This window comes from Apodemus sylvaticus, chromosome 6 (genome assembly GCF_947179515.1).
Source record: "Apodemus sylvaticus chromosome 6, mApoSyl1.1, whole genome shotgun sequence".
NCBI lineage: Eukaryota > Metazoa > Chordata > Mammalia > Rodentia > Muridae > Apodemus > Apodemus sylvaticus.
Window position 1 is genome coordinate 17,513,090 of NC_067477.1, and position 144,179 is coordinate 17,657,268.

Genomic DNA, 144,179 nt, shown 5'->3' on the forward strand with positions numbered 1-144,179 from the left:
TGGCTGAGCAGAGGACTCAGGGAGGGAAGCTCCGCCTCTTACACTATCTCTATGGGGAACTGTTCCTGCTTAAGCAAACTCGCTGCTCCTGGGGCGGGTTTCCAGGCCCAATGAGTTTCACCACCACAGCATGTCCTTGCTTGGCTCCTCGGGTTAATCCTGGCCACAGCGGCCATCGAGGGCGGGGCTCGGTTTGCAGACAGTGATACAGAACCACGTAGGTGAGCACCTGTATTCAAAGCTGCACTGTGACAGCTAGGATGGACCACTCCAGGGCCTGGGCACGAAACCCGCTGCCAGATAGCCAAGGGGAGGGTCACTTGGATAGGAGGGAAGCCCCTAGACCTGTGCCACGAGAGCTTGGTGACTTCCTGGGCTGCAGCATGTGCAGTGTCCTCACCTTCAGAGCTCACTGCGTTCTCTGTGGTGGGTGGAGATGGTGCCGCATGGAAAGTTCAGTGAGCAGGGTCTGTTCCTGTGTAGCGGCTGCGTACCCTGGGTCTGTGCCCCTGGAAATGGTGATGACTGGGAGGCCTTTTTGCTAGGCTGGAGCAACAACCAGACAGGCTATTGTAGCATCGGCCCGTGAGGCTGATCCCCAAAGCATGCACACCAAACATTGGTCTGTTGTGGGGAGAAAGGAAGGCGGAGAGGAAAGAGGGGCCCAGGGCTTTGGGCTCCAGGTCTCAGGATGAATAGGGCACACACTGTACAGAGGGGCTGGTGGGCTCCACTCCAAATCCCTCACCCGCCGTGAGTGAGCTCAGCTCCGGAGTACAGGCTCACCAAGGGCTCAGAGAGCGTGGTGAACTTTTCACCAGCTCTGGGAATGTCTAGTCATGGTGCGTGCTTGTGTATGCATGTATATATTTGTATATGTGAACAAGTGCACATTTTTGTGTTTGTGTCAACATGTGTGTATATGTGTGTTCATGTGTATGTGTTTGCTTATCTGTGTATGTGTGTATATGTGCATGTGCTGGTGTGTATGATTAATGGGCATCAAAGACCCTGTAAATACCTTTGGTGGGGACCCAGATCCCCATTTCCCTTGAGCTAAGATTTTATCACTAAAACTTAGCATGATTTGTTATGGACATAATCCATTCTGCTTAAATCAGCCACTGACTGGCTTGAGTGCTTAGCTCATTTAAATGGGCTGTCGCTGTGATCATAGATAGGCAGAGACTCTCTGTGAGGGTAGTCTAGAGGGAAACTGGAGGACTCTAGGAAACGGTTCTGAAGAGAGGGCCACCCATGAAGGGTGCCATCCAGAAACAGAGGGTGCCCAGGTAATAAGGTGGAGCTGGATCAGTAACATTTACAGACCTACAGACCCCAGCACCTGCCCAAGGTGTCAGAATGCTCTTACCAGTTCTCTGCAATTGGTATTTTAATCTCCAGGTTGTAGGAAGGGGAAACTGAGCCATAGAAAAGGAGACTGGCCTGTGGCCAATCAGGTCACTTGATAGATGTGATAGGATCTTGGCAGCCTGATCACAGGAGTTAGCCTTTGGGACAAGCTCCTGCAGGGCAGGGGTTGGAATTTCCCAAGCCACAGGTTGGCAAGTTTATGGGGAAGCATTTCCCAGGTAAGCGGACCCGAGGAAGCCCCTTGCCTCCTAGGAGCCAGGGTGGAGGACACCCAATCTGTGGGAGGTGAGGGAGCTAGGTGTGACTCCTCCAGGCTGCATTGTCCTCTTCTGAGGGTGCATGAATCAGCGGACAGCTAGCTGCCACAGGTTGGCAGCAGGTCTTTGGGGAGAGATGGTATTATTAGAAGGTGTTGGCGTGGTGCTGTGCTTGCAAAATCCTCCCCAGTAGCTGTTAAGTTGGGAAACATCAGGTGCACATTTACTGAAGCTGGACCATCCGATTTCTTGGGGAAGCTACTTCTTTTCTTGGTGACTCCTGCAGAAGGGACTAAGAGCCAAGAGGGAAAATGGCTCTAGAAACCAGATGCACTGTGAGCTGTCAGATGGGGCAGTGCCGTTCTGAGGATGAAACGGAATGATGCTTAGACGCCATCTGGTCCAAGCTACCACGTAAAACGTCTGGAGACTTAGTCCCAAGGCACTTCCATCACACACTGAAGGTCATTAGACCAGTTGGTGGGCAGAAAAGAATGGTGCTCAGCTTCCCTGCCTCTGAACCCAGGCCTGCCAGGCTGCCACTCCAGATGACCAAGGCTGGCTCAAGGACACCCACAGTCATACACCATAGCTAAGAAGTACCAGGACCCAGCGGGTAAGAAGTGCATTCAGGTGAATCTGGGGGAGTGGGGAGGTGGGGAAAGGAACTGGGAGTGGAGGTAGGGAAACTGAGGGGAGAGGCATAATATATGAAAAAACATCCTCCTCCCCCTCCTCCTCCTCCTCCTCCTCATCATCATCATCATCAACAACAACATCAACAACAATTAAGTGGAGTCAGAATTGGACCTTTGTCTTCAGTGGTCTCAACTGACCAAATCACTTACTATCTTAATGTTGGCTTACAAGCCCCCTGCCCAAAACGTCGCCTTTGCAAAAGGACTTCCCAGCTAAATAAAGCTGAGTGCTTGACAACATAGGGTCATGTCACATCACTTAACACTTCTGGCCCCTTTTCTTTATTTAAGAGCAAATCCCCAAGATCTCAGAAGTCAATTCCCAGCTTCTCTTGAAACTAAATATATGGTTTAGACTTGGTCATCAAAGGTACCCTCATAAATGCTGGGTACAGTAGCTCATGCTTGCAACCCCAGTACTTGGGAGGCTGAGACATAAAGAGCAAAGAATTCAAGGCCTAGTCTGGCCTATCTCACAACAGAAAAACAACAAAAAAGAAAGGAAAAAAAAGGAAGGAATGAAGGAAGGAAGAAGGAAAAAGAGAAAAGAGAGAGAGAGAGAGAGAGAGAATTCCCACATAAGGGTTGGTTTGAAAGAAACACAAAGAATGAGCTCAGCAGAGAACGCATTTCCAAGAGGGAAGCCACATCTGGACGAGAAAGCAGTGTCTAGACCTCAAAACCCAAGGATGTATGAGCTGTGTCCTGGGCTCAGCATCTGCAGGGCCTGTGCCCCAAGGCCAGGGGACCCAAGAGGGCTTCGAGGAGGGCTGGGGGATGGGCTGACTACCTTTCCTGAGCATCCGCCTCCAGCCACAGTCCACTGGCCCCGAGGGAGATTCCTGAGGCTCCAGATAATCTAACACTCTGCCCTCTCCATTAAGGTGGAAGGCCCAGCCTTTCCGGCTCTCTGGTTGTCAAGCCGGCTGTCTGGCTGTCACTAGGAGGCACTGGCCTGCCGACTCTGGGCATTGATAACAGATCATCATGCTGTCATTGTTATCATCACGGCCATGCCATACACCTTGGATTTCAAATTTCATTTATTCTTTAAGACACTGCATATCCTCCAGACCTTGAGCTGTGCATGCTTCAGAGGGTATTCACTGAAAATTTACTGATTTCTACCTAGCTGATTAGAGGGACAGATGAAATCCCCATGTTTAAACACATTGATAGGTGGGTGATCTAAGTCACTATCAGATGCATGTAACACATCACTCCACTGTAAATGTCTCAAATGCAGACAAACATTAATAATTTTCCTTGTCAGAAATTCCAGTGGATCAAGAACCATGGTGGTTAAGGGAAAGGCTTGTCTGTCACATCAGAACCATGGTGGTTAAGGGAAAGGCTTGTCTGCCACATCAGAACCATGGTGGTTAAGGGAAAGGCTTGTCTGTCACATCAGGCTCCCAGGTTCTTTCCATCTCGTTGCCCATTAAAACATCGTGAGATAAAACAAAAGTTCTTAGGGTCCATCTCTTCCTGGTGACAAAGTAACTGCAACACAGAGAGATGCTGCCTTAGGCTTGTTTCCTGTTGCTATGGAAGCACCCTGACAAAAGCATCGGGGAGAAAGGATTTGTTTTGGCTCATAGTCCAAGGGTGCAGTCCATCAAGGCAGGAAGGAAGGAAGCAGGGGTGTGAAGCCAGACACATCACACCCACAGTCAGGGGAAGGAAGGAAGCAGGGGTGTGAAGCCAGACACATCACACCCACAGTCAGGGGAAGGAAGGAGGCAGGGGTGTGAAGCCAGACACATCACACCCACAGTCAGGAGAAGGAAGGAGGCAGGAGTGTGAAGCAGGTCACATCACACCCACAGTCAGGGGAAGGAAGGAGACCGGAGTGTGAAGCAGGTCACATCACACCCACAGTCAGGGGAAGGAAGGAGGCAGGAGTGTGAAGCAGGTCACATCACACCCACAGTCAGGGACAGAGAGGGCTGACTGTATAACTTCTAGCTTGGCTTCTTTTTCGCATTTCATATACTCCAGGATCACCATATACACCAGGGAGCAGTCCCAGGCACCAATAAGGCTGAATAGTCTCACAATTTAGTGCATGAAAATACTCCCTCACAGGCATGCTCAGAGACCCAATTCACCTAGATCCCATCCAGGTGACAGTTATCATAGACTCATGCAGATATTCAAGACTATAAAATATCTACTGAATTCTCAAGGTATCCCTTGGAAATGACAAGCCACCTCCCAGAAGCTCCCCGGAGATGTGTTCACCGTGAGTATGCAGTTGTACAGAACATCCTTTCTTAACTCCGCCATGGATGGGGACTAGTTTTACCATGGTGACATCTAGCAATAAGAATCCAAGTTCCAAGACTTTTAACATGAAAGGATGCTGAATTTTGTCAAATGCTTTTTCAGCATCTAATAAAATGACTATGTGGTTTTTTTTCCTTTGAGTTTGTTTATGTAGTGGATTACATTGATGGATTTTCACATATTGAACCATCCCTGCATCCCTGGGATGAAGCATACTTGATCATGCTGAATGATCATTCTTGGATTCAGTTGGCAAGAATTTTATTGAGTATTTTTGCATTGATATTCATAAGGGAAATTGGTCTGAAGTTCTCTTTCTTTGTTGGATCTTTGTGTGGTTTTGGTATTAGCATAATTGTGGCTTCATAGAACAAGCTTGGTAGTGTTTCTTCTGTTTCTATTTTGTGGAATAGTTTGAAGAGTATTGGTGTTAGGTCTTCTTTGAAGATCTGATAGAATTTGCATTAAAACCATCTGGTCCTGTGCTTTTTTTGGTTGGGAGACTTTCAATGACCGCTTCAATTTCTTTAGGGGTTTTGGGACTGTTTAGATGGTCTATTTGATCCTGATTTAACTTTGGTATTTGGTATTTGTCTAGGAAATCCAATTCATTCAGATTTTCCAGTTGAGTATAGGTTTTTGTAGTTGGAATACCCAAGACACATTTCACATATCAAATGATGCCCAAGAAGAAGGAAGAACAAAGTATGGATATTCTGGTCCTTCATAGAAGGGGGAACAAAATACCCACAGAAGAAGATACAGAGACAAAGTGTGAAGCAGAAACTGAGGGAAAGACCATCCAGACACTGCCCCACCTAGGGATCCATCCCATATACAGTTACAAAATCCAGACACTATTATCAATGCCCACAAGTGCTTGCTGACCAAAGTTGGATATAGCTGTCACCTGGGAGGCTCTGCTAGTGCATGAGAAATACAGAGGGGGACACCCTCAGCCAGTCATTGAACTGAGCACAGGGTCCCCCATGGAGGAGCTAGAGAAAGGACCCAAGGAGCTGAAGGGGTTTGCAGCCCCATAGGAGGAACAACAATATGAGTCACCCAGTACTCCCAGAGCTCCCAAGGACAAAACCATGAACCAAAGAGTACACATGGTGTTACCCATGGCTCCAGATGCATAGGCAGCAGAGGATGGCCTTGTTAGACACTAAAGGAAGGAGAGGCCCTTGGTCTTGGAAAGTCTCTATGGCACAGTGTAGAAGAATACTAGGACAGGGAAGCAGGGGAGGGTTGATTGGGGAACAGGGGGAGAGGAGATGGCTTATGGGATTTTCGGGGGAGTGACCAGAAAAGGGGACAACATTTGAAATGTAAATAAAGAATATATCTAAAATGAATGAATGAATGAATCAATCAATCAATCAATCAAAGTTCCGTCACTGGGCAGGCTCTACATCCTGCATCCAGAAACACACGGGCTGGTGTGGAGAGTGGAAGAGAGAAGCCTTTGGTCGCAGCAGCTGTCTGGGGTTGCCCTTGTTTCTCACATAAGCATTCCTGTGCTTGACCAGAAGGTGCTGCTATGCCAGTCCATTGAAGTTCAGAGAGCAGAGACTGTCTCGCCAACAGTCTACTGGCTAGTTCCTGAGGAGACTCGGATCAGAATCCAATTGATTTCATGTTGGGAACTCTCAGGGTTCCTCCAATTTTTTTTTTTTTTTTTGCCTAACAGTGTGCACAGAAACTTTGGTATTGCAGTAGCTGGTTAATTGCAGGCAGAGGTATGAAATGTATTCCCTCGCCAGGTTTAACTCTGTATTTTAATAAACAGTTTAGAAGGAAGAAAAATGGCTTCCTGTTGGCTGTTGGGAAGCCCCTCTGGGCTGCTGAAATATTTAGCCTTCTGTAATTGCTGCCCATCCCTCAGGCTCAGACAAACTGCTGTGTGGGGAGGAGATCTGAGCAGTGAGTCAACCCAGCCTTTGCAGGGAGAGCCTTCTGCCTGGGGGTAACCACAGTTGCTAATGCTCTCCTAGGCCAGTGCATTGGGGATTTATTTCTGGGCAGAATTAATTTCTTTATAGAGTGAGCAGTCTCAGCTGCCTCTTCTGAGGAAGAGGTGTGTGTGTGTGTGTGTGTGTGTGTGTGTGTCCTCATTTCTTTCTGTGCAGCTGCTTCGGTAAGTGTCTTTAGGCAGGAAAGCAGTTTTGTTTCTAATTCAGAAACATAAGCAGTTGTGCTTGTCTCTGTGCAGGATCTGGGGACATCAGAGGCCTGGGAGGTCCTGCCATGGTGTTCCGTCAGGAAAGAGAGGGGCAAGTCTGGATATAGAGCACATGATATGTGCACATTATTCCTAACTTTAAAATTCTCAACAGGCTGACATGAACATCCAACTCTTGGAGACCACACCCTTCAGATAGTAGTTTCTCTGGAAGGAAACAGCTCACAGGAGGGTTGTTTGGAGAAAGCCAACTGAGGGGAGGGGAGTGCAAGTTTTGTAGCAGGGTATCTGAGGAGGGTGGGGGTTGGAGAAGTCTTAACTCTCTTTACTAGCGGATGGATCTCAGTAGACTCTGAAATGGACCTTCTGATGGTGACTTGTTCCTCTAGGCTGTGAGAGAAATATGTTAACTACAGGAGAACTTTACAGTTTATTGATGGCTCCTTGGTCTCTCAGTACCCTGTGCAGAGGCTGTAAGGACCAAACTCATAGTCACCAAGGAAATGAAGAGGAAGCGAGGCTCAGAGATGGTGAGATCGTCTAACTTAATGGGTCTCAGCATCACCGTGGAAACAAGCCTCTGAGCATGTGTTTGAGGGATTTTCTAGATGAGGTTAATTAAAGTGGAAGACTTTCCCTAGAAGTAGGGAGAACTGTGCCATGGGGTGCAGTTCTGGGCTGAACAGAGAAGAGAAAGCAAGCTGAGCACCAGAGGTCATCACTCTCTGCTTCCTGCCTGTGACACTGCCGTTCCTGCTGTGCCTCAGGTTCCTGCCACCGTGAGTTCACAGCCATGATGGACCATACCACTGAATGGTGAACATCTAAACTCTCCTTCCTTCAATGACATTTGTTTATTTTTAATCTATGTGTATGAGCGTGTGCATGTGGTATATGTATACATGATGTATGCGAACATATATGTATGTGTACATGTATGTGAACATATGTGTATTGTACATGTGTGAACATGTATGTATGTATGTGTACATGTGTGTGTTTGCATGTGTACATGTATGTGGTCCATGTATGAAGGTCAGATGAAAATGTCAGGTGTTCTTTCTACATGTCATGTCACATACATGCCAAGTATTACCCCCTACTTTATTCACTTGAGAAATGGCCTCTCACTAAATGTGGGGTGTGGGGGTAGGCTGGTGCCCAGCAAGGCCCAGACATCCTGTTTCAAGTCCTCCCAACAATTCTGGGCTTACAGGTGTGTGACTACAGCTGGCTTTTTGATGTGGCTTATAGGGGTTTAAATTCTGGTCCCCATTCTATACAGCAGACATGCCTACCCACAAAGCCAGCCATTTCAACCCTCCTAAGGCTGTGACCCTTTAATACAGTTCCTCATGTTGTGGTGACCCCCAACCATAAAATTATTTTGTTGCTACTTCATAACTGTAATTTTGCTACTGTTATGAATCATAATGTAAATATCTGATGTGCAGAAGATCTGATATTCAACCCCTGTGAAAAGGTCGCTGGACCCCTCCCACAAGCTGAGAACCACACCACTAAGCCATCTGCCCAGATCTTGCTTTAGCCCCAGATTTTATAGCACCATGACAAGTGCCTGATAGAGTTGGGGATTAACACACTGTGTCTTACCAGAAACTAGAAGACTCACCCCAATAAGCAGGAATGCAAAGGATGCTCTGGGTGTGTTAGGGACCAGCGGAGGCTGGCGATTCCAGATCAGGGGTATACAGTGGAGGATGCAGTCTCTGCAGGTCCTTGCTGGGTGCCCAGCAGTTTGTAACTAGAACCATTCTGTGTGCTTGTCTGTTTCCCGTGGGGAAGGCGGCACTTTCTGTCAGCAGGCCACTAGAGCTAAATGGAACCTGGATTAGAAAGAGAGGAAGGCAAACTTTTGTTCTCTGGAAATGGTGACAGCCTCCATCCAAATCATTCAAGTAGCAGCACCCAGGGTCCAGGCAGGTTTAAGTGAACGTCAGGGGTGTGCTCCATCTGTGCCTGGCTGCCAAGTGAAGTCAAACAGGGAGCCACTCTGTAATGTAACCTGTCACGATGGAGTAGATGCTGACCGGTGAGAGGGCCTTGCTTCAGTCACTAGCTGCTACCCGCCTTTGGCTATTTACCAGTAGTGGATACGGAATGCCCAACTGTGTGTTTCCTAACAGTACTGCAGGAAGGTCCACACTACTGAGCTAAGAGCGGACATTTAGCAGATACTCCTGGGCCTCTCTTGCTGTTGAGTATTTACCATTAAGTCAGTGACAGCTGATCTTATAATCCCAACACTATGAGGCAGGCAAATCGCTCCTCTGTTTAAGACGGAAGAAGCCTGTAGAATTTGAGTCCCTCACCCAAGGTCTATACAGTGGGGGTTGACGGCAAACATGCTGCAGCCCCTGGAAAGTTTACTGTGCACCGCAGTCGCACTGCAGTCGCACCGAGCCCCTGATGGTTTAATACCACCCTGCCGCTGGGTCGCTGCTGCTCTGTCTTTTTATTATTAGTTTCACTGTGAGGCTTCCCATTACAGTAATGGGCTTTCCATGGTCTGCTTAGAACTGAGGTTTCCCATGGTTCCCTTCTTGGTATATTTCTGCCATGCAAGACACCGGGGTGGGTAACTTGATGGTAGAGACTCTTACCGGAAGCTCCCCTCAGTCTCTGTTAACAGACATCATATTAAAATGCCGATCCTCCAAGAGTGAGATTTAAACCTATAGAGGAGCTTATTACTTACTATATGTGACACTCCCTTTAGTCAACAGACTTTTAATAAGTAAAACCAAATTTTAGTTTAGCAAATAAGTTAATAAATAGAATAAATGACAGCGGGTGTGACTGTCCCCACTTTGTTCACATCGAGACTGGATTTCAGGGGTGAACAAATCTGGGTTGTTTTTTTTTTTTTTTGCCACACAGTAGGCAGTCAAGACCAAGCACAGTCTTTCAACCACAAGTTCAAGTTGCCCTGGGAAGATAACTGTAGTGTTTGCCCACGGCCGCCCCTAGTTGAACATTCCTTTATCTTAGTTGGAACCAAAGAGATTCCAGAGCCCAGACCTGGCCACCAGGGCTACTCCTCTGGACTTGTCTTCACAGACCTGGCCTTCCATGAGAATGGACCATTCATTTATTCTGTTCTCTGGTGTAGCCCTGGCCAGGTGCCAGCATACATTAGACACTCGGCTATGTGTTGATCGAATAAATTAATAAATGGATAAACAAATGAATTGTTGTCATTGGCTCTTCCTCAGAGCCTTGGCTCTCAGTCTCTTTTCATTGTCTTGCTGAACACAAGAAATCTTGCCTCTGTGGCCTATATTCTGACATAGACAAGGTGCCCAGACAGGAAAAGATCACCCAGGGACGCGTGGCTCTGTCTTTCCTTGCGGTACCAAGTCTGTGGGGAAGGTTGAAGAACAGTTTACTCTTTGAATAGTGTTTTGTGTTTGCCCTTGGGCAACTTGTGGAGCATTTTTTTTGATTGATGATTGATGTGGGAGGGTCTAGCCCACTGTGGGCGGTGCCATCCCCTAGGAAGGCGGTCCTGGATGGTATAAGAAAGCAGGTTGAGGAAGTGTTGAGGAGCAAACCAACAGGCAGCCTTCTTCTGTGCCCTCATCTTCCTGCCTCAAGTTTCCTGCCCTGACTCCCCTCAGTGCTGGAGTGTGAGCTATCAGATGAATCAAACTCTTTCCTCCTCAAGTTGCTTTTGGGTGGTGTTTGTTGTTGTTGTTGTTGTTGCTGTTGCTGTTGTTGTTGTTTTTTTATCACACCTGTAGAGTGAGCACAAGTGAGAGAAATGGGCTTTCCACTAATGGAAGCTAGAGGTGCCGGTGCCTGTCACTGCAAACCGCGTGATCCAGCCTGTCAGAGCAGGAGCAGAGGGGGCAGCATGGAGAGTGGGCCCAAGAGGCAAGCGGAAGACACAGGCCCAGTGAGGAGTGAGATTGGCTTCAGAGCCCATCCTGCAACCAGGACCTCCCCTTTTCACTTGGTACAAAGATCTGTGCTTGTAGAGTACCCGGTGCACCAAAATATCCCTGGGGACTTCCTCTGCGCTCCTCAGGCACACACAGTGAATTATTCACCCTCTCCATTAATATTTGATTCCTAACAAAAGGGTAGATTTTAAGAGGATCTCAACAGAGGAGGGAGCCAGGGTGAGCCCAACCTGCAGCCTCTTGCTCAGCCTGGTTTATCTTTGACAGTTAAACATTTTAGGGAGTCGACAATGGCCCGTGCCGTTTTTCATAAGCAAGTAGTTCAGAAGTTGAGGCTGGATAGCAAGATTAAGGAGCATTGATAAACACGCAACCAAAAGTCAACCTGTTCCTCCTTGAGCTGGGAAGACTCAGGTGAGCCTGGGGTCTAAATGCCCATACCATGAGAAAACTGTGAAGTTAAAATTCTGAAGACACACAGCCATTTCCCAAGAGGCTCTCCCAGCCCCTGACCAATACAGATATGGATACTCACAGCCAAGCATCGGACTGAGCCTGGGACCCCAGTGGAAAAGCTAGGGGACTGGAAGGACTGAAGATGCTGAAGGGGATTACAACCCCATAAGAAGAACAATATCAATCAGCTAACTGGACCACCCAGAGCTCCCACGGACCAAAGAGTACACATGGAGGGAGCCAGGGCTCCAGATACATATGTGGCAGAGGATAGCCTGATCTGACATCAATGGGAGGAGAGGGAGGTTTGATGCCCCAGATAGGGGGATGCTAGAGGGGAGAGGTGGGAGTGGGTGAGTGGGTGGAGGAGCACCCTCATAGAGGTGATGGGGAGGGGGAGAGGTGGGGATGGAATGGAAGTTGGTGGAGGGGTAACTGGGAAGGGGGATATCATTTGAAATATAAATGAATGAAATGATTAATAAAAAATATCTGAAGGCATTGGGTTTGGAGACAACTTAGTGTCACCAGACAGCAGAAAGTTGTGAGAGCTTGTGTCTGGGCATGTCATCTGTTCACTCTTCTCTCCCAGGCTCTGCCTCTGCCACCCAACTACACCTTGAGTCCCATGACCAAAGTCTACACATCCTTCGAGAAGAGCCTCTAGAATTCTAAGAAGGTTTTCATTATTTTCTACCATATTCTAGATAGAGTGGGGCATCATGGGTAACAGGATACTTCCATCTTCCCAGCTACACACTAGCTTCTCGTGGCGAGCCGGCGTGTCTCAGAGCCGGAGCTCTGAGGTCTCCAGCTGTACGTGGTGCCTGGGACAGAGTAACTGCTTCACATGTGGTCCGTCGGTGGATGACAAAATGAGTCAGTGAGTCCCGTGGTCTCAGAGGAGGGCTCGTGGTGGGGAAAGTCTGTGGAAATTTGATGAAGACTGCTAGGTGCATCTGGGGGTGCAACAGGGGGCACCAACAAGAATTTTGAGCATCTTTGAGACAGCAAAGGTTGACACACGAGGCATGATCACGTACACTCCGCTCAGGCTCCAAAGACAAACAATCTGGAGGGCCGGAGGCCAGGATGTAGCCACTGGCTAATTAAGTGTCTGGTGAAGCCCTGTTCTGCTGAGATGGTGACTTCCCCAAATGTTGTCACATAGCAGAAGGGGCAGTTCTGTTTTTCGCAAGGAAACTGGTCCCCTTCCCTGACTGTTTTACCTGAACCATGGCCCTCAGACTCAAAGGTCTCCATGCTGCTGTTGCTTAGGTAACGAGCAGAGGGCTCTCAAGTAGACTGCAGAGTGTTACCTTCACGTTTCCTACAAGACTTTCCAGTCTTGTGAGTCTAGCTCCAGGGAACCTCATCTCTTCCTGAGCCCTGAATGAGCCTGCTTCCACCGGCCTGGCTTCGACTATTTCTGCATGTCTTGCACACTTCAGAGGGCAATGTGTTCTAAGACCAAAGATCAGATCACAGTCGTGATCCGGCATTCGCTCTGCACCCCCTTCCAGCTGAGCAGAGCAGGTGTACCACGGTGCCTGGTGATCGTCTCCCATGCCCCCTGCTCTCTTCACCCTTCAGATGGTCACTTGGTGGGTTTCTCTGTTCTCTCTGTCATTATGCACACCACCACCCCCCTTTGGAGTCAGGGGAGGCTGCGTTTCATGTCATCGTCACACAGTGTCGTGAATCAGCTCCAGAGGTAATCTTCCTCTCTCAGAGTCTCAGAAGAGGTCCTACGGCATTGATGTACACACTGGAGCGATTTATACCAAGGGAATTGGAAAGTGCCGTAGAGTCCGTTTCAGGCCTTAAAAATAGGTCATAGGTTACTCTCTCTGAACATCAGCATGAGCATCACCGCCATCCCCATCATCCCCATCACTATCATCCCCATCCCCATCCCCATCCCCATCATTCCCACCGTCACTGTAACCCCAGAGCCTGCTCTCTGCTTTCCCTGGAAGAGCAGAGAAGTACTACGGAGATGCAGTATCATCTTCCTGCCCAAGCATTTCAGGTGGTGAGATGAATACACGGCACATCTGACTATGATCTCACATGTTTTGAGCATGACCTTTACTAAATGAAGTGAGGTTCCACTGGGAAGGAAACCACGCTGAGCCTCTGCGTGGATCCTGCGTGGACCCTTAGTGATGGACTCTACGTGGCTGTGCGTCTGTGCAGCTGGGTTCTTGCCTCTTCTTCCTCCGAAGTGATTTATGTTTGGTGGCCGCAGCTCTCTGGGGAGCACAGTTCAAGATCAATCCAACGCAGTGAGTACTTACTGTGCACCTACTATGTGTCACACCTACTGTGGACAGCTCCGGTCTGAGCAATGGGAACATCGGAGTGGGGTTGGGTGGATGTGTCCAGACAGGCAGAGTAACTGGTGAAGGATCTCTGGCTCATAAATAGTGTGATGGTTTGTATATGTTCATCCCAGGAGTGGCACTATTAGAAGGTGTGGTCTTCTTGGAGGAAGTGTGTCACTGTGGGGACAGGCTTGGAGATCTTCCTCCTAGATGTCTGAGCATGCCCAGTCTGTTCCTGGCTTCCTTTGGATAAAGATGTAGAACCCTCAGCTTCTCCTGTACCATGCCTGCCTGGATGCTGCCATGCTTCTGCCTCGATGGCAATGGACTGAACCTCTGAACCTGTAAGCCAGTCCCCAATTAAATGTCTTTTATAAAACTTGTATTGGTCACGGTGTCTGTTCACAGCAGTAAAACACTGACTAAGACAAGTAGGAAACATACTATTTGAACGTAGAGAGCTGAACTCGTGGTCCTTATTCAGAATCTTGCAATCTCTTGTAAGTTATGGCCCCTTCCTTCTACCCTGGCTCCCCGCCCCCCCCCCCACACACCCAGATTCACACACTCCCCCAGCTCCCTCCTTACCGTATCTAGCAGGTTACACAGCCCCATGGGGCAGGCAGTGCTCCATTTGGACTCACAGCTCATGGGTGATTCTACAAATCTGGATTTGGGAACAGAAATGCTTATTTATAACCTGACAGCCTTGCAAAGCCAAGAAAAACTCTCCATTTGGACAAGGTTCCCAGAGCAGAAAATCCAGTGGCCAGCTGTTGACAAGATCAACAGTCTGCTCCCCATCAGGCGAGGGTGTCACACTCCCAAGTGAGGTCAGGAGAACCAGTCAGGTCTTCTTCCAATTAACAGGCAGCTGTGTCCTCTGCAGACTTGACTGTACCCGAGACAGCACTAGGAGCAGAGGCATTAGTGGTCCTCATGGGGATGGACCTCTGGGCTCACGACTTCCTGGATGTGAAATGCCAGGGATGGGCTGGGGGCTGCTGAAGAGATCTCCACGGTAACAGCCTGTTAACATCTGCAGTTTCAGGCATTTGATGTGAGCGGTAAGGATGCTGATGCTAAATCCTTTGTGTCAGGTGATGCTGCCATATCTGCGATCCTTTTCTGCGGTTTCTGCCTAAAGGGATATTGAGTTAGGAACATATTCATTTACCTTGAGGTTTGTGAAGCACATTTATGTCATTCGCAGTTACTTTCATATATAGTTTAGCTGTTTCCAGCAGGAAAAGCTAGCAGGAATATTGAGTCTCACTTAACTCAGTGAACCACATGACGGACCAAAAGCTCAAAGACAGGGATGGAAGGGATGGATTCTCTCTCTCTCTCTCTCTCTCTCTCTCTCTCTGTGTGTGTGTGTGTGTGTGTGTGTGTGTGTTTGCGTTTGTGCGTGTGCGTGTGCGTGTGATTGTGGGACATATGCACATGTGTATGTGGAGGTCACCAGTTGACAATCCAGTGTATTTCTCAATGGCTTTCCAACTTGTCTTTTTGAGGCAGGGTCTCTTCCTGAACTTGGAACTCACTGATTCCGCTACATCAGCTGGCCAGCGAGCCCCAGGGGTCTTCCTGTCTCTGTATTTACTGGAAATGGGATTACATATGTGTTGTCTTGCATGGCTTTTGCGTGGGATCTGGGAATCCAAATTCAGGCCTTCATAGTTGTATAGCAAGCATTTTCCCCAGCAACTGAGCAGTGCTCTCAACCACTGCAGACGTGTTCTTAGTAGGAGCTATGTCTGTGTCAGCCAGCCACCACAGAACAAGTTTGAGATGTGGAAGAAAGAACTTGGTCTGGAAAGCGCCTGGTCTTTCAGGCATCCAGAGTTTCACTGCTGGGCGATTTTAAACCCACACGAGACTCTGGGTTTTTCTTATCAGTTACAAGGTGCACAGAAAAGATATGCATGATGCACTATGAAATTGTTAAGCCTGCTCTCTAGGTGATGTAGCAAAGACTCTGAACGGCTTTGGAAGTCACAGCAAGATCTTTATCTTTATCCAGGACACGGTGTGCAGATGATATTTCCCTGACCATGAGAGTTGCCTACATCTGATTGTTTGTCATTCGTGTGTCTCCCTTTGTTTATATCCCTATGGTCATGTCTTTTGCTTATGAAAAATAAAGGACCAGGATGTTTATATTACCAAGTTGTAATAATTCTTATATATTCTGATTAGAGGTCCTTCATTAGATTAACGCATTGCAATTTTTTTTTTAGTTTATGACTTAAATTTTCAATTTTTTAATGGTGGTTTTGATAAGTACAAGAATTATTTCTTCTCTCCCTTTCTTTCCCGCTCATCCCTTCTCTTCCTCCTCCTCCCTTGCTCCTCCTTTCTTCTCAACTTCCTCCTCCTCTCCTTCCCTTCCTCACCTCCCTCTTTTCCTCCTCCTCCTTAGCTCCAAGAGTCACATCCAGGCCCTCCAGTGTGCCAGGCAACCACACTACCTCAAAGCTATGTCTCCAGCCTTAGTGAACAGAGTTTCTGAGCTTAATGACATCTGGACTATCAATTGATGGTTTACGGCGAGTGTTTCTGTGTCTTATGTAGGAATTCTTTTCCTACCTCCAGGTTGGGTGGATGGTTCCTTGTGTTTTCTTATAGATGTACCTATGACGTGGTCTTTGTATCAATGTCCTGCCCAGTGTGAGGAAGGGGGCCAGGTTCACACACACTCACCCACACACACACTCAGCCACTTCCACTTTGTTGAAAAAGTTCTCATTTCTCCATCACAGTGCACTAGTACCTTCGTGAAGATCAATTGTTCTGTTAGATATGAGTCTATTTTTAGATGTTCCTATTCTATTTCATTGATATCTCTCTCTCTCCACCAAGCCCCAAACACGTTGTTTGTTTTATCATGAATCGTGAAATTAAATGGCGGAAATCCCCGCGCTTGTTTTTCTTCCAGAACATCTCCTAGCTGGGATAGAATTCCCACATACATTTCAGAGTCATCTTGTCAGTTTCAACCCAGAAAGGCATCTGAGATTTGAAGGGGATTTTGCTGAATACATAATTCAAATGTAGAGAAAATGAATGCTAACGGTGGCGAGACATTTCCCCTGCAGATCCAAAAGCCACTCCTTGCCTGGCTCTTTCAGAATTTTAGCTAAGGTCCCTCATTTTTATGCACAGGACTTATCTATATTTTAAAAATTTATTCTTAGCCAATTCATAATTTTATATTGGCATTCTGCTTCCAGCTTTAGGAGGGAAAAGATTTAAATTTTTATAATTATGAAAATGTTGAAATATACTTTCTGCTTGTAGATATGACTTGGGGTATCTAAATTGTCCTATTCTGAGGAAGTTTGACGTGATTTCTTAGAGACGGAGAGTGAATACCAGATGCTGACAACCGCTTCTCTGCACCTCTTGTGTGGCCTCTGTGTTCTTTTCCATTCTGTGAATGTGGTAGGCTACAGCGACCTTTCTTCAGTTGTTAAATCAACTTTGCATTTGTGAGAGGGACCTCATTTTGTCAAAATATATTACATTGTAAATCATGACTTGCTAATTTTAAAATGACTTTTGTATCTATGCCCAGGTTAGCCATTGGTACAGTTGGGGGAAAATCTTTATTTGTTTTTTGTTTCGGGGTAATATTGTCCTTGTGTAATGAGTTGATAATTGCTCCCAATTACTTCACTATCTGGGAGCCTTGATGCCCTGTTGAAGTTATTTGTGCTGCAACCGGAGACACAGTGTGCTGTGAGTTCTTCTGGTGGCTGTTACCCCACCTCTGTCTCTTCCTACAAAAGCGTCTAGTTTATCCCAGCTGGTGGCAATGCTCCCACACCTGATGGCCTGAGGTGGACCCCAGAAACCACCAGGTGGAAGGAGACGACAGATACCCACAAATTAGCTTCTTACAAGGGCCACATGCAAGTGTATGTGTGTGTGTGTGTGTGTGCACATAGATAAACAAACAAATAAATAAATGTTATAATTTCTAAAGGTATCTGAACCCTGCCACGGAGCATTTTCTCCATCCACCTCACTAAGTTGCTTCTGACATTCACCTGGAACGAGAGGGGAGCCACACTCCAGAGCCCATCTCTATAGAGGATTTCCAGCACCTCCCCCCTGCCGTGTGACTCAGGATACCCACAGCTCTGCCATCCCCACAGCTGCTCTTTCTACTTGTTTCCTTTGTGAGTAGAAGAGTGGGCACAACCCCACGCATCTGCTGGAGAGCTCGCCTCACCCATGTTCCAGCATGACGTTGTTACCTCCACTTTCTTCAGAATAGATGTCTCTGCGGCTGACTGGGGCCCCATCCCAGGTACAGTTCCCCTCGGCTTTTGTGGGAAAAAGATTTTAACATTACGGACTCTGAATCGTGTATCGTGCCTCACTGTGAATGAAGCCTGTACGTCTCACATTATCAGCCTTTGCTTGGTTAGGCTAGTTAAAGCATCCACTCCAAATCATTTTATACTGAGATGTAATTCACCAGACACTGAGGAAGGGAATATTCAGAAACATTGAGGATTTGGTTAAAGGTCAGTAGCCAATAAATGTGATAGTCCAAACTTGAATTTAGATTTTTCTTTCCATATTTTATAGCTATTTCTTGTTTTAAAAAAAATATGTTCAGGGAAAAAAAGTGTATGTCCTAGGTAAGGAGAGCTAGATGGACTATGGATTTACTGCTCAGCCACCCCCAGGACCTACAATTATCCACCAACTTTTTCTGTTGACAGAGATGACAGGTGAGAGCGTGGGCGTCCGTGCCACCCTCTCGGTGCCATCACAACTGGCCCCTAAGCTTCACTCACAGGACTCTCCATTACCAAGACAATCTCAGGACCTCAGAGCTCAAAGTCCTACAGTGGAGTCTTTAGAACTAGGAACATGGAAGCGAACTCTTCAGAACCAGAAACAAAACAAGAATGAACCCAGTGTGGTCCTGCGATGACCTCAGTGACTGGGATAACGAGTCTCTGAGGATGACAAGGGGAGTGGGTGGTATCTCCCCGGAGAAGGATGGCGGTGTAGTGATTGGCAGCTGAGGACGGGAGTGTATCTCTTAGGAGAACGCCTGTGGAGTTAGGCAGGGTGACCTTCTGTGGACTCCAGAAGTCAGCACACCCACGATAGCCTACTCTTGAATACACAGCCATAGGTGGGCACCTGCTGTCACCTCCCGAATGGAAGTCACAGGGACTAAGTGACTTCATTCATGATTAGTCCGCAGGGACAGTCCATCTGGACCGCCCTTGGCTTTTTGAGAGGCGGCAATCCCATGAACCATTCTCACTGAGGGAGATGAGAAGCAAATGGTGAACTTTCTCATCTTGTCCGAGGTAGGCCCGATGCCACGCTGTGCCTGTCCAAGTTTGATTCCTTTACTCCCAAGCAGATGAATGCTGCCCAACCCCACTGAGAGTCGCTATCATTGCTCGTATTGATCTATGATGTTGAAGGCTGTTGGCCCTCTGTTTCCTGAACCGGCCTAGGCAGGACATAGAGGAGTGCTGGCCACCGGGGGACCAGGACCAGTGACAAGCTGACTGCTCAGGTGAGGCCAACCCTCAGCATACCTGGAAGAGAGGCTGCTCACTGAAACACCCCTTCCTGACTCTTCCATTCTCTCAGGGATGTAGAGGAAAGAAGTGAGCCTTTCAACAGTCTTGAGAGAATTTACAGAGGCTGCATGATTCTATTTCTTAGGGCAGAACAGCCATCTTCTGGGAAAGCATGTGTCGATTTGTGTCAAATGTTTATGATCATAAAGTATGAGCAATCTGTTCCCTCCATCTGCTCTCCACGAGAGGCAAGGTTCCTTATACATTAGTGGGAGCGTCATCCTGATCACACAGGGCTCTTCACGAAGGAACACCATGGCAGAGGCCTCATATCTAGCGAGGCAGGGGCCCAGGGTATGCAAGGGGGGGATTTTAGAACAGCGGCCAGGGTCTTGGTTCCTCAGTTTTTCTTTTCTTAGGATGTGGTAGGATTATTACCAGCCTGGGTTTCTGATGTGGTTTTGGGGGAAGCACTTGGATGGGTTGTTTCCACAGAGAACAATCAAGGAGGGAGGTGGGTGGGCTTTCCCCTACTTGAAGGCTGAAGATAAAAGGTGCCCTAAGCCAGGCCTAGGTGTTGGTTTTATCTAACCTCTAGCCTGGGTATTAGAGGCAAGGCAGATGGGAGGGGTATGTTAGATATGCTGGAGAGAGAGCAAGGAGAATGCAGAGCCACATGCATGCACTCACATTTGCATGCACTCACACACATGCACTCACACACACATGCATTCACATACATGCACTCACACACACATGCACTCACGTGCATGCACTCGCACACATACATCAACACACATGTACTCATATTTGCATGCACTCACACATATGCACGCACACATGAATGTACTCACACACACATGCACTCATGTGCATACACTCATGTGCTTGCACTCACACAATACATTCACCCACATGCACTCACACATGAATGCACTCACACACATGCACTCACATGTGAATGTACTCACACACATGCACTCACACACACATGTACTCACACATACATGCATTCACACATTCACACACGTGCACTCACATTTGCATGCACTCACACATGCACTCACATTCACTCACACATGCGCTTACACACATGTACTCATACATGCACTCACACACATGCACTCACATTTGCATGCACTCACACAATGCACTCACACATGAATGCACTCACACACATGTACTCACACACATGTACTCATGTGCATGCACTCACATACACATACACTCATGCACACATATGCATGTACTCATACACTGACACACATACACATGCACTCACATGCACATGCACTGCTTTTGAGATTGTCTATGCTCCACAGCAGGTAGAAGGTGCTGGAGTCAGAGGGTGGGTGTTGACTGAGGCTGGGCTAGGTTGACCTAACCAATGGGAAGAGAAGGCCGTGCAGCTCCTCCGGGTCTAATAATCTCCCCCACCCGCCCTGCAAGTCCAGTGATGGCTATGAGCCTGCCCAGGGTGTTTTTAATTTCTACTAAACAGCCAGAGTAGGCACAGGGACTGAGCTATGAAAAGAAAGATCCCCACAGGTGCCAGCCACACAGAGGGCAGTTTCATTTCCAGGTGGTAGAATAGAGCCAGGTAGAAGAACGGCCAAGAAATTGTGCAGAGGACCTCAAAAGCCACTGGAGCTTGTCCAGTCCGAACCAGACAGAATTCTGTTTAACAGAGTGGCATTCTGTCAGGCTGTGGTGGCCCATACCTCTGACCCCAGAACTTGGGAGGTGGAGGCACAAAGATCACAAATTTAAGGTCATTCTCGGCTACCTAACAAGTTCAGGACCAGCCTGTGCTACATGAGACTCTGTCACAAAATAAATAAATTAGATAAAATGCATACAGCCACGGTCAAGTTTTATTAAATCGAACAATTACACACGGGCTCACAAGGAAGTTGACGACACCGACAGTTTCCCCCACGGCACCTTTATTGTTTGTTTGGTCCACTGCCCAGAATTACAGTTCTTCTAGAATCACACAGCCTGGTAGATAGCCCTAGCCTGCGATGCCTCCCACGTTCCTAACCAGCCTCTCTCCTGTCTTTATTTGTGTCAAATTCTGCCAGTGCCAGGGAGTTCTAAAGTTGTTCCCTGGTGTGTGTGTGTGTGTGTGTGTGTGTGTGTGTGTGTGTGTGTGTGGTGTGTGTGTGTGTGTGTGTGTGTGTGTGTGTGTGCGCGTGCAGGGTTGACCCTCGGCAAAGCGACAGTCTTTCCAGCCATCGTCACCTTCTTTCCTCCCACAACAGCATCCGGCTTCTCTCAAGGAAAAGGAACTGGGCCGACTGAGGCTAAAATCTGACTCCACGGGATGCCAGGCACAGTGAGAGGCTTTCCTTCTCACCGGCTACTAAGAGAGCCTGGTGACTTGTATACAAAGTATCCATCCTTCTGGTGAGGAAGAGGAGACCTCTCTGGGCAGATCCAGGTGCTCATGGGTAATTGATTTATAAAAAGAGACTGGTCCCTTAGTGGAGCCCAAGAAATGACTCCTTCATGGTACCATTTAAGGAGGGGCGCAAGCGGAGACACGCCCCCCTTATGTCATCTGAATCCAAAGGGGACGGCTGCTGCCATGTCTGCCCTTGGCGGAATGAACACTGACCCTCTCCTTAAGGCTGGACACTGCAGCCACGTTGGGGATATGTTAGGGAGCCAGGGAGCAGGACACATTTTTATTCAACCATCCCCATCAGAGAAGAAAGCTTTGTGTGGGTGGAAAACAGCTTTAAAATGTGCAGGGTTCCTTAACAGAGATCATTCAATCCCCTCCCAATGCCCTTGAAGGGTCACTTGTCCCAGCGGTGTTTTTACAGCAGGAACTGTGTGTGCACTCTCACTGTGGGGAGGTCGCCCTTCCCTCACATCCCACTGACTTCTGAAGAGACAACCGCCCCCCCCCCCAGGCGTCTGTCTCACCAAGGAAAGGATGGCTGGCGCTCTGAACATCGCCCCATTCCCATCTCTCACTATCACAAAAAAAAAAAAAAAATCAAAATCAAAATCTGATAATCGAATGGTGGTTACAAGAGCAAATGAATCCTACTGCACTTGAGCTGGTGACTGCTCCGTCCGTCCCAAGGGTGACCTGCAGTCAGGGCTGCTCGGCTTCCTCCATGGTAGTCCTTTGAAACCTCGGGAAGCTGATCTGACACTCGGCCCTTGTTCATGCATGATTCTCAGGAAAGACAGGGTGAGTCTAAGGTCTGCATGCCCACAATCGTTTCATATCTCTGACAGGACAACGAAAAGCCGCTCAACAATCTTGAAGCACACACCAGCCAAGACCCTGGTTGGTGCTATGGGAAAATGTCCTCCAGATAAGACATGAGGAGAGGAGAGAGTAGATGGGGTGGGGGCAGGGGGAGGGAAGGATAGGAGAATTAGAGATGGAGGAGAGAACAGAGGGACAGGGATGGGGAGGAGGAAGCGCCCGAGAGCAAGTCTTGAGACGAGCTGAGACAACCCGATGACTACGATAAAGATGCCTCGCAGCTGATGGAACAAAAGCGATTAAAACCAAAAAGAGCTATGGATCCAGAAGCGCCTCTCCAAATATTTGGTTCATGCTAAAAAATAGAGCACATTTATTAAAAATATAGATTTATAAACCTCGATATGAACAGATACACACATCAAGCCAATGAAAAAGGAAAAAAATAAGTTATCTCCCATATCAAACAGCTGGAAACATCTGACGAATGGAATGCCTGTCAGCGGACCGCACCTAGCGCTCGTCCTGCCGGTCGAGCTGCCAGGGAGGAGGGCAGCCAGGCTGCGTCCACCCCACGCATCCTCTTTCCAGTGTGGGATGTGGTCAGCACTCCAGGGCAAAACATCTCCTCGCCCGCGTGCTCACCGCTGGTGCAGAAGACTGGCCTTTCCGGCATCCTGCCTGGTCCCCTGCTGGAGACGCTGAGTTCCCAGCGGCCTGAATGAGTTCCACTGGATTCATTGTGCTTCACTGAGTGTCTGCTCCTCACGGCAGGACGGGTCCATCTGGTGACCCGCTAGAAAGTTCGAAGGTACATGAATGGAGCAGTGTGTGATCTTCGAGCCTGCCGGCTCCCTGCAGCATGTGGTCACCGAAATATGGACACACAGGACCCTTGTCTCGTGGCCATCCCGAGGCCACTGAGGCTGCTCGGGGCCTTTCACAGAGTGGTATATATATATACAAAGATGATGACGATCAGGTTCAGGATGGTTCCGATGATGCCCAGCATGGCGAGCACACTCTCCTCTTTGCTCTCTTTCTCTTGGCCTCCCCGGTCTTCATCATTACCATTCGTGATTACCATCTTGGTTGCAAATGTCTTTATCTTCCTCACCAGGCTAACCTGTAGCGAAGAGAGACAGAGCGAAAGATGATCATTTCCCAGCATCCTCATTGAGGCCAGGCGGGAGGGTGGGGTGACTACAGACTTCAGGATTAGATCGTGGCTGGGGATGACATCTATAGCTTCTAACACAGTTGTGGGAGACATCCCTCTTGGTCACTGGGAGATGGCAGAACATGGGGACCAGGGAGATTGCTCAGCCAGCCAAGGCCCTGGCTTGTAAGCTCAAGGACCTGGGGTAGAGCCCCAGCACCCACGAAGCATGCACACATGGTGGAACCCCAGTGTTGCGGAGTGCTCCGGCTGGTTTTGTGTGTCAACATGACACAAGCTGGAGTTGTCACAGAGAAAGGAGCCTCCCTGGAGGAAATGCCTCCATGAGATCCAGCTGAAAGGCATTTTCTTAATTAGTGATCAAGGATGGAAGGCCCATCTCATTGAGGGTGGTGCCATCCTTGGGCTGGTGCTCATGGGGTTCTGTAAGAAAGCAAGCTGAGCAAGCCAGGGGAAGCAATCCAGAAAGCAGCACCCCCACATGGCCTCTACATCAACTCCTGCCTCCAGGTTCTTATCCTGTGCAAGTTCCAGTCCTGACTTCCTTTGGTGATGAACAGCAATGTGGAAGTGTAAGCCGAATAAACCCTTTCCTCCCCAAATTGCTTCTGTATCATGATGTTTTGTGCAGGAATAGAAACCCTGACTAAGACACAGGAGAATCCCCAGAGCTCCCTGGCTAGTCAGTCTAGTCTAATTGGTTAGCTTCCAGAAAATAAGAGATTCAGTCTCAAAGGAGGTAGAAAACCTTCCTAAGGATGACAGCCTGAGGTTGATTGACCTTTGGCCTTAACATATGTGCACACATATGAATGTGCACACATGCATACACAAATAGACACACACAGAGATATAAGAACACAAGGATTTCAGGGGTGTTGTGGATGGGCCTGGTGCTGTTCTTGTAAACCAATCCCCTAATGAATAAAGAAGTCAATCACTGGGCAAATAGGCGGGACTTCCTGTTAGAAGAATACAGGAAGCAGAAGAGAGTTCTCTTTGGAACAGGGACAGCAAAGGGGTAAGATGTAGCTGCTCGAGTTTCCTAGTATGGTAGATCTGCAAAGATCTACCACCAGAGGGATCAGATTTTTAATAAGGCTTACAAGATTAGGTTTTAGTTGTTGTGCTCAAAGATTGAGTTACCATTGTTTCTGAACTAAGTTTGTGTTGAGTTTTCCTTCCAAGGTGGCTCATCTGGGTTCAAGAGAGAAAGGCATGGCGGCCAAGCATGGGTTTGCCTGAGATGCTCCACAAGGGTCGTGGGGGATTTGAAGCATAGGGTTGGTGTGGTAGCGACTCACCAGGGGGAACCTAACAAGCTGAGTGAAGGGACTGTGGAGTTCAGAGTCAGAATCTCCACGAGATAAAAACAGGTCACCATTTCCCACCAGTGCATGGCCATCCAGGCCACTGGAGCAGAGGCACGAGAGCAGGAACGTGGCAGTTCTACTTTTTAATATTTCACTCAATGCAGGGTAAGATATTAATAACATAAAGATGTGCACCCTGATGTCAGCCCTTGGGCCGCCCACTCAGTGTAGCTTGCTCTGTCCTTCCCCAGGAAGCAGGAACAGGTGGCTATTGTAGTCACACTAGAACTAGTATGTCACACCCAGCAGATGAGCCCTCCTCTGTGTTCAGGAAGGCACAGGGGGTATCCCAGTTACATGTGCTTGAAGGTAGGGACAGGAATAGGCAGGTCTGAGGGAAGGTGATTCTGTGCCCAGAGAGGCTGTAATTACGCAAGCCCTGTGAGATGTGAAGGAGGTGGCCCCACAAGAGACTCTGGCAGGAATACGTGTTGACACAATTGCTCTGGGACACCATGTGGCACTAGTTAGGAAAGCCAAGAGAGTGTACAGCTGGGCACCTGCTCTCCCAGCTGTGCACCTGGGGGTGGGGTGGTGGAGCCTGTGCACCTGGAGACTGAGGCCTCTTCACTTCTCCAGCTGCAGAAGCAGCTGTCCCAGCAAAGGGCCAGAGGCTGCCCAGGTGTGCGTCAGTGCCCGCATGGTAACAGAGTCACACGACTAGAATATTCCATGACAGCGAGGTGGCAGGGCTGCAGCAGCTGTCCCTTACAGCATGGAGCAAGCCCAGACACTGGAGGGAGAAAGCACCTCATAGTAGCCTGTGCTTACCCTGCCTCTATCTGGGAAGGCTCCGAACAGCACTGTTGGGTGATGTGTGTTTTGAGTTCTGTTACAAGCAAGGAGAGATGGTCATGAATTTCAGGAGCCTGCCTTCCTCAAGCCATGGCAGTAAGGAATAATAGCCTGGGGATACAGCAGCCGCCGGAGATGCTGGTCACTTTCTGCAAGGGCTGGGTCGTGGACACTGGGGGTTTGCTATATTATCAACTGTGAATGAAAGGTGTATGTTTCTGCCATTCTTGTGTATGCCTTGTGTATTTTTAACAGGCAAGACTAATGTTCATACACTAAGCTAGTTAGTTCAGTCACCCAGAGGTAGGGTGAGAGATTGAAGCCTCTACCCCAATTATACTTAAAACATGGCGACCCATGGGAACTTAATGGGATGACATCTGGGAACAGACCAGACTGTTCAGCAAAAGGTTTCTGATACTTAGGGATGGCATGTGTAATAATATGTGTGCTGGTTGGTTTTATCAACTTGACCCAAACATACACATATCTTGGAAGAGAAACCTTGACTGAGAAAATGCTCCCCCCTCCAATGATCTGTAGGCAAATCTAAAAATCATTTTCCTGATTAATGACTGATGTGGGAGGGGTGGTGCTACCCCAGGCAGTTGACTCTGAGCTGTAGAAGGAAACCATGGAGAACAAGCCAGTGAGCAGTATTCTCCCAGGCCTCTGCTTCAGTTCATCTCCAGGTTCCTGCCCCGCCTTTCCACAAGGGCAGACCATCCGCTGAAAGAGGAAACAGGCCCTTGACTCCCCAAATTGCTTTTGGTATTGTATTATATTTCCACAGCAATGGAAATATAACTAGGACAATATGTGTAGATAGGCACATGGGTGTTGCTATGTTTATAGAAGTGCACACACCACACACACACACACACACACACAACTTAAACATGGTTCCTCATACATCATTGGTTGTTTCTATGGAGATGCCTGACTAAGGTCAAATGATGTCCCAGGAAGTACATCCCAGGAGGATCACCACTGGAAATCCAGATGTTAGGAGTGAGGATCAACCACTAATGTCTTTTCACCTCTTTTGTTGTGCATGTGATCCCCTGAATAGCCTGGGCCACACCTCACAGAGCAGTCCGCTCTACTGAATATGGTATACTGCCTTAGTGAAGGACAGAGTCCATCAGTGAGGCCTGCAGAGACAGACAGACACTGCGTGGGTGTGCAGAAGTGAATAAATGACGTATTCCAAAGGAATGCATTCTATTTTCTTAACAACTGTGCCTTGCTAGACTGGCTTTGAGTGGCCTCTGACCTCCAGAGCGGTCATGGAACGTTTCTGTTTGGGCTTTCTTTTCTGTCTTCTTTCTGTTTTCGATGCTGTATAAAGAGAAACATTGTGTGTCTGGTGTGTGTGTGTGTGTGTGTGTGTGTGTGTAACTTGATATACTCTTTAGCACTAAGATTTTTTAAAAAAAAAAAAGTCTTTTGCACCCCTAGGGGCCTTCCTTGGTGACCCATTAAGTCACTGTCCCTTACTCCCTCCTCTTGACAACTCTCAAGCAACTCCTAACACTATTGGCAGCTTTGCCCAGTTTGGGATTTTTTATTTTTTTACAAATGGAATCCCACAGAATTCTCCCTTAGGAGTTTGGCTTCTTCCCCTCGATGTTCTTTGTAGACTCACCCATGTGGCTGGATGTAGCCCCAGCTCATCCAGTCCCACTTAGGGACAGAGGTCTCTTGGATCACACCGGTGATGGGTGGCTCTCTTCTACTGTTGACAGGGATCTGAGGTTTGGGACCATTGTGAACAGCACTGCTGTGTGGCCATCCTTACTGTCCTTGTCTCCTGTGTCCTGCGGCACATTTCATAGGCGAGCGATCTACGTTTAGCAAAGCTGAAGGGCTCTTACCGTGAGCAGCCACACCCACCTGCCCCACCATCCCTGTGCCCTGGGATGCGTCTGCTTCAACACCATCTACCCGCTCTCTGTTTCCGAACACTTCAAAGCAGACCGCAGATCTGGAGACTCTCCTGTTGAATGCTGCTGCACGCACGTTTTAATTAGAGTCTCATATCCACTTATGTTTTGTTCTGATGTAAAATGTACGTGTGTGTAGTTTCTGTGTAGCTACATATATTTGGCAGAGGAAAACATGCATGGGGTATGTGTGTGTGTGGGGGGGGGCTCTGGTAGTATTGTTACACAGATTTTCAATGCAGTGATGTGTATTTGCTCACTGGCAAGTGAGGGTGGACTCCCTTGCCCTTGATTTTGGTCACTCTGTGGACCAGCCATTACATAAAACCTTAAGAAAGTTACTCAGAAGCCACTCCTCATTCTGCTCTGGGTGGAGGGGTCTCCAAACACCAGTGCCATCTTTACCGGGGTCTCCTTTCTTGTCTGTTTTCTTCTACAGACTGAGAGTCTGGGGACAGGAGCATTTGACCTGCTACTTTACAGCATAGTGCCCAGCCACGCTGAGCGACCCAGCTGGTCCTGTGAGGGACCTGGCATCTCCCCGGCTCTGCAGGGTGTGAGCTGAAGAGCCAGGCTGCTCTCAAGAAATGTGATTAGTGCTACCATCATAACCAGAGTCCCCTCATCCCGGTCACTCAAGCACAACAGAGTGCCTGTCACGGAGGGTGCTTCATTTCAAGGCTTAATTTAGCTCCTTCCCTGAGTTAACCCAAAATGGTTCTGACTCAGGAGGAATTGGAGGGCATAATCAGGCCGCCCGTGTTTACATTCCAAGGACTCTGCAGCCAACCAGAAAGGCCTCTCTGACCTACAGGAGAGCTGCAGCCTAGAAATCCCCAGTTGCTGCTAGGATGTCAGACCATCCTTCCCCATAGAAACCACCTCGGGAGTGTAGCTGGACTTCCGGGAGTGTAGTCGAGGGCCTTACTGGAGGGAAATATGGAGGGCGTTGTTTCCTTAGGTAATAACTGGGAACAGGGTAGGGGGTGGACACTGTGGACTGGAGGGCACGAGGGGCTGGGAGCCCAGCCTGGAAACAGGGGCAGCGACAGAAATGGAGTCAAGATAAACGCTCCTGCCTCAGATTGCTTCTCCTGGTCACCACGAAGAGGAAGGTAATACACCATATCAAGAATATATGAAATCAGACCAGTAGCTGATTAATCTCAGATGACAGTCAGGTGAGGGGATAGCATGAAAACGGTGATCTTTAAGAGTGCAGAGAAAGGAGTATGTTTGCAGCTACGGGGTAGACAGAAAAGCTCAAACAATGAGGATGATGGTTAATTAAACCCGAGGGGTTATGCCTGAGACCCTTGACTACCAGACACTACCATAACAATGAACAGTGGAGGCGGCAACCTAGGATACACAGATGCAGTCAGTGAATGATATATAGTGGTCTATGATATATAATATCCTACATATTTAACACATATTGCATATTAGTATCAGACCAGCAAGATAGTGATAGACACACAATAGAAAAGTGAATAAACTCCTATCCAGGGATTTCTCAAAAGAGTAGCCATGGTGGAACTGAACAGTCATTAGAGAAATTAAAACAGCTACCATTCAAGAAGCACCAGTCTGGCCAGAAAGAAAACTCCAGCCAAAGCATCAAACCCAGGGCGCCAGGAGCACCAGATACTGGCTCCAGGGCCTGTCAGGCTGTCACCTTGGAAACCTGTATGGCACCCGGTAATACTGGGCATACACGGTCCTGATGAGCAGCCATCCACTTCTTGGGACAAACCCTGAATACACCTGCGTATGCGCACATCAGGGCGCATGGGCAAGATCTTAGGTTTGTAGGCAGTAGACGTCCTCTTAGTGGAACGTTGGACACTGCAGATGACCACAGAGCTTCGAGATCCCTTACAGTGTGCATAGAGAGAAGACACACCATGTTGGACCACCACAGGCACAATGTTGAGGGTCAGAGCAGTCTACAGATAGAAGGTCACCGTTTCTATGGGAAACCCAACGCCACACTTTTTGGAAGTATAAAGCCCATGAATCTGCAAAAGAAAGCAATAGCACGAACTTGCCAAAGCCCGGGCAATGGTTCCCGCCAAGGGGAGGGGGTGGGTCGATGGCGGTGGATGCTCCCAGGCTCTGGTGCTGTTTCTTAAGCCGCTTGCCTGTCACACAGCACTTGTGTGTTGTAATGTTCCTTTTACCTCTCCGTTAACTAATAAATCAATTACTGATGTTCATAAGTGAATAGGTCAGTTAATAAACAACACCAAAGAGAGAAATAAGAAATTAGTAGAAACAACTCTGTGGGTGTATTTGCAAATGGATGTCCATGAATGGACAGGTGTAGGCATGGGGGTGTGTACATGTGTGCACATGGATGTGGGGGGGCAAAGGTCAATCTCAGGTGTCAATCTTCAGGAGTCATCCACCTCGTTTCTGGAGGTATTTAGACCCAGTGCTTGCCCACTAGGCTAGGCTGCTCCAGGGATCCCTTACCGCTATCTCCCCCACCCCCACTGAGATAATGCACACACTACCGTGCTTTACTAGGGACCTAGTCTGGCTCCTCATGGCTGCACGGCAAGAGCTTTGCCAACTGAGTCAGCTCCCCAGGCTCCCAAGAGAAACAACTTTTAAAACAACAATAAGATTTTAAGGCCTGGCCATACCTAGGGTCACGTTAGTTGTCAAAGAAACCCTTCCTTGCCACCAGAAAGAAGGTCATGATTCTGCAAAGACAGAATACTGTTCACGGCCTAGCATCCCTAAGGTGCAAAATTGATGGGCCCCTCACTTTGAGCAGACTCAGCAGGCTGGTCCTCTGCTGGGCTGCTCCTGCTAAACACACCGGAGAGTTTTAATCGCTTGCCTAACTGGGATGCCCGTCTTGGGAAATAAGCCACGAGTACACAGTGATACAGTGTTGCAGGGATCTGCGAGTGGACACAGCAGGAGAGCAGGGGAGTGGAGAAGGGAGGGAGGGCTCTGTGCTTGCTGGAGTCAGAGCCGGGCAGAGGCAACAAGGATGTTCAGGGTAGCTCACAGCACTGTCCAGCACCCATGCATCCCTCTACCTCAGCATCTCAGGACCCCCCCCCCCGAAAATTACCCTCCATCGTGGGTGCTGTCAGTCAAGGTGCTGAAGGGATGCCCTGCATCGGGATAAGCTTACCAAACAGATGGCTCTCTGTCTGCACTGGGCCTTATGAAAAGATACAAGGCGGAGCCACCTCAAACTCTCATTCATCCACACTGGTAGCCAATGGAGATGTGTCCCAGCCACAGTGCCCAGAAAAGAGCCCACGACCGCTGTCTCTCGGACTCAGCCCTCTGCAGAACTTGGCTTATCATCTCCTTGTCCCCCAAACCTCAAAAAGCAACCCCCACATTCTTGCCATGAAGATTCTGTTTTTGCCTAAGCCAGTTGGAACCTGTTGTGATTGATAACTATCCCAGATAACCAGAGAACATTTCCCCTTCCAGAATGGATAGTCAAAGTTATTCTGTTTTGAATTCCCCATTTGATACCTAATATCTCCTAAGAGGTCAGCCCAACCTTTTAACATTACAAACCAGCATTTTCACATACAGAGTTCATCTTCATGAACTGCGCAATGGAGTTACTTTTTAAAATGTGCACAAATCTGTTTTTAAGTAAGTTTTCAGCTTTGTGTTGGATTGTCTTCAGCCGTATGCACGGCTACACAGCCCCACGAACAGTAGGCTGAGCATGCCTGCTAGAAATCTACAGAGTGGTAAGAGGATCCTCCTCATCATTCTGGAATTTACCACCTCCCAAACACAGCTGATTCCACCCCGACAGCTTATTCAGAAACATTCTTATTTGTCTTAAAATAAAAACTCTTCACTACATCTTGCCCCCCCCACCCCCCGCCAACTGGGGCCATTTCAAAAACTTGCTGCTAAGACAAGGTGAGTCCTCATCATTCTCAGTGACATTTCTATTTTTGGAAAATTAACATCACTAGTCCTGGTTTTGGGTTTGGCAGGGATCCTGGCTTGTCTCCGTGGCTGAGCGTGCATCTGTGTGATCTGATGAGGAGGCTGGCTCCCTCTGAACCTCAGATTCCTCGTCTTTAACATGGTGGAGGGTTAGCACGTAGAATGAAAGATGAAAGATGCACCTGCCCAGCTGACTGAGTGACAGCTGCCGTGATCAAGGGTCACATTGACGGAGGCTCCTCATGGCCCCACGGGACAGACACCCTTTCCCCACTGAGCACCTTCCTGCTCCTTACTCATCCAGAGAGCCCGCCTCACAGCCCTTCTCTTGGGAAAGCTCTAAAGCATGACATTACACTAGGGTAGGGTTCCCAGTCTGCATACTTTCTCTTCTGTCTTTCGGAACGTTCTGACATGGCTAACCACCTCCCCCTGCAGGAGCTGCCCCTCACTCTGCTAGGGATTCCTCAGGAGAGGCATGGGGAGGGGGGAGCAACCAGTTTCAGTCGTCTATTGTTATTTGTTAGAGATACTTTCTGTTGCTGTGAGAAAACTCTCTAACCAAAAGCAACCCAGGGAAGAAAGGGTCTGTTTCATTTCCAGGTCTCATCACTGAGAGAAATCAAGGCAGGACCTCAGGTGGGAACTGAAGCAGAAACCACGGAAGATCTTTGACGCTTGCTTTCCTATAAAGCCCTGACCTACCTACGCAGGGCGCCACCCACAGTGGACTGTACCCTCCCATACCATCTTCACGCAAGGCAGTCTCCCCTGGATCACAGGCCAATCTGATCAGGACAAGGAGTTAACTGAGGGTTAACTCCTCAGTTAACTCCTAGTCCCCTTCCCAAAGGACTCTAGGTTTTGCCAAGCGGACAATGAACGTACCAGGACAGAGTTGAGTATAAAATATTCCCCACTCAGGCACCGGTGTGTGGTTTGGAAAGGTTATGGAGTCTTTAGGAAGTTGAACCTTCCTGGAGGGAGTGGATCAAAGTGGACTAGCCTGGGGAGTTTATAGCTTCGCTTCACTTCTGTTTACTTCCTGCTTCCTTACAGCCGATACAGTGTAACCAACCAGTCTTCTGTTCTCACTCCCACTGAGATGGACCCTACAGCCTGGAACTGGAAGGCAAAGTAACCCCCCTTCTTTAAGTTGTTTTTGTTGGGCATTTTATCACAGCCCCAAGAAATATAGTTAATACAGCTCTTACACAGCTCCTGGCATGCTCTGACCCTATGCAAGGATGGAGTTCTTTCTTTATGAGTTCTCTGCATTCATTTCTCAGAGAAGCTTACTAGGAATTGGAGATCAACCCTGGCAGAGTCAGTCATCCATCGGTCGGCAGCAAACTGGGGCCCCAGAGAACGCTGGTGTGGTTGTTAAAAGCAACGGTGGCAAAGACTGTGTGGCAATAAGAACGTCATGCACAGGAAGGGAAGACAAAGGGTATTAAAATTCAGGTCCCCTTTACAAATAATAACTTTAATAAGCCTTACTTGCATAGGAAAAAATGCCCAAGGGAAAATTCAGAAATTTTTCTGCAGCACAGTTGGTTGTTATTTTGTTTGCGTCCCATTCTAAGCAATCGATACTAAGTAGCTAAAACAATGAAGACCCTGCGTGCTTCTGTTTTATCTCAATCTTAGAAGAACAACAGCTCCCAAGTGCCAAGAGGAAGGCACTCATTGCCGGTGTGTGAGGAGAGACTTTCATGTCTGTCTGTTTCTGCTGGAGAGGCAAGGGAGGGTCAGAGACGGGTTGGAGCTGGGTGTGAAAACCATAAAAGATGAAGGTTCTAGGGCCAGGGAGAGAGCTTGGCTGGTAAAGCCTTTGTCTCGCAAGAGTGAGGACCAGGGAAGTCTACCCAGAATCCACATTTTAAAAAAGAGTTCAGAGGCTGAGGAGATGGCTTCGTGGGTAAGAGGGCTTGCTGCAGAAGCATGCAGACTGGGGTTCAGGTCCCCAGCTCTGTGCACCTGGAACATGGAAGGGAGGGGACACAGGGTCAGGTGGGGATGACAGGCTGTGAGTCTAGAAGGAAATAATGATCTCATGTCCAGCAAGAGGCCCTGTCCCAAAGGATCAAAGGAACAGGCAGAAAGCCCCGAAGGACCCCTGGCATCCTCCTCCAGCCTCTGCATGCACACATGGGTGTGGCCCCTGAACACGAACATGCACACACATACACACACATTCACATGCATGCCAAGCATGGTGGTATAGAGTTATAATCCCAGCACTGGGACATGGAGACAGATAGATCTCTGTGTCTCACTGGCTAGCCAGAAGGTTCCAGGCCAAAAGGAGATGCTATACCAAAAAACAAAGTATATGGCTTCTGAGATGTAGCCATTAAGTTAGTACACACACACACACACACACACACGTACACACACATGCATACACACATTGATGAATGTCTCAACACTCTCTGGACAAGCAGAGCTAGTACCTGGAGTGGGAGTCTGCATCAATGTCTTTCACCCTAGCTTCTTTTCAAAGCAATGCCTATCTCAGAATTCCATCTCTGTTCCTTGTGTGAAAGGCACCACATGTTCCAGAAGGGAGGTGAGAAAGCCTTGTGTCCGTCCACACTCTTTCCTCCCTGCATCCCCCTCTGCAGCCGGCTCAATTGTCACTGCAAGCACTTCCTTCTCTAGAACACTTTCATACGTTGAGACGAGGAAGGTTCATCCCGGCTCTGTTTACAAGGATGTGCTGCTGTCTTTATATTCAGACTATCTGGTTGCCAAGTCCAGTGGATGGGGCTGGAGTGCTGGGGCAGCATCAACTTTTCCCTCAAGAGAAGAGCCCGGTGGTCTCCAGAATCATTCCTCGAACATCCTCTGAGCACAGTGAGTGGTGGGGTTACATGTCAGCCTAGGCCTACATTTTTAGGTCTAGATGCAAGCAGACCAAGGAGGCCATGTGACTCCATGGCTCCGGGGAACCCCAGAATGGGGGCGGGGTCTAACTGCCTGGGGTGGCAGGCCAGGAGTCACTCCTGGAAGATGGTCGGTCTAGCTGAAGTGGAAAAATAGAAGAAAAACAGCGGGAGAGAGCACGCGGATGGGACGCCAACAGACACAGAGAAGAGGAGTATGGATACACATGGGGGTATTGCAAGGCTAGGCCACGAAGATCAAAGTGAGGTAGGAGGGGCTGGGCTGGAAGGAGCAGGGATCACAGCTGGAGCCCGGTAAGCTTCAGAAAGCCATTTTGGAATTTATTCAGCAGATACAATGGGGACACGGATGTTCATTTCATATTTATTTTCTCAGCCACACACACACACTCGCTATTTACACTCCCCTGTATGCACGAGGATATTTCATAATAAATTTTTAAAGCTCAATTAGTTCCTCAAATCAAACCACAGTAAGAAACACCACTGGCCTGCTCGCTCGCTGGCTAAAACATCGCACCTTGCCTCCAGTTCAGCCGATGCTGCACACACAGATCATTCTTCCTTCCTGCTTTTCTAGCTCTCAGGACTGGAGCTGAGAGCTCTGTGCAAGTGGCCAACTTCCTGTCTTCACGCAAAGTCCTCAGAAGGGGTGGCGCAAGAGTTTCTCCAGGGGACAGAGTCCTTGACCTGACTCTGTGCATAGCTCAGGTGGTCACAGAATGGCCTGGTGTTGTAACACCTGAAGAAGGGTGGAAGTCGGTCATTCTGCAATTACAATCCCACCCTGTCCAGGGCCTCCTGAGAGCCCCTGAAGACAGCAAGATTTGTAAGACATTTAACCTGCTCAACAGAGCGTCACAGTTATGACTATTAATTAGAGTTCTGCCTTGCTAATTGCTTACAAAGCATCTGGATCTAGCCTGTGCTTGGTACTTCCCATGTGGTATCCAGTTACTGCTTTCCAGTTACATAAGATGACAACAGTCAAGGCTACTTAGTAAGCAAGGGTGAGGATCGGGCTCTGTATGGTCTCCTCCTTCTACCTATCAAGGAAAGGACTTCAGAATTAAAAACCAAAACGAGGGACAAGCTACAGACACAGTGAGAATTTTTAAATTTTAATAACAGTAGCATATATAACTGTGCCAAGAATCTTTAAACATTTATTTAGCATCTATTATATGCCAGGACCTGTTCTAGTATGTTAGGATGCACCAGGAGAAGCAGACAAATACTATTCTTATTTTAGAAACAAGGTCTTTGGTCAAAAATTATTTTTTGTGAACACCTACACTATGCTTACAGGCACTGTCTGTAAGCACCAGAAAGATCGATGTGGCTAAAGCAAAGATCTCAGCAGAAACTGAGGCAGGAGCTGCACGGATACCTCAGATGCCACACTCTCACCCCAGTGGTCTGCTCGTACACACCTCTTGACTTATATAACCGCTGGTCACCCTCAGAGGCACAGGCTCAGCAGCGCTTCCGGGACCCTTTATTCTGGGCGCATGTGAGCATCTTTCATCCTGGCCTGTGCTCGTCCTTTTGCCCAGTCCTTCTGTACTAACCCATGAGTTTGTCTGGGATGGATGATCCATCTCCACAACCTCCAACCCTAGGTCTGCTATGAAGACACCATGGCACTCCAAGAATAAACAAGGTAATGCATGGATGATGGATAGACTCTGGTGGTGGGTGGATGAATGATGGAAGACTGAGTGATGGATGGGTAACTATGTAGACAAATGATGAGTGAGTTTATGAATGGATGATGGATAGGTGCATGGATGGATGGATGGATATATGCATGGATGATAGATGAATGGGTAGATGGGTGGGTGGGTGCATGGATGGATGGGTGGGTGGATGATGGATGGATAGATGGATGGAAAGAACTAACAAGAGCCTGGAGAGGTCAGTCTAGGTTATAGAAAAAGCATAGGAACCAGAAGAGCTAGGTGGTAAGAATCATTCAGACTCCCAATAGACTCCATTATGTATGGATACCCACTGAAGAAAATCTGTGTCTAAATAGCTTGTCCTAAGTATGTCCTATTCCCTGGATCAACAAGCAGGGTCAGCCAGGTAGTGTGCATGTACCAGAATGTATGTGTGGTAGGAGAAGACATAGGGGAGACAATGGAGTCCTTTGCCTCGAGGTGAGGAGTGTCCCTTCTGGCTCAGCAACTTCTTGTGTCTCTCTGTTGTCACCATCTAAAAATGTGACACCTGTGCCAAACTCACAGCATGATCCTGGGAGTTCATAGACAAGACTCAATTCCCAGCCTTGCCTGCTCTCGGGAGAGCAGTCCTCCCTGATGAGTCTGTCCTTCTGCACAAGGAGGACAGGGGGCTGAGAATGGTCAAGAGCCCTTGGTGGTCTGGCTTAGCCTCTTTCTCACCTTGAAGTCTGATGTCAAGAAAGGTCATCCTACTGTGCAGTGTGTTAAAAGAAAAACAACAAACCAAAATCCTTGGACAGCAGTATACGGAGAAAAGTGATCTCCCCATACTCACACTTATGAATAAATTAATCAGCATTTCCCTTATTCAGTGAAAGAACATATTTTTGGTGTGGAAAATTAATTATATCAAACTAAACTTCCCCGAGGAGTCCAAGCCACCACGTAGTCCTGAGCCAAGGGCACGGAAGCTAAGCAGGGGACACGAGTCCCAGGCTTGAGGGACTATTGTCCATGAGCAACGCTACCCTTCATGCCTGCACCCCCTCTGCGCTACAGACCCCTGAGAAGTCAACAGATTCCACCCCACCAGAGGACAAGCAAGACTCACAGTCAAGGGTGGGGAATTGCACTCATGTGTGGCTCCAAGGAGCTGGGCTACAGAAACTCACACAAGCCAAGGTGGTGATGGCATTGTTGGGTGACAGGATCCCATGTGGTCACTTTCGTTTTCACACCCATCTCATTGATGGTTAAGATACTAAGACCCTTCTGGGCAAAACTAAGTTTCATCTCTGACCAGAGATGCCCAAGAGGATCGAGAACAGCCCCACAGCAGCGAGCGTGCCTGGGACCCAGCTCTTGGTCAGGGCAGGCCATTCTCCAACAGAAGGAACCAGTGCTCCTCCGAGAAAAACCCGGACACCCTGTAGTGCCGCAAGGTAACAAAGTGCTCATGAAAAGATGGGTGGTGAGGGCTGGCAGGGGATGCCAGCACAAACCTGAACAGCCCTCAGTGCCCAGAGCTGGGACAGTGTGAACAAGGGGAAAGGCTCAGCATCCGATGGGCGCTCATAAAATGAAATCCACACCTGCGAGTCTTTATTGATCACGTAAAGGAATAAACGTGTGGGTGGGTCAGTGTTTCTCCCAGTAGAGCCCCAGGTGATGCTCGTAGAAGAAAATAGAGATAAATGATTGCCACTGGCAACAGCACTATGCGGTAACCTTGGACCAGAACCGCTGAGGGAGGCTCAAACCAGTGAGGAATGTTTGACACAAAGATTCACACGGATTCACATGCTCTTAAGTTTCTCTTCCAGGTCAGCAATAAAGAAAGGAAAGATGGCTGCTCTGCCAGTCTGGTGGGAGGACCTTAACCAAGCCATCAAGGTCAGCATCGCCATGGAGATCTTGACATCTCATACCCTGCTATGAGGGACCAAGAAGCATACAGCATAGCTCCAGGGGAATCTATCCTAAAAAGTTCAGCCTCATCAGGCTAAGCTGAGAGACAGATGCTAGAGATTGCTAAGTGCTCTTCTGCAATGCCAAGGTTGTCGAAGATGAGCACCAGTCACAGGTTGGAGGATACTGAACAACGGTGTTTGCCACCTGCACATACGTCATCTGAGCGTGAGCTTGGTAAAAAATGGCTGAAAGTTTTCTCTAAGTCTAAAGCCCTCCTCCCAAAAGAAGGAGTTCAAGAGATGACGAGATAACAATGTCAACTTCCTGTGCAGTCTGTCCAGCCCAGACAGACACTAGACAGGAGCCTTCATTGTTCCAGCTTCAGGACCAACTGACTCCAGAACATGGGAGACTCATGGGAAATGACCACTGGGTCCGGTCAACAAAAGCCACGGAGCCAAGAAAGCTAGTGATAGTATTTGTTTCCCTGCCTTCCACTTTAAGGTGATGGGCTGGTTACTTAGTGGTGGACACTGGAAGGCAGGCTTGGGGAGCTATCTATGTTCACCATCCTAAGGGAAAAGGTGTTTTCTTCAGGCAGGAGTAAGAGATTCTGATGACATCTGAAAAACAGGCAGTGTGGAGCCTTCTGGAAAGACTCAAAGAATACAAACCTCAGTTTTCTCATCTGCAAAGTGGGGAGACTAATTCTCTGGGCAGTCCAGCAAGAACTGTGAGCCAGACAAGCTTGCTGGATTTGTATCTGTATCCTAAGTCTCTTACTGTGCATATAGGGGAGCTGGGGAAGGGGCTTATTCTAGAATCCTTGTGACTTTATATCTGCTGATGCAAGCGGGAGATGCACGCGTGTGCATGTGTGTGGCCAGAGGTCAACCTCAGAAGTCATTCCCCAGGAGCCATCTATCTGCCTTGTTTTTGAGACAGGGTCTCTCCTTCCAGAGCTCAGCAATCATGTGATGCTGGCTGGCCCGTGAGTCTTGAGCCATTTGTCCGTTCCCACCCTTCCTAATGCTGGGACTAGAAGTGTTCACCACCAAGTCCAGATGTCTTCACACCGCTCCTGGGGCTCCAACTCGGGTCCTAGTAAGCACCTTCTCAACTAAGCTATCTCCCCAGCCTTCTGAGTGTTCACACTTCCAACTGGGGGGTGGGGGAGGGGGAAACGCGGCCATCCTAGTTCATAGATTGAAGGACGTCAGCTGTGTAGGAGGAAGATGGAGGGAGATTGCTCCCAGCAGGTCTCACAGATGGACCCACAGCTGGCAGGGCACAAAGCAAGACAGATCCAGACCCACACAGTCTGGACAAGCCCACGGTCTAAGCATGTCACTAAAGAGCATCCGTGCCCTAGTCTCTCGGCCACAAAATGAGATCATACCCCTCAGCTAACTGCTGCCCACACTAAATGAGGAACATTCCAGAAGCGGTTACAGCTTTCTTCCTCTCTTCTCTGTCATGCTTTATGGCTCAAAGTTACAAATAAATGCTGGCCGCTATGAAATGCTATCTATTTTGTTACACTGTAACACCTTAAATCCCCCCAAGGAAAAGGTAAAGCTTTTAAGGAAAATTTACTTGGGGACCCTGTTCAGATCACAAATCAAAGGCGCTGGAGGGTGTGCAGGGATGTGAAGACCTCAACTCTTGGCAAAGTGGACAGCCACTGTCTAGACTCTTTTTGCCCTTAGGTTCAAGCTGAGAGAAGCCAACAGGAGATTGGCAGGGATGTGGCCAGTCAGTGCACTTAGGAAATGGGCTTCCCACACTACCTCACTTAACTAGCACTTGAGGGTCCCTGTTTCCAAACACCCTGGAGAGATCTGGGGTCTGCGCAGAAGAGCTTTATAATTGAGATTTCCCAGTACACAGCTCTTGATGGGCAAATGTCTGGGCTGGGCTAGCTTTGGGTAAACAGCCTGCACTTTGTGAATCTCCTCTAGCAGGCTGCTACATTTTAATGTGATTTTTCCCCCCTGACAGGACCAGACAGCTGGGTGGGTTTTACCAGCTCCTGAGATGAAAAAAAAATACTCATCTCTGCATATAAATCCTTGCAATCATTTTCGTGTGTGTGTGTGTGTGTGTGTGTGTGTGTGTGTGTGTGTGTGTGTGTCCAGGCTGGAAATGGCACCTTCTGAACTTCCTGGATGATAACTTCCTGAAGAAACAGCTGTTGACAGGCAGAGAAAAGTCAGTATGACAGTCCTGACCCAACGCTTGTCCAGAACTAAAAGGGAGAAAAAGGATTTTTCCCAAGTGCCCCCATCACTAAAAAAATGCACACCATGCATCCCTGCCTACCCACCTCAGTTCCTCCCACGCCCTCGCTCAGTTAATGGTACTGGCGTCCTTGGTCTTTTGTGACTGTACCATCTCAGGCCCCTGCACTCTCTGGTTCCTCCACTGGCACGCTTTGTTTAGACTTTAAACTGGCGTTTTTTTCCCTAACATAGAGGTCACCTTCTGAGCACAGGTCCCCCCACTTCTCACATCCCCCATCAGAGGTGTTAATGGTCAGTTGTGTGCCTGTCCTCACCACCCCAGCCCTGGGACTCCAAGCACATACACCACCATGCCCAACATGTTTTGATCATGCCTTCTGGGGGATACTTTCAGGCCCTCGTGCTTGCCAGGGAAGCACTTTATCCACTGACAGGAGATCTTTATCACCTGGCATCTGTCTGAAGCCTGGTACCCAGGCAACCTCATGGAATTCCTGCCTACCGAAGGCATGAGTACCGGCTTAGAATACGCTAGTCCCCCCAATGACAGGAAAGGAACAGATATTAAAGCCTCGTGATCTAATCCCTACGGAACCCTCCCTCTTCTCTATGAATGTCACCAGTGGCCACCCAGCATTCTCTTGGACCATTGTAGAGCATGTGGTTGCATGAGTGCAGACTTCTCAAAGCAGCACACAAGCCACTGCTTCTGACAGCTCTAGTGGGCAGAGATATCACAGGGAGCCACAGTTGTTTCTGTCTCTTTACAGCCCTCCCTCCACCCAGCCCCGGCCCTGCCCCTCCAAGGCTTATTTCTTACCCATCACAAGCATGAAGTTTGAAAAGGGAATCAATAAATAATTATAGGAAATAAAAATTGGAGAAAGCACACTTTCATAATATGAGAGAGAGAGAAAGAGAGAGGGAGAGAGAGAGAGGAGGAAGAGGAGCAGCAGCCCTCCTCAGCTATAACTTGCTACATCAATTAGCCACACTCTCCTTACTCTGTTGTCCTGACCAGTGATGAGGGCTCAGCTTGGGTGGTCTTAGCCTATTTAGTTGTGAACTGTTTGTTAAGGTTGTTAGTGCCACAAAACTCAGCATAACTCACCCTCCCAAGTCCTTCTCTGGCTACCTCCCTTCTGGTCAGGGCTAGGAGCTGCCCTGGATTATGGCTTGCCTGCCCCCAGCAGGCAGCTGAGCACCTGTCAGGCAGGGCCGACACAATCTGGCACAGCCCTGTGCCTGAGGTGGACGGAAACCGTGTCCTCAGCTGCCAAGAGACCTACATATCCAGCCCCAGTGGTCTCCGCTCACTGTGCCTCAATTCTCTGAAGCCATTTTGTTCCCTTCAGCCAGCCCACTGCCTTCTGGGAGCACACCCTGCTGCGCAGACATCAAGCTTCTTGTATTGCGAGAGCAGCTTTGTGCTTAGAGAGAGATTCCACATAGAGCCGTGGAATGCACGGGAACGTAAAGAAATAAATAAAATGTCCCAGGAAGTGGCTCCTTCAGAGGCACTTACCCAAACTGGAAGGCTCTGAAGAGCTTCTTTAAAAAAAAAATGCTTACTGTTTCCTCTCTTCCTGTCAGAAGATTCTACAGGGAAAAAAAAGTTCTTCGTAGCAGCAGACAGTGAAGGTAACATGAGTTGAAGTGACTGCTTAATGTTTATGTATAACACTCTCCTAATTCTGTGCTGTGTGGTCCAGATTCTGTGTTCTCGCCAAATCTGCATGTTGGAATTTTAACTGCCAAGATGATGGTATTAGAAATAAAGTTCTTTGAAGGAGGTGATGGGGTCAGGAAGATGAGGCTCTCAGGGATAGGCTAGTGCCCTGATAGAAAGCACTCCAGAGATAGCCCTCCCTGCTTCTATACTCCAGGAATACAGAAAAGCCAAGACAAACAAAAAACCAGGTTAAATTAAAATCCCCCTCTGAGAATCTAACCCTGACTACTTGGAATCTGCCTCCCAGTGACTTATGATGTCTTGCACAGACATCTGGAGCCCAATGCTTAGCAATGCCCAACCCAAATGGCCAGTCTCAAGAAAAAGCAATCTGTGCTGTAAAATTTACTACTTAACGAGGTGGCAGAGATGTCTGCTCACTGATCTGGATATAGATTCCCCACAAATGATCCACAGGATAAGGCCAGGGGACTTGTCCTTAACTGTTGTAAGAAGACTCCCACTCCTTCCCAGGGGTGAGGTCCCTTCTCAGGGGTGTGGTGCCTTCTGTGGGAGCTCACATGCTCCTGCCGTCACACAGTGAATTTCAATAAGCTTTCTGTCTGCAACTGGGTAGTGGTAGTGCACGCAGAGGTGGGTGGATTTCTGAGTTCGAGGCCAGCCTGGTCTACAGAGTGAGTTCCAGGACCACCAGGGCTATACAGAGAAAACACTGTCTCAAAAAAACAAAAAGAAGCTCTCTGTCTGCTCATATCTTGGGAAATCCCTTTACTGCCCACATCATGTCATTTGTGAACTGGGAAGTGGTTCTTCATCAGACCCTGAAGCTGGACCTAAGACTTCCGGTACCCATGAGGACTAAGACATCGATCTGTCTGGAGCCAGAGCCTTCGTTGAATACGTCTCACTGTGGTGGAGATGTCTGTCTAAGGGATCCCTGGGTTCCAGGAGTCTCTTCAGTGAGTGTTACCCCACAGCAGCCAGGAGGCACGCTGGGCTCCCTATGTGGTACCCATGGCAGTGTCTTCTGACCGGAAAGGGAGAAGCTCGAGCTTTAGTGGTGCCTGTTAAACACCTGGTATGAAATGGAAGGCCCAGCCTTTGGCCAAAGATGCTGGCTCAGCGCAAAGTAACTAACCATTCAGCTCCTGAGGGCTGGGAACATCTTAGAACTTGGGACAAGGGGGATGCAAATGCCACACTTTCCCAGAAGCCAATTAGCAGGAAGGAACAGCCCTCACAGTCAGTGAAGATGAAAGCCCCTTGACCCTAAAATCTACTTGAAATCTACCAACTGCTTTGGAAGACAAGCAGAGTAGAAATTGGAAAGTCTATCAGCAGACGCTCATGTCTTCCTCTGTGACTCTGGCTCTCCCCAAGCTTGCAGTCAGTCATCCTTGGTAGATACAGGCAGATGGTTCCAGGATTCTCATAGATATAAAAATCCATGAGTGTACAAGTCTCACACACAAATGCACAGTCTTTTCTTACAACCCACAATCCTGTCTTCAAATGTCTCTAAATTACTTATAGTCCTTAATATGGTGTGAAGGTTCTGTGAGTCACTGTTATTCTATGGTGGTCAGCAAATGATGCTTTGAAAAAAACTTAGCACACGTTTGGTGTAGGTGTAGGCTGAATCACTGCAGGCCCGCCTAACCACAAGTACCCAGTCTGCAGCATGGACTCCATAGATACAGAGACGGACCCTAACCAATTAGACTGCTCTCAACCCTGGATGAGCAGGTATGTAAGGAACCAGAAGAGTATGTAGAGAAAGATGGAAACAAACACAGAAACTTGACCTCTGAGGAGAGAAAAATAATTCCCAGCCTTCCACAAAGGCACAGGCATTCCAGTACCTTACGCACCTGCAAGCACCATCCAACAAGAGTCCTTTCCAGGAAAAGGGGTGATCAGAGCCAGATAAAGCTCACAGGAAAAAAATCAGCGATGATGATGATGGTGTTGTTGTTGTTGTTATGTGTGTGTGTATGTGTGTGTGTTTGTGTTTTAAAGTAGACTAGAAAACGAAGCCAATAAAATGTACAAAAAAAAATAAAATAAAGAATGAGAAAAACATAGAAAAGGGCACATAGAGAAATAAAGACGCACTCTGTAAGTTCTTAGAGATGGCAAGTGCATTCAGAAATGAGAAATAAAAACCAGGATTGTTTTAGTTTTAAACCATATGCACTAGAATCCTTAAAGCAAAGGGGACTTCAGTGTGTCCAAAACAATGTACTAATCTCAAGTAACGTATGCATACTAGCGATAAAGAAGACTTCTTTAACCCTTCTAAGAAAAGAACACAGAGAGCAGGTTTTCAACTGCTATGAAGTTTTCAAAACTTTGGAGGAAATCATTGTGGACCTGGAAATCCACCTTCGGTGTGAGTGTTAAATATAAGTATGTTCAGGTAGCTCGTGGTCCAAAGACAGAGCAGTAAAAGCTCTCATGGGGAACAAGGAGAGAGAACACAGGCTGACCTGTGGGAGGTGCCCAAGAACACTTTGGGAGGGGGAACAGAAAACATCCCAGGAAGGAAGGAATTCTCTAGGATGCAAAGGTAAGACTTGGCAGAATAGGTAGAGGGTCCTGGGGCAGAGTGTTTGCCCAGCATGTACAGAGCCCTGGGTCCTGTCCCCAGCATCGCATAAACAAAGTGTGCTGGTAACCTGCCAGTAATCACAGCACCAGGAGATGGAGGCAAGGGGACCAGAGGTCGAAGAGGTCATCTGTGACTATGGTGAGTTTGAGGCCAGTCTAGGGTAAGTGCAAACCCGACTGAAGGAAAGAAAAATAAATATACAAAAGACACTAGAACTCCCTAGGAGACAACAATCCTGGCCAATCAAGTCACAGTCTACACTTGTTACTTTGTATTGCTGTGATCATGACCATGTGTTGCAACATCATGACCAAAAGTGACTCATAGAAGAAAGAGTGTTTCTGCTCACAGTTCCCTGGGGGAGAGTCCAAGATGGGGGAGGGGGAGATGTGGCAACAGGAGACTGAAGCAGGAAGTCACATTTCAACCACATTCAGAAATGTTGGGGGGAGCGGGAGGGAGAAAAGGAGAGGGAGAGCGAGAGATCTAGATGTGGGTGATGCTATAACCCCCCCAAAGCCTTGCCTCAGTGATGTATTTCCTCCAGCTAGGCTCCACCTCCTAAAGGTTCCATGACCTTCCCAAACAGTACCACCAACAGAGACCAAGTGTTCAAACACGGAGGCCTGTGGGGACACTGTCTGGCACCGGATGATCCAAGTACACTATGTCAGGATGCTAAGACACTGAAGGAGGGAGCAGAAGCAAAGAGAACATGTCAGGCCTTTCTGTTTCACCTGGACCAAGGCTTCAGGTGTGGCAGCACACAGCTGACCCCAGCAGTTGTCACTTCCATTGCAGGGCAAGCAATGCCAGTGGCACCCTCTACTTCCAAGTCTTTTGCCAAGCTATGGGCAACAGCTATGGAGAACTTGGAACAAGACGCATATGTGAAGCACTCTGCTGACAGTGGTGACACAGGCGGAGAAAGGGAGTCAGGAGAAAGAGAAGGACGCCAACGCCCTTGTCTTATAAAACAAGAAGACATAGGCACCACAGAGGGACAGTGGCAGATTTACAGATTAAAAAGCAACCCATGGAAGGGCATGGGAGGTGGCTCAGTGGTTAAGAGCACTCACTGCTCCTACAGAGGACTCAGGTTCAGTTCCCAGCATCCACACGGCAGCTCACAATCATCTGTAACTCCCAGAGGCTCTGATGTTCTTTCTTGACCTTTAGATGTACCGGGTATGAATGTGATACACAGACTTGCATACAGGCAAACATACACATAAAATAATAAAATTAATTAAACTTAAAAAATAATATTAACTTTCCACGGAAAAAGTAACTAGACGTGCCTGAGAAAAGACAGATGAGTCTGGACAGCTAGAACGGGGTCAAGTCTTCCTTTTTCCCACTAGGATGCCTGTGAAGGGGACACGAGAGCTCCCTCCATCATGTGGCCAAGACTCTTGGTGTCTGCAGAAGGTGGCTGGATTGCAGAGAGGAGTAAAATGATTTTATCTGGGAAATGTCTCAGGACAGCGTAAGCATTCAATATGTAACAGGAGTTCACTGTATGCCTGTCTGCACAATTTTATTTATCATGTGAATGTGTTAATTAAAAAGTAATTTTAATACAAAATATGCCAGGCAGAGCTATCAGAAGGAACAAATGGAGCAGAGTGTGTGACTGAAGTCCCAGTGACCCAGGAAACTGAGAGAGGGGATTTCTTGAGCCCAGGGGTTCAAGACTCAGCCAGGCAACATAGTGAGGCTTGCCGTAACCTGATGGCCCAAGTTCAATCCCCAGGTCCCACAGATGGAAGGAGGGAATTGACTCCTACCTCTTATACAATGACCACTAAACCCTCCTCCACCCAGTAAATATGGACAATCTAATTAAAAAACAACAGTGAGCTTGTATTGAGTCGCGAAGTGCATGTTACTGTTTTAGAAGCAGCTAAAGAGAATGAGGTTGTACTGGGGTGGGGGTGGGGCAGATGGATAGCAAAGCAAAGAAAGACAGGAGAAGGGCTGAGGAGAGGCTTCTCAGGGATGCCTGGGAGAGATGTTGCCTCTTGTAATCTAGAGAGCAAACTGTGGAGTGCTCTGCACAGTGTATCCGTGGAGCAAAGTGATTTTGGCTGTTTTGCAAACAGGAAATAAGAGAAATCACCTTCGGGGAAGCCCTGTGCACTTCTGCAAACAGCACCAAAGGGGATCCATACTTCTACCGAACTGCTGGAGGGCAAGCACAGCAGGCCCTTCCACCTGCAGCTGCTGGAGCCAGGCTGTGGAGGCATAAGGTGAGAGCCTGCTCCAGCTCCCGGCCTGTGCCCAAGACCATCCACGGAAGCCCCATTAGGACAGGAGTTGTCATGTCCTGTCCCCAGAGGGCGGCTGTGCAAACTGTAACTGCCATAGATGAGGTCTCCTGTGGCACAGGATAACCACCGACCACTCACTTTACTTAGCTGCTTCCGGTCAGTCTCTGTTTCTGGACTTTTGTCTCAGTTTCCCCAGAGAGCCTGACCAACAAGGCCCTGCCTGATGTGATGCCTGGTTTAATCCAGCACTCTCTTGCTAGTAAGCAGTTTCTAGAATGTTTTTCTTGTTGCCAGCTACAGAGTTCTCACAGTTCGAGAAGAAAGGCTGGGGTTGTGTGGAGAGTCACAACTGTTGAGTCTGCCACTCGCTCAAAGTATGATCCTCAAGCGCCAACCCGGGGCCAGGTACCATGGTCAAGGCTGGGGAGTCAGAGCAGGCACTGCGGTTTCGCACAGCCCGGAGAAGTGGCCTGTGGGTGAGTGTCACGGGCTGGAGAGAAGGTGACAAGTGAGCTGGGAGCGATGCTGTGACTCCGGGGAAGGAAGCACCCAAGCCAAGAGAAACTGAGATCCAGGACGCTAAGAGCTGAGCAACTTTCCAGAAAGACAAACGGAGTAGGCCAGGGGCGCAAAAGGCTCCTGGCAGCACTAGGAAGAGCCCGAGACACGGGGAAAATCCCAACTCTACAGGGAAGTTTAGGAGTCCATGATGGTAGAGGGGCCACCCCAGGTGACCTCGTAGCGTCATGGGTCGGGAACCATCTTGTAAGGCACAGGTTGGTTTGTCTGTCCTAGTGCCTGTATTTTGGCTAGCTCTACTCAACAACTCTTCATATTCTCTACCTTCTGCTCATACATACCATATATGTAAAGTATGTGTGTGCAGCCCCCAACAACCCCTGACACATAGAAACACAACACATAGCCACACACATACAGACACATACAGAAACACATAGGTACACATAGAGACAGACAAATACTTAGACAGACACACTGACACACAGACACACACACAGACTTTGCTAGCCCAAGCTCTTTGGATGTTGGAACGAGGTGCTAGAATGTCCACTACTAAACCCATTCTGTATACAAGTCTGTGTGTCTACCCGCAGTCCTGGGCTCCAGCCCTCCCTACCAGCCTGTGCCAAGCCTAAGCAGGCCTGGCCAAGCACTGTCCTCCCAGGTCTGGCCACAGGCCTGTTCTCGAAGCAGAGATCACCCTCGATCAAGGCAGCTCCCCTCTTCAGGAGCAGCTGAGAATCACCTGCTCGGGATGCAGACAGTTCATATGTGACTCGAGGTTTCTCTATGTTATAGCAGCGTTCCTATTCCCCCAGTGCTAGCTGTCTAGTCTGACTTTGTCTGAACCTTCTCTGTGCCCTGGGCTACAACCCAGTGCCAGCAGAGACACACTTAGCAGATACAGATACAGGCAGCTGTCCTAACACGCATTAAGTTGTCAAACAGCAAGCAAAGGTCTGCTGGGGTGGAGTTCCCCCCGACCGCAGTCTCTGTTGCTCTGCTCTGTGACCACACTACTCTACCCAATGCCTCCACTACCATCTAGGTTACTGCGAGGCTGGCAGATTCACGATCCAAGAATCCTCAGCGTGCTCAGAGAAGCAGGTCAACCCATGGGGCAGGTCGGCCCTGGGGACTTTCTGTTTTATGTAAAATCCTAACAATCTATCGACCCACCCACTAGGTACCCGCAGAAGGTCGTGACCCTGGTTCCAAATCTTTCTCTGCTGACTGTGAGTGGTTTATACCAAAAGAAGAAAAAAAAATACTTTGATGAGTGTGAAGGCTGCCCAGGGCCCTGGGCACCCCAAGTTCTAGAGTGGGGGGGGGGCCCTGAGGGGTGAATCCCACCCTTTCCTGCCCCTCTCCCTACAAACCTGTTCCTGGGGGTTAAACAAAGGGGGAACCGCAAACGTGCTGGGCTCTAATGGGGCATGGCTCTGTCTAATTTGTTGAATCCATTTAGGGTCCCCGAGCTGCAGCTCATAACACGTGTTCAATTCAAACTGGTTACCAACAGAACTGTCTCCTTCCCAAGGGGAGAAATTTCCTGCCCCCCCCCCAAAAGGACATTTTATTTTATTTTTTACCAGTTTGGCCTCTCCGGCTCAGCCCCCTCAAGCAGGGCTGCATCAGCAAGAAGCCAGTACTTATTGTAGGGACACAGTACTTAAAAGCAACTGGAGAAAAGAGGCATTTATTTGGGGTCACACACGGTCATGGTGGGGAAGAGCGGTAGCATTGTATCCATCTTCAGGAAGCAGAAAGACATGGATACTGGATGCTGGTCCTCAGTTGCCTTTCTCCTTTCTCTTCAGTCTGGGGATGGTGGTGCCACCCACATTCAGAATGAGCTACAATCAACTCAGCCTAAAACTTCCCTGGAAGCCATGCCCGGAGGCTTGTTTCCAGGGTTGACTGTAAATCCCATCAAAGACTGAACCACACCCAGTGACAGCACCTACCCAGTTGGGACAGCGGCCTGCATGCACTGTGGCCTTGGCTCCACCTTAGCCAAGGATTTCTGTGTGCCTGGACTCACTAGACTTCCCATAGTCCTCTCTGCTAGCTGGGCCTCAGTGCATTTGCCAATGAAGAAACAGGCCCCTAGAGACAGAGCTAGGACCCACACAGTGAGCTCATGTCCTAGACCTGCTGATGACATTTAATTTTAGATGTAGAACCCATGGGAACTTTGAGAATAACTGGTCCCTGGACCCTACCTCAGACCCACTAGGCCTTCTTCAGGGAAATGTGAGAGCCTCTTCAATGATACCAGCACTTCTCAATGGCCGCCTATTAGAATGTTCTGGAATGCCTATGAATGGAGACGTGCAGTGCCTGTGCAGGATGCCTCCAGTGCTGGGGACTCTTTCCTTCTTCAGAACCAGCCACTGCCCTCAGCAGGCACATAGGCAAAGCAAGAGGGAGCCACATGCCCAGTACGTGAGACTCTGCCAAGGGCAGCCACCTTTCCAGTGAGCACAGGGCCACCACGGAGTCCGCTGTGCAGCAATACTTCTCTGAAAGAACCCAGGCCATCTGTGGTTTTAGCGAGAATGTCCCAGGCTCCTGTCTCCTAAAGCCCTGATTGCCATGCCACCTCTAGCTGTCCCAGGCAGCTAGCTTCCTGTCTTCCCAGGTTCCTTTGCTTCCCCCACTCCTTCCTTCATCTCATCGAGACTCCAGTCATTGAGTCTCCTGAAGTCCCTGGAAGAAAAGGCCTTAAAAATCTATGGAGGATCCCTGTTCCCTCCCTCTGCTGCCTTCAAGTGAGAAAACCTCCTTACAGGAAGGGCCCATCTCTGCAGGCTGACTGGCGGGAGAACACAGCGTTCCCTCAGGCATTCGCCTGCAACGGTGACAAGCTTTTTCATAGGGCTACCTCGTCCAGACTCAAGCCAGGAGTGGTTAGAACAGGGCCACATTCCCACCCAGGGGACATCACCTTGCAGGGTTCCTCAGCCAGGCATATCCCAGGCTCTAAGGCGAGTGGCTGCATACTCAAGGATGATATTTTAATACAAATCCTTTCAGGCTGTAACAATTGCCACAGAGTGAGGAAATCTGCCCCAGGGAGTCCCCCATGGCCCCCAGGATACAAGAGAAGCTGACGACACACAGCAGTCCCCACACACGTCAAACTAAGGAGAGGAAACAGACCCTCCTGTCACTTGGTGAAGGGAACTAGATCAATTGACAGTTTAAGCTCCCAGCCTCATCCCCAAGCACAGTTGCCCCTCGGCCACACTGGGGTCGATGACACCCTGGCCAGTCAGGGGCTGCTAAAAGCCCCGAGGAAACTGACACACACGCACAGCTGGGGGTGGGGGGGTGAACCTTGCAGACACACACTGTGCCCAAGCTGCCACCCACTCACTGTGCCAGGAGTTGGCAGTAGCCCCAAACAGATGCCAAAGCAGCACAAACTGTCTCCACGGCTCTAAGAAGGCAGCAGCAGGAGCGGTGCCCATCCTGGCAGAGGCATCAGGGCACACGGGGCATTACTGGGGACACTCACCAAGCTGACCCAGCCAGGAGACAGTGAGGCCCCAGGGTGGGGCAGCACTGACCACTCATGGAACCTTCTAGCTGAGTGTGACCCCCGAGAGGACCTCAGGCACACACCCCGCTATAGCGAGAGCTTCTTCCCTCCACTAGCTAGAGGGTCTGAGCTAGATCGTGTGGGATGACAGTGGGCCCTATACTGTCATCACGTCATTATAAGAGGACGAAATGGAGAACTGGCCAGAGACATGCAGGGAGAAGGTGAGGACAGCAGGAAAGGAATGGTTCTACACGTCAAGGTCAACAGGAACTGCTGGCTACCACCACAAACTGGAAGAGGTGTGGAGGGGTCACAGTCCGCCGAGACCAGCAAGGACAGCATCCTGGTCAATTTGCTTTCGGTTTCTCGTCTCCACACTAGGAGGTGGTGTATTATTGTTCTTTTTCTCAGCTTGGTTAGTAGGACTGGGTAGAGTACTTCTAGGGAGGGCTAGCTCTGTGTGCAAAGGTGTGAGGGCTTGAGTCCGGGTCCCCAGAAGTCACATAGAGTTGGACACAAACAGCACTGCCTGCCCATCAGTAATGCCAGTGTTCCTATGGTGAGATGGGAGGTGGAGACAGGCCCCTCCCTCGAAGATGAGGGCCAGCTAGCTTGGCACATGCAATGGAGAATAATGAGGGGTCCCTTCTCAAGCAAGGAGAAGGGGGAGGATTGAAATCGGAGATACAAACACGCATGCAAGAGTTAAGAAGGAAAAAGCCTCCCACAGCTGAGAACAAGGGACTGCCAAAGTCTCTGGCGAGTATTCTCCCCACCACACAGGAGCCGGTGCCCATGAGACGGTGACTGGCTTCTTAGGATGCTGTCACGGGTAGCTTGACAAGAGGCAGCTCTGATCCACATTCCCACCCCACTTCTTAGGAGCTGAGTGACCCAGAACAAACTCCCTGTGAGGTGCCAGCCTGTTCCCTCCTTTGTCATCTGGGGCCATCAGGAGTGGGTTGAGCAAACAAGGTTCGTGATAGCAATCCAGAAAAGAGGGGGCAGCATTTCTTCTGAAAAAAAAAACAGGGGTTTTTCTCCCAGAAAGGACCCAGCGCCCAAAGCCAAGATCACGCCCACATCTCTGTAGCCTGCTTCTGTTGTGTGATGTTTGCTTGTGACGATGCTTTGCTAGATAGACTACGCTGGCCTCAAACATGCAGAGATCATCTTGATTCAACCTCTCCAGGGCTTGGATTACGGGCACGCACCACCATGCCTGCCTCAGCCTGCATCCCTTGACTCAGAGGTGGGTACCGGACAGAGAGTTCCAGATTCCTGTCTCTCGAACTGCCAGAGGCTCTCTTTCTAAGACACAGGCTAGAGGGTGTTATTTCCCTTTAAGCCAGCCTTGGCCAGTTCTGAACACAAGCCAACTCTCCTTGTGGGCTGCCAGTGTCCAGACTTGATCTTGCCAGTGAGTGATCCCCAGGACTCCTAATGCCTTTGGTCCCCAGTGAAAGGCCACAGACACAACTCACTTGAGTCTACAACCAAAGTCTCAGATGCGGTGGACAAGCCAAACCAAACCAAACCAAACCAGTCTACTGACTGATTAGCTTAGGACTTACTCTGGACAAATCCTAATATCAAGGTCTCCCTAGTCCTTGATTTATTTATCACATGATAATATTAAAACCATAGGCTTGTTTTTTCAAGGGTGCTACCGGCAGCCCAGAAACTGCCACCCTAAAGCAGGAAGCAGTCCTGAGACAGAGGGCACGTCACCTCTGACTGGCTCTTCACCCTATCTGCCCTTCTTGGGGGAACATATCACACTCGCAGCCCCAGGAGGTCGCTCTCCTCGCCGTGAGACCCAGTGATTAGTCCCAGCTTCATGGGTTAAGCATGCTCGTCCGTCTGGGCAGGCCACTCAGCTTCGTGTATAGGAACCAGTGTGTCCAGAGACTGAATGAGTCAGGCCATTCGGATGCGGGGCTAAGTCTGCCATGATGAGATAATAGTTATTTGACTATCTATTCATGGGAGAGAGGGAAAGTCAAGCAGAGAGAGATGGAGGATATAGGAGGCAGCAGGGCCTGGGGACAGAGGACAGAGTGATCTTCAGATGTGTGTCTGGTTGCCATCCCCCCCCCTCTCTCTCTCAGGCGGACCGAAGTTACTGCTCTGCATCCTGTGAAACACCAATCCCTTATCAAAACTCCTCTCTGTTGCTTGCAACCATTTGCCTGTCGTTTTTTCTCGTTCGCCTTTCTGACACTGAGTCTCTGAGGGCAGAGATCAGGCGGCCCCGGCGGAAGGCCTGGCACACAGCAGCTACGCAGGGCGAAGTGGACCGAGGCAATAATGAGGATGAGACCCTGGTTTGGGGTCTCTCTCAAGTCGGGGAGACCCAGCTGAAGCATCGCAATCCATTGTCCTTCAGGGAAAGCAGAGGGCCTGTCAGACCGCTTGCTCTCAAGACATCACCCAGAGCCAAAGGCAGGCCTGCCCCCAGTGAAGGACCTGAAGAGAGGGGGCTCCCGGGAATGGACGGGGCTTGTTCGAGGATGCTGAGAAGGGCTTTGAAGATTCAGGCTAGGAGAGGACATGGCCTGAAAGGAGACCAGAAGAGCAGAGGGAGACAGGGCAGGGAATGTAGGTGGGAGAAAGGAATCCGGCCTCCTCTGTCCATGAGATGTGGCAGGCACAGCGCCTGGTATCCACACAAATGCACCATGTTGTTGTTGTTTTGTTTTTTGTTTTGTTTTGTTTTGAGACAATTTCTCTGTGTCGTCCTGGCCATCCTTAATCAGGCTGGCCTCAAACTCGGAGATCCACCTGCCTCTGCTTCCCAAGTGCTGGGATTAAAGAGGTATGCTACCATTGTCCCTCAGAGAAAATGGTTTAATACAGCACTATAGAAAAGTCCTCTTTGTATTAACTCATGTGTCACAAGACACATGCAATATAAAATATGAATGTATCACACACACATCCACTCTGAAGGTACCCACCAAGGCAAAAGTCTTTTGGACCCCAGAAAAGTACAGATGCGACTGTAGGCTAAAGAAAAGGAGATGAAGAGATGGGATGGGAAGGGTGGTGTGTACCAGAGCTGGACCCAGAGCTCTCTAACGGGAGGTGGTAGCACCCTGGCAACAGTGTAGATGTGTGTAGCGGCTTGCCACCCGCATCACCAAAGCAATCCATTTTAGCCAAAAATTGTCCTGCAATTCCTTCTACACTACTCTAGGCAAAAGACAGAGTCCTCTTTTTCTTTTTTCCTCCAGATATTAATGACTTGTTCCTAACTCTATGTCAAAGATGATGCCACATGATTTCCATAAAAGATGCAGATCCTTGGGAGACGGGTACCCAGCACGTCAGCCATACGTGGGAAGCACAGATCTCCTGCCTGACTCTATGCCAACCAGCATGGCGTGCTCACAAAGTGAGGGAGGAAGGACCATCCCCCATCCACACACTCGCCCCCTTCCCCAGCCCTCACCTTGGGCTGTGCATCTCTTCTAAGCCCAGGTGCCAGGCCAGAAAGATGATGTCTTCCAGATGGTTCCAGCCTCAGCCTCTATCTGAGTGAAGTCTCTCACGAGGTCCTAGCGAGAACTACGTCTCTGAACAAAATGGACAATTACTAGAGGCAAAAACCACTGTTTGGAGACGTTCTGCAGGCAGAAACAAATACTCCCTAAACCCTAGTTCTTCATCTGTGAAGTGAGACTTCTAACAAAGCAGCTAAGGACTTCGTCAGTAGGGCCTCCTCCTAGTTCCATTTCTGTTGCTGCAACAAGTGTCCCCAAGAACAAAACATTTTGTGGAGAAAGGGTTTGTTTAAGTCATAACTTCACATCATAGCTCATCATTTCAAAGAAATCGAGGCAGGAACTCAAACAGCTGGTCACATCACACCCAGTCAATAGCAAAGAGAGATAACACATTCTCGCCGGCTGGCTTGCTCTCAGCTAGCCTTCCCGTCTCTCACACTGTTGTGGACTCCATGCCTAGGGAATAGTGCCACCCACGGTGGGCTAGGCTTTCCTATGTCAATGAAAGATTAAGACAATTCTCCAAGGACGTACCCTTAGACCAGTCAGATCTAGGTAATTCCTCATGAGGATTTACTTCACGGGTGATGATTGAGGATTGGGTGAGGCTGACAGTTAAATCAGCACAGGTCTGTAGCCGTGGTGAGCAGTCAGATAGAAAGCCCACACCTCTCACATCGCTGGATTGTGGCATTTGCTGAAGAGGTGCTTGAAACAGTGAAAGAGAACTGTCTAAGAACCAAATATATAGACGTATACATACGTAGAGGAGGGGGTGAGGGGGGGAGGGAGGGAGGGGGAGGGGCGGAGGGGGAGGGAGGATGAAGCTGGACTTAAACCCAGATCTGTGCAAGGCTCCAGTTTTCTCTGAGAACAGCTTCAGGCAACAGGTGCGGAGCCGTGGAAGCAGCTGTGACAGCGTGAAGAACCTTGCTGGGGAACTGTCACTCCAAATGTGGGATTTCAGGCGGAGGAACCATCAGCCAAGTGGAAGGGAAGCTGTAACTGGCCAGGTCCTTGTCCAGAAAAACAAGCTTAAGAGAGATAGTCCAAATGTCCTTTTCTTTCTTTCTTTCTTTCTTTCTTTCTTTCTTTCTTTCTTTCTTTCTTTCTTTCTTTCTTTCTTTCTTTCTTTCTTTCTTTCTTTCTTTCTATTTTTGAGACAGGGTCTCATGTATCCCAGACTGCCTTTAAACTCACTCTGCATCCATGGATGACCTTGAATTCATAATCCCCCTGCCTCCACCTGCCAAGTGCTGAGATTACAGTCATGTTCCGTCAAGTCCATCTAAAATAATCTTAACCATAACCACCCAAAAAGCCTGCCCAGCACTCACATTATTTTTTTTACTATGGCCTTACTACCTTGAATTCTCTTTGGGTTTCCACTGTTTGGGTTTTAATAATTCTGTTCTCCTTTCTTTAAAACAAAAATCAGTAAAGCTAGCAAACTGGTACCATTCAGAACCAGGTAGATCACATCTACACGGAACTGCAGTGAACAATGGACCCATCAAGGTAATTGACGCCACACAGGGTCGGGCCAAGTTTGGAGATAATAATGTGGGAATTCTTACAAACTATTCCTTCATGTTCTGTAGCATGTTCATGGGACAGATACTCAGCGAGCAGGAACTGCAGGTACAGATATGCCCAGCAAGGCTTTGACTGTAGTCAGCTGGCAGAACGGACACATACTGCTCACACACACACACACACACACACACACACACGCACAAGTGTGTATCTGAGAAGGCGCAGGACAGCACAGAGAGCCAGGTCACTGAGAAAGTCCCGTTGAAATGCCCAGGAAATCTAGCATCCTTCACTCGGCTATATTTGGTAGCAGCAACTGCTAAGCGTGAATCATATTTGTCCCAGGTACTGGGGACCCAGGGCACAGAGCTGAGAGGAAAAAAGGCAGACTCTGAAAGTGATGCTCAGAGATAATTCAGGCAGATCTCAGGGTAGGTGTAGGGTCTCTGACACCCCAGAACCCAGTGGTGTAACCTGAGAGACCCCACTCCAACCCCCAGAGCTCCAACACAGACCACAAACCCATCTCTTCCCAGACACAGGGATTTTGGCAACTGGCCCTGTTTTAATAGCTGGATGCTGAATTCCCCTCTTCGCTAGCATTAAAGACCCATACAAGCTTCAGAAACCAAGGATCAAATAAAGGGCCAGAGAACCAGAAAGCTGGGAAATAGGTCCTACAAGGGAGGAAAGGAGCAGGGGTTACTTGCCCAGGGCCTGTGGCCAGCATGGCCGTGTGAGCACGCCTGATTATTTTCCGGTGGACACAAGCCAGCTGTGAGCCCCAGCCAACCTCAGTAACTACATTGGCTGCAGAATGACTGGGTCCCCCTCATATTCGTCACCCCTAGGGGACCTTGGGATGGTTCCTTCCCACCTCTGGCCTTTAGTTTGTTGACCTATAAGGGGGTCTGTTGGTGGCAACGGCTGTGTTTCTTTCTCCAGGTCCCCAGCAGGGACAGGAACCCTTCGTGGGCACCACTTCAAATGCCCTTTATTCTTGGCCTGGCAAGCCCATCGGCCTGACCTGAAGGAGCTTCTCTGCCAGGGATCCCACGTGACTTGTTCCCTGGGTAGTAGGGGAGCCTATGGGTGGGTCAGTGGAGAAAATGGAGGGAACATGAGTGTAACCACCTGTGACCCAGGACACGCTTCCTCCTGGCCTGTCTCTCCTGCCCAGTCAGCACAAGCTACCCGCCCCACTGAGCATGCTCACTTCAAATCAAGTCTTAGAAGCTGCGGACACTGACGCTCTCTTCCCACCCGCCATGGCCACCGCCAGGGCAGAGCGCTCTAGAATGCCGGTGCCCTGGATTCCCTCACACGTGGACATGGGTCTGAGAGGCTGTTTTCAGGCCAGAAGCATCCTGAATGCATCTGCAGAGAAACGGGGAGCCCCACGGCTCAGTGAATCGGGCTGGGACACTGCCCACTCCATTTCCTGTTGGCCAGTGTCCACAAGAGCCGGGCAGCCCGGGCTGCAGCCAGCGTCTACCTGGCTTTCCATGCAAATCCCAGCAAGGTCAAGGGAGCCGGGGTCTGTGCAACAGGACCTTCCTGCAAGACCAGTGGGGACAAACGGCGCAGACAGAGGACCAATGCTGCAGTCATACCTGACAGTCAACTTCCTTGCAATGACCTTTCTTCAACATCCCATACATCGTCTTCACTGTTCCATGCTTAGGTGGCAGGATACCAAGGATTAGGGATGCCAGACATTGTTTTAAAACCACACTCCTGCCCGTGCAACCTTGGCCCAGCACTGTAGCCTGCAGCAGCACTGGCCAACCCCACCCACCAGGTCTCACTGCTCATTCATTCCTTCCCACCAACTAGAAACGCTTTTCCCTTTTCCTTTCTGCTTGACAAACTATCATCACCATCCTTCCTAGACAAACTACGCTCTCCACCTCTGCCCTCTCTGTCACACCAGCCACTCTGATGGACTCCCAGGCTTCTCCAAACTGTCCCTGAGTTTGCTGAAAAGAGACATCACCTCATTTACCTTCATCCTCCGTAGCCTCCTGGCCCTGGCCTCTCATCACAATCAGGGACAATGTTTGCTAACTCAGAGAAAAACCAGTGCTAAGAAAGACCAGCGCTCCGGTGCAGCTCCGCCCACCCTGGGTGTATCCATGGAGGACTCTGATTTGACATACCACAGAGACAGCCGGCCACTCCTACTTCCTGCAGCACCATGCACAGCAGCCGAGACATAGAACCAGTCATGGTGCCCCTGGTCTGACGGAAGGGTAAAGAAAGCAGAAAGTGCTGTTGCGTCACAAAAATGAAATTGTGTCGTCTGCAAGAAAATAGATGGAACTGGAGATCAGTAGGTTAAGTCAAAGGAGGCAGACTCGGAAAGAAAGACAAATACTATATGTGTTCTTTACTATGTTGAGTCAAGATTTAAATGCATGAATGGGGATGAATATGAGCATGTGCGTGTGTGTGTGTGCATGCGCGTGCGTGTGCGTGAGCGTGTGTGTGTAAATGTAAGAAGTCTCTGTGGCTTCTAGGGGATGCTGGGTAGGGAGGCTGGCTTCCAGGTACTAAACCCTAGATCCATGTGATAGCCACACACTCCACCCCCAAAACCCCATTTTCCCAATCACAAGCTAAGATCGTCCTTGAGTTCCATCTCTGAGACAGTCACAAAGTAGTAAGGTTGAGTGTGGCTTGCTCAACCAAGATACCAGAAGGGTCCCTGGTGATGAACCAAATGGGGGAAGATCGCTTTAGGCTGGAGAAGATAACGTAAGCCCGCGAGGGACGCTGCTGACCTGCATGAAAGCAAGGCCAGCTGACTTAAAATGCCAGACTAGTATCAAGGATCCACGACGGCACCTAGATGTAGCAAGGGACCTGTGGGTAAGGAACGGAGAGCAAAGATGGCACCTCCGGAGTCTAAGACAGCAACGAGATAGTCAAGTCTAAGAGAGACACAGTCTATTTCTAGAAACTCCTTCTGAAAGACACTTCTACAGCCACACTGGCAATCCAGCCCTTGTAACGATGAGTCATCCTATAACACCAAGCCGGAAATTAAAGAAGCTACTTCGAAGTCAGCCTCTGCTGGGATGGTGAGCCGGAAGCTGAGGCTCGTCCCAAAGGAGCAAAAGGTTCTGGGGATTGTCAAAGATGGGGCAGAAGACTGCACTTCCTGTCAGATGACCTTACTCAGGACCTCAGAGGGCACACTTGGGCAAACAGGTGAAGTCTGGCCAGGAGGGCAGTGAGAGAGAGCAGGTAAGACTCAAGACCAGACGGTACAGAGCCTTACAGGGACACAGCAGGCACTGGCACTCCCTAAGCCAGTCGAGGGAGACACGAATCCGTTGTATGTCCCACGGAAACAAGCCGTGGCGGGCAGTGGGCGGGCAGGAAGAATGACTGGGAGGATGGCAGGGGTGTGGTGGGGACGGGAGAGGGGACAATCCCAGGCATGCGAAGTGTTCTAGGAAGAGTTTTCAGGACAGAGATGACCAGTGCCTGAGGTGACAATGACCTGGAGGGTGTTTCACAGACGTGGGGCTCAGTCCCTCAGAGGTTCTGATTCTACAGATGTGCGACAAATTCAGCAGGCTCTCCAGAGCCTGCACAGCCCAGGTACTTGGTCACATTTGGAAGATGACACTAAGTAGCGACAGCCTCCTGGCCTAGACAGGTACAGAAGTCCATGAAGGACATGAGTGGGATACTGGCTTGTCCCTAGGCACCTCGGGGACACAAGAGAGAAGACACACAGCCTGCTTCCAGCTCCTTCTGTGACAGCCAAACCCTCCAGGCTTTGGATGGCTTCCATGACAAAGGGCGGGGTAACATAGAAGTGCACACACACAGAAGGTGTATACCTGGTAGCTTTGGCATTGAGCAGAGCCTGTGTGTACTAAGTTATCACCAAGTTGCTGACAATGGGCTTGCGTCCGAAAGGAGGAAGATGGTGTGGCGGACTCATCAGGCAGTACCAGAGGCGGGCATACCTCTGGTGGAGGAGATGACGCCAGGGCTACACAGACGGACACCGTAGCTCCAGGAGGTACCACAAGGCAGGCCCTAGTGTAGAAACTGCACCCACCCACAGGGACTCTCTGGACCGAGGCGATGTTGATCTTGTCGGTAAGAGTGACAGAGGAACAGGCTCCAGCTCTCCCTTTCAGAAAGCGGGTGGATTTTTCCGCTCCTGCTTTCCAGACCGAAAGCCCGGGATGTCAGCTTCTGACTTCTACGTTGAGATTTTTTAGCACTGCGGAGCAGGGCGCTTACTGTTTCAGAAGTGTTCAATAAAGCAGGCGGAAGGGACGCCCACCCCTACATTCACAAATCATTCTAAAGCTTGCGCGTGACGCTCTGCTTAAAATAAAGCACATTTGAAAATCTGAGAGCTGTCGCTGCCACGCGAAGACAATGATCATCATTATCTGCCACTTTCTGAATTAAGGCGTGGGGGGGGGGGGGGTGCGGACCCAGCAAGGCCAATCTGAGCTCTACCGGTTTCTCTGCGGCTGGATGAAGCACCAGCCTTCGGTGAGATCCCCTGATTACATTAGCAGATCCAGGCTGAGACTCAGGGCTGATGGGAAAATGCCCTGGGCATTCCGTGTTTGCTTCTTCGCTTCCTATGCTAAATGAGCTGCACAAGGCAGCTCCTGGCAGATCAGATTATTAAGAAACAAAACCCACTAGGAATCCATCGATCCTCAGAGACGCCACACTCTGACCTTGAGATTCAGTTTTCCCTCACCTAAGTGGTCAAGCTCTAATACACACCTCTCTAACAGGAAGAGCCGGTCCAGGTGTAGGCTTAACCCCAGAAAGCCCCTGACATCTGTCATCGACGGCATACACAGGCAACAGGAACGTCTAGAATGGCTTCGCTGAATGAATTGTGTGATCATGTTAGACGTGAACATTAAATCCAATCAACTTAATGGGTCCTGAGCAATTCCCAACATTCACACGCTCTGATGCGTCAGTAAGTTTCTACACATACTAAAAATGTCACTAGGGCTACCAGGCACCCCTCTGCTCTCTCAGAGTTCGAACTCTCCAGCTCTCGCTGGGATCAAGCCCTGGGAATCCTCACTTAGCAAATAAAATCTCCACGCTAGCCAGAGGCTGCTGGTATTTTAGGGATCACAGCTGAATCCCCATCAAAGTTGTCTTCCTCATTCTGTTGGCTCCCCTACACCCCATGAATCACCTCTCATGAAACTTAAGGCTTCTGACACCTGAGCAGCTTGGCAGTCCAGAGGCTGTGGAAGGGGGGGTTGGGATTCTTTTGTTAAGACATCACTAGGAAGACACAGGTAAAACTGACACCAGACCTGGACGTTCAGTTGTGGGACAAGATGATCCAGACTGAGTTTTCATTCCTAGAATGAAAAGCCACGTAGCCAGTGACTGTGTATCTTAATAATCTCTCTTCAGTCTCCATAAGTTCTGGGCTGCATGCAGGTGGGACCTGGTAGTCTTGCGTCCTGCGGCTAGGACTGGTCAGAAGAAATTTGCAAGCCCAGCAGCAAACAGCAAGAATGAAAACAGCTCAGCTTCCAAGGCCATCTTAGAAGGCTAACCCACCACGGCTCAAGTTCTTAGCAAGTCATACTGAACCCAAGCTCCCTAAGTCCTGAGCTTCCTCCACACTGAGGGTGGACTTTGAAAGCCTCACATTCCTCCCCTGCCAGTGCTATTTGCAAGGATTAACTCACTGGCATCCGGTAGAGGAGGAGAAACCGACCTTTGAAAGTTTCTGTTATGTAACTTTTATTCTGTATCCCTTGTCTGCAGGTATAGCTAGCAGTGCCTTCTGAAGAGCCTGGGGTGTCATCTGCCCACCACTTCCCACAGAACCCCAGGGGCATGTGGAACCTGGGGAAGTTATTTTCGCTCTTCCCCAAAGAATCGCTAACACCAACCTTTTTAAGGTTACACTTGGCTTAGTTTTGACTCTCTGTGGGGACATGCATATTTGACATTATTTGGTTAAAAGAAATCTGACATCCTTTTTTTTTCTAAAGTACAATTCAGAAGTCTATCAATAGATGAATCACTCCGTATGGTCTGCACGTCAAATCTTCCACATGCTTTTTTTAGTACAGTGGCATTATTTTAAAACTTCAGGAGGAAGGGCACACTTTTGGTTAGCAGACACTGCGGCACCAGAGGACGCGAGCTACGGTGTGAGGTGGTTTATTACCTCTCAAGTGTACTCTGAGCAACGGTCCAGGCCGTGCCACTTTGACACTTCAGTCAGCTGAAGACTCATCTGCACTCTGCGCCCAGCTGTGCACTTTAGTTCAAGAGCTGGACAACGTCCGCTCTGTGAGGGCCAAGGTATTTAAGGTCTGGTGGCTGCTTCCTCTCACTCAATCTGAAAAATGAATTCAACAGGAAGCGTTGACCCCAGCCAACATGCTCCCTACCCACATGACACAGGAGGGCTGACTATGCACAGATACTGACAGAAATACCAAGCACTGTGCCTTGCCACTTTGAAGCTGTGCACTGGGCTCAGGGCTCTAATTAAGTATTTTGCATTTTCAAAACAAACACAAGCAGTAATTACCACCTTCCCTCCTTACCTTCCAGGAATAGCCTGGGAGGGAGGCAAAATCCCCAGTCCCTTGACTTTGAAGCTCTGCATCTAGGACTTCATGTTCTTCCTACCCCACTGACCCAAATTACATAACCCTTCTCCTGTCTCCTGACACTTGGATCCCGGAAAGGGTCACGGCTCCTTCCAGTGTTCTCCGGTAAGTTTGAGGGAACCGGGCATGTATCTCTCAGGATGATAGCTCTATCATCATGCACCCAGGGCACTGAGGCTTTACTTAAGCCAACAAAATGCATCTTTTAAAGTGACCGGGTCTTCATTGTATGGGTGTCTAATTGAAAGCATTATGTAACGGGAGTGCACACAGCGTTCCAGATCTATTAATAACTGGCTGTGACCAAACTCTAAGGATTCTTCGAGTTGAGAGTCGAAGGACATCATCCGTTACTAACATACACATTTATGTAAAATAAAAATAAAGCCCCATGGTACAGAGCTGAGTCTAGACCCGGAAGGAGGGAATAAACCGTCCCAGGCTACAAAGTCAAGTTCACAAGAGGATGAATGCCAGTTTCCCGGCCCCTTCCTCTTGCATACCTTGATGTGACAATCACCGTGGAGCATGGAAGACCTCAGAGACCTCACAGCTCTGAGCATGCCTCACCAGCACAGAAGCCAGTGGCCTCGCTCCCTGTCAGACAGGTAAGCCCACGAAGGAACCACCTTCTCCTTATTTATTTACACACCATACATATCCTCCTGCCCTCCCACAGGAATCCAAGCACCTCAGACATACTTTAGTCAGAGGCCAGCCTAGGTACTGTGTGCTTGACTTTTGAGAAGTTCTAGGAAAGAAACAGATTTAGTGGAGCAAAACTGGAAAGGAAGACTCTACTGTGTATCATCCACTTTCGTGGCACTGTGCACGTGTGTGGGGGAAAAGCACAGTGTGAGATGTGAAAAAAAAACAACCAAACGATGAATTAAAAATTAAGTATCAGAACGGGGATCCATGGTATACTGTGCGATCCAGTTTTGTGTGCTAGCGGCATGAGAGACGATCCAAAAATCATTATTCTGTAATTACATTGTCATCTGCAGGAGTAACTTAATGAAGATCGTTTCTCTGCACTCATTTTTATTCAAAACTGTACTCGTTAATCATGAGGACCTAAAACACACAGCACTGGGAGATTAATGCCACCCTGCCTCCCCCCTCTTCCCCCCCCCCAAGCACTCCTCACAGACCCCACGAGCATGTCACAAACAAAGGAAGCTTTTCTCCGGCTTTGTGACTTCTGAATACCCACCAAACCCCACTGGGAGCTGACTTTCTGGGAAAAGGTGGTACGCACGTGTCCATTCACAATGGGATTCAGTACTGCTTTAAAAGGTTCATTAATCTGCATCTTTAAAAAGGCTGATGACAACCCATTAATGGCCCACAGGTCAACTTGACGCATTTAGCTCTATTAGCACCTTCACATAAAATGAAATCCAGTGAGGGTCTGAGAAGGGTGCCGACGGCCATCTCCTCACAGCTTCTCGGAATGCTCTCTGTGGACTCACTGGTCACTAACATCATCACCGGAGAGCAGGGCAAGAGAGCAAAGCACCACCCAGTTAGCCTCACACTGATGGCCCAGGGCGGGATTCACTTACAAACTGTAGCCGATCCTTTCCAGGGGGCAGCGTGGCCTCTTGGCCACGATGCTTCTCAGACCGCTGTTTGTCAACTGAGTTTTATCAGTTCTTAGGAGCCAATGTCATCATCTCTTCAACTGAAATGTCTAAGCTATCTCATAACCCCAGTCTGGCCCCTAGTCACATTTTATACCCATTGTTTCTACCTAATAGATAATGTAATGCACTACGGCTGGACCAGACTCTCACCGCTCTTTCGTCACCGAGTACTCTTCTCGGAAACCAACTATCTATTCAGTCTGCCCAAATCTGTGTCTGATGGGCCCCATACCCTAGCTCAGGCCTGCAACCTAGTAGTTCTCATAGTCACAGAGTCCTGGAGCTGGGAGGGATCTGAGTCATCACCCGACCTAACCCTAACATAGGCACTGAGGTCTGCCCCTGCTCCAACATCATCACCTTCCGCATAGTGCAGACAGACGACTTAAATGCTCAGCCCCTTAAGTAAGTGCACAGACAAGGACCACACGATTCCCCCATGGCCATCTTGATTAGGATCATCTACATGCATTGAGGCGAAGAGTCACGGGCTGCACAGGTGAGCAGAGAGGGAGGCCCTTGTCTATATGAAAGCTATCACCTCTCCCTCTAGGTTAAGAAGTGTGAAGTTTTGCTGACACACAGACAGATGGCAACTGTGAGCCTGGACCCAGGTGGCCCTTGCCTTACGGCCATTTGGAATAAGCCCCCATCCCTCGTGAGTCGGCTATCTCTAATATCTTGCACAACCAGCCTGGGTGGTGGTGATGGGTATTACCCAAGGGAAAAGGCTGCGGGTGAACTTGCTTGGGACACACAACACAGAAGGAGACACATGGGAGTAACCGAAACTGTTCAGCATCCTCTAAGGGCCCTGAAAAGCAGAACCCAGAAAGAAACCACAAGGAAAGCGTATTCACAACACCCCCACCCCCTCAATCTGAACTGAGATGCGGCTTCTCGTGATGACTGATATCACTAAAGAAAGAAGTGAATGATACATGCATTCTACCAGTAATTTATTTCATCGCGGCCCGTCATTGGAAGGAGTAGTTTCACACGCATGCAGTGGCTCTTGAGACGGAAGCAGCTAGTGGAGGAAATGAAGCAGGCGAGTTTGTGACCAAAGGATCAGTTTGATGAGGTGGTGAGCACCTTGATTCCCACCTTGTGACCTTGATTGGCACAATCAATATCTCCGGGCCTCAGTTTCCTCGTCTGAAAAACCGGAGAAGGGGCATCCTACTTCCCTCGGAGCTATTTGGAGATACACCACCCAGCAATGACTGAACACCCACTAAACACCCAGTTCCCCCTAGTGACTAAGTCCGAATCCAGGTTGCACACATAGATGCTTATCTAGACCAAACAGGTCTCCTGCCTGCCTGCGTGTCAAGCCCGCAGCTGGTCTCCCAGAGAGCCCAGGAAAACACCAGGTCTTGAAGGCACCTAGGCAGTTCAGAAGCTAGGAAGGGTTTGGGGACAGATTCCAGCCACTGGGTAGTGGTTAGAGAGGGGGCTCGGAGGCGAGCTCTGGGAAGGGGCTTTGTTCCCGAGGCAAAGGGCCTGGCTTACCGAGAAGAGCATCCGGAGGCAGGTGGGGGGCGCGCAGGGCACGCAGCAGAGCCACAGCCCGGCCCGGGTCCGGGGCGCGGGAGCCAGAGGAAGGTGAAGAGAAGGAGGAGAGAGAGGTAGCCGCAGGTTCCTGCCTCATTCTCCCAAGCAACGCAGACCCACTGGCCGCCTCCGGCTGAGGCTGGCCGCCGGACACCGGAACCCAATCATACTGCTCATGTCCCTGTCAGCGACTGGCGAGGTGTGCGCGAGGCTGGGTTGTCTGCAGGCGACACCCAGGGGCTCCTCATGCCCCGCGCCTGGGCTCGGCGGGAAGATCTCGGAGGGCGGCTGCGCCCGGGAAAGGAGAGAAAGAAAGCGTGAGAGAGCACTGAGCTGCGCCCCGGGGGGGCCGGGGGCGGGCAGCACCGCGCGCCCCACCCACCGCGCTCTGCGCCCCGCGCCGCGCACCCGCCGGGCAGCCGAGCCCCAGAAACTTTAGCACATGGCCGGTCCGCCGGCCGCCGCTGTGGCCCGAGCCGCCCCGCTGGTGGCGTAGTCCCCGCCCCAGCTCCAGATCCCAGCTTACCGGCGGCCACCGCAACCGCAGGGGAGGGTCGCCTACCTGGCCGAACCGAGAGTGGTGCGGACCAGCGGGGGAGGAAAAGGGGGCGGTGACGTCGGGGTCCCCGCAGGGGAGGGGCAACTCCGCGGTGGCTATAGCCACCCTTAAGGCATCCAGGGATGGGGTCTGCGAGCCAGCCGAGGGGTCTGCAGGCCCCGATAGGGGAGGATCAGTGCGTCCCCCACGCCCCGCGGCGCAGATGCTGACGACGCGCGCGGGCTTCCCCGGCCCGGGTCTGCGGAGCCAGCCCTGTTACCTAGCGACTCGCTCCGGGAAGCCCACGCTGACGCGCTACGAGCTGGGCTGCGGCAGAGGGGAGGGGAGGGAGGGATAAGGAGGGGAACGAAGGAGGAGAGGAGGGGAGCTCCAGTGGGAGAGGGGGGTAGAGGGAGCTGGCGTTGCCGGCAAGAGCTCCTCCCACTACCTCCACGTCACTGCTAGGGAGTGGGCCGGGGGAAGACGCAGCCTCAGCCTGGTTCCGAGTATCGGGAACCTGCTCCTGGTTGAGGGTAGATGGAGGGAAAATGGTGATGCAGGTTCCCCTGTGCTGGGGTTGCAGCAGCAGGTGGCGGCTACGTGGCCCATGGAGGCCTGCCGCTCATAGGAATGCGGCCGGCCGTGGGCGTGTGGGTGTGTGAGAGACGCCCCCGCCCACATGGAGTATTTGGAGACCCAGGGACTTGGGTGAGAGAGGCGCCTCCCCTTTCCTGGCCTGCCCCCCTCCTTCCTGGACATTTTGCTCTTGCCCTGTTCTCATTATGGAAGCTCCTGGACTCTCACCGAGCTCCTCCTACCTCTGGGGAACCAGACGATGGCTGCGAGGTAGTGACAGCTTTGTCCCCCACCCCGTGATGCTCGACCAGTGCACCAGATGTCTAGTTGCAGGAGGTCCAAAACCTGCCTCCTCATGCCTTCCTCCTTAACGGATTCATTGCCTCTCAGGCCAGACAGGGCCTCAAACCTAGGGGTGTCCAAATCTTTGCAGCTTATAGGACGTTTCAAAGTAACTTAACATCCTAACCAAAATAGAGTCTTCGTTCCCAAAGGTCATAGCTAAGAACTGGCCCCTGGGGTACATTTGTGGGAACAAGCCTCTTCCGTAAGGTGCACTGTAACAAGGTTTTCTGTAAGGTGTCTCCTGGTTCTCCAGAACCTGTTCAAAATGCACCCCTAAGGCTCAAAAAAGAGTCTTTGTCAAAGCAGGCAGGAACCAACAGCCTCCGAGGATGGTAAGGTAAACGTTCAAGTGCAGTGGGCACCTCTAGGTAGAACCCAGAGCCTTGGATTCAGCTGGGTACACGGACTCTGCCATGTCTAAAGGACTCTCAAACCTGCCAAGACACTGCCCTTTCCCTAATGCCCCCAGAGCTCCTTAGGAACAGGTGCCACCTCCCTGAGGGCCCAGCCTCATCCTTCACTCGTACCAAGGCTGCTCTTCTATTCCTGGCTGGGGTGAATATGAGGAGGTAGAGGCAGAAGACCGACCTTTCAGAGAATCACACCTGCCCAGGGCCCACACTCCACACCTTAACCCAATATCTCCGTAGCAAGGAGCCCCTCCCTCCATGAGGACTTTGAGAACTGGGGTGGGGGAGAGGCTGCTGAGGTTTCCGTGTCAGGGGTGGTCCGGAAACAGGGCTTTTCTCTGTTCATTTATTCTTCTATATTGTCGAACCCCCTACTAACCCTTCCAAATAGAAACCAGCACCCTTGCCCCAATAGCATTTTTTTGTTGTTGTTGTCTACAGAAAACTGTTGTCATTCCTAACCCTCCAGGGCAACAGTTATGTTCTGACATTTCCCAGCAAGTCTGGGAGCCATGCCTCCAGTTTGCCCCCAGTTTTTATGGGTGACAGCTCCTTTTCAACCGGCTTTCTTCAGCGCTAACTTCCCACTTGCAGGAATAATTTGACATATCATTTGGTCAGGGAGTCCAGTACTTATAGTACCCCAAAACGCAGAGAGACTGTTCTATGCCCAGTCATTTGCAGGCCTTACTATTCCAGAAGACTGAGAGCTGGGGCAGGGGAGGTAGGTGATTGATTAGTATGTCTGAGAGTCAGGGCAGGGGAGGTAGCTGATTGATTAATATGTCTGAGTCTCCATCATGGTTTTTAGTATCATAGAAAAAAACTAGAGACTACTATTCAGTCGCAAAAAGAATCTACGAAATCTTGTTGTTCGAGACGTCCTCACTGAGTCTGGAGGACATTTTGTTAATTGGAATGGGCCAGACACAGGATAGTAATCAGGGCTCTCTAGACTAGCAGAACTGATAGAATGAGCAAATATTAAAAGGAGACTTATCAGATTGTTTCTGTAATATGGTCTATGTAGTCAAAGGGCTTACACCAGAGAGACTAAGACCCTCGCAGTTGCTAAGTATATGAGGCTGGATGTCTCAGCAGACCAAGGCTAGTGCAGGATTTCTGGAGGGCTGGTCTCTAGCCTACATTGGAAGCCCAAAGCTGGGTCCCTGTAACAGTGAAAGATGCAGCAGAGCCAGCAACAAAGTAGATGACCTTGCCAACAAGAGTGAAGGCAAGCAGGCAAAAAGAGAAAACAAACCAAAACAAAAAATAAATACCACCACCACCACCACCAAGAGAAGGGGGCACTAACATTCAGAGCAACTCTCAACCACTTCAAATAATCTGATGATGAAAATGTCTCACAGGAGCACCCAGTGGCCTACCTTTCAGTAGATTCCAGGTTCAATCAGCCGTCACACACAGCGAGTCAAACCCGGTATGGAATCTAGAGACACTGACCTCCCAGGCTAGAGAACAGAACAAGAGAACAGCACGCAGCAGGTGGGGCAGGAGAGGAGAGGGCAAGGGAACCCTACAGGTTCAAAGTTCCAGTCAGGAGGACTAACTGCCAGGGTTCTGTCACACAGTCGCACGGGTACACTTAACAATATCACAGTGAATATTTCAAAATATGTAGAAGAGAATGTGGACCCCCCACTTCCTTCCTTTATCTCTCTCTCTCTCTCTCTCTCTCTCTCTCTCTCTCTCTCTCTCTCTCTCTCTCTCTCGACCAGATTTTCCATCTATCCCAGGGTGGCCTAGAACCCTTGACTCTACTGACACAGCCTGCTAAGCGTGTGTGCCAGGAGAGAGAATGTCAAATGTGTTTTACTACAAACAGTGTTTGATGTGGTGGCTATGCAGTGTCATGCACACATGCGCCAAGAGATGCTCTGGGTACTACACCTGAGTGCAATGATCAATAGTCAATACAGCAAACCTGCATAAGCAGGATCTGTGAGGACTTTCATTCTCTAGGGACTGGCTCCCCAGGCTGCCATCTTCCCATGGGCTCGCACCGGCTTCTGTCATCCACATAGAGTAGGTGGAGCAATATTCCAGTCACAGCCAACCCCAGGGCAGGGCCCCAAGCTCTACAGTCCTTCCTGGGTGCTGTGGAATGCCCTTCCCAGACCACCCTCCCGTGGGTCCCTTGCCATCCCCACAACTCTGGCCTCTGAGGGATTGTTACCACAGGTTGATGAACAGAGCACATGGTAGTCAGAAATGTAGAGTGGCCAGCAAGGCCCGTCCACACCAGCTGTATGTAGCCCCTCACCTCATAGAACGTGGAGCATTGTGGGAAGGGGTGGGGCCTGGCGGGGAGAGGAGATGAAGCAGATGATACCAAAGTTCTCTAGGAAAGGAAGCCTTGGCGTCCATTTTTGCAATACTCACATCAAATGAGCCAACCTCTTGACTTCATCATAGAGGTGAGAAAGGCCTGGAATGAAGACACTGGGAACAGCCAAGGCAGCCTGTGACGAGGCAAAGCACTCAGGAAGAGGTGTCACCAGCTTCCAGGGACTGTCTTGCCAGACCTACGTGGCCCCTACAGGGGAATCCAGGCCACCGAAGATATGGCTGCACTTTTGTTTTCCAGAACGAGGAAGGATACTTTTATGCTAGAGCAGTGGATGGAAAATGACATTTCACGGGGCACATTCTGTTCAGCAATGGCTTTTGTTAACCACTGTATGGGTTCATAGCTGCATGTTCGTTTACGGGGTAAAGCTGGGTACCGAGACTTACTAATATCCAGCCCCAGCTTAGAGAAGCCCACTGTCTTGGTGGGAAGTGAGTTCCCTGTTACCTGTGATACTCAATCAAAATCCAGAAGATCTGGTAAACTATGACTGCTGGACACGGCCTGAAGAGAGCTGTCTGACCATTGTGCCGTCCACAGCTATAGATGAATAGCTTTCCACAGAGCACATACAGGAGGACCTGTTGCTTCCCAGACCACTATCTGATGCCTAACATTATACGTACTGGCTCCCCTTTCTTGCTTCCTAGGCTGCCTTTGTACCCAGGTGACTCATGTGACGTCCCCACATCTGATTTAGTGTCAGAAAAGTCAGTTTGTTGGGTTTCTGTTGAGATTGCTAGCGACATCATTCAGAAAATTCAGCCAGACTCTGACTGGACAGGACAGAACATCGCCCTTGGGGGCGTGGTCACCTGGGGCTGGACAGTCTGAGCAGATTGAGATGATGACTTAGGAGGATCAAAGGCAAGTGAGCGACACAGGAGGCACGTAGGTCCAAGGAGGCCAACTCCCAATGCTATTAACAGAAATGTGCATTGGGCAGTGGTGGCACACGCTTTTCATCCCAGCACTCTGGGAGGCAGAGGCAGGTAGATTTCTGAGTTCGAGGCCAGCCTGGTCTACAGAGTGAGTTCCAGGACAGCCAGGGCTACACAGAGAAACCCTGTCTCGGAAAAACCAAAAAAAAAGAAAAAAAAAAAAAGAAAGAAAAGGATGTGCTTCCTTTCCGAGAGGGATGCTGCGATCTCTGAGGAGAACCCGTGGTCATTTTGATCCTCTTTAAAGCTAGACTGAATATAAAACAGTCTCCATCTCTGTAGGGAAGACACTGGGGTGGTGAAGGCATAAGCAGACTGTCTCGTGCCATAATCTACGGTGGGTGCCGACATCTCAGTCGGCAAAAGTGAATGTCCCTTCATGAACAACTTTGGCAAAGGCTGACTTGCTTGGACGAGCTGGTGCTGTCTCTGAGTGCAGACCTGCTTTCCAGTCCCCAAGTGGCTCCATCTCACCCACACTGCAGTGAATTCTAGGTACCAATTTTTCCACAGCCCTTGCTGCCTTGAGAATTGATTTTTTCCCTCCCTCATCAAAGCAAAATGGCAGAAAAGGGAGTTTAGCCTACTTTGCAATCCGCATTATTTTTGCCATAGCTATTTCCAGGTACTGGCGAGGTGCTTGGCCCTTCAGATGCCCCCGGGGTGGGGCCTTTCCTCCTGAAACCTATTCTGACTTACTGCATCTGCTCTCTGCCAGTTAATCATGCTTAATACCTACTTAAACCAAAGGCATGGCTTGCTCTCTGCTAAGAAACATCTTAATGTTACCTACTGCTTCTTTAGAATGTTATAGACTGCATAAAACACCAGGGGCTTCCACCCCGCAAGACTTAAACCAAGGGACACGGAAAACATTTCCAAATGCTCTCACAAAGACCCCTCAGCCCGACACACCAGTGTCTTCTGTTCCCATTTGTCTGTGACAGCAATTACCTCATGGCAAAGCCGGGATGTCCCCTCTAGCTTTCCCCCTCTTCGGCTTCCTCCCAGGACACACCCTTTCTGCCTGCTTCATGCTCACGTTTCTCATGACCAGAGCTTGGACAATGTTAAATTCTTAAACGAGAGTTGCTTCTTATTTTTCTGTTTATTTTTTCCCCTCACGATAATGTGCGGTGTGAGAAATGAAAGCCTTGTTGCCACTTAATCACAAACAAAACCCGTTCCCGGGAATTTTATTTATGACTACCCAGAGTCGGCATGCTGGGTTTGGGTTCTTGAGGTTAGGCTGGAAAATGTTGTGAAATTAATTGCTGTGTACACACCACCCTCATTATTCCTTTCCAAGGATTAATATTAGCATAGTAAATTCAGGTCTGCTGGAGTGATTGTTCCGTAAAATGAGCATTTCTGTAAAACTGCTAAAGATGTGAATGCTGTCACTATCCCTAGCCTCCCCCACCAGACTCAACTGCCTGTAATAATTAATTGCTCTAAACCCTGACAAGTGTCCTCGCATGATGGGGGAGCCTCATCAGTGACAGACAACGCGACATTGAGCTGACATAAGATCTGAAGGCACTTAGCAGACCTGCCCCCTCCACCCACAAGCCCAGTTGACCATGCCATCTGGGGCCACCAACAGGAGTTTCCAGCTGTCACCTCGGTCACACTTACAGTAGAGATGTCTCGAGTACAGGGAAGGCAGAGGTTTTTGCACTTTTTGTTCGTGATCTGTACAAAGGCTTTCATTTATTCTAACAAACTGGCCACACCCCAGCTTGCCCTGTTAGAGATCCCAAGGTTAGATTCCTTTAGGGATAACAGAGGGAGCGGATCTGGATTGCCTCCAGAGAGCTGGCGTCTCCTGAGACTCAGGGAGAATGTTGGGCAGCTCAGGTGATTGTATCGATAACCTGTTGTGGAAATCTTCCAGAAATGCATCACTGAGGGAAGGAAGTCGTGGCCTGAGATCAGGGTGGGTGCATCTCTCATCGACCACCGCCATCATCGCTGCCCCCTCCCATGTTAATCGAGTCACAGGTCTGTGTCAGCCACTTTCACCTCAACCTACAGTTCACAAGCAACGACACTTCATTTCCTGATTCAGAGACAGAAACACAGAGGTCTCTAGAGGCCAACACTGCCCTTCCTCTTCCACAGCCTAACGTGCCAGAGGACGGTACCGCACGCTGAGCAGCTGTTGAACGTTAACAGCAAGACGTTTATATCTTAAAAGTCACGGATATCACCAATAAAACCCAGACACCACTCAACAAACACACACAAGAGCTTTTAAGAAGAATCTCTCCCTTTACTGAAGGAAAACAAAACACAAGAACAGAAGCAACTCTGGCTGAAAAGCCGACCTACGGTCCTGTCCAACGGCTGCCACCTTCAGAGCTCTCCCGCTCAGGACGCTGGGCTGTTGTACTTGCTTTTGCATGAAGAAAATGTCTTTTTCCATTTCTTCTCCATCTTTATTTCCTCGACCATTAGTTGTAGTTTTGAGGAACCTAGCTAAGCACATACTTGGGACGTCCTATGTTTTCAGTGATCACCGGAAGTACACATCGTGGGGCTGGCAAGATGGGTGAAGGCGCTCCCTGCCACGTCTGACAACCTGAACCTGTGCAGTAGAAGGACAGAACAGGCTCCTGCAAATTGTCCCGTGACCCCAATGTATGCTGTGACAATGCTTGTGTGTGTGTGTATGTGTGTGTATGTGTGTGTGTTTATGTATGTGTGTTTGTGTATGTGTTTGTGTATGTGTGTATGTGCTTGCATATGTGTGTGTACATGTGTGTATGTGTATGAGTGTTTGTGTGTATGTATGTGTGAATGTGTGTTTGTATATGTGTGTGTTTGCGCATGTGTATATATGATGTGTGTGTTTGTGTATGTGTGTATGTGTAGGTGCATGTGTATGTGTGTATATGTGTGTATATGTGTGAGTGTGTATGTGTGGTGTGTTTGTGTATGTATGTGTGTGTATTTGTGTGTATGTGCTTGTGTGTGTATGTGCATATGTGTACATGTGTGTATGTATGTATGTGTATGTGTATATTGCTTATGTATGCATGTGTATACATGTATGTATGTGTGTAAGTGTGTGTTTGTGTGTATGTGTGTATATGTGTGTTTGTGCATGTGCATGTATGTGTGTATGTGAGTGTGTGTGCTTGTGTATGTGTGTATGTGTATGGTGTGGTTTTGTGTGTATGTGTGTGGTGTGTTTGTGTGTGTACATGTATGTATGTGTGTACATGTGTGTGTATGTGTGTAAGTGTGTCTGTGTATATGTGTGTGTTTGTATATGTGTGAGTGTGCATGTATGTGTGTTTGTACATGTATGTGAATGTGCATGTGTACATGTGTATGTATATGTGTGTATGTGTGTTGTATGTTTGAGTGCGCATACACACAGATAAAATAAACAACTATTTGTAAATTTTTTAGAAAGTAAAAGGAGAACTGGGGCAATGGCTCAGTGGGTAAAGTGCTTGTCCTACAAATATGCAGACCTGAGTTCATATTTCCAACACAGGCATAAAAAGCAGAAATGACAAGGCACATCTGAGATCTCAGGTGTGGACTGTAGGTCAGAGACAGGAGGATCCCAGGGGCTCACTAGCCAGCCAGTCTGGCTGAAGCAGTGAGCTCCAGGTTCAGTGAGACACCCTGCCTGACAAGGTGAGGTGGAGAGCGATCGAGGAGGAAGACGGTGGTGTCAACTTCTGTCCTCTCCAGTATGAACACACACATACATATACACACCACACACACACACATACACACCACACACACACACCACACACACATACACACACACACATACACACACCACACACACATACACACCACACACGCATACATACCACACACACACACCACACACACATACACACCACACACACACCACACACATACATACCACACACACACACCACACACATACACACCACACACACATACATACCACACATACACACACACACACACATACACATACATAACACACATACACACACACATACACACACATACACGAAACACACACACCACCACCACCACACACGGAACACACACAAAGAAAGAAAGAAACGAAGGAAGGAAGGAACATGCCAGAATGGTGTGTCTCCCTTGGCTGTTTCTTCATGCCAGGCATTCAAAGTCCTTCCCGGAACCCCTTGCCAACCATGTACCAAAGGAGCCTGTATGGAAGCAGACAGTCCTTGAGAACAGAAACGATAAAACCATGAAAATGAAGGGTGTCACACACAGGTGCTCCACTTTCCTGTCATAGTGTCACCTACTCGGAAGGAGGGTATGCTTGCAGGTGTGCGCATGTCCGCCCATCTAGCTCCCTAACTCAGGAGGGTATGCTTGCAGGTGTGCACATGCGCACTCCATGCTCAGTCAGCTGTCTGGAGAACATAAACGGTGAAGGCTGTGAAACATGAGCACGGGGCACCGGAAGTGTTGGGTGATTACAGACAGAACAAAAACAGAAGGAGAAGACGGCGCGAACTCGGCGAAATCTGCCCTAGAGACTGCAGCTTGGTTACATCAGCCACTCTTCTCAGGAAACGCAGCAGAGAATACTCTCACCCTCTTCCTTTTGCCTTGCAACTGCCAAGTGACTAGCAGCCGCCGGCTGTCGTTGAAAGCTGAGTGGGATGGAGGTGTGAAAGAGAAAACTTTCACAGTGCTCGAAGAAACGTCTGAGCAATGGCTTTACCTTGCGAATGCTTTGAGAACTAGCTCGAAGCTGCCCTTCCCTGATGGAAGATGAATCCCCTTCCTGCAAGGACTCTGGGAATTCTTTAGTGGGTGGGATCAGACTGTGTTGTGTGCATTCTCAGAGCCTATGAGGGGTTAAAGCATGGACATCTGCACCCCTATCCTGGACTGGAATGTCTAGGACAAGTCCACAGAGCCACAAAGATCCCTCCAGGAAACACACACAACTTGGAAAACTCTGTTACCGTTGTTTTTCCTTTACTCAGGGTCAATGGAGACCATTGTCGTGGTGAGCGTAACCTCTGCAGAATGCAGGCATCCCACAATTTGTTTATTTGATTCTTTAACCAAACCTGGGAGGTAGGCCACCTGTACACTTACCTACAGAAAAGAGTGCACAGTGCAAGGTGGTCAGGACACATCTGAAGCCCTGTATTGGGTAGCTGTTGCTGGCAGCCACAACACATAGTGACTTACAACGTAAAATCTGTGTGGGATTATGTGTGTGGGAGTGCATGTGCAGGTCTGTGCATGTGTATGTGCCTGTGTATGTACATGTATGCATGTGTGTCTGTGTGTGAGTGCATGTATGTGTGCATGCGTGTATGGGAAGGCCAGAAGTTGATGCTAGATGTCTCTTTCCCCCTCAGTTTTTGAGATAGGGTCTCTCACTGACCGTAGATGCCACCAGTTAGGCTGACTGACCAAGGAATTGGAGGAATACTCTTGCCTCTACTTCCCCAGGGATGGAATACTAGAGGTTTTCCTATGGTTATGGAGGATTAAATCTAGGTCCCAGGCCTGCACAGCAAGCACTTCACCCACTAAGCCATCTTCTGGCCTCAACAACACATTTTACTACCTCATAGTCATCGTGTGTCGGAGACAGACGCCCATCTTTATTGTGTCTTCTCTTAAGCACGCTAGCCAGGGCTGGGATCCCATCAGAGGGCTCAGTGAGCTCATCTCCACCCCCAGTCATTGCTCGTGGCCTCGCTGGCACAGTGGAGTTCCTTGAGGGAAGCTGGACTTGCCTCAGCATTTCCCAGCTGACTTTTGGCCAGAGGCCACTCTCAGTTCCTTGCCATGTGGGCCTCTCCGTCAGCTTGCAAACTGTGCAAGTTGAGAAGGCAATAAAAAGTCTGCCGGGGAGATGAAGCCATCACCTTACATAATCTAATCACCAGCGTGGCATTCTATCACCTTTGCTAGGTTTTATTGATTAAGAGCAAATCACAGATCGTGCCCGCAATCAAGAAAAGGAGATTCTACAAAACAGTAAAGACAGAGAATCTGGGACCTTGGAGGCATCTCAGGGTCTCCCCAGCATCTCACCATCTGGTTCCTAGCTACCCCATCTTACCTTCCAGCTTTCTCTTCCCGTTTTTACCTCAGCAGACCCCTCTGTTCTCAAAGGCACTCAGCTCCAGCCACACCTTCCTCCTGAGACTGCATTCGGCCCCTCTGCCCTTCTTTTTCTGGCCTCTCCTGTGGACCCTCTAACTGACAGGAGCAGACAGGGCAGTCATGCAACATTGCTGTGATTAACCTTTTCATGTGGAGCATACTTTGTGGACTCCCAAGACACATCTCTGTGGGTGGGAGACACCTCATGCCATAAACCATGCAGCTTCAGGGTTCTACATAGATTCTTTAGGGCCCATCTACTAGGTAGAGAAGGAAGGTAGAGTTATGAGTCCAAGGTCACCATACCAACGGGACCACCACTCTGATAAGCTTTAGATTAGAGTTTAAGCAACCACACTCAGCAGAAGATTAAAAGCTATGTCAGGGAACCAATGTCACACACACACACACACACACACACACACACTCATTAGGTTCCTCTGTATTTCCCAATAATGGACTATTGGAGGGGGGCATGCATTTAAAAATTTAAATTTGACCCTATGGACCAAAAAGAATCCTCAGAAGATGCTAAAACAAGGAATGGACGGGGCAGGGAAGTAGATTAAACATCCTGCCTTCTTCTGTGGGAGTTCCTGTTTGTGTGCACTCTTCTGTGGGAGTTCCTGTTTGTGTGCACTCTTCTGTGGAAGTTCCTGTTTGTGTGCCTTTGAGCCTTCGCTCAGATTGTACCCCTCCTTCCATTCCTTCAGCTACTCAGGCTTTCTCATCTGAAAGCTTCAACAGTCTCACATCTGGCTCAACATCTGGCTCAACATCTGGCCTCTTGGCCGCCAATCCATTATCCACTGTGTAGGTCTAGTGATCTTCCATTGTGCAATAGAGTTTTCCTAGGGAGATACAACGTGTGCGCACACATGCACATGCATGAACACACACTCCTAGGTGCATGATCTACTCACATAGGAAGCCCACAGTAGGCTAAAGTATGAATATCACCAAAGTCCTACTTAGTTTTGTTTTTGTTTTTGTTTTTGTTTTTGTTTTTGTTTTTGTTTTGAGACAGGGTTTCTCTATGTAGCCCTGGCTGTCCTGGAACTCACTCTGTAGACCAGGCTGGCATAGCTTTTAATCTTCTGCTGACTGTGGTTGCTTAAACTCATAAATCTGCCTGCTTCTACCTCCCAAGTGCTGGGATTAAAGGTATGTGCCACCACCGCCCAGCTTAAGTCCTATTTAGTACAACAATGAGTTTTAGATGCAGTGGCTTGAATAAAAATGTCCCCCCTAGGCACAACAATTTTGTTTGGGCCTCTGTAGACAGCTCAGCCAGTCTCAGCCTGGCTCAGTTTGTGACTGAGGCTCTTTCTTGCAACTTGGTTTATCTAAGTGAGTCTTAACTGTTTATATACTATCTTAACAAGCTTTATTGTTTGTATACTCCTGGGGAAGGAGGGGACTAGTGAATCCGCTTAGTTTCGGGGACTTCCTAATGCTATTTTGAGTTGTTTACTTCCTTTCTCAGTGAGCTTCCCTGCAAGATGGAATATTTCAATCTGGAGGAAACCTCTACATGACAACTTACCAGCCCACAAAAATATCTACATCATTCTTTACCCTAAGCCAGAATGGTTCTCAGCCTTCCTAAGACTGCTACCCCTTAATACAGTCTCTCATGTGGTGACCCTAAACCATAATATTATTTTCCTTGCTACTTCATAGCTATAATTTTAATAGTTATTAATCATACTGTAAATATCTGATATGTAACTGAACTTAGGCAACTCCTGGGAAAAAGTCATTTGTTCCAAAAGGGTGGTAACCACCTTAGGGCAGAGAAATGGTGCTCTAATCCCTCCAAATGGTGTCCCCCATGACAGTGGTAAAACCTTTGCTGGTTCATAAGGACCTTACAGACAGCAGCCATTCAGTGATATCTCATACTTTTTAAACAATCTCTCCATACTGACAGTGTCCACATACAATTTCCCACATTCCCATGATGTCTGTGGTGGTTTGAATGAACTCGACCCCCATAGACTTATAGGAATTGGCACTATGAAGAGGTGTGGCCTTGTAGAAGTAGGTGCAGTCTCGTTAGAGGAAGTGTGTCACTGGGGTGGGCTTCAAAGCTTCAAATGTTCAAGCCAGGCCCAATGTTTCTTTGTTCCTGACAACCCTGATGTAGACTCTAAGCTACTTCTCCGGCGCCATGTCTGCCTGTGGGCCACCATGCTTCCCACCGTGGCGGCTATCATGGACTAAACCTCTGAACTGTAAGCCAACCCCAACTAAACACTTTCATTTATAAAAGTTGCCATGGTCATGCTATCTCTTCAAAAGGAGGAAAACTAAGACAGTAGGAATGAAAAATAGCATTAGTAAAACTTCCCAACCTCCCACAGGCAGGAAGCAGTTGCGCATTCAGGATCTTTTTAAATAAGATCTCTCCAGCAAAAGGCAGATGGTGAAGTTGGAGGCAAAAAAAAAAAAAAAAAAAAAACAAACCCAGCTAACAGAAGGTAACACCCCCAGCATATGTCAAAAGGTAACACCTCAGCATACATCAGAAGCTAACACCCCCAACATAAGTCTAAAGGTAACACCCCCAGAAAACATGAGAAGGTAACACCCCCAGCATACATCAGTTTTTCCTTGTTTGTCCAGATTACTCTTGTTTGGACAAGTCTTAAAAGTTCTGACACTTCTTGCAGGAAACATAACTGCATTTTAATTGGCAGTTAACTTATCTACCTTTATAGGCAGAAATGTATTGGCTTTGTTGACCATTTACTGTGGGCAGCTCATGTTTTGCCTGTGTATAAGCTCACTAGGAAACATCCTATGTGATTCAGTTAACTACCATGAGAGCTACTACACAGCTGACTACTCATCTGCCATCCCCATTGGTTGGTGGAGAGTGTGTGACACAAGCTGGGCCCATCAGAATCTCTCATTAGATCTTTAAATTTCATATGTGGTCCCAAGAACTTTGGGAGTTCCATGCCTCTGATGTTATTTACTTGCCATTGACAAGTTATCACAAAACAACTTATTTAAATCAAGTGGCCCTCATCGTTTCTTTAAGTCAATATGGTGCACCGTTCCTGCCCCCCCCAACTATCTCCAGAAGGCTGTAATCAAGAAGTCAGCTGTTGTCCCCACCTCATCTCAAAGCTCAAGTTGGACAGGTGTCCTGCCAAGGCCACATGAACACACTCTCTAATCTTTGTGTGTCCTTTGCTGCTGTTGGCAATGGGATTCCTCCAGTTCTTTAGCTGGTTGTTGGCCAGAGGCTGCCCTCAATTCCCTGCCACAAGGATACCTGTAATGTACCCACTGGTTTCATTAAAGCTAATAAAGAAAAAATCATAGTCTTTTTTTAAAAAAGATTTGCTACAGATGTATACTATATGTTGATCACAGCTCCCCTTAGTTGTGATCCTTAGCCCTGTTCATTTCTTAGATAATTTCACTTTTACTTACTTTGATGTGATCTCATATTTGTGGTCCCTAGACTCTATATAACCCTATATAATGAGAGAGAGAGAGACAGAGACAGAGATAGAGACAGAGACAGAGAGACTAGGAACCACAACTATGAGAAAACATCTGATATTTGTCTTTCTGAGATGTCTTGATTACTTACTCTAGATTGTATACAGTTGTAAATGACATACCTTCATTAATTTTCATGGATTCCAAAAACTTCTACTGTGATATGCACCATGCTTTATTTACTCATTACTCTGTTGTTGGATACCTAAGCTGGTTCTACAGCCTAACCGTTGTGATTAATGCAACAATAAGCATGAATGGCACACAGCTCTGTGATATACAAAACATGCCACAGTCTGTGTAACGTGCTTGGGTGGTGTCCCCTCACCTTTGCCTCACTGTGCCCATCAAAGGCAAGGCACGAGGGATGGCCCTCTCCCCCATGAAATGGAAGATATTGTTTAAGATTAAGAGTAATTAAAGGTTGGGGTACTTGGTGTCATCTAAAACTCTGTCTTCTGCACACATGTCTGAGAAGAGTCACTTTGGAATAAATCAAGACAATAGAAATAAGAAAGAAGACCCAGGGAGATACTACAAGTGTATCTGAGTCACCGTTAGAATCTTAGACATTGGATAACCATTTCAATTAATGTCCACATCACTTTACCCCTTTTCTGCATATGTCAATGCTGTTTTCACAAGCAAAGTTCCCAAAATTCCACTGTATGTTTAGTGTTTCATAGTACATGAATGTGAGACATGGCCTTTCATGTTATTCTGTTGGATCAAATCGAGAGTGTTCAAATAGATGGTATATGTTCATAGAGCTGGCAGTTTGAAGTCATCAAATTATTAGATGTTGAAGCTTTTAAACATGCTCACTTTATGTTCTAAAGAAGTCAAGAATGAAAAAGGAAATGAATACTTTTTCTCACAACTAGCAATATAAAGACAGCAGCACTACCATACAGTTTTAAATTCTAATTGTAGGCTAACCCACATGCCTACAGACCCTGAGGTTGGAAGGGTGTGTCAGACAATTGCAAAAGGGCAAACCCACTTTAGAGGGGTTGGCAGGGAGGGGTAGCTCTGCACTGTGAACAGAGACTCCCATCCCATCCATCCCATCCTGATAGGTTAGGGGTGGTAGTTCAGAACCGTGGACAGCAGCCCACACAGAAGGTTGTTCACTACTGTGGATAGAGGCTTTACAGCATCTCTACCTTTAGGGGGCTGGGAGGTTGGATCAGCATCACTGACAGAGGCCCACCTTACCTCAACCTCTGAGAGGTTCAATGAATATGTCAGAACCATGGACAGCAGCCCTGTTTACACCTCTGTGAGACTGGGGGAGGTTGGTGACCAGCATTGCCTCCTGTGAGGCTGGTAAAAGGTAGATTAGAACCATGGACAGCGAGACTCTTATCTGGCACTGCATGTCAGTCCTAGCTGGCCAAGGGTTTCTGAGTCCATGAATTAAGGATTGAAACAAAAACATCTGGTCTACCAAGTAAAGCCTTTGAAAGGTGAGACTGCTTGTGAGATGATTTATACTCTTGATATATATATGAGTGTATTCCTCTTGTGGCTTTGATGGATCATCTCCCTCAACACTTGTCACAGGAATTTAGTTTAGTTGCTATTTTTTAATGGGCATTCAATAATTCTTGAGAATCAGTTTATTTCAGAAAGAAATCAGCATTCTTGCAACTCAATGATCTAAAAATATGCTGTGGGAAATTTATTTTATAGTCTGATGCAGAATGCCTCTCTTTCTCTCTCTTCTTTTTTGCTGAATAACGTTCTTTGTTCCTGCAGAGTCATGTGCTTATTCCCCTACTGGTTTGGTTTGCACAGTTCAAATAGTTGAGATGTTTTGCTTGCTCTTTTTTAATACTTGAAGGCTGTCAGCATGCATTTTGGCATAGTAGGAAGTGGCCCTCAAGGGGCTTTCTTACTGTATCTAAAAAGGAAATCTTTCAAGTTTGCTACTTACAGAAAATTGGGCATAAATACCTCATTTAAATATCCCTGATTCTGGATTTGAAGGCACAGAATGAGATAGTCATCTGTTCACATTAAAGGTTAGTTGTCCCCACTAGAAGTAACAATGTTATTGCTGTAGAACAGTTTTGGAGGTGTTAGAAAGCACTTTGTACAAGACACATAGTTGAAGGCAAGGGTAATAAGGATTAAATGTGGGTTTCAAGGACAAAAGCTGGGAAATATTGTTACACTCTCATTGGGGCTCATGCTTGAATTAAAAATGGTTTGGTCCTTCTTCCCCAGGGTTCTGGTTTGCTTTCCTGTTGCTGTGATGAAACACTCTGACCAAAAGCAACTTGGGGAGGGTGGAACTTATCTGGCTGACACGTCCAGGTCACGGCCCATCACTAAGGGAAGTGGAAGCAAGGACTTGAGACAGAAGCTGATTTGGGGGACCCTGCTTCCCACCCTCTTTGCTCTGGCCCATGCTCAGCTGGCTTTCTTTTCAACCGAGGATCACATTTCCAGAGCCAGCACTGGCCACTATGTTCTAGACCCTCCTCCATCAATCAACAACCAAGACAGTCCCCCCCCACCCCACACACACACACACACACACACACACACACGGTCACAGGCCAGTCTGATCTGGTAATCTGATCAGTTGAGGTTTCCTCTTCCCAGATGACTCCAGGCTACGTCAGGTTGACAGTAAATGCTAACCAGGACAGCCAGCATGTGCTGAAGTCAGGAACTTGACCGTTCATCTTAATGTCCGTCCTGTTCCCATGCCAACCTTCAGACGCCAGATGAAGGTTCTGTGCTTCGAAAGGAGTAGTGAAACATCTATTTCATACAGGACCTGGACCTGTCTTCTCCACCAGACTATGCTGTGGATTTCTCTTCCTCTCCTTTTAGATCTTGTGAAACATTGGCAGTTAGGAAACCATTGTAACTCATGGGAAGTCTTGAAGATGGCAGCAGTGGAGAGGAGACATGATGAGGGGGTAAGCAAAGGGGAGTTATTCAATTACACCATGTAGCATTTAATTAAGATTATGATACAGGAATTTTGATGTAAGAAATGTATCTCGGATGCTTCTGAAAGGAACCTCATCTGTCAACAGCGGAGGCACCGTTAGTGTTCTTTGTTGCGTCTCAGCGAGGTGACGTCACTCACCCACAGCACTGTTGCTTGAACGGTATCGCCTCACGTTGTGCTGGAAGTGGCTCCCTGAAGCCAGTACTGCTTTTGCTCCTTCTCTCCCCAACCATTCGGTTCTGCATACAGAATCTCAAAAAAGAGAGGATATCTTCACTCTGGCGCACTTGGGCACAGATTTATCAATCTCAGCTCTGCTGCATAATACACACAATAGGCTTAACCCTGGGCTCCTACAAGAATCAACAAACCTGCCCAAGGCCCCTTTGTACTTCTATAAAGGACTTCCTTCCTTCCTTCCTTCCTTCCTTCCTTCCTTCCTCCCTTCCTTCCTTCCTTCCTTCCTCCTTCCCTTGTCCATTCCCTCAACTCTCCCTTCCCTCCCCCTTTCTCTTCTCCTCCCCACTTCCCCTTCCTCCTCCTCCCTCTACTTCTTCCTTTCTTCCAGTTTCTTTTTTTCCCTCCCTCCCTTTCTTGCAAACATTTTTGTGTTTCAGCAAAACGGCTCTTGTTTTAAATAGCAAAATGAATAAAAAGAAAAGCAAGACCTGAGTGAATCCATGAGCCCTTGGGGCCTCCTGGTTTGCTTCGGTCAGCATCAGCACCGCAGAGGGAAGAACTCAGGAAGGAATATGAGGGAGCTTCGCCTGCAGTCTTGAGGAACGACCCCAAGTCACAGCCCAGGATCCCCCAGTAGCGACACTCTGGAGAAATCACTTCTCTTCACATAGCCTAAGCCCACTCCCCTGAACAGAGGGGCCTATGACTGAGGCCTCGCGGCGTGTGAGGTTGTAGGTGTGAAACCCTTATAAAAACCATAGGGCTCAGGGCTGGAGGGCTCATCCTTTAAGAACTCTGGCTAGTTTTCCAGAGGACCTGAGTTCAATTCCCAGCACCCACATGGCACCTTACAATTGTCTGTAACTTTAGTTTCAGGGGATCCAACACCCTCACACAGATATACATGCAGGTAAAACACCAATGAACATAAAATAAAAATAAATTTGAAAAAAAACATAGACCTCTATAACAGAATGCCACAGAAGTACTAACAGTGCCCCTGTATCACTATAGAACTCAAAAACACTAAGAAAAACTGAACCTGACGTCAAAGGGAACATCCACTGGGCACGGTGATGCACACCGGTTTCCAGCACTGGGAGACTGAGGCAGGATCCTGGGGTTGTGGAAAACTAAGACAGAATCCTGGAGGCAGGAACTGAAGCGGAGGCTGTGGAGGAGCACTGCCTACTGGCTGTCTCCTTGTGATTCACTCAGCGTGTTCTCTTACAGCACCCAGGACTACCAGCCTAGAGGCAACACCGCTGGGCTGGGCTCTCCCCCCTCTATCTTTATTCAAGAAAATGTTCCACAAACACTTCCACTGACCAGTCTGAGAGAAACAGTTTGTCGTCATTAGGATTTCATTGCTGTGAAGTGACACCACGACCATAGCAACTCCTATAAAGGAAAGCATTTAACTGGGGCTGGCTTACAGTTTCAGAAACTTAGTCATTATCATCATGATTGGAAGCACGGCACTGTGTAGGCAGACGTGGTGCTGGAGGAGCCGAGAGTTCCACATCTTGATCAGCAGGCAGCCAGTAGGAGACCGTCTTCCGCAGGCATCCAGGACAAGACCTAAATTCCATGCTAGGTAGAACTCAAGCATTGGGACCTCAAAGCCCACCCCCACAGTGACACACTTCCTCCAAGGCCACACCTACTCCAACAAGGCCACACCTCCTACCCATGCTTCTCCCCATGGGCCAAGCATTCAAACACTTGAGTTCATGGGAGCCAAACGTATTCAAATCACCACACAATTCTATAATTGAGGTTCCTGGTAATTCAAGTTTGTGACAACAGAACACAAAACTTTCCAACACATAAGAGCAAGCCTTTCACTTCAATGTTGTATTTCCAGGGCGGTGTCTAAGGGAGTATTTTACATGCAAGTTAACTGGGAGCAGCTGTAACTGAATCCCATCACTGACAGAAGGGATGGTTAGGAATGCGGGTGCCTCTTCTGTTTCTGTACTGTGTGTTTATTGCACATCTGCCACTGCCTGGGACAGATGCTGGGCCCTTGAGGCAGAGGATGGGCCTCACCCCTAAGAGCAACAACAATTGAAAGGTGCTTCAGAAGAAAAGATGGGGATGTGTCGGTGATGGCGTGGATTGAACAGTTCTTGGAAGCGAATTATCTCTACGTTGAATCTAGTGTTTCTAGGAGTCTACAACTTTTATCTTTCTTGTTATTTTTTGTTAAATTTACTGTTAATTACTGGCCAAATGGAAGCAACAAACCAGCTACTCTGCAGCTTGCTAGGAAGTTATGGCTTCATGATCCAACCCAGGGCCACTGGTGTCTTCCAAAGGAACAGGCAGGTAGAAAACAGCTGGGATTTAAGAATGGAGAAATTGCATAAGACACATGTATTATGGCTTCCTCATCCTTTAGAAATGTCAACCAAAGCCCAGAGAGGTTATTGTGTGACAGAACTCTTCCTGGGGAGGTACAACACACGTGTCTGTTCACTCTGGAGAGGAGCAGACCAGAATACAGATACTAATGTCCAACTTGGTGAATCAGTCTGATTTATTGAGGTTATTTAGAGCAGAAATGACTCAGACATCTGCATCATCAAGACCCACCCCAGCATGGGTGACAGCGCACAGAAGCTGGGAACCTGCAGCATACTGCACAGTCTGCAGATGGCTAAACAGGTTGGACAGTGTCCTTTCTAAATGACTGGTCTAAAACTCTTCCAGTCCTTAAATTTGTGACAGGGTTAGGCAGATAATCCAGGTTCTGCCTAAATCCAGACTGCTCTCAGCTCTGAAATCAGATAGTCTTTCATGCTGTGTACATCTTTGCCCCAGGATGTGCTCCCCAGTCACCAAGGACACAAGGTTGAACCTGCAATGCCCTGGACCTTCCGTGAAACAAATGAGATGAGAAGCAGTTCTTGTTTGGTTGCTTGGTGGCTTGATTCTTATTTGCTTTGTGACATTCCAGAAACTTAGGAAAATATCCTAGAGCTGAGCTCATGAGATGGCATCCCCCTCCCCCACAGCCCCGGATACTTGGGAAGGATCACTTGAGCATGAGCATTTGAGAACAGACTGAGAAAAAGGAATTAAAAAATGCCTAAGCCGGGCAGTGGTGGCGCACGCCTGTAATCCCAGCACTCTGGGAGGCAGAGACAGGCAGATTTCCGAATTCGAGGCCAGCCTGGTCTACAGAGTGAGTTCCAAGACAGCCAGGCTAAACAGAGAAACCCTGTCTCAAAAAAAACCAAAAATAAAAAAAAAAATCCTAAAACCAATGAAAAGCCAGCTTGCTCCTGACACTAGAAAATGTTAGAAAAGGAAAAAAAAAAAAAAAAAAAAAAAAAACCAGATAAGCTTCATGCTGCCTAGGAGTTTCAGTCATCCATTGGTTGGATGGTTGGTTCTTCAGCTCATTCAGTCATTAAAGTTGAAGGCTATATAGTAAGTTTGATAAATAGGCCTTATCTCTGTCTTTGGGTGGGCAGTCTTCTAGGAAAGCACAATCACATAGAATACATACATGCTACTGAAGTTAGCGATTTGGTTTATAGGGTAAAACTGCACCAGGGTGGGGGGGACTAAGGGAGACTTTTGAAAAGATGCAAAGCAAAAGGAAATAGATTTATTTCAAAGGTAAAAAATGGTATTCACACAAGACTCACTCATCTGTCCATCTATCCATCCATCCATTTATCTATCCAACTATCATCTTCAACCAATCACCCATCCATCCATTATCCATCCATCCACCCACCCATCCATCTATCTATCCATTACCTATCCATCTATCATCTATTAATCTACCCATCCATCTACCATTAATACATCCATTTATGTATCCATCCATTCAACATCTGTCCATATGTATATGCATATATAAACCCATCATCAACTCATCATCCATTCATTCAGGCATCCATCATCAAATCAACCATTGGTCATTTATCCACCCACCCTTACAACCATCTATCCATCCATCCATCCACCTGTCCACCTGCTCATCCACCTACTCATTTATTTATACATTTATATATAAATCCATTCATCTATCCACTCATCCACCCATTCATTGACCCACCCACCCATCCATCCATTTATGCTTCTCCCCATCCATCTTGCTAACAGGTATTTATGGTGACCATCGACTACAGAGGTAAAAAAAGACAGGACTTCTGATCTCAGGGAGCCACATGAGCTTCAGTAAGACCACAAGAGAGAAAGACAGTTTGAAGACAGCAAGAGTCCCTTTCTGCCTGGTCCCCGTGTAAAGAGGCAGTAGGAGGAAGTCTGGAAAAGTGGACAAGGACTCATCTCCAACGGAAGCACTTAGGAACGGCCATAGCAATTTGATAGCTTAGCGGGAAGGGGGAGGGCAGCTCTTAGGAAGGACGGGGAGACATTGTCTCCAGCACGTGTTTGGAAACTAGTTCTGGGAGAAGTGTGAATGGAGAGTGGGCATTGGATAAGAGGCAGCAGAGACAAGAGGACCAATGGGGAGGCTGTCATCTGCCTGAAGGGCAGAGCAACTGGGCAAGGACCATGGCCGAGCAGAGAGTTTATAAATCTCATTTTACATGATGTGATGGTTTGAATAAGAATGCTGATTATAGACACATAAATTCAAGCGCAGAACTATTTGGGAAAGATTAGGTGTGTTCTCGTTGGAGTGGGTGTGTCCTTGTTGGGGGAGGTATGTGTCTGGGAGTGAGCCTAGAGGTTTCAAAAGTCCATGCCAAGTCCAGTCTCTGTCTACTGCCCATAGATCAAGGTGTAAAGCTGAGAAGCTATGGCTTCAGCACCAGGCATGTTAGTTTCCCACCGTGATGATTGTGGACCAAGCCTCTGAAACTGTATGCAAGCCCTCAATTGAATATTTTCTTTTATGCGGGTCAACTTTGTCATGGTGTTGCTTCACAGTCACAGAATAGAAACTAAGAAACATTTCATTCTTCAAAAGAGGAAGTTGAAAGATAGCCAAGTCTTGCCCATGGCCACAAACCTGCCCAGAATTATCCTACAGGCTGTAAATGTTTGGTGTGGAGAATCTGGCCTCTGTCCCAGCTTTCCAGAGAAACATGCCTCAGCATCTTTATCAACCAAGGCTGGGACTCGGGCCGCCAGTCCTCTGGCTTCACTTGTGACTCTGTGTCAATAGCAGGTGTTTGTCACATCTTTCTCTGAGGATGTTTGGGATCTTGGGACGTGGAACAATTTTTATAGCTTGGTCCTCTAGGGAACACAAAGGCTGGAGCATCAGGGGAGCTGTGAGAGACAGAGCTGGCTTGGGCAAAGATGGAAGAGTGTTAGAGTGACTACAGGTGGACACCAGCCATGAGTATAAGTTTTTAAAGTGAAGACCTCTCTTACTAGGAGGCCTTAGCTGGGAGCAGGGAGAGGAAGGAGAAAGGGTTAAGATGAGATTGGAGATGTACGAAGTGTAACTTCTGGTTGGAGGGCAAGAAAACCAATGAGATGTGAAGGTAGAGTCTATCCCAGCAGCCTCTGCTTTTGAAAGCCTTGACAGTGACCATTCTACAACATGCTTAGAATATCAGCTGGTCTGTAATGCCAGTCTTCCCCAAGCCTTGTCAGCAAAAGGAGAGTCTGCAGAAATGCTAAAAAGAAAGACCGCATAGACCTGCTTGATAGGTGGCTTGGTTAGGGGGCTGTTTTGGGAGGCCTTGGGATTTCCGGTTCCTCTGAATCCAGAACTTCCCACCATCACAAATGCCGTTGTCTACTCACAGCCTCTTCAGCCTTATACATTTTGTATGACCCGCCTCCTTCACAAAGTGGGTTTACCAAATCAATGCAATGTACAGTGACATACTTTCTCCACCACAGGCTGCTCCTCCGCCCGCCCCATGTGACTGGAGGAAAGCGAGCCAGGGCTTCTCCGTGAGTGTGCTGGGCTGTGGAAATCCTTAGGTTATAAATAGTGTGTGTGTGTGTGTGTGTGTGTGTGTGTGTGTGTGTGTTTTAATAGATGGACTCGGTTTCTCTGATCATAAAGTCCACGGCTCCTATTTATAGCCATAGTACTGCTCCTAGGACTGAGGGATTGTAAAAATAGTTTTCAGGAAATAGCCGTGCTTAGCCGACCCTCCCAGCATGGAGACAGCAGAAGGGGCTGGCAGATGGGGGCCCCAGGATTCAGGCTCTTGGCATTAACCCCATACTGTCTGGGAGCTGTTCTCAGTTCCAGGCCCCTGGGGCCTGCAGCCTTCAGCTCGAATCGCATTTGCTTAGATGAAGGGCTGTGTTCATTCACTCTCTGAGAGCCCGCTCCAGGCCAGCCTCACTGGAAGGCTCCTGGGAGACAGGAACGTTTGTCTACCATGATGCTAGCTGACGAGAGCTGGAGATTCTGGTGCCCAGCACGACACAGGTGCAGTGTGAATGAGAGTCCAGGAAGCCTCCAGAAGCTACCTCAGTGCCGCCCAGGGAGGCTCCAGAGCCAGCTGGGGGTGGGGGTAGGGTGGGGAATCCCCGTCCTAAGTCCTGGAACTGCAGCACTGTGTGGCATGTCACCAAGTGTGTGACAGGACTCTGACCTTCAGATGGCCTGGTGAGGCTTTAAGGTGGCGCAAGGTGCCATGAGCCAAGGACTGCAGTTCTAGAAACCACTTTCCCTGAGAACGCTCCAGGGGAAAGGCTACCCTCCTGATACCACAGGTGCACTTTGAAAGGCCAATGCATCAATGAAGGGGGCTTAAGAAGAGAGAATGGGGGGTAAAGGAGTGTGGCACGGCGGTGTGGGGGAAGGGGTGCCCAGGCCCTTGCCCAAGCACCTCTTCCCCCTGAGGAACCACACGCACACAGGCATCGTATAGAATAGAGTTTATTCAGGGTAGAGGTTGGGAGTTAGTGGTATAGTGGAAGTAGAGAAAGGCAGAGAGGGGGGGGGAGAGAGAGAGAGAGAGGAGGGGCAAAGGGGCAAGTAGCCCCTTTTATAGTGGGCCAGGTCTATGGGGTGGGGCATACCTGGCTGTTGCCAGGTAAGTGTGGAGTGGAGCTTAGACAGAGTACCAACACACTTGGCTTCCAGAACCTATGAGATTGGTTTTTATCCTTCACACGTGTAAGTAAGCACTGTCTCACTGAGCTATATCCTTAGCCCCCTCTCCTCCATTTTACCCCCAAATTTTGATTTGGAAACAGAGCCTACATTACCCAGGCCAGGCTTTAAGTATGTTTAACCAGCCTAAGCAAGTTTTGAACATGTGATCCTCCTGCCTCAGTATCTGATGATACATGTGCCACTGAACACAGGAAATCTGTGTTTACAGCATGCTGAGCACATGCTCCGTGGAGACTGGCTTGTACTAGGGTACAAGCATTTGCTTTGTTTAACTGGATCCAGAAAATGCCTAGGGGAATGACAGGATCAATGTCTTAGGGTTCTATTGCTGTGAACAGACACCATGACCAAGGCAACTCTTACAAAGGAAAACATGTAACTGGGGCTGGCTTACAGGTTCAGAGGTTCAGTCCATTATCATTATGGTGGGAAGCATGGCAGCATCCAGGCAGATATGGTGCTGGAGGGGCTGAGGGTTCTACATCTTGATCTGAAGACAACCAGGAGAGACTGTCTTTTTTTGCCTGAGTGTAACTTAGGCAAAGGACCTCAAAGCCCACCGTGATGCACTTTCACCAACAGGGCCACACATCCTAATAGTGCAACTCCTCATGGACCAATCATGTCCAATGCAGTGACGTTCCACTCTGCCTGGCCCCCATAGGCTTATTCAGACATGTAAGGGTATGGGGACCATAATTAGCCAGACCATAATGCAAAAGTACATTTAGTTCAACTTGAAAAGTCCTCACAGTCTATACAGTCTCCACAATGTTTAAAAGTCCAAAGTTCAAAGTTTCTTCTCAGATTCATGCAATCCTTTAACTGCAGTCCCCTGTAAAATCAAAATCAAAAAGCAGATCACATACCTCCAACATCACAGGATATACGTTACCATTCCAAAACGTTCTAGTAGGGGAAACGCTGGACCAAAGCAAGATAGAAAGCCAGCTGGGCAAACTTCAAACTCTGTATTTCTATGTCTGAGGTCAAAGAGTTCTTCAGATCTCCAAATCCTTTCAGCTTTGTTAACCACAACACCATCCTTTCTTTTTGGCTGGTTCCACTCCCTGTTAGAAGCATTCCTAGGCAGGTATCCCATGGATCTAGCATCTACTAGGTGTGCCCTTCCATCAAGTGCAGGTGGAGAGAGGAGATTCATGCCAGTGCCATAGGAAGGGTCTGTAGCTCTGCTGTGTGTCTGCTGCTGTCTATCACTGACTTCTTTATTTAAAAATAGCCTGACTTATAGAAGATGGAGATTGTGGTGGTTTGAAGAGGACTGACCCCCCACCCCCCACCCCCGATAGATGCATGTTTGAATGCTTGGCCTATAAGGAGTAGCACTATTAGAAAGCATGGCCTTATTGGAATAGGTATGGCCTTGTCAGAGGACGTGTGTCACTGTGGGGTGGGCTTGTGTTCTCATATGGTCAAGCCATGCCCAGTGTGGTACACAGTCTCCTTCTGCTGCCTGTGGATCAAGATGTAGAATTATTAGCCCAGAAGCTTAGAATACCCAAGATACAATTCACAGACCACATGAAGCTCAAGAAGAAGGAACACCAAAGTAGAGATACTTTGGTCCTTCTTAGAAGGGGGATCAAAATACCCATGGGAGGAGATACAAAGTATGGAGCAGAGACTGAAGGAAAGGCCAACCAGAGACTGCCCCACCTGGGGACCTATCCCATATATAGCTACCAAACCCAGACACTATTGTGAATGCCAACAAGTGCTTGCTGACAGGAGCCTGTTATAGGTGTCAAATGCCTGACAAATACAGAAGTGGATGCTCACAGTCAACCATTAAACTGAGCACAGGGTCCCCAATGGAGGAGCTAGAGAAAGGACCCAAGGAGCTGAAGGGGTTTGCAGCCCCATAGAAAGAACAACAATATGAACCAACCAGTACCCTAAGAGCTCCCAGGAACTAAACCACCAACCAAACAGTATACATGGAGGGACCCATGGCTCCAGCTGCATATGTAGCAGAAGATGGCCTTGTCAGACATCAATAAGAGGAGAGGCTCTTGGTCCTGTGAAGGGTCGATGCCCCAGTGTAGGAGAATGCCAGGACAGAGAATTGGAAATGTCTGGGTTAGTGAGCAGGGGAGGGGGGATAGGGTAGGGGGTTTTCTGAGGGGAAACAAGGAAACGGGGATAGCATTTGAAATGTAAATAAAGAAAATATCTAATAAAAAAAGGATGTAGACCTCTCAGTTCCTTCTCTGACACCATGTCTGCCTGCACACCATCATGCGTCTTTCGTGACAATAAAGAATTAAACCTCTGAAACTGTAAGCCAGCCCCAATTAGGTCTTTTCCTCTTAGGAGTTGCCATGGTCATGGTGTCTCTTCACAGCAAGGAAACTCTAAGCAAGACAGAGAGGAGTCTTAAATAAGCCCGCATTTCCCAGCCTTCTTTAATAGTTTCATCCAGTAAGATGTGAGCATAAGTTTGGGTTTCTAGAAAGTTCCTCAAAGAGGACAAATTCTCCTGTGTCTTTTCTCTTCTTCGGTGTACCTGTCTGAAATACAGAGGTGGTGGCAGAAGCTTTGACATCATTTTCAGAACATGTCCAGGGTCAAGGTACTACCTCATCACTAGCCTAGACCTGATCTTATTATTAGTTTTTCTTTTGGTTTATTTTTGCTGTATCTCACAAATACAAATAATCAAGTGATAAACACTACTCACAAAAATATCGGTTCCCCCATTACCTGATCTAGACTGTGTCCCAGCCCAGAACAATGAGAACTATCAGTGACAGAAGAAATAAGGAGGGTGATGATAGGACCCAGGGCTCTTAGTGTCCCTCAAGCAGACCCTGCATCCGCCCCCAGCTGCCCAGGCATGCAGTTTTGTCAGTACATAATAAGCACACACACACACACACATATCCAAACATCAACTTCTCCTTCTTCTCCTTCATTTGCTTTTTGTTTCATATATATATATATGATATAGATAGATACATAGATACATAGACAGACAAACAGATAGATCTAGATCATATAACAGCATAGATGCTGAGTTTGGATTTCCAAAACCTCACCCCAAACCATCACCTCAACCCAAACCATCACCTCAACCAAGGACCAAAACAGTCACTTACAAAAGGATCCCTGCTCCTTGTGACAAGAGTGGCTTACCTGAGATCCATCCTCTTAGATTACTTTCTAAGATGTATAACAGAATGCTTTGAATGGCAATGACCCTCATAGGTTCATAGATTTGAATGCTAGGTCACCAGGGAGTGGTGCTAATTAGGAGATGTGTCCTTGTTGGAATAGGTTAGGGATGGCCTTGCTGGAGGAAGTATGTCACTTGGGGGTGGGCTTTAGGGTTTCAAATGCTCATGTCAAGTCCAATCCCAGTGTCTGTCTGTCTCTGTCTCTGTCTCTGTCTCTGTCTCTGCTTGTGGATCCGGATGTAGACCTCTCAGCTCCTTCTCCACCACCACATCTGCCTGCACGCCTCCATGTGCCCACCACGATGATAATGGACTAAACCTCTTAACTATAAGCTAGCCCCAGTTGAATGCTTTCCTTTATGAGAGTTTCTGTGGTTATAGAGTCTCTTCATAGCTATAGAACACTGACTAATACATCCTGTGTTGCTACCTCCAGGCAAGGTAGCAGATTTCTAGAATGTAGTCATCCTGAATAACTGCGACTTTTACCTGCTGACCAACCAGTCTCCATTTCCTCTTCCCCCCAACCACTGGGGGCAGGCATGCTATTTTCTGTCTCTGCAAAGCCTACTGATCAAATATGTCATTTAAGTGGAATCTTACAGTAATGGGTTGATTCCCTCAGCATCATGGCCTTTGGATTCATGCACCTGGCTGCAGGTGGCTGGCTGTCTTTCTTCCTTTTGAAGGTCAAATAATATTCTACTGTATAGATGCACCACATATCCACTCACCCAGAAATGGGGATTAAGGCCATGTCCACATCTTGGATGCCGTGAATACTACTTGTATAAATTTGTGTGAACTTTGTGAAAAAAAATCCCGATTTTTAACTTTTTGGCTGCTGTGGGTATAAGCATCCTTCCCCCTGGGGCTGGCACTGGTGCAGATCTCTCTGGACCGGGGCTGTCTCCTGAAGCTTGCTCTTGATCTTTGGTGCTTAGGATGGCATACCTCAAAGTGGGTCTCACACGTGGCTGAGTTCAATGTCTTGGTCTTCCTCATGCTTCTGCGGCCCCATCTGAATGTCATTTGAAGTCTGACCATAGCTCCTAAGGCATCGTCATACATATCCAAAATCCAAACCAGAGTGTCCATCATCAGCACAGCCAGCCATACAACTCCTTTAGACAGGGTTCTCAACCTTCCCAATGCTGCGACCCTTTAATACAGTTCCTCATGCTGTGATGACCCCCAACCATGCAACTATTTTCATTGCTACTTCATAACTAATTTTGCTGCAGTTATGAATCATAATGTAAATATTTGTATTTTCCCATGGTCTTGGGCAACCCTTATGAAAGGGCCATTCAGCCCCTCAAACCACAGGTTGAGAACCACTGCCTTAATCCCTCGTATTCTAGTATGTTCTAAGAGTCTGAGCCATCGCTTTTGGCTGCAGTTTGCATCCAGTGCATGCCTGACCTGTGTATCCTCACATGTGTGTTCCAGGACACTCAGCCACCTACCTGACAGGTCAGCCTCCATGCCCTGCAGGCTGATGCTGTCAGATGCTCCGAACCACAGTCCTCACCATGCACCCCCCTAAAGCTATGTCACCCCACTGCCTTTAGCAGCTTTTGTTTTTAACATTGCCCCAGAATGGAATCTCTTTGAAGACATTGCAAGTGACAATTAGGGATTCAATTTAAGATAAAATTCAACCCTAGGTGGTACTGCCAAGTCAAATAACTCAAAGGAGGTGACAGCACCTGACAGGCAGAGGCAACACTGGAGCAGGAGACGTGTCCCTTTTAAAAATCAATGTTTGGCTGCTGCAACGTAGGACTGTTGACATTGGAAAAGACAGAACCTTATACCTGGAGAAATACAGTGCAATAACTGTCAGGTGCCATTGGCTCAACTTAATTCTTTCCAAACTCTACATTAGATAGGGGCGTAACTCAAATCGCTAACCCTCGTATGGCCTCTCCCTAGGACTTTCAGATGACTTTAGAGTCTTCTCGCTCTGCTGGCTCTGAGCTCCATCAGGCAAAGATGGGGGGGGGGGGGGGCAGTGCGTTGTGAGTCCTGCTCTTCCCTGCACTGTGGCTGCCGCACAAGTGATACTCAGTAATACTTGACTAAATATTGAATGGCCCCTCTCCTCCTGGGTTAGTGATGCCAAGATTTGTAGCCATTGTGGGTGGGGGTGGAAGGCTGGGGAGACACTCAGTTGCTTAAGCACTTGTATGAGTTTGATCCCCCAGAATCTACATGAGAAGGATCAGGCTAGTGTGACAGAGACCAGCATAATCCCAGCACTGGGAAGGCTGGGACAGATCCCTGGGGCTCACGGGCCAGCCTGTCTCAGTGTATCAGTTCCGGCCCATGCTCCTGGGAGCATCCACACAGGGGCATCGTCACATGTACCATAGTGGTGGGCCCTGCCACACATTTCAGCTTGCCCAGCCTTGAAAGAGGGAGGGATTGGGTAGTGGAGGGTGGGTGGTGGAGGGGTGGTATCTTGGAGAGGGACAGTCATCCAGCCAAGGAATGTCACCAAGAACAAGCATGGAGAAGGGGTGCCCAGCAAGGCCACCTGAGGCTGTGCTCTTACAGTGGTAGAATGTTCCAGAAGGCTGGGATGTAGCAGCCAGAACAGGACCTTCTCTGGCACGCTTCAGGAGTCCAGAGCTCCCCAACGTTATTTGTCATACATTTCAGAGTTTGGAGGTAATTTGACCTTTATCTTATGCCATTTAAGAGGTCTTTTGTACAATCAGGCCTGCTCGGGCACTTGAGCCAAAAACGAACTCTCTCTTTTCTTTAATTTCAAACTGGCCAGCTACAATATTGCTTCTCACTGTAAGTACCAATATGACATTTTGGGCTAAACAAACTTCAAGTCAGAGCCTAATTACCACAACATTGCTCTTTCCAGTGTCCCCACCTCCCCATGGCATGACACATTGGCACACTCCCAGTTCTCAATGGCCTCCTGTTCACTGATTCTGATGGCTTCCAAACTCTGCATTAGAGTGTCCTATTTGTAATACTAGGGACCATAATATTGAGGTAAAACAGCTCATGGGCTAGGCCAGATAGAGGTCACCTGCCTTAGTTCATCTCTTCCATCTTAGCCTGAGTCTGTGCTGTGTGACTGAACACATGACTTGGCTGTGTGCTAGAGGCCGGAAGGGTGTAATTCAAAGCTGCTGGCATCACGTGGGGTATTTTGTGCTGGGATCCTCCTTGTGAAGAAGGTTGAAGGGTGAGAGATTAAGCAATGGGGAAGAGCAAACTCCCTTGCAAACAAGCCCAACCCCTTGACAACTAACCTCCAGTCCTGAGAACCTATCCTCTGTCATGAGAACTAAGCCCAGTCCCTGACCACCTCTTAAAGGTCCTGGCTCCCAACAGTGTTTTCCTGGGGGGCGGGGAGTGAACTTCCAACCCATGAGCCTAAGAATGGTGAAGTTTGTTGGACTGAATCCCCTAAAAGATACATTAAAGTCCCAATTCTTAGTCAATGTGGCCTCATTTCAAATAGGGATTGTAATGGCTTGTTTTATGTCAACTAGATACAAGCTAGAGTCATCAGAGAGGAGCCTCAGTTGAGAAATTGTCTCCATAAGATCCAGCTATAGGGTTTTTTTTTTCTTAATTAGTTATTGATGGGGAGAGCTCACCCATTGTGGATGGTGCCATCCCCTGGTTCTTTAAGAAAAGCCTTGTCCTAGGTTCTACAAGAAAGCAGGTTGACCAAGCCACAGAGAGCAAGCCAGTAAGCAGCACCCTTCCATGGCTTCTGCATCAGCTCCTGCCTCCAGATTCCTGCCTGTTTGAGGTCCTGACCCCACTGGTCCTGACAATGAACTGTTCTATAGAACTGTGAGTGAAATAAACCCTTTCCTCCTCAAGTTGATTCTGGTCATGGTGTTGCTTTATAGCAATGTAAGATAGGAATTTTTGTGGATGCAACCATGATTGGTTAGGGCAGGCACTAATCCAATATCTGTTTCTCTTATTTGAAGAGGTAATTTTGTGGATGGAAGGTCAGATACGGGGAAGAAATCCATAGAAATGGAGGTGTATTGTAGGATTGCCAGGGATGGTCATTAACTGGAAGGGAGGTAGAGACAGGTTCCACCACAGCCATGAGGAACTAACCCTACCTACAGCTCGGTCCTGGATATCTGGCCTCCAGCCCTATGAAAACCACATTTCTGTCACCTCAAATGTTTGGGCTTGGGTCATGGGAAATGAATTCCAATGGGGACCCTCTGAGAAAGAGTGGTTCACCAGGTATCCTAGAACCGTGATGTCAATCAGGGGACGCGAGGCTCAGGTATCCTGGTCACAAGCCCAACTCAAATGACAGCATGTGTTCACCAAGTTTCACAAAGTCCTGTGCTGATGGGAGAACCTAGAGCTACAAGTGGGTGACCAGCCAGTAGAGATCTTCCTAGCAGGTGTGACACTTCTCCTCACCTCTTTGCTAATCTCCACAGGGAATCCGGCGCTGAGGAATACAGGGATCCTGATCATGGTGGCTCCTGTGAACTTGAGGTTTTGGGCCACCACAGTAGATGGCTGCCTCTGTTACTCTCCTACTCCCTTTTATTTCTGTTCCCCGGGATCCTGGAGCCTCTGCACCAGGAATGCAAAGGTAATTCTGCTACTTTCCAAGTAGAAGTGAATGTTGGACACTCTGAGAGGATCAGCAGAGGCCGGGGGTGGAAAGGACGGAGAAGGGACATGTTGGCGACACATCTGACAGACAGTAGCTTTGGAGCTCTGCACAGGAGTGCTGGGAATGTGTCTCCACCTCAGAGAGCTTGTCTAACCAGTGTGAGGTCCTGGGTTTAATCCCTAGCACTGTCCAAAAATGGCGGCCACTGATACCAATGGACTACATGCTTCAAATTTTCTATGTAAATGTCAAACACTCTTACCAGGGGTAATACAAGTGTGGGGGACTAGGTTAATAAGTGTGATTTAATCATTCCATGTGGACACAGACTTCAAAATATCCCACTTGGGGCTGCTTGGCAGATAGATAGCTCAGTTATCCAAATGCTTGTTGCACAAGCATCAGGACCTAAATTGTTTTCCCAGGGAACCATGGAAAATCCAGGGGAGGTACGGTGTTCTCCAGGGCTTGGGAGGTGGGAACAGACAGATTCCTGGGAACACTGGCCAGACAGACTAACCGAGTTACTATGTCCCAGATCCCAGGGAGTGACCTTGTCTATAAAAGTAAAGTAGACAGGTCCTAAGGAATGACACTGGATGCTGATCTCTGGCTTCTACAAGCATGTAAACACGTGTGTGCCCTCCACAAACGTGCATGCACACAGCACACAGAACTTATCACATTGAACCCCACACATAAGTCAGGTCATTTTCCCTCAGTGTCAGGCATCAAACCCGGGGCCTCACCCATGTAAGACACACTCCTGAGTAGCACCCTGCCTTTTACTCTCATTTTGAGACAAGGTTTCAAACTCAGCCCTGAAGTCCTGGCAGGCCTTGGACTCCCAGTCCCTCTGTCTCAGCCTTCCAAGTGGATAAGAAGATAGGCCTATGCCACTAGGTCCTGAAAGCAAAACAAAAAGATACAAAAAGTGAAAGACCTCTTGTCAAGTCCAACTATGCCATCAAACACTAGACGGTGAGACTTTCTGGTAGCTGTGGTAACCAGAATCTCACTGCAGTTTGATGTGGCAAGGCTGGGCCACACCTCTGCCCTGGCCCACACCTCTGCCCTGGGCAGGCCTCAGTGTACCATCCCTGTTGTCCCAAGGTCCTGAAGAGAAAGAATCATTCTCTTGCCCACTCCTACCTTTATGGAGGGATCCTCACATAGAGTCAAAAGTCCTTTATAGGTAAAGTGGGAATAAAAATATCAGACTTTCTAAGCTTAGAGAAAAGTTCAAAGCATTTTTAAAGTAATATGTTTCTGCACTTAATCTTACCCAGTATTAAAAGCAGCCTTATAAAAAACAATTAGGAAAAAACCCAAAACGTGTAATTAGAAATAGTACAGAATGCAGGGATCCCAGAGTAGCCTTGGGAACTTGGGAAATGGTAGAGAGAATATTTGAGGCCCTTTGCATGTGGATTCCTGTAGCACAGCTAGGATCAAAATGCCCGACAGAGCAATGTGGGAGCAGAGGTCGGCCTGGCCCTTGGTTCAGAAGACCTCAGCCCACCACAGCAACAGGCGGGCAGAGCTCGGGTAGGACTGTGTGCTGCTGCTTTCCATGCCAAAACAAGAGAAAAAGACCACAGAAAAAGACTTGCTCTTAATTACCAACTTCCACCAGCCAGACTCTACCTCCCACATATTCCCCAGCACCCTCAAAATAGTGCCATACGCTGAGGACCAAGCACCCCACACAGGAGCTTGCTGGTGGTGTGTCAAGTTCAAAATGTAACTAGAGGGTCTGGTCAGGGATCGCTTGGTCTCAGGCACAATGGCAGACCATCAGTGTGGTGGAGTGTGAATCAGAGATGCTGAACTCCAAAGGAGCAGCCTGGAGACCCCTTACAGCCTGCAAAGGCCTACCAGGGACCTATGTGTTCCTGTGGCTCTGCCTCCCAAGTCTCTGCAGGATGCTAAAAGGGTGTCAGTAGTTGGGGGCCATGAATTCCAAATCTGTGGGGGGGCAGTTCGCCCTCAGTGGAGGATGAAGGAGTTTTTTAAACAATGATTATCTGGGAGAATGAACAGAACATCTGGGGAAAAAAATTGCCTGTGTCCCTTTCTACACCAAAGTAATCCCAGATGTTTTTAAAAAAAGCAATGTAGAAACAAGACTCACTAAACCATTTCGCCAAGAACTAAAGAGATCAAAACCCTGGCTGATCCCTGCCCCAAACAGTCTCTGGCACATGGGAAGTGCGTAGTGAATATTTGTGAAATCCATTCCTGCAGAGTGTGTGTGTGTGTGTGTGTGTGTGTGTGTGTGTGATGTAACCAGGTTCTGTGTGTGTGTGTGTGTGTGATGTAACCAGGTTCTGTGTGTGTGTGTGTGTGCGCGTGTGCGTGTGCGTGTGCGTGTGTGTGTGTGTGTGTGTGTGTGATGTAACCAGGTTCTGTGTGTGTGTGTGTGTGTGTGTGTGATGTAACCAGGTTCTGTGTGTGTGTGTGTGTGTGTGATGTAACCAGGTTCTGTGTGTGTGTGTATGTATGTATGTGTGATGTAACCAGGTTCTGTGTGTGTGTGTGTGTGTGTGTGAGTGTGTGTGTGTGATGTAACCAGGTTCTGCTATGACCACAGTAGGAAGCAATACAGATTCAGAGACAGAGGCAAGCGAGACCTGATCACCCCACGTGGACCCCTCCCAGTCACATGATGGTGTACCAACAAAAAGAAAAGGAGGGGGATTAGGGGACATTTGGGGACAGTGTCTGTTGTGCCCACGGCCTGTGCCAGCCCACACAGCTCCTAGCACCTAACCATAGGAACTAAGAGAATGGATGGGACTTTGTGCTCAATCTTGTCCTAATTTCATTTCCATTGCTATGATAACATGCCCTGGCCGGAGGCAAGGTAGGGAAGAAAGGGGTGTGCAGTACTTACAACTCTATATTACATCACTGTAGCAAGAACGTGAAGCAGCTAGACACACCCACAGTCAAGAGCAGAGAGAAACCAGTTCGGACTTGCTTACTGGTGCTCAGCCCACACTTCTCATTTACACAACCCCAGAGCCCAGCCCTAGAAATGGCGCCGCCCGGATTCAGGGTGGACAGATCCCACCTTGATGGAGCCTTCACAGGCTCACCCACAGGCGCCAGCCTGATCCAGACGATTCCTACTCTTTCCGTCTGATCCTACGTCCCATCAAGAGAACAACTAAAACTAACCGTGCTGAGCCTCTTCCTACAGCTTCTGTAGCCCAGTGCAAAGCACATGGTTTTACAGAGAATCCGTGTGCTGAGCTTTGAGCTGCCTCGGCAGAGCAGGGAAGCACAGAGCACACGTGGTAGCTGAAGAAGATGAACCCTCACGTCATGAACTACAAGCAGGAAGCAGAGAGAATGCACTAGAAATTGAAGAAGTCTTTAAACACTCAGCGCCTGCCTCCAGTGACACACTCCCTTCCACAAGGCTGTACCTGAGCCTCCTCAAACAGCACTACCGGCTGAGAACTGGGTACCAAGCATTCAAATACCTGACGGAGAGGGGGGGAAGGGAAGGGCATCTCACTCAAGCCACTATACTCAGTAGGGTACCACGTGCCTGTACCCTGAGTATTTGAGAAGCAGAGGCAGGAAGATCAGACGTTCAAGGTCATCCTCAGGTACACAAGAGTTTGAGACCAGCCTGGGATACATGAGTCACTGTCAAAGAAAGAAAAAGGGAGAGATCTTTGGGGATGGATGTGACTAAGACTTGGGGGCCCTTTCAGCCTGGAGTCCCAATGGTGGTTGTTGACGCATGGTGACTAACCCAGGTCTTCTGCACATCAGCTGCCTGGTCTTGAACAAGTAACCTCTCACCACCTCTGCTGACACTCATCTGCAAACTGAAGATGATGGAAAATGATCCCCACCCACTCCGTGAAGGTAACTGATGGATTCTACACGTAAACATCCAGGAAGATTCCGAAGGCAGATCCCAGGACACAGTGAGCCTGTCGTGGATGCACACTGCTCCTGTATGAATTAGTAATATTGGGTAAACAAACCAACGAGGCGTTTATTTGGGGGCGCTGTTGGGAGGGTGTCTCCAGGGAGCGGCTGGATGCACAAAGCCGTGAGCATATGGATAGCCTGCTGAGTCACGAAGCTTCCGAACCATGCTTAACAGCTTTGACCTCTTTCCACATGATGGAACCTTCGTGCAGAGAATCCCTCTGCCTTAAGGTACCAAGAACGCATCTCTGGGGCACCACAGCTTCCCAACAGGATGACTGTTTAGAGCTTAGGATCGCCAAGCCTGTCAGACCCTCCATGTCTGATCTCAGGCTAACTGTGGCTTAATTCAGTTAAGGGAATCCCAGCTATGCCCAACTGAGAATGAGGCTTAGAGACAGCGTGCCAGCTGCGCAGGAACTGGAGGACAGGCGTGAGGCAAATGACGTGGAGAGACAGAAATAGAAGGGAAGGCACCATTCTCTGTGGCTTTAGCATTCTCAGCCCTGCTAGGAGTATGGTGGGATTTATACTATCTCAGGGCATCAGAGATGAGCTTTGCCTGAGAAGGGTGACATTCTGTCACCATCCAGCAAGTACTAGTGTGCCAAGTGCTGTCCCTGAGCTTGACAACACAAAGATGACACCGATGTAGAAAAGAGAAGGAGAGAGAAAATACAGAGGGGTGGTGGTAGGGAGGGGGAGGGTGGGGATGGGTAGGGGAGGGGAGGGAGGGGAGGGACAGACTCCTCTCCTAGAGCTGCTTCTCAGGGTGAGGAAGTTTTCACAAGCGAAGCATCATTTGAGTTAAGCCTCAGCAGATGAAGAACTTTACTGGTAAAGTGGGGATGCCGCCCCAGCAGACCTTACGGAATGTGCAAAGGATGTCTGGGAACCAACTGCAGGCTCTGCTACAACAACAATGAATACCTGCACAGGCAAACGTGGGACTAAGGTAGGGCTACGAGGCAATCTACATTCTATGCTGCCAGCCATTGCAAGGCTGTGATAGGAGTGGGTACGATATGGTCAGCCCCTCACCTCATCCACACAGAGAAAAAAATATGTGACTCCCCTGGAAGTCATTGAGCAAGAAGTCATGGTGGGCCCAGAGCCCAATTCTCCATGCTCCATTCAGATCCTCTCTACTCTACCGCCTCCTATAAACATAAGAAATCTAAAGTATACCACTGCACGACTACATCCGGAGAGAGGCCAGACAGGGATAAGGCACTCTGGCTATTGGAGATGGCACTCTGCTTTATTCAATGTCTCAAAGGTGGAAGGAAGGTAGATAGAGGTTGTACTTTCCCTTGGAAGACTATAGGAGACAAAGATCATGAAGATGGGGCTCTCGAGATGGCTTCAGTAGGGAAGGGCACTTGTCACTAAGCCTGACAACCTGAGTTCAATTTGAGTTCAAGCCCTGGATCTCACATGGTGGAAGGAGAGAAGTGATTCCCTCAAGTTGTCCTTTGATCTCCACAGTAGCCCCTCACACACAATGGATGGATGGATGCATGGATGCATGGATGGATGGATGGATGGATTGAAGGATGCATGCATGGGTGGATGCATGGGTGGGTGAATGGGTGGGTGAATGCATGCATGCATGGGTGGGTGGATGGATAGATGGGTGCATGTATAGATGCATGGATGGATGGATGCATGGATAGAGGCATGGGTGGATGGATGGATAGATGGATTCATGGATGGATGCAAGGATGGATGCATGCATGCAGGAATTGATGGATGCATGCATGAATACATGGGTGGATGCATGGATGGATGCATTCATGCATGCAGGAATGGATGTATGGGTGGATGGATGCATGAATGCATGGGTGGATGCATGGATAGATAAATAAGACAGACAGTTAAAAATAAATGTAAAAGAAAATTAAAATCACAAGGTCACACAATGTGATATTTAGTAAGTTATAAGGACTGTCTTATGGCATCTGTAGCTATTGAGAAGGTGAAGTTTTATTGGCACCCACTGTTGGGTCCTATCTTGACTCAAAATAAATTTGAAGGTAGGGTGGATTTTCTAGAAGGATCTCCAGGGGAACTGCTTAAATCTCTAGATTAGAGGTCACCTGGGGCCCTCTGTATTATATTCCTTTCCCATTTCTATGTTGAAAACAGCCTGACAAAAGCAGCAAGGGAGGAAGGGCTTGTTCTGCTTACACTTCAAGGTTACAGTCTATCATTGTAGGGAAATCAAGGCAGCAGGAACTTGGAACAGCTACTCACATCCATAGTCAAGAGCAGAGACAGAGTGCATGTTGCACATGTGCCAACAACTCAGCATGTTTTCTCCACTCTTACACAGTCTAAGATCCCCTGTCTAGGAGATGATGCTACCCCACAGTAGGCAGATCTTCCCACCTCAATTGATGTACACAAGATGACACACCTCAGAGACATGTCTATAGTGCCAACCTGATTTAGACAATTCCTCCTGGAGATCCTCTTCCCATGTGACTGTAGATTGTGTCAAGTTGCAATTAAAGCTAGCCACCACACCCATCTTTGTTTGGCCAAGATAATCCAGGGTTCCCCATACCTATCGATTGATCTCCTCATGCATTGGCATCCAGGCAGCACGGATTCTCTGGGATGAGCACCCTCAAGTTATCTGGGGGCTTAACTTACATTTCATGCTCAGTGTGCTTTGCGAAGGCTTCTTTGTTTTCAGCACAGCAGACACAGTGTGAAAGGAGCATGGAGAAGTGTGTCGTGTATCTTAATCTGCAGTAAGAGACGGGCTCCACGCCCTGAGATACATCTCTGCACCCAGGATATCCAGCCACATAGTCCCTCCAGAGCTGCATTTCAGTCTCTCCTGCCGCTGGTAAAGCAGAGGGCCTGGGTGGTGTCAGACCAACCCGGAAGGAGAGAAAGAGAAACCTAATGAACTTGAATCATTAGATAACAGCAGGCCTCTTCTCAAGTGACCAAGGTCATTGGTCTGTGGACACTGGACCTTAAAAGGCCTTCAACTCTTCTCTGCTCCAAACAACTGTGCTCTGTTCTCCTTCATTTCATTTCGAAATTTAATTGTCATTATAATATTACATTGTTTTTAACAGACAGAATCTCCCATCTCCCAAGCCACCCTTGAACTCCCTATTAGCTGAGGGTGATCTTGAACTCCTGACCTTCCTGCTTCTTATTCCAAAGTGGGGGATTGCAGGCATATACCATCACGCTCATCTTAAATATCTCGTTTTTACTTCTAAGTTAAATGCAATTGAGTTTGTTATTATAATGGTGGTTGGGACAAGGTCTCATGGGTCTCATGCTGTCCTTGAACTTGATATGAAACCAAGGATGGCCTTGAGTCCTGATGCTCCTGCCTCTGCCTTCCAACTACGGGGATTACAGGCTAGCCCACCTTTTATATCCTTGGCTGTCCCTCCCTCCTTGTCTGCCCTCCCTGAGCCCTCTACCCGTCTTAGGGTTTCTATTCCTGCACAAACATCATAACCAAAAAGCAAGTTGGGGAGGAAAGGGTTTAGTCAGCTTACACTTCCACATTGCTGTTCATCACTAAAGGAAGTCAGGACTGGAACTCAAGCAGGTCAGGAAGCAGGAGCTGATGCAGAGGCCATGGAGGGATGATTTTTACTGGCTTGCTTCCCCTGGCTTGCTCAGCTTGCTCTCTTATAGAACTCAAGGCTATCAGCCCAGAGATGGCACCACCCACAAGGGGCCCTCCTCACTTGATCACTAATTGAGAAAATGCCTTACAACTGGATCTTATGAAGGCATTTCCTCACCTGAAGCCTCTTTCTCTGATAACTCCAGCCTGTGTCAAGTTGACACACAAAACCAGCCAGTACAACCCCCATCTGGCCCCATTCTAGTGTCTTGTCAGTCTGGGTCCCTCCAGGATTGGGTCTGGGCCATCTTCCTCTTTTGCCCTCCTCCCTTCCTAGGATTCTGTCCTCTGAGCACTGTCTTCAGAAGGATGACCTCATAGTTGTCTGGTTTTGACCTTCCCCCCAAGACTACAACTTAAACACTCACAAAGAAATTCTTTCCTCCCTAACACTCCCTCACCCCATGCAAAAAGTCTTGAAGCCAGATGATTTGTGTACACTGGGTGGTTCCTTGGGTCTCAGTTTCTTAAGACAGGGCTGACTATACCTGTTTGAAAATGCAATGACTAAGATGGGGGTGGGGTGGGACGGGGTGGGGGTAATGTATAGAAAGTGTCTAAAAACCAGCACAGTGCAGTCCTACCACTGGAGTTTGTATAATTGTCCTTTCCAGCTCAGGGCCTGGACCAGGACAAGGTGAGTGAGCCGCTTGCCTCAGATGTGAAATATGGCGGGCATCGGAAGACACAAGAAGCACCATCTTAGTGCAGGCTGGAGCTCGGCTGGAGCTCTCCTGGTAGAGCGCTCACTCAGCATATGCCAGGCTGTGGACCTGGGCCCCAGTCGTGCATGGACAGGATCTGTGATCCCAGCAACTGGGAGGCAGAAGCAGGAGGGTCCAGAGTTCAAGGTCACTCTTAGCTATACAGAAGTTCAAAGCCAGCCTGGACTATATGAGACCTCAACTTTACAAAATTTAATGAAAGATTCTATGTGTGCAGGTGTGTATACACATGTGTACTTGTGTGTGTGTGTGTGCACGCGCACATGTGGGGGACAGGAGACAATCTCAGGTTTTCATTCCCCAGATGCTGGCCCTCCACTTTGAGACAGGCTCTCTCGCTGGCCTAGAACTGACCAAGTAGGCAAGGCTGACCCCCAGGAGCTAAGGTTGCCCCATCTCTCTACTCCTGACACTGGCGTGTAATAACACATCACCATACCTGACTTTTCAGCATGTGGGTGTTGGGGATTGAATTCAGGTCTTCCAGTACTTTATAACCATGTCGTCCCTTTGGTCCCTTCAGTTCCTTGTACTTTATCAGGGTGTGGTGCTTCTGTGATGGCACCTCAGAGGTGGGGCACTTGGCAGAACGGGGCTGAGCTATGGTTCCTTCAGTGTGGCCCCAGCCCCAGGCTGCAGTGCCCAGTCTCAGATTCCCCACTCCTGTTTTGCTGCCCAGAGGTCTGGGCAGCACCGGGCTCATTGCCAGAACAAAGGCTCTTGCTGAACGCTGACTCTTCGTGCGGGGAAATTGAATCAAGGATTTCTGACACGTGCGAGCAAAGCCCCGCCCACCTCAAGGCAGCAGAGCAGAGGTGGAAGTAACTGTCCCATTTCCCAGGTCGGAACACTGAAACAACCACGAACACAGTAAGTCTCTGAGCCCCATGCGCTCCCTCCCCTCTGCCCCAGCTGCCTGTAGCCCCTGCCTGTGTTACCCCCACACCAGGCTCTACTGAAGGTCACCAGCAGACTCTAAGCTCATTTGCTGAACGCAGGGGATGTCACATGTCACGTGAGTGATGGACCCCTAGTTCAGCCCAAATGCACATTGTCTTATTTGGTAAATGTTCCCTCTCTGGGGAGCTACTGGGAATATTAGGATTCTCCTTGCAGCATCCAGAAGATAAGGACTGAGCGGGAGCTTGCAGAGCAGAGGAGGTGTGGCCTGAGGAGAGGACTCAGCCTCAGGAGAGAAGTCAGGGGTGAGACTCCCAAAGAACTTCTTGTTTTCCATTAAGCACAGAGCTGTGGGCTCAGATTGCAGCTGGTCTGGAAGTGAGGAAGAGAACGTGACGTCTTGTGAGCAGACATCACAATGGAGCAACGGTCACCCATGCACTGCGCAGAGTATCTCCTGTTTCTGCCACCCGACCACAGTGAGGTCTATATCATGTCTTCCCCCTTGACGTGAGAAGGCTGGTATTCCGGATGTCACTTACCGGAGACCATACAGTGTGCCTGGAATCAGAACTCCACTCTGTGGTGCAAGAGATGGCTCTGCAGTTAAGAGCAATGGCTGCTCTTCCAGAGGACCCAGGTTCAGTTTTTAACAGCTCACAACCATCTATAATTTCAGCTCCAGGGGGTTCCAGTGCCCTCTTCTGGCTTCTAGGGAAACTCCACAAACACACTGCACAGAAAAACATGCAGCTAAGATACATTCACACATGAAATTAATATAAATAAGTCCTTAAAAACCTGAACCTCTACTCTTCGATTCCTGGCACGGGGGAAGCACCCTTTACCCACAAGTCCATCGTCTCCATTCGCAGTGAGGTTGCAGGAGGAAGTCCCTTCTGTGTGCTGTCCTCAGCTTGGGAACACACCTTTGCGTTTCATCCTGGGGGCTGAACCACTGCTTACCAGGACACCTGTGTCTCCCAAAGGTAATAAAGCTGGGACTTGCTTCCTTCCACTCTTGCTCCATCATGCGAACCCCTGTGGAGAAGGGACAGAACCGGGGAGTTCTAGCAATCAGCGCACACTGCATCTGTGGCAGGCATCCTTGTGTCTCTGCGTGGAAGTAAAGTTTGCCACAGCTACAGCCACCGCCTTACTCGAGGCTGCAGCCAGCCTCAGATCCAAGACTCACAAGTGTTTGGGGGACATCTTCAGGACCTGTGGGTCCTTCTGAGTCTCACCAGCCTGCCTCATTGCCGGTTGACAGTAATAACTGTCTGTACCAAGAGGCACCACAGATCGAAGGGTAGGACTCCTGCCCTCTCTGCAGAAGCACATGGCTTTGACACACCACTGTTCTCCATCCCTGGTGACTTCTTCAAAGACCCTTTTTATAAACATTGAGCATTAGCAATTAGCAGGCTCCAGGGACTGGGGTGCGAACCCTCAGGAGGTCACCATCAAGTCAGATAAGGTATTAGGAGGGGGTAGATGGACCTCAAGTATCAGGTTCAGGACAGGTCTGCCTGCACAGAGCAAGAGTGGCACCTGCTTATAATGTCATCCTTCGTGGTTGATCCCAAGACTCGCAGGGGGCTTGGGGTCTATGGAGGTCCAGCAAGCATGTGCTTACTTACCATTGCCTGAGTGCAGTGAAGTTAGCTCTGTGACACTGTGAAGCACAACCCATAGTTATGGAAAGCCTCCACCTGGAGGACAGCATGCATGTGGGGAGGTGAGTTCAGTCAGGAGGGTGAGGACAGGCTGCATTCTAGAGGGAATATCTGAGCTAGGTCTTGGGGGAAGAAGGGGATTCTGGGAGGAAGGGACTGGCCAATGGAAGACAGGGTCTTTGGGGTTGGTTCTGGAAAGGTCACAAGTCCTTCACAGGCACAGGGTAGGCTGACCGGAGGAGAGAGGGAGCAGTGGTCTGAAGAGCCCTAGAAAGGCTCTCCTGCTGGGAAGCTCAATTCAAGCACCTTGGATCTTTGGCAGAAATGAACTTCCTGCTTCTTCAATGGCTGCATCTGTCTGCCTCAAGGAGGTCTTCCTCAGAGAGCTGATTTACCTCTGTGCCAATGGTACCACATGCCATGTTTTCCAACACTCGCCCCACATGCACATATGTGAGCCAGTACATGTACCTGGCTCACAGCATAGGCACATGTACTGGCTGTGTCCACTTGACACAGGCTGGAGTTACCACAGAGAAAGGAGCTTCAGTTGGGGAAGTGCCTCCATGAGATCCAGCTGTGGGGCATTTTCTCAATTAGTGATCAAGGTGGGGAAGACCCATTGTATGTGGTGCCATCTCTGGGATGGTAGTCTTGGGTTCTATAAGTAAGCTGAGCAAGCCAGGGGAAGCAAGCCAGTAACAAACATCCCTCCATGGCTTCTGCATCAGCTCCTGCTTCCTGACCTGCTTGAGTTCCAGTCCCGACTTCCTTTGGTGATGAAAAGCAATGTGGAAAGTGTAAGCTGAACAAACCCTTTCCTCCCCAACTTGCTTCTTGGTCATGATATTTGTGCAGAAATAGAAACCCTGACTAAGACAGCACAGAACTCTGGAAGACCCTGCACAGGCCAAATGGGTAATGGGCCAGGCTGCCCCATTGCCTGCCTCTGCAGCCCTTCACTCTGATCCAGGCCTGTTTGCAGCAGGCATGGAAGAGGTGGGTGCATGAGGGCCTTCTCTGTGGACACTGCGTATTTAATTCCTGCCCTAGAATCTGACCGCATGCTTTCCATAAACAATAGAATTAGCTGGAAAATGCAAGAACGTCAGCTCAGAATCTCCTTTCTGTTCCCTTGTGCCTCTGCCATCCCTGTACGAAGAGGAGAGGGTGTGGTGGGCTCCCGGGTCTCAGAAGAGAGAGAAAGCATGACCAGCAGAGCCACAAACACATGGGTGAGAAAACAGAACCACCCAGCTAAGGCCAGGCTTGGGGCAGCCAGGTTCCAGGATTGACAGTAGCTCTGTAAATGAAGTCGCTGGCTTGGGGCTGCTTCCTATACCGCTGTAGCTAACAAAGTACCTTTGGGCAAAAATGTTTAATTTGTTCATGCTTCGTTTTTTCCTTCCATTTGTAATAGGGGAGATTACAACATTTATTTCCTATGATATTCTCAAGACTGTCTTGGCCTGTGACAAGCACTTGTAAGTATTTGTCTTAGCCAATGTTCTGCTGTGAAGAGACACCATGACCGAGGCAACTCTTATATAAAGGACAACATTTAATCGGGGCTGGCTTACAGTTTCACAGGTTTAGTCCACTGTCATCATGGTGGGAAGCATGGTGGCGTGCAGGCAGACATGGTGCTGGAGGAGCCAAGACTTCTACATCCAGAGCCACAGGCAGCAGGAAGAGGGCGACACTGGGCCTGGCTTGAGCTTCTGAAACCCTTAAGCCCACCCCCAGTGACGCACTTCCTCCAACAAGGCCACGCCTACTCCCAACAAGGCCACGCCTACCCCAACAAGGCCACACCTCCTAATCCCTCAAGCAGTGCCACTCCCTGATGACCAAGCATTCAAATGCTTGGGACTGGGCACAACCTTACCCAGGTGACTTCCCATGACTGAGGGGCTTCAGCAGAGAGCTCACAGTGAGCAGTTGCTGAGGTTGAAGAGCAGGCTACCAACCACAGTCAATGTCTGTGGTGAGGCTCACGGCCTTTCTGTACCCCAGCATCTTCTGTTCTAGATGAGAAACCGAGAGTGGAGAAACAACTTAAACGGGGTCAATCAGATTCCGGGCTTCGCACCCTGTTTTCTTCGCTTCGTTTTCAACACGTCCTACGTTTTGTTTTACCTTACAGATCCTCAAATCAGAGGGTGTCCCCGGCTGGTATTTTTTGTTTTGTTTTCCCACAGTAGAGGGAACAGCTGCTGAATGCCAGGCCTCTCTTTTAAAACCGGGTGCCACGCTGCCTTCTTTTTTTGTTTGTTTGTTCTGAGAAAGTGGTCCAGGCTGCACCTGCCTTATGCACACAGACAAACTGCTGTCCTTCCTGTTTGTGCCCGGGGGTGGCTTTATTGTGAAAGGAGCTGTTTTATAAAGCAAACAGACAGCGGTAGCGGTATCCACACAACTCACCTGCTCCGGTGGATGAAAGACTTTCTGGTGGAGACATGAGTGTGGTAATCATTGAATTTAGAACAGCCAAGGGAACCTCAGAGGTCTTCCAGTGGTCATGGGGTAACACACTTCTTTTCTTTCCCCTCCTCATCTCTCCATTTTCCTCCCCTCCCCCTTCCCTTTCTCCTTTAGTTGTGATTTTTAAAGACAGTGTCTTGTTAGGAATGTAGCCCAGACTGGCCTGAAATTCTAGATTCTCCCACTTCCTAAATGCGAGCATCCCAAAGCCAGCTCAACATACACTTTCCCGTATGGTCTCTCCTCTGCAGGGTATAACTACAGGCCTCAGGTTTAGGTGGTCAGTTCCACATCCCGGTTTTTTTACAGTGTAGCAGATTGCATAAAAAACAAAAACTAAACCAAACCAAACAAACAAACGAACCCACCTTCCTGGAGTTTCCTGTGATGTCACCCAGCCTCACAAGCTTCTGATCAGCGGGAGGGATTGAAAAACCACAGAAGTGATATCATGTCGCTCTGCACTAGAGAAAAGAAGCTCACCCTTTTAATTAGTGGCTATGACAAAGGTAGAGTTCCCAGGGATGACTTGGAAGATAGAAACGATGCTCAGATCTCTGCTTCTTTTCGTTTCCCCCCTTCCTCTCCACCTTCTCTCCTTCCTTCTCAACTTCTCCCCTCTCCTCCCTCTCTACCTTCTCGCCTTCTTCCTTCCTTCCCCCCTCTTCCTTCCCTCTCCTCCTTCCCTCTCTCCTTCCCTCCCTCCCTCTCCACCTTCCTTCCAACTTTTTTTTTTCCTTACAATCTTCTCTCTTTCCTGCTCTCTTCTCACCGCCTTCTTCTTTCTTATCAGGGGATTATCTATCATTCTGTAGCCCAGGCTAGCCCTAACTAGCCACCACTCATGGTGATGGCAGTCCCCCTCACTAGACTCTTCGTTCTGGGATCACAGACACACGTCACCACACCTGGACTTGGGTCTTAGTGTCAGCCTTACCGGTAACTTCTCTGGATGTCTGAGAATGTGATGGTGTGATGGCAGCGTAACCCCGAGTGTACGAAGGTGACAGTACACGTGTACAGTGTATGCCATGCATCTCAGTACCTGACCAGCAAAATGAGACAAGAGCGTGGACCATGGCCTCTGTCATTTCAGGCAGAACACCCAAGGTGCCGTCGATATTTGCCCTGGGCAGGGCTGTCTCACAGCTTCTCTCTGTCCTCACACAGCCTTTCACTGTTCCTTGTGGAGAAGGACTATTTCTCTATCATCTTCTCTGATAACAATCCTGTGCGAACAGGGTCCTAAACTTGTGGCCTCATTTAGGCCCCAATACTCCCTACACCCTTTTATAACCATCACTTATAGGAAACCATCGTTTATAGGGAAAGCGGAAGCTGAGTGTGCTCTGGGAGAGCAGTATGACCCAGGAAGGTAAGGGAGGTCTGAGACATGCATGAACTTGTGCCCAACACTTTTAAGTAAAAAACAAAAATCCATAACAGGTGAGATCACGCACTAACTGTGTTCCCGACTCTGCACATTTTATGTGACTGTATTTAGAGGTTTTTACAGATGGAAATGAGATGAGGCCATATTGGTAGGGCCCAGGTCCATTCTGCTGGTGTCCAATTAGAGAAGAAATTTGGACACTTAGAGAGATGCCAGGGAGTCCTATCTACAAAACAAAGAGCCTGTGGGGGCCACCTACACGCCATGGCGACCAGAGAGCTACATGATAATGCCTTGACCTTGGACTTCCAGCAATGAGAGGAAATGCACGCGCTAGTTTGCCATGGCCACCGTAGGATAAAGGTTGTAAGGGGAAAGGGGATAAACATGTCCTCCAAAGTCTTTCAAAAGCTTAATTCTATAGGGACAGAGGACAAAAAGCAACACGACCCTGGGACTCAAAGTATTTGCAGTGATTGTGTTTGTTGAGGGTCCCAGGGGCCAGCAGAGTCTTGGCGGCGGCGGAAGTGTGTATGCGTCTGCGCGTGAGCACATGCGCACTTCAGGAGCGGGGCTACCAAAACAAGGTATGGAGCTCGGGGTTTGAGCTTGGGGATGACAAGTGCCAGATGAATGACAAGATGACGCTGAGAGATGCGTTGGGCCGAAGCATGGCAACTGCTCCAATGTACAACTTCACTTTTCAGGAATATTGATAATCGGGAGGTTGTTTGCCCAGAGGCACCCTGGAGAAGAGGGTGTGCCAAGTAGCGGCCATCTTGGAAGTCCTAGTGAGCCCAAGGCCTGCACCCGAGGTACAGATAAGCAGTCATCTCTGGGACACTTGGGCATATCCACAAAGGAGGAGCCACCCTCAAAGGGCTGTGGGACACCCAGGAGGTTGGGTTTATGCAAAGAGCCTAGGCCAGGGAAGGATGTGTAAGGGACGGGTGGGGTGCAAGAATGAGCAGACGGAAGTGGTAACCACTGAGCAGTTTCCAGATCTTAAAGGCTCCAACAGTCCTGGCATGTGGGTACCCTCAGCCCCTCTCTCCATGGCACACTAAGACAGCACCATTAACCCTACTCTGTAGACATTATACAAGCCCAGGGAGGAGAAATCACATGCCCACAAGCAAATCGCTAGTTGCCAGGCTGGGCTTTGGAGTCGAACCTCGTGTTTGTTTACGCACCTTACTTCTGCAGCGTTTCTCAAAGGGACAGATTGCCTGTGCAGAAGGACCATCTGCCCGGCGCTGGATGGCCACATTCTGTCCACCCCTCTGGCATCAACAGCCATTGCCTGCCCAACCAGAGAAGCTTGGAAACCATCCTGGCCTCCCTGTGCTCTGAGAAGCTGCAAGGCCGGCCAGTCACCAAGACCGAGGGAGTCTCCTTGCTCCGGGGGGAGGGGGGGTGAGGTTCAGTGGGCTTGGAGAGCCAAGGGGAAGTGGGTGGGACTAGATAGGTCATTTCTGGTACCGTTTTGAGTTGGCAGATGTGTCTTTTCAGCTAGGGCGTTTCCAAGTCAAGATGAACTTGACATGTCCTTCAGCCCAGAACCCATCACGTAGCTGTAGAACGTCTGGAAAACGAAGGTGGCTTCCATTCATTAAAGACCTGTGAAACTCAGGGGCTCCACACACATCACTGTGTAGCTCAATGGAAGAATGTGAGGGGATATGTGGTCAGCTGCTGAGGTCATCTTAGCAAGAGCATGACCCCCATGACCCATGAATGACACCAGAGCAGTTGTCCCCAATGCTATTGAGAGGACTGAGGGGCTCATCTGCCTGGTACAGCCCTACAGCTACTCACAACCCGAAAGCTGCAGGCTTGGCTTTGACAGCATATCTGAGTTCCCCGTGCAATTCCTGACCCTGCCAGACCCTCCCCATTGGCCCTTCCTTTCCAGCCATTTCTCCTTAGACTCAGTGGTCCTCTCTCTCCACCCTGAGAGGCTTCTGACTGTAGGTTCGTCACAAACCGAAACCTACCCCATTTTTTAATTGATCTCTCTCTGGGGGGATTTTGTTTCATTAGTGCTGATTTGAGAACGTTCTCCTGCAGAAGCGGGCTTCTGCATGCACGCCAGGCCGGGCCAGCCCTCCAGAGAAGTCCTGCATTGCATTAGAGTTTCACTGAACACTCAAGAAGACATATGAGCATCTGACCAAGCACCTGAAGGCCCCTGGCTTTCATTTTAGTTAGCCCCTCCTCTGCTCAGAATTCTTGTGGGCGTGGCTTCTAGTGGCCGCCCCTCCCCTTGCCTGTCACTCACTGGCAAGGCTCAGGGAGCCTGGAACAATGAGAACACAGGAGATCACTGCGGAAGTTGGGAATAAACGTGAGTTACTGAGCAGAAAGAGAAGTCTAGGAAATGAACATGGGGAGAGAGCTGAAAGGTGACAGACCTTAATCGCTTCTTTACTTGTCCTTGTCCTTCAAGCACACATTGGGGGCTACAAACCAGAGACCCAGACCTTCTCGGGACTCTGAAGATCCGCAGGTCCCAGCCCCGCCTGGTTTTGTGCTCAGTCTCCTTCCTCACATAGAGGAAGAAATGCTTGTAGACCTCAAAGACATCCTCCTGTGTCTGTGCCTCAGCCATGCTGATCCCTTTGGCCACGATGCCCTTCCACATCTGCAGCTTCCAGATAGCATCTACTTGCTCTTTAAGGGTCTGACCTGGACATGCCCTCCCCTGTCCCCAGGCGGGGACTGAGATTCTTTATATGGGTTTGCAGATGCAATGTCACAACCGATGTCGGACCGTGAAAGGCAGTCTGTGGTCTGGTTGAGCTAGGTTTGAACCCCACCGACCCATTAGATTTAATCCACGAGGGGGGGACAGAAGGTTGTTTGCCCAAGCACCCAGACACTAGGCACCTGACACCATGCCCTCAACTCCATAATCCTGTGGCCTTCAATCACGCAGGGTCATGCCTCAGGCCCCTAGTATTCGGGCTAGACTCCACCCCCACAGTCATCTGGCTACAGCCAGGTTTGCCCCGCCCCACAGTTGCCCGGCAACAGCCAGGTAGCCTGGCCCACAATAAAAGGGGATGCTGGGCCCCTCCTCTCTCTCTCTCTCTCTCTCTCTCTCTCTCTCTCTCTCTCAATCTCTCTCTCAATCTCTCTCTCTCTCTCTCTCTCTCTCTCACTCTCTCTTCTCTCTCTTACTTTCTCGCTCTCTTGTTCTGTCTCTTGTCCGTCCCCTGCTTCCCCCCCCCCATTCCCTTCCCCCTCTTTCCATGTGGCCATGGCCAGCTTCTACCTCTCTACCTCCCCTCTCTCACTCTACTCTTCTACGATAAAGCTTTAAAATCATGGGCTGCCTCTTCTTCCATCTAAACCCTCCATGCGGGGACAATGGAACAGGCCCACAAACCCTCCTCCCACAGGCCAGTTAGTTATCTTATCTCCCCTGAAGAGCCATGGAACTCTTCCAGTCTGGGCCAGGACTTTTGAGTCCTCAGGGTGGCGCTCAGCACATGACTACCGCGCTGAAAATGTCTGCCGTCTGAATCTTGTCAGTCAATGTGCAGAGTGGCTGATGGGATTCCAGGCTCTTTCCAGAAGCTATGTCCGAAAGCTCCCTGTAGTCTGTTTTCTTCCGGCATCCAGGAAGGCGGTTGGAGGACTTCGGGCATTTGAATTGAGTCCTGCGACCATTTTAGCAGTTGTAAACGTGAAGGGGTACACATCCCCAGGCCAGGAAACAACAGGCACCAGAAGTTCTAACTTCAGAGCTGTTCACCCAGGACGACTCAGAAGACACAGGGTGCTACAAGCTAATCCAGTGGGTCTTTATCCTGCCAATTTCAAGCCATCATTAATAATTTAATGGCTTCTAAGTGGCGGGGCTTAGCCGTCCTCATCCATGAAAGCCGGGATGCCCCATTCTGATAGCATACAACCTCCCCTCATTGGAGGGTCACTAAGGCAAGAGCCCGCCCTGTCTCTGCTCATTGGAGGTCCACTAAGGCAAGAGCCCCGCCCTGTCTCTGCTCATTGGAGGTCCACTAAGGCAAGAGCCCGCCCTGTCTCTGCTCATTGGAGGTCCACTAAGGCAAGAGCCCAGCTGGCAAATCCTCATGGTTCTGAACATGGCTCAGGAGTCCTGTGGTACCCTGTTGCTCAGATTTTTTTTTTTTTTTTCCTCGAGACAGGGTTTCTCTGTGTAGCCCTGGCTGTCCTGGAGCTCACTCTGTAGACCAGGCTGGCCTCGAACTCAGAAATCCGCCTGCCTCTGCCTCCCAGAGTGCTGGGATTACAGGCGTGCGCCACCACTACCCGGCCCTGTTGCTCAGATGGACTTCGCATCCTCCACCCAGCCAAGGAGGAAAGCCAGACAGAGCATCTCACTGTGACTTGCTGCTCTGCTCAGCAAGTGGCCCTCAGGAAACAAACCCTAATAAACCACCTCTGGGAGGCGCAAGCTGAGCTGGGGAGAGGCCAGGCCTGCCTCCAGAGAACAGACTGACAAGGAACTCCCTGTTGCCTTGATAGTGCCGGGCAGCCAGGGCCATGAGAGAGCTCTGGAACCTTTGCAGGACAAGGTAGGACAAGCCTGCGGTTTGGACCTCTGGCCTCTTCCTTGGTAGGCAGACCTGTCCCATGACCCTCATCTACTTCCCATCAATTGGTCACCTGCAGTCAAGGAGACATGAGAGGGAGGAATGTGGGACACCTGGATATCAGACGTGGGGTCAGGCTTCAGTTCCATTATTTTGTGGCTTCTGTTTCCCTTGTTTCCTTCACCCTCATTTTTTTTTTTATCTCTACAGTGAAGACAGTAATCCTCCCTATGTCCGATGTACAAACCTGGTATATAGTAAATACTCATTGAATGGTGGATTCTTTAAAACAGAGTAAGAAAGCAAGTCGCCTTAAAAATATGTGTGGTGTTGGGGATTAGAAACGCCATACCCCACACAAAGGGTATTGACCAAATGCCTTCTTTGGACGAAGCATTGAATCAATCGTTGGGGATGTTACAACTATGATGGATGCCATTTAAATGAACAAGGAAAATACATTTTCTGCAATGAATATTGTGGTGGTTTGAGTAATAATGGGCCCCATGGGCCACCATCGATGAGCTGTGGGGCCAGAATCAAAGGGTTTCAGCTCCAAGACCTAAGTTGTATCGCTGAGATTCAAGGTACAGCATGTCAGCTCCCCAGAAACCAAGGGCCGCACAGTTCTTTTGTCTCTCTTGACATCCTTGAAGGTGCACAGATTTGCAGGGGATGCCAAGCTCTTCCTTTGGATCTCTTAGAGACACATGCAGGTAGCCTGCTTCCTAAGCGAGAGTCCACGGAACTCCTGCCAAATGAACTGGAGTAAATGCTGAGTGTCACAAACTGTGCAAAGGTGGCTCCTCCTCTGAGACGCTGGCCCCTCACTGGGATGTGAGTGGGAGATGCTGTTGGTGTTACTGGGCAGCAGATTGGCTGTGTCAGGACCCTGTCTCCTCAGGAGCTCACTACTCTTCCTCGGTCAGCAAATGCTCCTGTGATCCCATGGACTGGTACCCACATTCCTGCCGGTGTCCCCTCACCACGTTCTGTCAGTGAGCCCAGAAAGTCACTGGTGTCCAAGGAGAAGTCCAGAGAAATTGTGCTTTCATCTGTCACCGGAGCCTTGTGAGCAGGAGGTGGGCACAAACAAGAACACCTGACATTGGGATTCCCAGCTTCCAGAACTAGAAACTAAACAAAGGCCTATTGTGACTTACCCACACCGGGACAAGGGACAGACTAAAGACACAGAATTAAGATCCATGAAAGTGTCATCCTTCAATGGTTGCTTTCAAAATACAGCTGCCCAGCACTCTACCAGAAAAAGGTGCACTGTCATAGCCAATGGGAGACCGCCCTCCTTGGTCATCAGACCAACTGGACAGGCCCTCCACACTCTGGACATGGAGCTCTTGCAAGCTAGTGTGGAGAGGGATTATGTAAATTGACACCTGAGGTAGCATCAACCCCACAGTCCAGCAGACTTCGGAGCATCTATCATAAGGCTGATATTAACCTTGAGGCTGGGGCAGGAAGCCCAAGAGACTGAACCCATGATTAAATGGTAGGTATAAATTAGTTCTGGATGCTCTAAGAACCCAGAGAAAAGAAAAAGGAACTCTGGCTGGGTCAGAGAAGATGCTTGTGAGTAGTTACTGGTGTTAGAAATGATGAGATGCAGAGGTCTGGCAGTCCCTGGGGGCAGCCAGGAAGAGGTTTATTGCAGGTGAGCTATCAAAGAGACCTGGATAACCTGTGGGCAAGAGGTAGTGGCAGTCCCCAGAAAAGGAAACCCAGCTAGAGAGAAGTCTTGAGGCAGAGAGAGCTTTGTCTGTGGCTTTGTGAGGTCCACCAAGCAACCTAATTGCAAATGATGGACTTAGAATCAATTCCAGAGATCATGGTGAAATGACTTCAGTTCTGGGTTGGGGAGAGAGCTCTGTCAGGGAAAGCACTTGCCCTGTGAGCTTGAGGACCTGACTTCATTCCCCCATAGTCATGGAAATAGCTGTTGTGATGGTGAGCTTGCAGTCCTGGAGCTGGGAAAGCCAAGAGGCTGTGAATTCTAGGCCAGTGAGAGCTTCTACCTCAAAAGAGTTGGATGGCGTTCCTGATGACACCTCAGATTGTTCTTCACATGTATATACATGTGTATCTGTATCCATACACACGTGTATATATGTGAGCAGAGGAGTGTGTGCACATGTGTGCCCACACACATGCACACATGTATACACATGCGTACACACACAGATGTAAGAAAATGACTGTAGTCTTCCTTATCTAGCCTGTCCAAGCCACACTCATTCTCAGCCCTGCTCAGACTTTTCTTCTGTGCAAAGGCTTCTTCAAATACCACAGGACTCATCACGGCTGTCTGGGGTCAGCATTGTACCCACTGGCTCAGAGTCAGCAGACAGCCCTGTCTGACTGAGCAGAGCAAGCTGCACACGTTCCAACTCCCTCTCTAGGGTCCTGACCCTGTTTTTTCTCATCCTTCACTGTGCCAGAGCCCAGTGCCACACCCAGCGCAGAATAGAATGTGCAAGCGGGTCTTACACTAAGGCAAACGGCGGGGTTTCTGCTTAAGTAGGGCAGGGAACGGTGGGAATTTCTAGAGCCCTCACCTGAGCTTCAGAAGGAAACCAAGCGGCCCACAGCTCTTCCCTCAGAAGCACAAATGAAATCAGGCTTGCAGGAAGGCGCCTTGGCACCATGTCCTCTTCCTTGAACAGTCTGCCTTCCAGGACTTTCCTCTGTGAAGGAGGCTGGCCCCTAAGTGGAGATGGCAGCAGGCTGGCCCAAGCCACCCATGTGTGCAATCTTGGCCCTATTTCTATGGCTGGCAGAATTTGAAGTTGGAATCCAGGCACCGGGGCAGCCCTGGGACAGTCTAGAACACTGAGGCTTAGCTTCCGGCACCTCGGTCTGGCTTTCCCTGTCTGGCACTGAGTGTGCCCCTCCTAACCTATGTCACCCACCATCCAGTCTCAGAGCAGCCATCTGTCATCATCAGACTGCCTGATTCCAGTGGGGCCACTGCAGTCGTCCTTGGGTCCTCATACTGGACTTGGTCCCTCCTTATAACCACCGCACCACTCAGCAAAGACTCATGAAGCATCCTTAAGCCAAACCCTGAGCCTGAGCCAGGCACCCTGCAAGTGTGGGGGTCCTTGTGACACCCATAAAACATGAAGGCCATCCACCAGAGGGTCCAGGAAAGCTTGCTGAATGGATGCTGGGCTCAGGAACACAATGCAATAGTTCCCATCTCGGAACAGTCTAGGCTCGATCTGGCAGACAGTGGACAGGACTGCTGGTGACTTTGGTCTCTGTGCCTCAGTCTGCTCACGTCTGCCTCACAGCAGGCACTGAAGAGAGCACACGTGAGTGAGTGAGCCCTGGGAAGCAGCTATGCCGCACAAGACTCTGTGCAGGGGTTGGTCCTTTGTAGGTGGAGCTGAAGAGCTGTGGTGGTTTGTATATGCTTGGCCCAGCGAGTGGCACTATTTGGAGGGGTGGCCTTGTTGGAGTAGGTGTATCATTGTGGGCATGGGCTCTAATACCCCAGTCCTAGCTGCCTAGAAGCAAGTATTCTGCTAGTGGCCTTCAGATGAAGATGTAGAACTCTCAGCTCCTGCACCATGCCTGCCTGGATGCGGCCATACTACCACCTTGATGGTAATGGACTGAACCTCTGAACCTGTAAGCCAGCCCAGATTAAATGTTGTCCTTACAAGACGTGCCTTGGTCATGGTGTCTCTTCTTAACAGTAAAACCCTAACTAAGACAGGAGTCAAGCCAGCATTCCAGCACAGGCAAAGGTTGAGATGGAAGAGGGTGGGGCAGTGGTAGGGAGCCAGTTGTTTTGTCTGGCTGCAGCAAACAGTAGAAAGGAGAGCTATTAAGGGGATAAGAGACCCACCCACATCCCGGTGAACAGCAAGTGCAGAATTGTCAAAGGAGATCTGCCTTGGAAGGGGATGGTCCCTGGAACAGGAATCAGGTGCAGGCAGAAGCCAGAACCAGACCTGCCTTCTTCTTCAGCATTTGTCCAGGCCCTTGGCAGGAATGTTGCCAGGAGGACAGACCAGGATTGTAGCAACAAAACCCTGCATGGCTTTTCCACCGGAGTCTTGGTGCGCATGGCCACATCTAAGGTTGCCTGGAAGCAGAGAGTTCAGCAGCCACCTCACCTCACTCTTCTGCTCTGCATGAAGAATCTGGAGACCCAGCGCAGTGGGGGAGGAGGGAGGACTCAGTTGAATGTAAGCACTGGTGAGCAGGGTCCTGACTTCACTTTAACTAGCCATCAGCACGTGAAGAAAAAAAAACAAACCAAACAAAAACAATGAAAACCCCACCCTTTAGTCCAACATCCATTGTCTCACCTTTGAAAGGGACAAGGTGAATAAGATACTATTGTATATATGGCCCATATCTAGTCAGCTTCTCACAGGGCTCTGGGCTGGCTTCATTTCCCAACATTGTGCACAGCAATTAGCACAGATATACAAGCATCTCTGAGGCGGGGCACCTACTTGGATTTTATGTAGCCATACAGACAAAGTGAGGTCATGACATCTTCAGGAAAATGGATGGAACTGTAAATTCTTGTGTTAAGCAAAATAAGCCAGCCCTCTGAAGACAAAGGATACAAAGGATTCTCTCAGATGCAGATCCTAGATTCCCTCTCTGCCATCTGACAAAGGGGAGTTTCATTTTGAAAATCTACAGAATCCACGACTGTAGATTTGACTTCGGTTCCTTCTACAGTGATTTAGCCAGTTTGTCATGGCTCCTTATAAGTTTGGTTTGGAGCTGCTTAATTCTAGCTGGTTGCCAGTTTGGTCCATTGTCAGCTGAGGATGGTTTCCCCTTGGTCCTCTGTTGGCTATTCTTATAACTCTCTTATGCTTGCCTGTATCAATTAGTCTAGCCATGGCGATGATGCATTGTCCCACGGCCTCTATTACGGGCACTATTTTTTTCTTTAAAAACTTAGAAGGGAGGAGATGTTGGAGACATACAGGCCTTTGTGGTTACAGATCACAAGGGAAACCAGGAATGTTAAACACACAGGGGTGTCCCCACAAAGGAGAAGATAAAGTGGCTGTGTTCTGCCCAGAAGGCTGGGAAGGGATATTGTTTATGTACTGGTGACCTTTTACTATCTGTAAAAAAGAAAAATCTAGGAGATTTGGCCTCACCTAAATCTCCTAGATTGTTTATCCCAGATTTTATCTCCCAGTAAATAGAACCCACCCTTAGGAGAGATGTCTATGTACAGAGGTCTGCTGACCTCTCTGCTGTCTTGAATGAAGACCACAGTAGATTCTGGGCTTTTTAGGTTTGAAGCCACCATCATGGTCACATGTACGATGCAGTCACACCTTAAACTTTATTCCCTGGAGTTGAAATGATCATTGCCTGGGAACTTTTTCTCAGACTCTACTGTGTTTAAATATACTGCCAATAAATGACCTGGCATCAGTTGACTAAGTCAGGCTGAATCCAGGTCTCACCCTCACCTCCTCATAGAATGCTTGCTTGCCTGCAATGACACCCACAGGGACCCTGTCAGCAAACTTTGGTTTTCTCTCTTTTGGATTTATTTATTTGTTCATTCATTCATTCATTCATTCATTTATACTTACTTATTTATATGTACCTGTGTGGCTTTATGTCTACCATATGCATGCAGATGCCCATGGGGACCAGTGGGCATTAGATTCCCTAGAACTGGAGTTGCAGGCAGTTGTGACCCATCTGATTATGGGTGCTGGGAACTGAACCTGGGTCCTCTATAGAAACAGTAAGCATGTTTAACCTCTGAGCCATCTCCAGACCTCATTGTCACTTTCTGTCAATAACTTTTGTCAGGTGCAACCTTCCTTCAGCTCAATGAGAACAGCTGATGTCAGTTCATAGAGATCCTTGAACCCTGGAGAAGGGGCCTCCTATTGGAAAGGAGCCAGAACCTATTGGAAAGGCATGGGTCAGGGGTGGGGAGTGGGGGTATACCTGACCAAGGTGCTGATCCCTGATGAAGTATGTCTTTCAAAACAGCAAGTTGCATTCACCCAGCCCTCACGTGTTCCTTTGTACATTAAACAAGTATTACTGCAGGCCACACTACAGTGGGGGCCAGAGACTGCCTCACTTCCACAAGACCACAGGTCCAGCACGGTATGTTAATTCTGACATTCATTTTCACCACCTCTGAGCCTCAGCTTTGTTGTGGGTAAAGTGAGTGCTCCAGGTGCTACATTTGGCATTAAAATAGGCCATGCGTATAAAGCGCCCTTGGCATTCCACAGGCAGAGGCTATGGTGTGGGCTCCCAGACCAGTTTCTACAAGACACCTTGAGAGTGTATATTTTTATCATCACTGCCCCCCCTCCCCCTGACTCTCCTGAAAGCGGCAAGGAAGATTCCAGGTTCTGGGGGACTTAATTATTTTCTTCTGATAAATATCACAGGCCATAAAAGCTGACAGCAACAACTGGTGTGCCTGACATTTCAAGACATTGGATATCCTTGTGGAAGCATTGCTTGCTGCTCTTTAAATCAGGAAGCCAGAAGCCTAGCCCCTGCTGAAGGTGGGGAGGAGTGAGTTGTGACAGCAGCCAGGATGCAGTGACAGATAAAGTGCTGTCACAACCAGTCCGCCCCTGAGCTCAAGTATCAGAACAATTGGTTAAAAATGCTGAACACTTTCCTCTCCTGAATTCATCAAAGACCCAATGGGAAACGGGGCAGAGAATAAATAAGGCCGGTGCTCAAAGCAATGGCAAGTGTGTCTTCAAATGGTCAAATGGGTTCCCTGAACTTCACTGCACTGCCTTTCTTCCGGTCAATCTACTGAGAAATTGGAGTAAGGACCATGGGTAGACCAGATGGCTGTGGGTGAACCATTTGATATACTGGGACCAGAGTTTCTTCAGTGAGAAACAAGAATCTCTGTCTGATCTTTCCATGTGGGTTCAATAATGTAAGGAGATTATGTTTATACATTGGGGGGACCTTGTAGCTAGGGACTCTTAACCTCATCTGAGTGTTAAATCCAGGTATGGATTATTAGAAGCCACCAGGACAAGGCAGCACCTCTGGGCACTTTTATCCAATTGTTCTGGGCATTGTATTTGTTAGAGGTGGTGAAGTCTGGTGTTGGGCTGGTGAGATGACTTGGTGGGTAAAGACACTTGCCGTGAAGCCTGACAACGTGAGTCTAATTGTGAGCACCCACATAGTGGGAGGAGAGAACCAGCTCCAGCGACCTGTCCTCTGACCTCCATATGCCCGATATGGCAGACAAACACATGTCCATAAATACACAAAATAAAATAAGTCAAAATTGATGAGAACCCTGATGTTGAATGTGCCTGGGTAAAGAGGGAAGGAGTATGACAAATACCCTTCCATGTTGATTTGACTTGGCTTGGAATTACGATGGACACACCTCTGAGTGTGTCTGATGGTGTTTCTGGAAATGTTTTACTGGGGAAGGAAGACTTAAGCTGAGTATAGGTGACCTCATCCAACGGGCTGGGGTCCCAGACTGAATACAAAGGAGAACGTGAGCTGAGCACCGACAGTCCCCTTTCTCCGATTTCCCACTGCGGGTACCATGTGATCAGCGGCCGCACACTCCTACAGCTATGCCTACCCCACCACGGTGGGCTGTGGCCCTCGGACTGTGAGTCAAAATAAACCCTAACATTCCTTAAATTGCTTTTGTCTCTCTTTCTTTTTTTTGTACAGAAATGTGAAAAGTAACTGAATCGGGGCATTATCATCATATTAATGCCTTGGAAAGATTACTGTGGGGAACTAGAGAATTCCTGGGCAGGACAAAGGAGTGACACTCCAGGGACACTGACAGATGTCTTCCACTGGACACATGGGGCATCGGTGTCAGCCTTCTTGTTGGAAGAGTGACATCTCAGGACATACCTGAGCTAAGCCTGACTGACAGTGTGCACATGGACCCCATCCTGGGTGACACACACATGCTCATAGCTTGAAGACACAGAACAGCTTTGGTTCCGGAAGTGTGTGGGGCTTTCTCCATGCCCACTAATTCTGTCTCCTCATACTTTGTCACTCACAACCTGTTTCAGAGATCTTAGAAAGCACTTCACTTATATTTATCCACTCATAAAGGCTGGGACTTGGAAGCCAAGGGGTGGAAGAGGCGCCCAGGGAAAGGCTGAGGCTAGGAAAGGAGCAGAGGATGCCCATACTTGGGTTGCATGCTCCTTCTGCAATACCGAAGCTCTCCGAGTCCTGTGGCTCAGGAGGGTGCATCATTACCCATGATTACTGTTAGCGCCATATCCAGCCCCTCAATCCTTTTGGGTGAGCACTCTGGAGATAGCTCATATCTGCTCCTTCTGGCAAATAGCTTCCTACAAAATCCCACTGCAAGTTACTTCAGGAAAACAAACGATGTCTTTATCATTCATGAGGTCTCAAGAGACCAGGCATAAAACCAAATATTAGGAGGAAAGACTCACCTAATCTTCACAAAGGAAATTCAGAGATCTGGGCTAGGGAGATGGCTCAGGGGGTGAAGGCACCTCCTACTCAGCCTGGTCCTCAGGACCCATGTGGTAGAAGGAGAGAATTGATTCCTTCAAGCTGAACTCTGGCTTTGCACATGAGCACACACATGTGTACCAAAAAATAAAAACATCCAGAGCAATGGTTTGTCTTCATTGTCAACCCGAGTCCCCCAGGAAACACACCGTTGGGTTTATCTGTGTGGACATTTCTAAAGAGGTTTAACTGAGGAGAGAAGACTGGCCCTGACTGTGGGGTGGGTATTCAACCTAAGTAAAAAGGAGAGAGGGAACAGGAAATGGTGAACACCAGTACCCCACCCCTCTGCGACCAGACATGTCCACCTGCCATCACCAGACCTTCCCTGCCAAGGGGACCTGTACTCATAACACCACAATGCAACAAATAAACAAATCTTTCCTCCAGCAAGTTAATATTAGCCACTTTTCTATTGATGTGGTGAAACACATCAACTGCACAGCACAGTTCAACGTCAGCACAGCAACTTCAAAAGGGAAATGGTTATTAGGGGTTACCGTACCTGAAGACTGCAGTCTAGGAGGACAGAGAAGAGGCACTGGGGATAGAAGCTGAGGGCTCACATCTTGAACCTGATGTACAAGCACAAAACACACACACATATACACACACACTCACACACACACACACACAGAGCCCAAAGCCCACCTACAATGACATACTTCCTCCTTCAAGGCCACACCTCCCAGACAGCACCATCAACTGGAGACTAGATGTTCAAAGGCCTGCGACTATGGGGACAGCTCACTCAAACCACCAAAGTTGCCTCTTGCCAGGTATTTGGCTCTAGTGATGAGAAAGATAACTACTAACAGTACATTCTCTATAATAACATTGTGGCAGTGAGCCATATCATTTCTGTTTAGCTAAAAGAAACATTATTCATGATGAAACCAGAAATGTTAGAAGGATGCTGATAATGATAAGATCACATGAAAATCATTTTTTAAGAAAGAAGAGGATCAGTGCTGTGCTCTGCAATTCTCAGCCAGGGTGGCCATGTGACTATGGAGAAGTCCTAGGTCTTGCCTCTGCCACCCACCAGTGTGCAACTGGAGAGAACCTCACTTATCTCTGGATTTCCATCTCCTCTCTGTGAAATGAAGGCACTGCAGCTCTAAATCACTGGGTTTCTATTACACATTGGTTGTAAATGGCTTTTCTTTTCTTTTCTTTTTTTTTTAACACATATTTACAAAGAACATTATATAAAGAACATTTTGTGGGAGGTGAAATATGTACAGTAAATAAATGTCTAGGAAGTAAGCCAAAATACAAAAGTGGGTACTCCGTGAGAGACTCATTCATTATGAGTTGGTGCAGAAAGATGTGGGGAATGTTCTGGGCTCTGGTGGGCAAATGCAGGGCAGGATGGGGGAAAAGTACGTTTGCTCCTCCATGAATTGATTCATATTGAATACTCATCTTGTAGTGAGGCCACAGAGTGAGTAAGGTATCATCACTATTGCTTTCAATGAGTTCCCAGTCTGGCAGGAGGCAGAGCTATGGTCACTTGCTTGGTATTGCAGAGATATGATCAAATATGGGGGTGGGGGAGATGAGATCTGTCTTTTATGAAGGTAGGGGAAGAAGCTACAGAAAAGGTTGAATTTGGGATGGCTTCTTGCCTGAAGAAGGGGGGCAGAATTCTGAGCACAGCATGGGATGAGGCATGTGGAGAGAGAACAGAGGACCCAGGGAAGAAGTGGTGAATGACCGAGACATACCTAAACATGGAGCTCTGGAAGGAATGGAGAGAAGGGAAGAGGTGGAGTGGTTCTGTTAACAGTGTGTTTACCAGATCTGTGCCTTTAAAATATCATGCTAACCAAAGGATGGAAATACAGAGACATCAGGATTAGAAAAATGTAAGTAAGTCTGTCTGAGCAGCTGCAGTGGGGCAGGGGTAGGAGGATAGCCATGAAGGAAAGAAGATATTCCTGGTACTCAGGAAAAAATGGGGACATCTAGCCGTTCAGGACCACGGACAGCTCCCGTGTCCCCAGGTATACTGTTAAGACTTTTTAAATGGGTAGTGTTTGTATGATGCTAAAGAATTTGCGTAAATTGTGACTTTTAATCCCAAATGACATCTCTGAAAGGCATGGCTATTGGTCTCAGTTTATTAGTAAAAAGAAATTGAATTCACTAGGGAATACAGCCACCACCACCAAACATCTTCTGATTCTCTTTTAGGATTAACTCATTTCCTCACTTTTGCTACAGGAGAGTACTTAGCTCTGAGCCATTCGGGGTGGAGCACATTGTAATACTGGGCAGACAGTCTGAGGCTAGTCGGTGTTAAATAGTGAGACCCTGTAGAAGTTTTAGTGAGAATGTTCCCTGTAGGGTCCAGTATTTAAGCAGTCTCCAGTCGGTGGCATTGTTTGGGTATGTTTAAGACATGCAGCCCTGGGCTGGAGAGATGGCTCAGCAGCTAAGAGCACTGACTGCTCTTCCAGATGTCCTGAGTTCAAATCCCAGCAACCACATGGTGGCTCACAGCCATCTGTAATGAGATCAGATGCCCTCTTCTGGCGTGTCTAAAGACAGCTACAGTGTACTTGCATATAATAAATAATAAATCTTAAAAAAAAAAAAAAAAGACATGCAGCCCTGCTGAAGGAAATATGTCACTGTGAAAGTTCAAAGACTCCAGTTGGAGTTTGCTCTTGCTTTGTGCTTAAAGTTAAAGATGCCATCTCTCTGCTTCCTCTTCCTGCCTTTATGCCTGCTGTCTGCTGCCCAATGCCCGATGCTGTGCCCCTCTTCCAATACAGACTCCCATCCTCTGGAACCATAAGCTGAAGTTAACTCTTCTCTCTGCAGATTGCCTTGGTCATGGTGTTTTAATCTCAGCAGTAGAAAAGTAAGGAATACAGACCCTATCTCAAAACAAAACCAACACGGGAGCTAGGGATGTGGCTGGGGTAGAGTGCTTACCTAGTACATGCAAGGCCCTGAGTTTAACCATGGATACAAAAGGGGGAAACATTTATATTCCTATCCAGGAATTCTGACCAGCCACCCCAAACCACCACATATCTGTGACTAGATCTTGTCCTGATCAGGAAGATGTACCGCATCTGTTAGGGCAAATTTGTGCAGCAAGCAGGTTAGCAAGCGGGCATGGAGGGCGGCCATGAGCGTACGTGGCACTCATGCTGGGGTTTCTCATTGTATATACGTTTGCATTTATGTGGTTAAATTTTTTGTAAGTACGCTACAATGACTTTGAGCATGTTTTAGTCCTGCTTTGAGACGCCTAAGGACCTTCTTGACAGTGGGAACAGGGACAGCCAAAAAGCCAAGATGGCGCAGATGGTGATGTGGGAGAAGAGCCAGGAATGGGTGGCTCTTCTCTAGGAAGTTGAGGAAATGGTCTGGCCAACCCTTCCTTCCTCGTCTTGGGTACACTACCTCTCATTTCCACAAAATCAAATCCTTGATTGTTTCCTATGACAGGATAAACCTGCCCATGTCTGTGGAGTGGGTGGGAAAGAAATGTTCACCCGAACCATTGCCTAGCAGACTGTGGGCATGTTCAGAGAACTTACAGTCTAAATGAGATTTCTATCACAGTGTGTGTCCGATGCTCCATCTGTTAGGTCAGAGCGTGGCATTTCCTCTCTCCGCTGGGACCCTTTACCTGTCTCAAATTTCTCCCCTCTGCCATGTCCCATATTTAGCAGCTTATAAAGAGCAGTGTTAACTAAAGTCTTCCTTCAAGACTCTCACTGGCTTCCCTATCACCTCCCCAATACAGTTCATGGTTCTTAGCCGGGTATTCCGACCCATCCTGCGTTCCTGGTGTCCTGCTTCATCTCTCCACACACATGTCCAGCCACATGAATCTGGGTGTCATTCCAGATGTACAAACTGCCCTGTCAATTGTCATCACACAGCCCCTCCTCCAACCTCCAGGGGAAAGCAGAAGTCTGGGAACACCTGGGGGTGGACATCATGGCCGCTATGTTTAGAAGCCGCCATGTTTAGAAGCCGCTTTGAGAGCCGCATCGAATTCTCAGCAGTCTCCCTTATGTCCCAGACAGAATGGTTGCCTCTCAATCAGCGAGGCCTTTAGCTGACATTTCTGTCAGAAACAATACCGAAGATGTTTGTTTTCACCACCACTGAGGACCCCTGGGGAGGTGACAGGAGCTGTGGCTGTCTCTCTTTCTCTCTGCATTTCACACGGCTGTAATGGCATGCAAGTGATAGTCAGCAAATGTTTGCAGGAGCAAACCTGCCAATACTTGTTTGTTCTCCTATGGAACTACCCTTTGGCTCCCCAACTCCGACAGAGACTTTCTAGGAAGGTGTCGAGCCTGCATGGTAAGGATTCGATGCTGCTTGGGTTTCACAAAGTCCAGCGTTTGACAATTGACAAGGTAAGCAACTGGAAAATTAAGTCACAGACATTTGCCAAGCAGAGAGAAGCAAATTTCTCTGAAAGTATTCACACAGAGAGCAGGCAAAAACCCAACATGGTGACAAGAACAACCCTTGCACGGCAAGGCCTCTATGCTCTGCCTGCCTTGGATCCGCATCTCAGCCAGGTCATCGAGTCCAGGATACCTGCGAGCAAGGACAGATTTAAATACGTAGCTTACCCGAGCGAGCGGGCTTATAGAGGTCACTTTAAAGCCGGGGCACTCCCTTGCTTCCTGGCACTCCCATTCCTGCCCATAGATAGCGGCTGTCCTTTCCCGATTAGAACAGAAGGCTTCCATCTTATCACAGACACTTCAGAATCATGTCGGGTCTGTCCTGAGCTCTGCTCAGGCTCCGTGTACCAAGAGAGTTGAGGTTTTGTCTGCTATTTCCCACACCTTGGGGATAACTTTGAAAGAAGAAACTTATCTTCTCACAGTCTCATTTTTTCCCCTCTCCTGAAAGATGAAAGCTGTGTGCTCCCTAAGGCTCGACTTGAGTCTTACAGTACATGAGATTTTGTTATAAACCATCATAGATAATTTAAACCTGGTTGCTAAAGGGCACACCAAAACCATTGTTTCACCCCCAAATCCTTCCTATTTAAAATTTATCTTTTGGAAGCAAAGGAAGGTTTAAAGGCATGTTTCAAAACTTCATCACGGGGAAAGGAGACTTAGTGTCTGTTATGTCACCCGGGGAATTTTTTTTTAATGAGCCTTTTAAGAAAAGCTTGCCCATAAGTCATAACAGGGTTCTTTATTACAGACCCAGAGGGTTCATTTGAAGCATTTAGAAAGATTAAAGAACCCTCTCGATTGGGGGCAGGGATCCTCAGAAGGTCACATTAAGTGTGTGGAATACTCATTTTATTTTATTTTATTTTATTTTATTTATTTTATTTTATTTGTTCCCAACAGTAGATTATCTAGGGAGAACATGGTCATTAGCACCAGTGTGTGTTGCCAGAGACTGGGCAGAGTTCATGTTCTCATCCGTCTCTTCCTGGAAGTAATGAAGAGAACACTGCTGAGGCTTCCCGCCCCGCAGCCCTGTTCTTTCTGTGTCCAGAAGTTGTGGACCACACTAGGTGTGGGCTGCCGGGTCAAGTCCATGGGGCCTCAAGCCCTGACAGTGCTATGTGCCTTGTACAAATCACAACTGGCTGTGTCTGCCCTCAGTTTCTTTATTTATCAAAGGAACTTCGGAGACTCGGGGATGTCCCAGCCACTCTGTGAAGTGGCTGCCTCACAAGCATGAGGACCTGGGTTCAAATCTCCAGTGGCACATGTTTGCAACCCTACTGCTGGTGTTGAGGGTTGGGGCTAGGAGAATTTCCTGGAGCTCATTGGCCGGCTAGCCCAATGGGTGGTGAGCTTCAAGTTCAGTGAACAACACTGTCTGAAAACATAAGCTGGAGAGTCACTGAGGAAGACACTGGAGGTGAACTCTGGCCTCTACTTACACACACACACACACACACACATGTGCTCGTGCCCCAGGCCTGGACCATATATACATGCCTGCCACCATAGACACACGCCTGGACCAGTGGATTTCAGGACATGCTGGCAGAGCTCTGGATACCTTTTTCTGGCCTGTGGAGGTGCTGTGGGGTGCAGAATAACAAAAAGTTCTCAGCATCTCCCCTGGGTTCTTCTCCAGTTGCATGATATTTGGAAGTGCTAGAAAAGTAACTGATTGCAACTCTTGCCTCTTGATGTTTTTGAAAGAAATGACTGTCCCATTTTATGAAGTCCTAGTCCTAGTCCTACGTGTTTGGTAGCCAAAGATAGGCATGATGGGTACCATACTGTCCAAATGTAGACATCAGAAGACTTGTGTGGGCACCGCTGCAAGATTCCAGAGGTTGGAGTGACGAAACGGAATTTGGTTCGGAAGGTAACTGAGGTTCAGAGGTCATGTGACAAGATAGGGATAGGGTATTGATGGCGGTGCACACCTGTAATCCCAACACTAGGGAGGTGGATCAGGAGAATCAGATGCGCAAAACCAAGTTCTGCTGTGTAGCAAGGCCAGCCTGGGCTACATGACAGGAACATGCAGGTGAGCATAGACTTTCTACCCCCAAGTTCATGATGCCCCATGCTGCCCTGCTCCTCACCCCACCTTCACCTGCCGCAGCTCTGCGTTACACTGACATCACAGTGGACACACCACCTCCCCCATCCTAAGCTGTGGGATCCCTGGGTGTCAGGCATTACCTGCCATAGCTCTGCACCGTGTGTCTCCTGACATCTTCTGATGTGGCTGTGGGCATTCATCATCATCAGGAAAAGAAAAGGGGGCCTTAGGAAGATAAATCGCAGCACTCTCTCCTTAAACCAGAGCCAGTCTCCACAAATCACAGAGCAGGCACCCCAGTGTGTCATCTCCTGCAAGAAACAACGGCTCTGGGCTTCGAGAAGAGCTATTTAAATAGGGCTGTCAGCTCCGCTCATCCAGAGCCTTGTACGGAGAGTTTGTTGGGAGACAGATACTTACCAGGTGCCTATTGTGTGTGCTTACTGTGCATCACTAGAGACAGAAACATAAGACCAGACAAGTGTGGGCCTTCATGCAACCATTTGATGAGTGTCATGACAATGACCATAAGTTTAGTGCCTTCCAATGTCACGACTGTATCATACACAGGTTCTGTTGGGCTGGGGTCTCACATGCAGCTGAGATCAGGGGTCACAAGGGCTGTGTTCCTTTACTGGAGCCAGAGGAAGGATTCACTTTTTTATAGACTATCTGGCAGGCCTAATTTACCACCTTTGATGTTGCAAGACAGTACTGGCTAGTTTTGTGTGTCAACTTGACACAGGCTGGAGTTATCACAGAGAAAGGAGCTTCAGGTGAGGAAATACCTCCATGAGATCCAGCTGTGGGGAACTTTCTCAATTAGTGATCACGGGGGGAGGGTCCACTGTGGGTGGTGCTATCCCTGGGCTAGTAGTCTTGGGTTCTATAAGAGAGCAAGCTGAGCAAGCCAGGGGAAGCAAGCTAGTAAGGAACATCTCTCCATGGCCTCTGCATCAGCTCCTGCCTCCAAGTTCCTACCCTGTGAGTTCCAGTCCTGACTTCCTTTGGTGATGAACAGCAATGTGGATGTGTAAGCTGAATAAACCCTTTCCTCCCCAACTTGCTTCTTGCTCATGATGTTTGTGCAGGAATAGAAACCCTAAGATGAAGACTGAGGTCTCCATTTCTTGGTGATGATCAGGGATGGAGAACTTCCTTAGGTCTCCACAGCCCTCATCCTCCCACACACACAAGATCGGTGAATTCATATGGCTTACTGACCACTCACCAGGCAAGTGGCCCTCAGGACAGTGACCTTTGACCTTTGTCTTTCCACCACCTACCTCATGAAATCACATTCTGAAATCAAGACAATGATCCTGTCAGGTCCAGCACATTAACCATTCCGCGTGCGTCGGCCATCCTTACTAGATCTCAGGGATATATTTGTGCTCACCCCGTGTTTCTGTGCCAGGCTCTCTTCTCTGACCATTCATTGTAGACTAGCTCTCCCATTCTAGACAAAAGGCCAGTGCAAGTGTTAAAACCGAACCGTCTTAACTTACCAGGCCCCCTGAATGAACCATGAGGAGACGAAATCACTGCAAAACACATGAGGAATTTTTATTGTAGCCAGCATGCTGGGGCTGCTCTGCACACCGAGAGAGAACAACCCGATTGCTGTGACTGGCAGAACAGTGTTATATTTAAACTGATTGGTCGTTAGATGATGAGGTAGGTGGCCAAAAGTCAGTCCTTCGGAATGCGTCCCCACCCTTAGGTCAGCCCCAGTGTGGTCTGAGGAATGCAACCCAGCCTCTGACCTTTTTAAGGTTCCTGAGTTAACTCTTTCACAAGGCCCATGACTTCTGAGTCTTGGGCCCCTCATTTGTAGCCCCAGAGCTCAGGGCATGGGTGAATACCATGCAGCAGGGGTGCTTAGCTGGGTGGGGAGGGTGTGTTCCTTCAGCAAATAGTGCTGGGAAAGTTACATGTCCACAGGTAGAAAACTAAATGACACCAACATCTTTTGCCCTGCCCCCTTTCCCCTCCCCCCAAAAAAACCCAACTCCAACTGGATCAAAGATCTCAGTGTGAACCCTGAATTGTAGAAGAAACTAATAAAAGAAAACACAGGGTATGGGTAAGGGATGGAGCTTCTGAGGAGGCGTCCATTCGCCTGGAACTAAGGCCAACACGTGACAAGTGGGACCTTATAAAACGTAAAAGCTTCTGCCCGCAGTGGAAGCCATCGACCAAGGAAACCCACAGGCTAGAAGGCGATCTTTGCCAAATATACATCTTATAGCGGATTAATATTCAGAATACATAAAAGACTGAAAACACATTCAAGAGTTGGAGAAGTGGCTCAGCAGTTAAGAGCACTGGCTGCTCTTCCAGAGGCCCGGAGTTCAATTCCCAGCAACCACATGGTGGCTCACAGCCGTCTGTAATGGGGTCCGATGTCCTCTTCTGGGGTACAGGTGTACACGGGATAGAGCACTCATATACATAAAATAAATAAGTAAATCTTTAAAAATACATATTTAAGAAAAAAACACAATCAAGAAAACAGATGAGCAAGCTTTTAAAAAAAAAATGCAGTATCGACCCAAGCATAGAGTTCTCAAAAGAAGTAAAAATGGCTAGGAAATAGTTCAAAAATTGCTCCTGGTCCTTAGCAACTAGGGAACTACTTGGAGATGTCCCCTCACCCCTGTCAGAATGACTGACAAGGAAAGAATTGGCAATCAAAGTTGGCAAGGATGTGGGGGAGGGGAATCCTCATCCCCCTACTGACAATCTTGCAAATTGCTATTGCCACCATGGAAATCGGTGTGGAGAATTCCCAAAAAGCTCAAGGAGCATCTGCCACAGGACCCAGCCATCCTGCTCCTCAGCATACACCTAAAGGACTCCAAATCCTACTCCACAGATGGTGCTCAGGCGTGGTGGCTGTTTCTCTATCCATAAAAGCTAGGAAATTGAAACAACCTAAATGGAGGAGGAGAGGAGGAGGGGAAGGGAGAGGAGGAGGGGAAGGGAGAGGAGGAGGGGAAGGGAGAGGAGGAGGGGAAGGGAGAGGAGGAGGGGAAGGGAGAGGAGGAGGGGGAGGGAGAGGAGGAGGGGATCTGCTCCAGGTTCAACTCCCCTTCATTCACATCTGAATCATGCAGATATCCATCTAAACAAAAGGTTGTTGTGAATTAAACAACAAAATGCCAGGTCACTGTCATCCCTTGCTGTTGCTCTCAGGGGTGCTCTGGGGACCCCGCCCTTCCCCCACTAGATTTCCAAGCACTTCATTCCACTCCCTGTAGCTACAGCAATGTTTGGCTTCAATAGCCACTTAGGGGACAGTAGATGAGACTGAGAGGGGCAGACTCCATTTCCCTCCTCCCCAACCCCACTTGGAACTCTGCTGAGGTCTCCAGACACACCCTTCTTTGGTAACCTTGATTTCCATCTAGAGGGGCAGCCACCACTCCTGGAACACTTGTTTTCAACCCATCTATCAACATGTCAGTGGAGGGCTGTGATTTCCTCACTCACCTTTTAGCCCACCCTTGGAACCATATCTGTTCCTTAAGATAAACACATGATAAAATGAACAGATGGCCCATACAATACCAGCAATGACCAACAGAGGGTGCTCTAGCCTGAGACTGATAAATAAGTGGTGTGTGGGTTTTTTTTTTTTTTTTTTTTTTTTTTTTTTTTTTTTGGTATGCCCTATGTGTAACTCTCTGCTTTGAAGCTTCCCAGCAGCTACCAATGAGCTCCTAGCACGACTGTGGCAGTTTGACTGGCCCCCATTTGGAATGGGAAAAAATGGTTTCTTCAATTTGAAGATGGAAGTGCAGGTCTACCAAGGTAGTAAAAGGTATAACTCCATGGCAGACTCATCAGAATCTTTATCTGGCACTAAGCGGGGGAGTCACCCCAGCCTGGAGATCGAAACTTGCATGGGACAGGTTCAGTGGAAAGCTTTCATGCAAGGTGTCTTAGGGCTTCTGTTGTTGCTATGAAACGCACGACCAAAAGCAAGTTCATCACTGAAGGAGTCAGGACAGGAACTCCAACAGGGCAGGAACCTGGAGGCAGGGCTCCGCCCACCTCCCCCCCATCCTATTCCCCCCCCCCCAAACACAGACCTCAGGTTTGCACAACAGACAATGTACTCCCACTGCAATCTCCCCGACTCACGTTTGAATGTTTAAAGAACACTGTGTCGACCTCACAAAACACAGGTAGAGTTGAAAGCAGGTCTGCTTTAGATCTTACAGAGCTTCAGTCTTCTTAATTACATGTAGCTTTGATGTTCTGTTTCCTCTGGATTGAAACATTGTATTAAATTCAGGAAGTACATGAAACTTACAAGACCCAGGAAGTTCCTGAAACTTTCAAAATCCACAAAGGCCCTCCCCAAGGTGGTATAAACAGTAACAATTGTAAGAGGATTCAAGCTGCCTTCAAGTCCTAAAGGAAGCTGTAGAGATAGGGCTTTCCTGAGTCACTGCCATGCTGGAAGGGGCTTTTCCATGATATCGCAGCCTCTGAGCTATCTGTGCTCCTATAAGTAACCTCTATGAATTTATTATATGCTAAGATAGACTCAGATGGAACTGTTTCTTCAGTCTGTCATCAGTGTCCTGTCTGGGGTGAAGATATGTTTGCTCATATCTATCTCCCCTGGAGAAGTCCCACAATATCTGGTATATCTGAAGAAGGGGAAAGGTGACTTTTAGGGTCCCTTTGGATGTAAAATCCTATTTTCTGCAACTAGAGAAAGACTTTGTCCTTCAGAGTGGCTGAAGGTTATTAGAATCACACCACCAGCACAGAGTGGGGAAAATAAAGGTCCCCAGAAAGCTGGGGATCTAAAAATACCAACGTAGAGCAGCCAGCCCGTCACTGTCCTCTTTGGGATGTCTGACATGGTGTCTTTGTCAATCTACACTCCAGTTCAGAGACTCGACTGCAGGAGCTGATCCTGTGAGTGCCACCGCTCAGCTTGACAGGTATTCTTCTGGGACAACTCTGACACAGCACCTGAGACAGATACCTGGCCCTGGTTTTCCAGAGAGATTGTGGTTTGGGCTACCTCCAGAAAATAGAGCTGTCCTGTAGGGAACCAGCCTTCCCTAAAAATGCCAAGGAAAAAGATTCATGAAGCAATCTTTTCTGCTCTTCATCCCTCTCAAGGAGACTCAGATCCCTGAACCACCTGATGGCCTCAACAATTTTCCCAACGCCATCTACGGATTCAAACATTTACCTCATCTAGAAACACCAAGGGTAATGTTTGGCCAAATGTCTGGGCATCCTGTGGCCCAGCCAAGCAGACACACAAGTCATTCACCACAACATAGGACGCGGCGTTTTCAAGCTTGGCTGTTTCTTCTCTTCAGCAGAGCCACGGGGTGGGGGTGGGGTTGCCAATAATCTTTGACTTCATCTATGATCAAGGACAAGAGAGACAGGGAGCCAAGGTGTCAGAGGGGGAGTGTTTTAGAAGCAGAAATTCCATACAGATAGTTCCTAGTTCCGGTGGGCTGGAACCAACAATTATTTGGAAGAGCCACAATCAGCAATAAGGCCAGCCCAGTGGAACGCCAGCTGAGGAATGGCCCCGAAGCGTCCCAGTTACGTGTGCATGATGAACCTCCCAAAGAGCACACAGACAATGTGGCTTTGCCTCTTCCTGGACCTCAGGGCTTTCATTTGAACCAGAAGGGCCCAAATAAGGTAAGGATGTCCAGAATGCTTGTAAACTGACCTCTGACCCCAGACACTACAGGAAAGTACCCCAGGTCCCTGAACCTCAGTTTCCTACTGGGAAATGAAGTTGCTAGGCATTGAGGCTGGAGAGTTGTAAATGTTCATGAAAGAGCTTCAGCAGATGGTCGGTGGTCGAGATGGGTACCCAAAGATGGTCAGTGGCTGCAACGGGTACCCAAAGATGGTCGGTGCCCATGATGGGTACCCAAAGATGGTCGGTGCCCATGATGGGTACCCAAAGATGGTCGGTGCCCATGATGGATACCCAAAGATGGTCAGTGCCCGCGACGGGTACTGAGATGGGTACCCAAAGATGGTCGGTGCCCATTATGGGTACCCAAAGATGGTCAGTGCCCACGACGGGTACCCAAAGATGGTCGGTGCCCACGATGGTTACCCGCAGAACTTCAGGTACTGCTTTACACAAAAGCTCATTTACTTCTAAGTGTGAATTCTCTGGGGGAGTCTATGAACAGAGGCTGCAGAAACAACAGCAAGGAAAATAAAATTCAAGATGTCTCCTCCTGAGGCAAACAAGGCCAGGCCGGCCACTGTGGTGCCCTGAAATGGCGAGTAGGACAGGTGACATGTAACCCAGCGGAAGGGTGCCAACTGCAGACTGAAGCTGTTTGATGATCATCATTTTATTTTATCTTTTTAAAGATGCCTTTTAGACATAGAGAAATAGCTTAATCAGGAGCCCCACTCCGCCCAAGGCTGCACCCAATAACCAGAGACCCAGTAACATCACACACTCAAGATAACCAATCACGAGACTGTGAAAACAGAGAACTCCGTGATGCCCACTTGACAATACGTCTGCCAAGACTGAGAGCAATGACTGCATCCCTCTTTGGCTCTTTGGGACTGCTGTAGACATGGGAGAGATACCACCTTGATCCACCCTGAAGCCAGAGAGTCTCCCCCATGGATCCTGCAGATCAGAGACTACTGTGAGAGACTAGATCCTACCTTCTGCTAAGATATATCATGCAGGTGAGCAGCCCTGGGGAGACAGGCTTAGGACCATAGTTAGGAACCTGGAGTGTGAACCTTACATGGAATGACCCTCAGCATAATAAAATGTAACTTAGGTTATGCCAACTATGAGTACCTTCCTTCTTGCTTTTAAGACAAGCTGGGTGATAGTCAGGGTCTCCTAAAAACAGTGGCTCTGGATTATCACTGAAAGTGGTCTGGGGCCTGATGACAGTGAGGTGTGTGTTAGTTGCCTGTCTTCTCTCTCCTTCCGCTGGGGTAGAGGTCGCTGTCTCCCTTTCCCGATGCTGGACCTTTAGCATTAATGACGGCCCCCTAAGGTTCACGAGAATGCCTAGGTGTGTCCGGTGTCAAACTGCTTTTAGGGAGGTCTCCAGTCGTCTTGAGAATGAAGAACTAGGGGCACAAGAAAAACCATTCCCTCTGCTGTCCAGAAAGTATCCCAGATACATTTGGAGGAACAGAAATGTGAGAAAAATTCATGTTGTACTGGAGAGACTAGGATGACTATTTATCAAAGATCTGGACAGAAAAGATGTTGTACATGGAATAGTAATAGAAAAGAAAAGGCCCGACAGAGAAGGGCAGGTAGAGCCCAGTAAGATGTCAGTCTTTTGCTCTGGAGTGAAGTAGGGAGGGAAAATGAATAGGAAGACATTTGCAGTCAGGCACTGTGACATACTCCTGCAAATCCCGCGTGCAGGAGGCTGGTGCAGGAGGATTGCTTGAGTCCAGGAATGTCTTAGTCACTGTTCTATTGCTATGAAGAGGCCAAGACCAAGGTAGCTCTTATAAAAGAACACATTTAGTTGGGGGCTTGCTTACAGTTTCAGAGGTTTAGTGTGTTACCCTATGGCAACGTGAAGGCAGACATGGTGCTGGGGAAATAGCTGAGAGTTCTACATCCTGATCCGTGGGTAGCAGGAAGAGGGAGCCGCCGGGCCTGGCGTGGGCTTCTAAAACCTCAAAGAGGAAGCTCAGTGATGAGCGTCCTCCATCAAGGTCACGCCGCTAATCCTTACAATCATTTCAAATAGTTCCACTCCCTGGAGACTAAACGTTCAAAACGAAGAGCCTACGGGGGACCAGTTCTTATTCAAGTCACCACAGGAGTTCAAGGTCACCCAGGCATTGTAGTGAGACCTCATAATAAAAACAAAAACCCTCAAACAAAGAGGTAATGTCTTTATTCTATAAGTAATTCATAGAAGGGGCTGAGAAAATCAGTTGACAAAGTCACTCCCCCATAAGAACTAGGAGCTGGGCTTGCTCTCCAGCACCCATGTAAAGGCTAGGTGTGGGGCATCTGTAATCCCGGGAAGTCCTGGGGAAGCCAAGACAAGTAGACCTCTGGGCCACAGTGGCCAGCCAGGCTAGCTGATTCACTGGCCTTTATGCTCAGGGAGAGACCTTGTCTCAAAAAACAAGGTGGATAGTCTTGGAGGAAGGATACTTAAGGCTGACCTATGATTCCATAGAAGGATGCACGCATGTACCCGCACACACATGCACCCCCACATGCACACATGCACCCACACACATACATGCAATGCACACACTTGCACACATGCATACACACATACATGCACCCGCACACATATGCACCTTCACACACATGCACCCACACACACATGCACCCATATACATACACATTCACCCACAGGTACATGCACCTGTACACACATGCACACATATACATGCACAATGCACCCATACATACATGCACCCACATACACACACATGTACCCGCACCCACACGCACCCACACAAACACAGTGAATTCATGCAGTTTAATAAAAACAAAACCATTGAACTGTCAGAGTTAAATATATAAAAGACACAATTTCTAAAAGAAAAAAAGAGGCACAGTTGGGGAGATGTGTGCAAAAACCATTTCCTAAAAGTGGGCTAGAACGGTGGAGCCATCCTTCACCCCTAGTAGGACTGTCACATATGGCCACCACTTTGGTTTAGCACACCTATACTGAGGGGCTTCACTGTCAAGCACTTGGCCTAACCAACTGTCCCTCCACAGCTCAGAGGGTGTGTGTTAAGAAGGAAGCAGGGTCCTTCTGAAGTGATCCGTGGATTCTTTCACACATTCTGCAATCTTATTGAGTATCTATGACATGCAAGATGTGACACAGGCTCAGTTGATGCAGAAAGGAATACCACATTGTGTCCTGGTTCTGTGTTCCCATTAGAAAGTTTTACATGGGCACTCTGGGGAAATAGCTCAGCAGGTGCACAGGAATGAGGACCTGTTTTCATCTCCCCAGAACTCATGCAAAAGCCTGACCGGATGCTGTGTGTCTGTGATCCCAGCGCTGAGGGGTAGGCCATGCAGGAAGATCCTAGGAAGCTTGCTGGCCAGCCAGTCCAATAGAAACTGTGTGTTCCAGGTTCAGTGAGAGAAGGCACTCAGTGTCCATCTCTGACCTTTGTACAAGCATGCACAGGAGAGCCTATGTACATAAACCACAAAGACACCACACTCAGAGAAGAAAAATGTTCTATGAAGCCTAGCCACCTTTGCAGGACATCCTGAAAGAGGCAGAGACATTGATCTTATAAAGCCAGTGGTGACAGAATCTGAGACGCTCTGCACTTTGGGATGAACCCAATTCTTGAGGATATTCACCTGATAAGGATTTACTCCACAGCCCTGGGATGCCTGTGGCCTTGGACTCTTGGCTTTGACTTGTTCTTCCTGGCTGTGGTCTAGCCATTGGGCTGTGCTCGGGGGCAATCGGTAGGAGCCAGCATGCACTGCATGAGAATTCCTTCAGAAGCTACCCCATGACGGCCAGCGGAAGAGCGGTCAGTCACTGGGGGGCACCAGGGCTCCTCTCAAAACGGCCCTTCACCTAACACTCTAGAATCTGCTGAGTCCTTTTGGGCCTCCCGTGTGGAGGTGATGGCTGGACTTCAGCTGCATCCACAGCCTGTGCTTAGAGGTGGGCCATTCCACAAGGCCACGGCTTCACGAGGCCACGGTTCCACAAGGCCACGGTTCCACTTTTCCTCTAGCAGTTACAAAGATCCAATGGCTGATTTTGTCTGATTCATATATTGCTTAATTTGGTTTTTTTGTTTTTTGGATCCTGGAACAGATGGCTATCTCCATTTGATCCCGGTTCACAGGCACTGACTGGAAGCAGCTGGTTTGGGGAGCCAATGGCAATTCATCTCCTGCATGTCAAAATAAGCTACGAGGAAAGGTATTTAGATGGAGGTAACAATTTGTTCTGTGTAGTTCATATTGTAAGGTTAAGGGTTGTCATTCATTTCGTTGGTATTATCCTGCAGGCCCTTAGTAGGACAGCACTGGAATCCTTGCAAACCTTAGGCAGCTGAGGAGGAGGGAATAGTGTCCACTCCTGAGGAACTGATGGAGTGGCCAGCGGTGCAGAGCAGATCAGCTTCTCAGGCCTGGGAGCAGGGTACACCCAGTGTTGAGACTCGTCACTCTTGGCAATTGCTTGCTTGCTTTTTTTCTTTCTTTCTTTCTTTCTTTCTTTCTTTCTTTCAAGATTTATTTATTTATTTTATGTATATAAATACACTGTAGCTGTACTGATGGTTGTGAGCCATCATGTGGTTGCTGGAGATTAAATTCAGGACCTCTGCTCGCTTCAGTCAACCCTGATCGCTCCAGACCTAAAGATTTATTATTATATGTAAGTGCACTGTAGCTGTCTTCAGACGGCATCAGATCTCATTACAGATGGTTGTGAGCCACCATGTGGTTGCTGGAATTTGAACTCAGGACCTTCGGAAGAATAGTCAGTGCTCTTAACCGCTGAGCCATCTCTCCAGCCCGCAATTGCTCTTTCTTTGTATGGCTATTGTTTGTGTGTATGTGTTGGTGTTCATGTATTTGTATGTATGGATGCACATGTATGATGTGTATATATATTGGTATTATTTGTGCACATGTATATGTGTTCATTTATTTGTGTGTGCGCGCGCACATGAATGATGTAGATACATGTGGAGGCCAGAGTTTCATTTAAGTGTCATCTTTCTGTTTTTCTTCCAGGGTCTTACCCTGAATCTAGGGCCCTCCCATTCAGCCACACTGGCCGCTCAACAATCCCAGGTATCTTTCTGTCTCTGCCTCCCCGGGACCAGGGTCACAGGCTCTCTACCTGGCTTTTGCGTGGGCACTGGGAATCTAAACTCAGGTTCCCGCGCAGGCACATACTGCAAGCACTTTCGCTGCTGAACCACCTCCCCAGCCCTTCATCTTTACTTTCCTCATCTTGTATTGCTTTGCAGATGACGAGG

At 48.6% G+C, this 144,179-nt stretch overlaps 1 long non-coding RNA gene across 1 annotated transcript; it reads right to left on the reverse strand.

Annotated features, from left to right (window-relative positions):
• Window positions 1-22,106: 22,106 nt before the first annotated feature.
• LOC127687847 (uncharacterized) lies at window positions 22,107-66,702 on the reverse strand. The gene is made up of 3 exons (XR_007978510.1): window positions 66,372-66,702; window positions 65,804-66,133; window positions 22,107-23,434 (listed from the first exon to the last, which is right to left on the reverse strand). It is a non-coding gene; the product is annotated as an uncharacterized LOC127687847 (long non-coding RNA).
• Between the last annotated feature and the right edge of the window lie 77,477 nt (window positions 66,703-144,179).